This window comes from Giraffa tippelskirchi, chromosome 8 (genome assembly GCF_054371585.1).
Source record: "Giraffa tippelskirchi isolate mGirTip1 chromosome 8, T2T-mGirTip1v1.2.pri, whole genome shotgun sequence".
Taxonomy (NCBI): Eukaryota; Metazoa; Chordata; class Mammalia; order Artiodactyla; family Giraffidae; genus Giraffa; species Giraffa tippelskirchi.
Genome location: NC_137282.1, coordinates 164,460,850 through 164,604,428, shown reverse-complemented (window position 1 = coordinate 164,604,428; position 143,579 = coordinate 164,460,850). Strand labels below are relative to the sequence as shown.

The 143,579-nt window shown below is 47.5% G+C and overlaps 1 protein-coding gene and 1 long non-coding RNA gene across 8 annotated transcripts; one reads left to right on the top strand and one right to left on the bottom strand.

Annotated features, from left to right (window-relative positions):
• Window positions 1-80,689: 80,689 nt before the first annotated feature.
• Window positions 80,690-87,278, bottom strand: LOC145517644 (uncharacterized). Its single transcript, XR_014062224.1, has 5 exons — window positions 87,116-87,278; window positions 86,324-86,681; window positions 84,494-84,649; window positions 83,300-83,525; window positions 80,690-81,568 (listed from the first exon to the last, which is right to left on the bottom strand). It is a non-coding gene; the product is annotated as an uncharacterized LOC145517644 (long non-coding RNA).
• DUSP22 (dual specificity phosphatase 22) lies at window positions 86,885-142,293 on the top strand. Of its 7 annotated transcripts, none has more exons than XM_081520612.1 (9): window positions 86,885-87,380; window positions 97,144-97,177; window positions 101,770-101,852; window positions 118,914-118,963; window positions 127,212-127,286; window positions 129,519-129,690; window positions 130,022-130,094; window positions 141,467-141,540; window positions 141,706-142,293. In XM_081520612.1, the coding sequence occupies exons 1-8, from the start codon at window positions 87,360-87,362 to the stop codon at window positions 141,508-141,510; spliced, it is 552 nt and encodes a 183-aa protein (XP_081376738.1). In that variant the 5' UTR covers window positions 86,885-87,359; the 3' UTR covers window positions 141,511-141,540; window positions 141,706-142,293. The 7 variants fall into 7 exon arrangements, with proteins under 7 accessions (XP_081376738.1, XP_081376739.1, XP_081376737.1 ...); XM_081520613.1 differs by having other exon boundaries at window positions 141,640-142,293; XM_081520611.1 differs by lacking the exons at window positions 141,467-141,540; window positions 141,706-142,293 and adding an exon at window positions 132,127-134,995.
• The last annotated feature ends 1,286 nt before the right edge of the window (window positions 142,294-143,579 follow it).

Sequence of the window (143,579 nt, the reverse complement as noted above, 5' to 3'; positions counted from 1 at the left end):
TGACAGTTTGCAATCATATGTTCCTATTGTTCAGTAACATTTAAAAGCACTACCATTTACTGAGGACCTAGAGGCCAGCCCCTCTTCTGGGTGATTTTCCAAAGTTATCACATTTAAATGGTCATACTCTGCATTTTTCAGGTACTGCTCTGTGCATTGTCAACTCTAAAGGAAAGCCAGCTAGAACCCAACATCATAACCAGCCCCAAACAGCCTCCTTGACCTGTTCCTGTGGTCTGAAGGCCCTCACATTCCAGCCGCTGCAGGCTTCTGGCAACTCCTGCCAACCCTTCCTGCCTGGTGGCTGCTGATGAAGTTGCCACCCTGTCCCATGGCCTCAGAGAGACAAGACAAAACCCCGGATGTGTCCGCAAGTCTGGCTGATGCGGCGTGAACAGGATCAGAGCTGTCACACCGGTGTTCCTGATCTGAGGCCAGGCTGAGAAGCTGGGGGGCTCTGAGTCCCAGCACCCTCGTCAGTGCCAGGTCTGGGCTGAGCGGGTGAGGCCTCTTACTCTGCTTCTCACACGTCACCTGTTGCGTCGCTTCCTCCCAGCACGCCTGTGGCTCCCTCTGGAGGCCGTGCTTTCTCCGTCCCCGTCAGACCACTGAGCGAGGCCTCCTCGCCGCTGGATCCTTTCTGCTGCCCTCCCTGCTTTGGGCCCCTCGTCGGCAGGTTGCCTGTCAAAACGTCCCTGCCCTGAGCTTTCTTCCCACAGAGCAGGGAAGGTTTGACATCTGTCCCCATCTGTGATGAAGGATGGTTGTATTTTTCTATACTGGTTAGAATTTTGGCTCTCTGGTTAATATTTCATTTCTTCCAGGAAACCTCAACTCTCTTAAATGATCTCTATTGCAAATATATTCATTCTTCCAGATCAGCTCACTGATAAGCAGGTTGTTAATCTGGGAGGTGCCAATCCTTTCTCTGTGTCTTGTAGGCAGGAGACTGAATGAATGAGCTAGCTTGTCATCATTTATGAAGTAAATAGACACTGCTTTATTGAACACTTACTTCCTATGTGCCAGACACTGTGACTAGGTGCCAAGAAGACAAAATGAACAAGGCAGAAAGATACACTCAAGTAGTCTATGGTCCAGAGGGAAAACAGACATGCATATGTTACTATATACTTCATGCCACAAAGCATTACACACATGAGCAAGTGATAAGCCACATGGGGGGGACCTAAGCGGGGTTCACAAAGGAGGTAACGCTTGTCCGGAAAGTTTTGTCTGAATTTCAGCCCACAGACCGTATTTGGTGACTACTTTTCCCCACAGCTCTGGGCAGGACTTGACCTAAATGTAGGGCAGCTAATGTGGGTGAAGCCTTAACAAGTTTCTCCCCTGCTCTCGAGCGGCAAAGTTTCCTCTAGAGGGAGCCGGATGATTGTCGGAAAGGAGGAAACAGTGTGGCTCCTTTTTAAAGAAGATTTTTATATCACTGTTTCTTACTGAAGTGTTATTGACTTTCAACATATTATATTAGTTTCAGGTATGCAAAATAATGATTCGATATTTTATGCATTATAAAACTATCACCACTATAAGCCTAGTTATCAGTGTCATCATACAAAGTTATTACAGTATTATCGATTATGTTCTCTATCCTGTGTACCACACCCTTGTGACTTGTTTATATTATAACTGAAAGTTTGCACCTATTCATCCCCTTTACCCATTTAGCATACTCCCTAGCAACCACTAGTTTATTCTGTTCTGTGAGCCTGTTTTATGCTTTTTGAGATTCCATATATAAGCAAAATCATGCAGTATTTGTCTTTCTCTGATTTATTTCACTTAGCATAATTCTGTCTAGGCCTGTCCATCTATGTTGTCCTTAATGGCAAGATTTTATTCTTAACTATGGCTTAGTTATATTCCCATTATATCTATGTAATATATAGATACACATAGATAGATAGACAGAGATCTCACGTCGTCTTAATCCCGTCGTTTATTAATGGGCACTTGGTTACTTCCACATCTTGGCTCTTGTAAATAGTGCTGCCATGAACATCAGGGTGCACATCTTTTTGAATTAGAGTTTCTGTTTTTGTTTTTCAGGTAAGTACCCAAAAGTGAAATTGCTGGATCCTATGGTAGTTCTCTTTTTAATTCTGAGGAAACCTCGTATTTTTTTTTCCATGGTGGCTGTGCCAATTTACAACCCCATGAAATGTCCATAAGGGCTCCTTTTTCTCCACATACTGGCCAATACTTGTTATCAATATTTGTTGACTTTTTTGATAATAGCCTTTCTGACAGGTGTGAGTTGATACTGTCACTTTTCACCTCTCTGATGATTAGCAATGCTGAGCATCCTTTCACGTGCTTGTTTGCTGGCTGTGCATTTTCTTTACCAATTTTTTTGGCTGCACCTTGTAGTTGCCCAAAGAGGGATCAAAGCTGCGTCCCCTGCAGTGAAACTGCGGAGTCCCAGCCGCTGGAATGTCAGGGAAGTCCCTGTCTGTCTTCTTTAGGGAAATGTCTGTTCAGATCTTCTGCACATTTTGTAGTTGGATTGTTTTCTGACGCTGAGTTGTATGCGTTTTCTGTATAATTTGGATATTAACCCTTCATCTGAGGTATCGTTTGTAAAGATCCTCTCCTATTCAGTAGGTTGTGAGGCACCTACTGGTGTGTTTGTCCAACTCCTCATTTGCAAAACGTTTTTGTTTTAATCAGAGCTGTCCCCAACTCCAAATCATTGTAATCATTGCCTATGTATTTTCAGTTATCCTATATACTGGATGTTTCTTTCTGAGTAACTTTGCAATTTCCCTTACTTGATGTGAGAAATGAAACTGGAGTCTCTAATACTACCTGAGTGTAGGTAACAATTCTGTATCTTCTATGAAATTTAACGCAGGGCCCTCCTGTTCCTTCCTCGTTTGAATGCTGAGTCTCACATTGGTCGGCCATATCTCTGAAGGTTTTTTTTAAAGAAAAATACAAATCTTCAGGGCCTGTCTGGGAATTCTTGTTATTTCAGAATGTAGCTCTTTTTTTTCTCCTTTTTTTTTTTTTTTTTAAAGAACAAAAGGCAGAAACTCGTTCTCTCACAGCTCTAGTGGCCAGAAGTCTGAGATCAAGGTGTTAGAGAGCTGGTTCCATCTCAGGGCTCTTGTGTTTTGCTGACAGTCTCTGGTGCATCTGACTCCTGCCTTCACCTTCCCAAGGACCCTCCCTGTCTCCATATCTCCCTTCTTCAGGAGGACTACAGTCACGTTGGACAATGGCTCACCCTCATGACCTCATTTTATCTGTAAAGACTTTGTCCCCCAGTAAGTTTACATTCTGAGGTTCTGGGCATTAAGTCTTTAACACAGGAATCTGAGGGGGATACCGGTGAAACCATAACAGTGCCCAAGCTAGGAGCCTCAGACTTGGCTTTCAGGGTCCCCTCCCCTGCTTGCCAACCCCAGTCTCCAGCCAAGATTTGTTGTTTCTCTCTATGTCCACCCCCAGTCTGCACCGTCATATTTGGTGACCTCTGCCCTCTGATTCATCTCCTCCAGCAAGTTCTCCCTTGCAAACCACTGTCCGCTGTCCTGAAATCACCTGGTACCAGGTTTGAAAACATTTTTCTGGTTTCTCAGAAACAGAGTGACTCTCTAGTATGAATTTGTTTAATCCACACACTAACAACCTTAAAATGTGTCAGTGTGTGAATTAAATGAATTAATACATGTATTGTGCTTAGGTGTCAGGGACATAGTAAACACTCTACAAATGGCACCTATTATTATTGGGGCTAAGTCACAGTTAGTCACAGTTACTGCAGGACATGATTCCTAAGTCAAAGCCTTGCCCGAGATCGCTCTGGAGGTGGGGGGGCGGGGAGGACTGCACAATTCGGTCTGTACTTTCTACCTTCTGAATTTTAAAGAAGTGGAGCACCTTGGGGCATTCCCTCTGACGCCTGACTCCTACACACAGCGGGGCTCAATTTCCCTAGAACGTTGTGATCAGTCTTCCAGATCGGCTGCCTCTCAGAGCAGCACCTTGCACGTTTCAAAAAAGTAACTTCCTTGACGCACATCTGCTAAGTTTTCCCTCCTCTCTCCTCTTTGTTCCCTTTTTTCATATTTCAATTTTTGAGCATATTAACAAGAGTGAGAAAATTTTCCCCAGCCCCCTTCTAACTGCAACATGATTCAGCACACTTCTGATCACTCGTTTATTCTGGATGCGTGGTTTCTTGTGACCTTTTCAGGGACCTAGTTCTGTGTGTTTTTTCTATGTGACTTACTGTGTTGCTGGAAATGGACTGTGATTAATTATAGCGTTGCTTTTCTCTTGTCAAAACCACAGTCACATTAAGGGGTACTTGTCATTTGACATCTTTGGGGCACATTTTTGTGGTCTATTAGTCTGAAGCCAGGATTCAAGGGAAGTATAGTTCTCATAAAGAGGTTAGCTGGATGCTGAAAGAATCTGTTTAGGACTACAGAGCAATTCAGAGATAAAACTGAGTTTCCTAACAAATTAATGCGTTGAATTTGATGCAAGAACAAAATGTCAGCAAATAGAAGAAGGCCCAGTTGTCTTGTTACAGTGGAATTGATATTTTATCAGAAATCGCACTCTTCTGTATCTCTGGGGTTGATGCTTAGCTGGCGCTTTCTGGGATGCAGGATTATGTGATGAGAGGTGAGAAGAGCAGGTGTGATGGGTAACGGCAGGTGCTGTGTTCTTCCAGAAGGGAGGTGGGGATCTTAATGAAAGAAAGGAACAAGAGGACTAAAACCTCGTAATCGCTCCTAGAAAATATGAAGATGGAACCAAGAACTAGAGGAATTAGTGTTGTTAAGGGTTATAGTAGCTTGTGGTGTCATTACAAAATAAAATATAAGAAAAGCCATGCTGTCTGTAAATACCTAAACCTGAAATATCATATCAAAACTAACCTAAACAGATTAGAAGAATAAAGACAGAGGTCTCTATCTGATTTCAGGAATTACTATAAAGCTACATTAAGATCATGTGGTATTGACCTAAACGTAGATAAATAGATCAATGCATTAGAATATAGAGTCCATCCAGAAATAGAACTATACAAACATAGTCAGTTGACAATTGACAAAGATGCATAAACAGTTGATAGAGTCTTTTCAGCAAAGAGTGTTGGGATAGTTTACACCCATGTACAAAAAGATGAGCCTAAACCCATACCTCACACCCAGGGCCAAAGATAACCCAGAATGCATCAAAGACCTAGGTGAAAAACATCAACTATAAAACATCTAGAAGCAAATATACCAACTTTTAACATTTTGGTAGATGTCTTTGTAGTATTCTATTCACATAAAAGTGTATCAGACTGTACGTACAATGTTTCTAGCCAGCTTTTTGTCACTTAACATTATATAAATTAACATTTTTCCATTTCACTGAAAGTCTCCTCTTGCCTTTTTATTGAAGGCCATCCTCTGGTTCTAGGATAGAGGAGAGCTACAAAGCAGGCAATTCATTAAGCACTTGGGATCCTTGAGTGGAATTCAGAAGCACACTTGCTGGCCCACCTCATCCACTCTGTAGGGCAGCCTCAGAATGATGAACACAGACATTTTCCAGCGGCAAACATCGGAACTGTGCTGGGTCATGCACCACACAACAAATCCTGAAATAAAAATACCTGAAGAGAAAGCTGTGCTTCCTGAGTCACCTGCTGCAACTGTGGGGGCAAGAACCTCTTTGACACTGGGAGTATTTGGCCTTTTTTTCCTTTGGTCTTCCTGCTTGTGTTTTCCAGACCACAACAGCCTGCAGTGTCTGAGTCTGTGCCAGTTATTGTCTAAAGAAAATCCCAAACCACATAAAATGTGATAAATGAAGACATTTTGAATTATACCCTTTAGGTTTATTATCACATGTAAAAATTATGTCTTGGGTGTAGGTTGGCTCATAGTGATGAATTCATTATAGGAAATGGTCATATGACTTCCTTCTGGAGGAGAGGCCTGTGGGGGAGGGAGTGCTTTGGCCCAAGTCCAGGGGACACAGATATATTTAGTCTCTCATAACCATGAGCTGCTGGGGGTGAGTCAGACCAGTTCTACTCCTCTGTGAGGTCCTCAGGCGTCCTTAATCCACTGAGTAGATTCTATTCTCTGTCTCAGTTTCTCCACTTGAATGTAAGATCCACTACATAGGAGCAGAGATTAGACCTCATCTGTCCTGCTCACCTCTGTATTCCAAGTATCAAGCAGAGTGCTTGACATCTGATGGCTATGAAATTAAAACTGTGTCAGATCTATAGATGAGTGGATGGATGGATGATGGATAAGTGGATGGATGGATGGGTGAGTGGATGTGTGGTTGAACAGGGGGATGGATGGATGGATGGATGAGTGGATGGATGGATGGGTGGATGGAAGGATGGGTGGATGGAAGGATGGGTGAGTGGATGGATAGGATGAGATGGTACTGATTTGTTGGTTCTGTAGTTTAGTTTGAGTGCTTTGTTGAAGTGATGTACTTGGGTGTCACACACCCCAAACCTAAGGCTTCAGTTTAGGCAGTGTTTGCTCTTAGTCCTAAGAAGAAGAATGTAATGAGTGCCCTTGTGATTTCTCTCTATTCCTTGTAAAACCCTCAGGTTGCTCACTAAGCACGTCAATTACAACAAAACTGTGGCACTTTCCCTGCAGCCCCTCCCCTTTTCCGGGGCTTCCACAGAGCAGGACTGTCTTGCAGGCCGTCTGCAGTTGTTCACGAGAGTCCCATGTGTGTGACTCCTGTCAGGTGTCCGGATCAACCAACCGCTTTCAGCCCTTTGGTAACGCGGTTCAGCCCAACTGTGAGGCAGCTGGCGTCCACTCCCCTCAGGCGCCCAAGCAGGCAAGCCCTCCCCTGTACCCTGTGGGCCTGTGCTCCTCTGTAGCTGCCAGTTCGCCTCTTTTCTTAGGTAAGAGAAAGTTTACAAGAGGTCCTAGAGAAAAGCAAAGAAAGCACACTTTGGGGCCATTTCTGACAGGCATAGTAATGAGGTAAGTTACCTACTGGGCTTTGTAAAGGACTCCCATTAAGATCTCAGCATATCCCTTAGGGCTGCCCCTAGGGGAACCCACATTATCAGACTCAACTAGCAACATTCCAAAAACAGTTGCTTCTAGTTCACCTCAGTGAAAGTCGATTGAGGGCTGAATGTGGCAGGTAACATGAATTTTTGCTTCAAAGGAATTACAACTTGGTTAAGCATGAAAGACAATGGGAGGAGATGTGATTAGAGAAGGAGGCAAAATAACCTCAGAAGCTGCACTTTACACTCCCTTAGTCCAAAAGGGAAGGAGTGTCTTTCTCTGTTTTCAGGTGGAGAGTCATAAAGCAACTCCTAACGCCAATCTCTCTATTAAAAAAGGGAAAGTTAAAAAAATATAACACGTAGTGCAGTCACACAGACAACTTATGTCCATTCCAATATAAGTTGGAAATGGTTGATAAAATGAATCTGAACCATCTACTTAAAAAAAACCTTCAAAGATTTAGGTTTCAATTTCAACTATCCGAAATTTAGTTGCAAATTTAAAGGTAAATAATAAAACCTCTCTAAACAGAAAAACAGATGCAACAAGGTTTATGGACCCTGCAGAAGTGAGCACCACCTTCATCCAATGAAAGAAGGATAACATTCCTGCTTACTAAACGAAAGTAGTTAACAGAAGATATTTAAAACAGAAACAGAAAGAATGCTGCCAGCAATGTAATATCTGAATTTAAGAAAAGAGACAGCTTAAAGCGAAGGACTATATAACACTATTTTATAGTATTAGGCACAAGGACTCAAAAGACAGAATAAGACATTTGCTATTCAAGCAACCAGTCTTACAATTTCAAGGCTTCTCAAAGTTTAACACACTTCAAACATCACCTGATTTTCTAATGTGATGTTCTGTATATAACAGTAAGCTACATGTTTGGAATGCTGAGTCACTTCTCTTAGATATAATGGTATAAATGATGTTTTAATTTTCAGATTAGCCCCTAAGAGTCAGTGACCTCCGTAATGCTACTGTAATATTTATAAATTGCAAACAACAGAAAACAATTCTAGAGCCACATTTTAGTTTTCAATATGTGAAAACCATATGGCAATACTAATAAAATAAGCCTGTCACTTATTATTCTCCTCAGACTATCATCTAGTCCAGAGCCCAGGCCCATTTAGTGGAGGATAAATCTCCCTTAGGACCAATGCTTTTGCTTAATTTCCCACACAGATCACTGGAGTCCAAAACAGGTAGAAATATGGGCTGTGAGTGTTTTCATGAAAAGATGGAGGGAGGGTAGCACTTGCCTCAGTAAGACCAGAAGAGAACCTCAAATGATAAGATGGTTCAATAGCATCACCGACTCAATAGACATGTACTTGAGCAAACTCCAGGAGATAATGAGGGACAGGGAAGCCTGGCATGTCACAAAGAGTTGGATATGACTTAGTGACTGAACAACAATGAACAAATATGGATTTTAAAAGCTTTTCAGCCCCTTGACGATCAGGGATACACAAATCTGATAACAAGACAGCATTTCCACTTATTAGGTGAACAAACCTTTAAAACATTGCCAGTATCCACTTTTGTGGAGAATGTAGGCCATTGTTTTCCTAAGCATCTGTATCAGAATCGTTTGCTGGGTTTATTTTAAAGGCAGTCACCCATACTTGGAAACAACCCAGATGTTCTTCCAGGGTTGAGCTGCTGAGCAGTGGCACGTCCGCACCAGGGACGCACTCAGCAGTGGAAGGAACAAGCTACTGATACAGGTGCCAACCTGGGTGAAGCTCGGGGGCACCACTCTGAATGAAAGACGACAGTCTCACAGGATGCAGCCTGTGTGATTCCAGACTCAAGAAGAAAAAACCTACGGTGGCTGAGAAAAGACTGGTGTTCACCAGGGGGCTGTGGTCGGGAGTCTGTAAACATAGCCAGAGGGAGCCTGCTGGGGTGATGGGACCCTTCTGTACCCCGACTGTGGCGGTCACACAGATCTACTGTCTGTATAAAGTTCACCACCTCCTCAAGAATCAAAAAGAAACTGACACAAAGCTTGTATTAGCCCACCTCAGACCTAAAAATCAAAATCTGGGCAGGTGGAGATGAGCCAGTGAGCTTTTCCTAACAAGCTCCCAGCGATCCCCATCGACACCAAGTAATGAGCTTTCCTGGCTCTCATAATTATTCATGTGAGTGAAAATTTGTACTACGTTCTAGAAGATAATTAGGAATGTCTATCAAATTGTGGAATATGCATATGCTTTTATATGGAAATCCAGTTTTAGGAGTTTACTGTATGGATCTACTCAGATGTACTCATAACGGTTTGGAAAACCACATAAAACATGGTCACAGCAGCTCTGCACTAGTGAAAATTAAGAACAACTTGTCTTCCCCCAACAGCAAACAGTAAAATAGATTATGCTACAGCTATATCGTGCATTAGAAACCATGCAGTGGATAATCTACCTATAATTTCAGGTACATATTTACATTCTAATATGTCTGGAAGTAAATTCCAGACATCAATGAATATGATGCAACCTCAGGGAGTGGCTTCACCCGAACTCACCCTACCCACCAAAAAATGAGAACGAGTTGCCTCCATTTAAAGAAACAGGAAAACCTCACATACAAGGCTGGGTGCGCAGTTCCTTCCGAAGGCCTGGGCGCCCTGGCAGCTGGTGTGGCTCACACGCTCTGCCCTTTCCCCCAGCACTGTCCTCCCTTCGTGCGTGTTGTTGGCTGTGGGTGACCTTGAGGTCTGACTTACCTAACAAGCTGCATATGGAGGTGGGCGTTGCTTCAAACTGTGTGTTTTGATTTTTTTTTTTTTTGGTACATGAACCTGAGTGAATTGAAATTGATATGAAAGTTCTAACAGAATGATTCAAATTGAATCAAAATAAATGTTTTTATTATCATTGTTCTTCTGGGGCATCCTCTCTATGACGAGGCTTTATACCCGTTGGTCTCGTTCTCACAACAGCCCAAGGGTGGGTTTTATTATCCTCTATACAGAAGAGGAGGGCTCCCTGGTGGCTCAGCTGGTAAAGAATCTGCCTGCAATGCAGGAGACCCCAGTTCGATTCCTGGGTCAGGAAGATCCCCTGAAGAAGGGATAGGCTACTCATTCTAGTATTCATGGGCTTCCCTGGTGGCTCAGCTGGTAAAGAATCCACCTGAAATGCGGGAGATCTGGGTTCGATCCTTGGGTTGGGAAGATCCCCTGGAGGAGGACATAGCAAGCCACTCCAGTATTCTTGCCTGGAGAATCCTCATGGACAGAGGAGCCTGGCAGGCCGCATGCAGCCCCTGGGGTCACAGAATTGGACATGACTGGGAGACTAAGCACAACATACAAATGAGGAAACCACAGTGTGGAGAGGGTAAGTCACTGGCCCAAGGTTCCATGCTGCCCACCCATCTCTTTGTCCCCTTGGTCTCTGCCTACCTTCCCAAGTAGGTTCTATATCGACAAAATGATCCATAAAACTAAAATGCAGCCAATATATATGCATATTTCCATCATTTCACAGTAATTGAATACATTTATTATTGCATTTTTTATGGAATACACATTTATTGAATACAATACAAAGCATCCCTTCATACATTATTTAAACATTTGAGATGAACAGCATCCATTCTGTTTTCTGGACCTCCCTGGCTATGTCCCCAAGTGAGATCTGGGAGTCTTTTGCTCCTTGTCCGTAGCCCTCTTCCTTCTGACTGGACCAGCATTCTGATGGTTAGTTACCTTGCTTCCCAGTAGTGGAGTGTCTTGGATGTCAGTCCTTGTCACATGGACGTTTGCCGTGTCAGTATCCCAGACACACGTCGCGTCTCCCTCTTCCTCCACCTCCGGTGCTCTGCTGTCTCTCACTTTCCAAGCATGGCTCTTGGTGCCCCATCTGTCTTCACTGACCTTCTTTACTACCCCCTAGACCTCTCTAACAGCTCAAGCTTCTGGTTCCATCCTCTGAAAGTCCCCCCTGCCCAGCCACCCGGTGCCCCCTTTGGGGTCTCCTCTGGCTGGACAGTCCTGCAAATACTGGCTTCCTGAAGGTGACCTCACCTCTGCTTATTTTCCACAGGAGGTACAGCACCTGTCACCCACTGTGTGCCTAATGCACACGGCTTGACCCAGCTGGAGAATGACCAGGTGAACAGCACTTACAACAGACTGGGTGTGTGGGAACACCTCTGATGTAGTGGACAGTGGAGCTCGGACTCTGCGATGCCGTCTCTCACCGGGCAGTTGCAGGAGCGGCCCAGCTCGAACCTCGTGGGAGGAAGGGCAGTCCCGGGAAGGCTCTCACAGCTCCACCACCTCCTGGTGCCTAAACAGCCTGGCTGTGGCACAGATTTTGTTGTTTCAGACAGACCAGGAAGGAGTACGAGCCCCACTCCACCCTAAATCTCTGACAGCCCTTCCAGTCACCACTCCCAGAAAGAGGCGATAATACCCATTCAAGTCTAGCGTCAGCAATGTGACGCTAATGTTGTGAGGCTGTTGCTTTTATCCACAAGACTTCTCTGTGAACTACAACGCCCATGAAAAGAGGCACCCAGAGAATCCAGCACTGTGGCAGGTGGCTCCTCAGTGGCCCTCACTGCCCACCTCTTCCCCGCCACCTCCCCAGCATTCATCCTGTTTCTTCAGTTGCCTTCAAGGAATTTTCTGAAACTGAATACCTTCTCACTGCCTCACAGTGTCAAACACAAAACTCAGCCTTCCCACTCAAAACTCAGACACTGCTATCTCTAATCTCCATCTTCCTGTTGTGGACCTTCAGTAATCTGTCACTCACCTTCCCTGAGCCCCCATCTCTGCTGTGATTAGTCACGAAGTGTTGTACTGATGAGAGCCTCCTTCAAGGCAACTCTTAGACTTGCTTTTCACCTCACATCTCCTCGGCCACAAGCAAGTCCAGGCTCTGCTTTCCCTCCTGTGATTTCTGACTATCAACGTCTACTGGCAAGGCAGAGCTCAGATTTCACCTCCAGGATTTTCCATTATTCTCTGACCCTCTGGATTGACTGTACTATACATCATGAAATGCCTCTAACCTGAGCTGTATCTATCTACAGCCAAGGACCTAGCATTTGGGTACTCACGTGGAACAGTTTGGGCTTCCCCTATGGCTCAAGTGGCAAAGAATCTTGCCTGCCAATGCAGAAGACAAAGGAGGCACAAGTTCGATCTCTGAGTCGGGAAGATCCCCTGAATGAGGAAATGGCAACCCACTTTACTCAACATGTGGTTCCTAGCTGGTCAAGTGTGCCCCAGGGCACATGTGGTGATAACTGGAGACATTTCTGGTTGTCGCAACTGGGGGGTGGATGCTGCTGGCATCTAGATGGGGGGAGGGCAGGGATGTTGTGAGCAGTGCCCAGGACAGCCCCGCAGCAAAGAATCTTCTGGCCCCAGTGTCAGTAGATTGAGAAGGTTGAGGAGTTCTGCCTGCAGGGATTTCTCCAACAACAGTCAATCCTGAAGCCTCTTGAAGTCCCAACCCCTCCCTTAACCTTTCGCAGCCCCTTGAGTCTACCAGCTCTTCCTCAGATCCTGGCCTGCTTAACGTCTCACCGCCACAAACCTGCACTCGACACTTACCGATATGTTACCAAATCGTGCATTTTTTTTATCCTGTATCCTCTTGTAGGCTGTAAGATCCTCAAGGACAGTGATATTTATGTTTCTATAGGTATGAGCATAAGGTGAGTGTGTAGTAAATACCTGCTCACCCAAGTAGTTCCCGGAAGCACTGTACAAAATAAGTAAACTGAAATTCTAAGTTGAATTAAGCCAGTGCCTGAAGGATGTCAGGATATGGAAGCAGAGGAATCTTGTTTAAATATAAAAGGGAAGTTCTAGAATTTCCACAGAACTTAAACTTCTTATTCTGAGGAAAATACCTGGAAATGGAACTCATATACCAGCTAGAGTCACAACTGTCCTTTGAAATTCAAATAAAATTTGACTCAACCCTTCAAGGATGGGGAAAATCAGCATTTTTCCCACGCAGGGGCCCCCTGGGGGTTGTGCATTCAGAAGTCAATCCTCTCCACAGTGTGCTCTGCTGACGCCCGCTCGCCCCTTCCCTTGCAGGCTGCCTCTCCATCCTGCCTGCGCTCGGCTCCTCTCCCATCTCCTAAAGCCTCCCACAGGGTCCTGAATGAGCATAGAGGTCTTCAGGGAAGGTTAGACAGACAGGGTGGAAAATGAAATAGTAGAAAGTCCTATTGCTATTTTTTTAGGACAGCCGTATTTTTTAAAGTCCTTCAGTAAACCCAGTCCAGGAGTTTCCCAGAGACCCGCCTTTGGCTCCAAACTTCAGTCTGTCGACCTTCTCTGCCTTCTGTCCTTTTCCTAAGATCCTCCACCTCATCTGAACCACTTCTGCAGAGCAGCCAACAATTCTACGCCCCACACGGGCTACACTGGTCTGACCCTAGGCAAACACAGCTCTCTTCCTAAAAAGCCCTCCTGCCTTCCGCCCCCACTGCCACACAGATGCAGGCCTGAGTGGGGGGACAGTCGCGCGGGCTCCGCAGGAAAGGGCGGGTGTGGTGGGCCAGCCTGAGGAGCGAGAGGTTGCTGATATGGCTCTCACAGCTTCACTGTGGGTCACGATGATTTTCTTTCTATCCAGACCTTGGAGGGGTGGGGACACCTTTAAAGCCCCTGGGCCCCTCAGAATCAGCCAGCGTGCCTCTGGCCACACCTGTGCCCCCGGGAGGGATGCAGATAGAGGCCTCGCTCACACTAAAGAAACACAAACACATCATTTGGGCAGAACTCAATTTTGCCAATGCGCAAAAAGTGCTCAGTGAGGCACAATAAGGTTCATGATTCTTATTCTGTAATTAATAAAGCTCGTTATACCCTCAATGGGAGAAATGATCTCTGTGAACATTTTAGTGCATTTTCTGCTCTGAAAGAGGTGCTTGGAAAATAAGAGAAATGCTTATGGTCACTTTTACCCAAGAAAACGGCCCTTCTTATTTTACAGGTTCAGAAAACCCACCTTCTCCTGCTCCTGCAGAGCGTCACACTCCACTCCTTAAGGTGATGTTGATGCTCCCCCAGGAGACTCAGAGGGTTCCTCAGTCCTCCAGCCCTTTGGAGTTATTTGAGTTGTTCAGTGAATATTTACCGAGTGCCAACTATTGTTGTCAGATACCTGCCGACGTGACAGGGATCCTAGGGTGCAGGCAGGTCCTGAGGCTCTTCCTTGTGGGAGGAGGGAAAGAGGTGGCCACTCCCTCCATTTCTCCCAAGCAAATGAACTGGGGAGGTTGGACCAGAAATTAAACCTCTTCAGATGGAAAAGTCACTGAAATGCTTGTATCTTTTTGAATGTTTATTTATTTTGAATTGATTGATGATTGGGTTACAATACTGGTTTGATTTCTGTCATACATGAACATGAATTAATCATAGGTGTACATATGTCCCCTTCCTCTTGAATCAAGTGAGAACATCTCTTCAAGCTTCCTTTTTTTAATCTTTAAAATTGTAATGAGCTCTGCGTTTTACTTCTTGATATGTCCAAGTGTTTTAAAATATAAAAACAACATTTACAGTGATTTATCAAGGAGTAAAAATCACGCTCTTGGAAAATATGCCTTAATTATCCCAATGACTACGCATCGACTCAGAAAGACCTTGAGAAGCAGGCCTGTTCCCACTCTGGCAGAACATGGGAACAATCTCTTCTGACGTTGTCTTGGCAGCCAGTGCAGCAGGCAAGATACCCAGACTCGTGGTGCTGGAGGCGGGCAGGAGCGACCGCCGAGTGGGAACAAATTTTCAGAAAAGGGAAGACAGACTTCCCAGTTGTGCCTCAGACGGGCCCCGAGGTCTGAGCCCTGTTCCTTCAGTTCTTGACAGATGAAATGACTTAATGCACACCTTACTGCTCCCAGACTCTTTCCAGGTCCTGATGTAATGCTCACAGTTACTCCGGGAGACAGTTGGTCCCTGTTTTACAGATCTGAAAACACAGTCAAAGAGGAAGGGCCACTTGCTTAAGGTCACGCCAGGAGGGGACTCAGACAGTGCCCCCAAGACAAAATTGGGTGCTTCTTCCCTATACTCCCTCTCTGAGACTTAAAATCCTTATCAGTTACTTGGAAGGTAGACAAGCTAGAATGGTCCGAAAGTGGCTTCGCGTTTTGCTCACTGTCGGGTAGCAATGACATCAAGCCAGGTGCTTAATGGAAGCTCAGAGGCCAGCTAGGAACCAGCTGACCTGACGCCCCTGTGTCCCTTTGGCTTGCGTCTAGATGAGGAACATGAGCCCGTGTTCCATAGGGGGCTGGGGGGCCTCCATGCCTGTGTCTCCCAAGCCCCCGCCTCTACCAGCAGCCTGGCTAGTTTCAGTTGACCAGGCCCTTTTCCTGAGCCCTTTTCAGAGTAACCAGAATGTGTGAACCCTGCTGAGAATCCTCTAGGAAGAAGAAAGACTTCTTCTTAGAAGAAATTCTTTAAAGCGGAGCCCTAAAGAAACCTCATGTGTTCTCCACCAGGTGAGGGCTTTTCTCTGCCTGAGTGATCAAACCACGGCTGCTAGGGTGGGGAGTGAGGGGAGGCACATCCCTGGGCCTCTATCAGGGAGCTTGCTGGCTTGCTCAAAGCATCCTCGCTTCCTGGCAGCCACCGGCCCTCTGTGTCCCCGTTCCCAGGTGGAAGCAGCTTTAGTTTCCTAATCTGTAAAGTGGGAACAATAATAACCTACTTCAATAATAACCTACTTGAAACCTACTTTGAGTTTTGAGAACTGAGCCTAACTATCTTTAGCTTCATTCTCCTCCACTTATGTCCCTCATTTGAAATCTGAATCAACAGTTCTCAGAATAATTCAGGTTTGGGTGTGTGTGGTAGGGGAGGGGTGGGGAGCCTGATCATTGGTTTAGAACTTTGCAGAAAGGTTGGAGCTGTCTCATTGACTGTCAGCAGAGGTGTGTGAGAAGCGCAACCACAGAGCTGTCCTGGGAGGGCAGGGCTGGGCAAGGTGAGGCTCCAGGGAGGTGGGGATGAGCAGGGACCTCAGGAACCCAGGGAAAGGAGGAGAGCAGGAGGGACTTCCTCTATGGCCCACGAGGGAGCTTGTCTCTGAGGAAGGGGAAAGCATGAATCTGACCACTGAGCAAGCAGCTACATCGCATTCCATTTTCGCATACTGTTGAGATCAGTAAAAAGAGAAAGGGAAGGAGACCACATACATCGTGAAACTCAGCCATAAATAATGAAAGTACCGGTTACTTCCTGTTTCTAACTGACGTTTTGTTAGATGAGACAGGTAAAAGGAAAAACAGTGAGACCAAGGCAGCAGCCACTCTCTGGGATGATATTAATAACTGCACATGAAAACACGTTTCTTGCACTGGTGTGCATGGCAGGCCAGGTGCCAGCTGGGGTCTCCCTGGCCTGGAGAGATGCTCGAAGCTCCCTCCCCGCATCCCATGTTCTGTGGGAGGCCGAGTGGTCCCACGGGATGCAGGGCCTCTCCTGGCCATGGCTGGGTCCCCTTCCTGGGTGCTCTGAGCTCACCATCTGCTTGGCCTGTCCCGCAGCTGCCCTCGTCCCTCTCCCCACACAGACCCGTGGAGCGTGTTCCTTTGTGAGTCCTACACCCCCACACGTGGCCCCTGAAGTCAGGTGTGCTGCTCACACCACGAGCTCTGCGGGTCAGGGGTCGGGTCAGCAGGGTTCGGTGCCTGGCCGCTGCTCTCGTCACCTGCCCAGGCCAGCCCTCAAGCCGCCCTCCCGGCAGACATCCCTCCGCCCTCTTCTCCACTCTCACGCCTCTCAGGCTGGCGCCCCTGCCTCAGCCTCAGCTCAGGCCTTCCCTCTCTTCGTCAGTTACCCAGCCATGCCTCGACTAAAACAAATGGTTTATCCTTCAGTAACATAGAGAGGTTGGCAGATCCTTTGCAAATTTCAGGTTTTCCTTTCTCCCCAACCAGCTCTCTAGATGCAGGGAAAGTATAGACATTCTCCCGTTGGTGACAACCTTTGTGCCCGGTCTTCCTAAAATGCATAAAAATAAGCATTAGTTTTGAATAGCTAATATTTTTTCTGTTTCTTCAGTAAGTGAAAACGGGTCCCATTAAATAATACACCATCACATTACTTGTTCCTAAAGTGACACCTGCTGTATCACATTCACCTAAATGTTTACTTTTTCTGCCTCCTCAACCCCTGTTTTCCACGTCTGCCCCTCCACCTCCACCCCAGGTAGTGTTTTTTCCTCCCCTTCTTCTGCCGTTGGAATCCCATCCGGCAGCTCTAAGAGGAACACCTGGCCTCCCATGCTGGACCCGCTATTATTCTCCTTATAGTCTTTTTTTTTTTTTCATTTTATTTTATGTATTTATTTTTTTCCAGATTTCTAATAATTTATTCTTCTTTTTTTTATATAAATTTATTTATTTTAGTTGGGGGCTAATTACTTTACAATATTGTAGTAGTTTTTGCCATACGTTGACATGAATCAGCCATGGGTTTACATGTGTTCCCCTTCCTGGACTCCCCACCCACCTCCCTCCCCATCCCATCCCTCTGGGTCATCCCATTGCCCCGGCCCTGAGCATTTTCCTTATAGTCTTTGTTTCATTATTTCACACAGCTTTATCTTCTCTCCTTGATTTCAAATGGACTGCACAAGGCTTCACCAGTTTTAAGCCTTGAGATCATTTTCAAATATGTCCACCAGCAGCGATGTATCCTTGGGTATATAACTCCATTCGTCCACCTGCAGAACGGACATGAAAATAGTACCTTCCTCAGATGGGATGCTGTGAGGGTTAAATGAGATTATGCTTCAAAGAACTATGCATGGTGTTGACACATGAGAAATCCTCCCTAAACACCAGCTTATTAGGCTGTGGATGACGATCAAGACAGAAGGCATGAGCAAGATGAAGCAGATGGAGAAAACCTGACCAAGGCCGAGAAATAACTGATCAGTCTGGCAGGGGGAAGCACACCAGCCCAGGCAGCTATCTGAATTATTGTGGGTCAGAAAGAAGCCAGGCTATTAGCTTGACTTGTTAGCTTTCCAGGCTGTGATGGCATGTTTTGCAGATGATATGGCTTCTTGGGAGATTGTCCAGTCACTGTGAAGAGCACACTGTGTCCACTCTACAAAGGCCACTCTTGGCCAATAGTAAGAATAGGAAGTGATGACAATGATCAGTTCACTGGCCAACTGGAATGGAAGGGGAATTCTTCCACAGATCATTGTAATTCCCCAAACTGAAAACTTGACCAAGTAGCCAGAAGGTTCAAAAGGGGCCTCTGCTTGTCAGCCCATGGCAGCCTAAGTGGGTATCAGTATGAGCATTTTCAGTAGCACAGGCTGGCATGTTGCTTCTGACCTGACTCAAGGAACTGCTCCTGACCTTCTGACTCACCAGCACCCCTTCCTGCAGCTTCTCGATTCGAGACTCCCTCCCCCAAGGGCTAAACAATGATAAAACTCATAACCAACAGTTATTAAATGTGTACTAGGTGCCAAGAGCTGTGCTGCTGCATCAGCACAGCAACCTTGTGAGCAGCCTGCACCCCCCCCCTTATAGGGGGGAAGGCCAGAAGCCTGCACCCACCCTCCCCTTATAGGGGAGAAGGCCGGGCTGTGAGGTCTGGGTGAGTCGCCCCCCATCACATTTGTAGTGAAAGGCAGCTCTGAGCTCCAGGGCGCCACAGTCCACATTCTTAACTGTTGGACAAGGAGACTGGGCACATCTCAGCCCAATAAATTTATGGTGAGAGTCAGTACCATAGTTAACAGGTTAAATGAGTGTGTATCTGGTATGATTTGAAAGGCAGTAAGTGATTATTCAAAACAAGCAAGCAACAATTGAAACATCATCTGTATGTCCTGAAATTCTTACATTTCTCATCTCTTTAGATCAACGCCTTAAGACTCTATGCAGGGTCTTCCCTGGTGGTCTAGTAGCTAAGACTCCATGTTCCCAATGCATGGACCCTGGGTTTGATCCCTGGCCAGAGAACTAGATCTCACATGCTGCAACTAAGACCCAGAGCAGCCAAATAAATAAATGAATGAACATTTTTAAAAAAGACTCTGTGCAAACATCACCTATGAGGGCAGGAACAGTGTGTATTAAATAGGCACTACGCGTCCAGTGCCTGTCAGAGCTCCTGAGTGACACCAGGGCACATTCAGGTATGAGACCCTCTGTCTGAGAATCTCCGCTTCACCCAACTCCCCTGCAGATGACTCAGAACTCCCTCTGTCCTGAGCGCCACACTCACCTTCTGGTGGTCAGACAGCGTCTGCACCCAGCTCTCCCTCAGCCACTCCATGGCCTCAAAGTCAGACTTTTTTTTAATCCTCTCTGACTTCGCCGTTCCAGTCAGTGTTGACACCATGTCTTCTCCACGCAGGCTAGAAACCTCAGTCTCCCGGTTCTCCCTTTGACATGAGAGAACCAGTTGAGTCCTGTAGATTCTCCTTGGAAGCCCCTCCCCCTGCTTCCCACTCCTGTGATTTTTGTCCTGGTTCAGGAGCTCTTTGCTGTCCAGCTGCCCACCACCCCGCCCTGGACTGTGGCCCCTCCCCACACCAGCACAGCTCTGACCACAGCGCTGCTCCCCAAGCATCACCATCGGGTGCATCACTGCGGGCTGCCCACAGGGTGATGTCCCCTCCCACCTTCTCCAGGCCCCAGGCCCGTCCTTCCTGAGCTTCCCGCCCAACCACAGCTCACACAGTTCTCTGCTTTGGAATACGCTTGTCCTCTCTCCACACAAACACTCCTGAGTTTTTACTTAGACCCTTTCAAGGCACACTTTCTCCAGGGCCTTTGCCAGTGGCTCTTGCTGCTCTGTCCCAGGAAAGAACCACAGGCTTGGGGATAGGACACCAGAGGTGGATCCAAACCCAGAGCTTAGCAGCTGGGTGGCCACAGAGAAGTCACTCTGCAGAATGGGAGTGAAATGAGGTGGTGGGTGAGAAGTGGAATAATGGGAACCAGGCTGTTTCAGCCACCAGAAAGACAGCGTTTAAATCTTAATCTTCAGTTCAGTTCAGTTTAGTCGCTCAGTCATGTCCGACTCTTTGCAACCCCATGGACTGCAGCACACCAGGCCTCCCTGTCCATCACCAACTCCCAGAGTTTACTCAAACTCATGGCCATTGAGTCAGTGACACCATCCAGCCATCTCAACTTCTGTCGCCCCCTTCTCCTCCCACCTTCAATCTTTCCCAGCGTCAGGGTCTTTTCCAATGAGTCAATTCTTCACATCAGGTGGCCAAAGTATTGGAGTTTCAGCTTCAGTATCAGTCCTTCCAAAGAATATTCAGGACTGATTTCCTTTCGGATTAACTGGTTGGATCTCCTTGCAGTCCAAGGGACTCTCAAGAGTCTTCTCCAACACCACAGTTCAAAAGCATCAATTCTTCGGCACTCAGCTTTCTTTATAGTCCAACTCTCACATCCATACATGACTACTGGAAAAACCATAGCCTTGACTAGACGGACCTTTGTTGGCAAAGTAATGTCTCTGCTTCTTAATGTGCTGTCTAGGTTGGTCATAACTTTTCTTCCATCTTAGCTCCAACCATTGCTTGCTGCGTGGTAATAGTTAAATTGTCTGGACTTCAATTCGTTATAATTTGATTTTTTTCACCTGCAAAAACGAGGACAAGAGTATCTCTTTTAGAGAAGTTTTATGAGGATGAGAATTAACAAATGCAAAGTGCTGAGTACATGACTCCCAACAATGGTATTTTATTAATGGTGTTTAGTTTGTTTCTTGTCTAATAAAGCTTCACACACACTTACTGTGATTACTGCTCTTGGCACTTTGCACCTCCCTTAAAGCCTTATCTTTCTCTGCCATGTTTTCTACTTATTTTAAGACTGTCTTTCCTTTGACGAAGGCTGACAGAGGGACTACTTCTTACTTATCTTTGCATCTGCTGTAGAGGCTAGCTAAGTGCCTGGCACACAGAGCTCAGGAATGTAGGTTTTGGTTAAATTTGAGGAGGACAAGGAGCCTCAGGCAGGCAAGGAGGGTGGGAGGGGGTGTCCTTTGAGACAGAGCAGTGGGGACCTCAGAGCCTGAGGAGAGGCACGGGGAGCGACCCAGGGCGGCTGGGGTCACGGGTTCTGAGAATGTGGCAGCCGCACAGTGCGCCTCCTCGGGAGGATGGGAGGTTTATGCTACAGTGCCCTGTGATGTGTGAGAAGGAAGAGAAGCTTCAGTCACCCAGGCTTGGATTCAGATTTGGATTCTGCCCCTAATTGCTCCCTGAGGCTCAGTTGCTTTCCATACACTGAATAAGAATAGCTCCGGAGAGTTTTGAGAAGATGAATTCTATGCAAAACGTCTTACAAACAGATTTTCATCTTTGACTGTGATGACTGAGAGATGCGAGGAAAATGGCCAAAGGGCAGCATTAACCTAATTGGTGATCCTGTAGAAACCCCACCACCTTACACATCTCTTTGGTTGTAGGAAACCCCCCTCTTGGTCCCTGCCCTCCCGTGGGCTAGTAACACAGATTGCAAGTACTGGAAGTGATGCTGTGCTTCATGTGTCATAACCACCTGCATGCAGGGCGTGCCCAGTGGGGTGCAGGGTGCGAGGGACGCGGGCCGTGGTCCACTGTACCACAGCCTGAAATGAGCTGTGAAGTCCAACAGCGGTCACGTTATTGACAGCTTAACACTTATGGAAGCCTCAAATCCAGGCTTGTCTGACTTCAAAACGCAGACTCTCTTCTCGAGGCCATGTTGTCGCAGAGATGAAGGAGACTTTGGCCCAGTGCTTGGGAAGCTCACAGTCTAATCCCAGCCCTCGGAGAAGAAAGGAACTGATTGATGTGATCAGAAGGAAGAGGCATCACATGCCCTTAATGACCAAAAGTAAAACCTCAAAAGCCCCCAAACTCCTTCTCCACTCCAGCCGCCCTTTTCTCTTCCCCTCTAAGCAGGGGAGCTGGGCGAGGACCAGGCAGAAGCCTCTCCTTTTGTCTGTTTTCTGGCATCTTTGGAGAGAGGCTCTGCTTCTGAATTAATCAGAGCAACTTGAGAGATTTCTGAATACCATCATGTGAGGTGCCGAGTGTGGGTGCTGCTGTTTGGTATGGATGTCTGATTTGCTAAAAGGAAATTCCCCTTTAGTACCAGCATGCACACCGAAGGCAGGCAGCAGTGCCGTGCTGCCCTGAGGGGCTGAAAAGGGGCAGGTGAACTGATCACGGATTCTCCGGGGGAGGGTGCGGCCTGAGAGACAGGGACGACTTTCAGTTTTGAACATCCTTAGGCTCCCCATGGGCTTACATTCTGAGGGTTTACCTTGGAAGAAAGGGCCAGGTTGGAAGAAAGAGGGGACTGTGGTGCACACTTGGGGTGCACACAGGCTCGCTCCTTGGAAGAAAAGCTGTGACAAACCAGACAGCATATTGAAAGGGAGAGGCATCACTTTGCTGACAAAGGTCCATCCAGTCAAAGCTACGGTTTTTCCAGTAGTCATGTATGAATGTGAGAGATGGAGAGACGGACCGTAAAGAAGGCTGAGCGCCAAAGAACTGATGCTTTTAAACTGTGGTGTTGGAGAAGACTCCTGAGAGTCCCTTGGATGCAAGGAGATCCAACCAGTCCATCCTAAAGGAGATCAGTCCTGAACATTCATTGGAAGGACTGATGCTGAAGCTGAAACTCCAATACTTTGGCCACCTGATGCGAAGGACTGACTCATTGGAAAAGACCCTGATGCCGGGAAAGATTGAAGGCAGGAGAAGGGGACGACAGAGGATGAGATGGCTGGAGGGCATCACCGACTCAATAGACATGAGTTTGAACAAACTCTGTTAGACAGTGAAGGACAGGGAGGCCTGGTGTGCTGCAGTCCATGGGGTCGCAAAGACACATGACTTAGCGCTTGAACTACCACAACTATGACAACAATAACAACAGACCCATAAGCAACCTTGGAGATTGTCAGTCCAACCTCTCACCTTCCATACAAAGAGACCAAGGCTCGGAGAGGTGAAGCAGCATGCCTAAGGCCACACAGCCACTACTGGCAGGAACCATGTTCTCTTAGCAGCAATTCCACACTTTCCATCACACGGAGTCACAGAACAATACCTCACAGCTCAGTAGGAAGTGTGGAGGCCGAAGCAGCTTGCAGACCCCAGACCCTCCTCACAGTCTGAGTCTGTCCGCCTTCAGGCTGGAGCCCTGCGCTGACAGGTCAGCGTCCTCGAGACCATCCACGTCTGCTCATTTCCGGGACTTCCCAGCCCCGCTTCTCTCCTGTCAAGCCCCACACGTTGCTGGGCCTGGCGAGTGGGCGCTGAGGGCACAGCCACTGTGCTGGGCCCAGTATGACAAGTTAACTGAGCAAATGTGAAATAAAAGAATAAAGGAATGAATTGTCTACATTTCCTTTTTACAACTTAACTTAATATCCTTCCTAATTAACAAAAATGAATGAGTTTTAAAAATATAGACACAAGAAAAAAGTATTTCACAGCTGTTCACTCTTACGTAACTTTTTTCACATATTCAGATTATACATACATCCTTACATATTATTTTATACATTTTTTCACATAAGTCTTATATTTTAGTTATATTTATTCATAAGTACTTTTCCCAATTAAAAAAAGTGTCAAACACACAGGAAATACAAAGGAACACCTATTTTACCTTTCACCCTGGATCAGTCATTAACAGTTTGCCATATTTGTGTTCTCCATCTCTTTCTCTGATAAACCATTTGGAAGTGAGTTGCACAAATCAGATCACTTCACCCCTGAAGACTTCTGCTTGTCCTCTCTGAGAACAAGGACATTCTCCAACCTGACCACAGCAGCACTGTCATGCCCGAGAATTTTAACATATAAAGACGTACATGCTTTTAATGTGATTTAATTTGGACCAGAATGTGTGGAGAGAAAACTGCACGTTTACGGCCTAATTTCAGTTTTTGAGAAATGCAAGCTCACGTTGCTGCTACCTAGTCAACTTGAATCAGCAAAATGTCCTGCCAGCCTGGCTCTGCCACGGCTTCCACCACCTTCCCACCAGACAGATGCTGTTGACCTTGAACACCTTAGGCACAGGGGTGCCAAAGAGACAGGCGAGAGGAGACTGCCTCCTCTCTCATACGGGGGCTGGCCCCTAGGCTCCGCCACCAAAGTCATGAAATGTTAGTATTAGACTAGCTTGAGGATGTCTGGGAATCCTGTGGAAGAAGCGAGGCTCATCTCCATTTTATGGAGCCGCAGAGAGGTGCTCTCACGTCTTTCCCACGTGGACGAGCTGCGCTCACTGGCTCTGCCTTCCGAGGTGCTGTTTCTACTCGAGGGCGCTAGCAAGGCGCCCAAGTTCGCGTCCACGCCCCCGTGGCCCCCGTGGCCCCCGTGGCCCCGTGTGACACTGTAGCTGAGTGGTCAGGGCGGCGCGCTGACACAGAAGAGGAAGAGCGGGCACCTAGAAGCACACCCAAGGGGCTCGCCTTGACAGGAGCCGCAAGAGACGTGATGCAAGGACTGTTCTTTCCTGAGAAAAGAGATTAGAAACTTCTAAAAAAATTTAGCAGAGTTGCCAAAGACACATGAAGAGGCTGGCGACCTCCAGCAGGGTCCTTAGAATGCCTCCATCTCCAGGCTTCCTAAAAGGACAGCCCTGGTGAATTCAGAGCTCACAGTATCCTGCCTTTGGGGACTGAGCTGCTCAACTGAGGGATTAAGGAACAACTGAGAGTGTACCGCTGGGTCAGCCGTTAGCTTTTCTACCCATTGCATCGAAGGCCTCAATTTCAGTTATTTAAATGTGTAGGGTGGCATCTGGGGAGAGGGGATACTTTCTGATAAGAAAAGAAACCCATTTTTTCTGAAACTGGTAAAAAAAAATTGTCGAGTTTGTAATTCCCAGAGCTGAAAGAGCTATATTACAAAAGGAAGTGAAGACTCTGTGGTCCCGTATTTGTAAGATGACTAACAATAACAAGAAAAAATGAATGAATTCACATCTACATTAACAAACATGAAACTTCCACTTGGGCTTCTTTCCTAAAAGTTGTTTTAATTTGTCCCAATATTTTCCTCAAAAGAAAAACATGTAAGTAGGTTGTAAAGAAAGATAGCTGGTGTCTGTTAGGGTAAAAACTACAGGAAACAGTATTTTGTAATTGTCAGAATAGAAACATCAAATGATGCATGCAAGCTGAAAACCTTGCATTGATGCCCACACTGCAGGCTCCCTTTTTAAGCAGACAAGCAAAGTTTTAAGAATCTTTAAACATCACAGATCTGTTGAGGGTGGAAGTGTAGACAGTTGTGTTTGGACCTTGGGAGGTGGATCTGTGCTTCCAAGGTTCTCTCCGTGTGCGTCAAGGGTCGATGGTCTTCCTCTTATCTGACAGTGGAAAATGCCATGATGATACATCCAATCAAACCTCTGCTGCCTCTTTTTCTTTCTAGTATCTGGCTGAGTGCACACATTTGACTTCCCATGTCCCTGTGTGGTCCAGGGAGTGGAAATTCCAAGAGGCCTCACAAGGGGAGTCCCCTTCACTCCCGCCACCTCACACCCAAAGGCAGAACAGTGTGCTGCCTGCAGCCTCAATAGCCTGGCTCTAGAAAGACCTTCGATCCCATGTGTTTTCTTATAAATGTGAGGGTATTTGTTATTTAGGGGGAAAGCCTGCACAAAAGCAGTTTGATAAAAAGCACATTAGAATTAAGCTGCTTATGCTTTCATGCTGTGGTTTGGTTCCTAACTGACAGTTGTCAGAATTGAAGCTGCTGGGTTTTGCACAACAGTGACAGTAACAAAGTCATCTCCCTCTTCTGCGTCAGTTTGCTCAGAATTTGGGGAAAAGGGGTTTGTTTTTGATGAGTCCTTCCATCCCAGGTGCTTTATGCAACCTCTCCACAGCCAAACACAATGTCCAGTTATCAGAACAAACTTATGTTCCTACTTCAAACATAGACTCTCTTTGTTAATATTTGTTGTAGGAGATGATGGTTCTCCTGGAAGTAATTTTGAAGGATGTCTTCCAGCCCATATGGCCCTTATTAGGCTTACTTGGAGATTAACTCCAGTAACTTTAAATGGTTTTGTCACATTGCCCTGTCTCCACAGTGAGGGTTAAGTTTCCTGGATCTCACTTCGTCTGTCTGTCCACCTGCAGGGTGGGCAATGACCACCTTGACCACAGTGCAGGCTCTAGAAGGTTCGTGAGGCCCCCTAGGCGGTCTGGATGGGAGGGGCATGGTTGGGACTGGGTGCTGGGTGTCAGGCCCCGAAGACAGCATGTCTGTCTTGTCTTCAGAAAGCAGAGGCCCTTTCTTCTGTGTGCACCCAGGCTGATCACCTGCAGTGCAGGGCAGCCATGGGTCAGGCCCAGGTTAGACACTGTGGATACTGCGTTCATTAAACCTTTACAATGAGGCTAGAGGGTAGATAGGATCACCATCCCATTCCAGAAGAGGAAGGCCAGGCCAGAGAGGGTTCACAGGGGTGACGCAGTGAGAGAGGGTGAGTGGGGCTGGAACTGTCTTTGCAGGACATCCCTGCAGGGGCTAGGTAATGGATGCCCTCGGGAAGCCTGGCCACTGCCATGGGCATCAGGCAAACAAAATGTCTCATTCCTGCAAGTTTGTATCTGAGTGACCTCATCACAGTTGCTTAATACTGACCCTCATCTCTTTCATAAGTAAAATAGGGCTCGAAATTTTATCCCACAATCACCAAGTGAAAGCTTTTAACTGAAGGCCAGCCAGTTCTGCCATAGGTGCTCAGCACATGTTCACTGTGTCCTGCTCATCCCTTCACCCTCCACCCAAAGTGCCCAAGTGATTTCCCTCAATGTGCAGAGTTGTGACGGCCTCTGTACCCCCGCTACTTCTCATACCCCATCTTCTGCCAGCCTTGCAGCAGCGACACCACCTGCCCTCCTGCTGAGAGGGGGTGTCAGGGTGAAAGGAGTGTTCTCTAAGGAAAGTGATGTGAAAGATTCCCAGGTGCTGATTTCTATCTTTCAGCTCATTTACCCCAGTGGGAATTTAATAGCTGCTGAGTGGTGCTTAAGGGCTTCCCTGACGGCTCAGTGGTAAAGAATCTGCCTGCCAATGCAGAAGACTCAGGTTGGATCCCTGGGGCCCACCAGGAGTCACTTGGTCAGCATAAACCATCAGGGCTTATGGCGAACTGCAGAGTCACTCCAATCAATGGGGAGGTTCCAAGGATTTGGGGGTCTCCCCCAGGAAGCTGGACAAAGGCGAGTTGGAGGCTTTATTAGGCAGGAGTGTGTGTGTCTATATGTCTGAGTGTTCACACACATGTACATGTACGTGTCCATCATCATCCAGAGGGTAAACCACATCGGCTTCACGGGTGAGCGGAGTCCTTCATCCCTGGGAGGTCTCCTCCTTCCCTGCTCCAGGACAGCAGGTCCCCCTACCTCCCGCTGGGCTCCTTCTCATCCTCCCTTTATCCTTCACCTCCTGTCCTTGCCCCTCCCCCCAACCCCCTCCCCAGGGAAGTCCCTCCCTCACTCCTTCCAGCAGGGCTGATAGTTCAATCTGCTGGAGCCAAAGCTCTCCATAATTAACATTATTACTTTTCTATTTAACTTAATAGGTTTCCCCACTTGATTTCTAAGCCTGTGTACACATGAAGTGGTTTTTTGGCTACAAGTAGTAGAAAAATCTGACTTAAAGTAAAAGGACATTCTTAGTTTACTTATTAAGTCCAGAGATGGCTGGGTCCAAAGTGCTTCAGCCACATAGTGATGCTGCTGAGGACCGGCTCTTGCTGCCCTCCTACACCGTCACCTCTGCCGAGTGTTCATCATTTAATGTGGAAAGATGGCACCTCCCATGGTTGCAGGGGTCATGTGCCTTCAAGGGAGAGGAGCAAAAGACTTTTTCCTCCATCATTTCTCTCCATCAGGAAGGAAAACTGTTTTTGGTTTTTTTTTTTTTACATACTTCATGGCCCTAAACATGTTTTTTTTTTTTTAATAAATTTATTTATTTCAGTTGGGGGCTAATTACTTTACAAAATTGTAGTGGTTAGTAGCCCTCAGCTCACTTCCCCACAGATCTCACTGGTGAAGGCTGGATCACATATTCTCTCCCACACCAGCCCCTGGCAAAGGGGTAATTTGCTACACTTTAACTGAGACGTTCCCTGGAGCGGTTATGTGTTCCATAAGCATACCTGGGTTGTTTTAGGAAGGAAGATGGTGTGAATGACTGGGGGTCCTTTGACTTGGAGCAGATATAGAATATATGCTCAGACAACAGAAAGGCAGCAAGGGTATGACTAAAGGAAGGAGGGAAGCAAGGAAAGAAAAAGGAAGCGAGCAAGCAGGTAGTGGTGGGAAGGGGACAGAAGGAAACAAGATAAATATTTAAACAAAACAAAAAAGGCAAGGTTCTAGCTTGTAGAAATTTTTTATACTGGATTTATATTACAACTAAACATATCATCATGACTTAACTATGGCTTGACAGTTTTCAAACATTTTGAAGCAAGCAAACGTTTATGTCAAACAAATAAAATATCATTTAAAAAATTCTATGAGTCAGTAAGACAAAGACAATCCATTTTCCATGTGAAAGTGACTTGCATCACAGCTTTTAAGATTATTCTTGATTTGCTCATAGGAAAGAATGTTCCTTGCCTTTCAGATAAGCACTTTCCATGGAGACTGACAAGGATACAGAACAGAATTAAATAATAAATTTCTGCAAATTTAATATTTTTTAAAGGAGAGATTTCTCCCAAGCCCTCAGCGTGTGATGTGCGTGCTGAAGTCCCCCTCAATTCTCAGGCAGTGTGGGTGGAGTCTCAGCGACCATGCCCTGGGAAGACCGACAACCTTCCCACGACACTCATGTTGGAAGAAGGGCAAGACAGAAGATGCGCACGAGGAGTCGTTCCCCAGAAACCAAAGGACGAAGGTACCCAATCATGTCCGTGGCCACAATGTCTAAAAGCAGAGAGGCTCAGCCAGGCAACGAGGGGTGGTACGTGGACCTAGTCTTACCTTCCTGCTGCCGGGTGGGTCCAAACCAGTTTCAATGGTTTTGAAGTGAAACTCACCTGGGTGTATGTGGTTCAGCCTCATTTATCTGTCAGGTTTAGATGCTCCCCTAGGTCAAAGCGAAACCCTCGAACTGGTGCCTTATAAGAGGCCGACCTTGTACGTTATGCAATGTGTGCTTCAGACTCCCATCACCTGAAACAGCGGGTCTCTCACAGCCCAGCAGGACCCCTCCCGGACAGTGACCTGGTGCTCTGAGCTGACGAGATGACTTTGTGTTTAGTGCCAACTCAGGGGAAGGCAGCTGGGACCCCAGAACAAACTCCATGAATCTAGACCCTGCCCACTTTAACAGATTTCCAGTATTCAAAGGTGATATACGTCTGTCAAGCTTATACCCAAATGAAATCATTATAACTATACATATATATATGTATGTATAAACACAAGCTGGAATCAAGATTGCCAGGAGAAATATCAATAACCTCAGATATGCAGATGACACCACCCTTATGGCAGAAAGTGAAGAAGAACTAAAGAGCCTCTTGATGAAGGTGAAGGAGGAGAGTGAAAAAGTTGGCTTAAAGCTCAACGTTCAGAAAACTAAGATCATGGCATCTGGTCCCATCACTCCATGGGAAATAGATGGGGAAACAGTGGAAACAGTGTCAGACTTTATTTTTGGGGGCTCCAGAATCACTGCTGATGGTGACTGCAGCCATGAAATTAAAAGACGCTTACTCCTTGGAAGGAAGGTTATGGCCAACCTAGATAGCATATTTAAAAGCGGAGACATTACTTTGCCAACAAAAGTCTGTCTAGTCAAGGCTATAGTTTTTCCAGTGGTCATGTATGGATGTGAGAGTTGGACGGTGAAGAAAGCTGAGCACCGAAGAATTGATGCTTTTGAACTGTGGTGTTGGAGAAGACTCTTGACAGTCCCTTGGACTGCAAGGAGATCCAATCAATCCATCCTAAAAGAGATCAATCCTGGGTGTTCATTGGAAGGTCTGATGTTGAAGCTGAAGCTCCAATACTTTGGCCACCTCATGCGAAGGGTTGACTCATTGGAAAAGACCCTAATGCTGGGTAGGATTGGGGGCAGGAGGAGAAGGGGACGACAGAGGATGAAATGGTTGGATGGCATCACCGACTCGATGGACATGGGTTTGGGTAGACTCCGGGAGTTGGTGATGGACAGAGAGGCCTGGCGTGCTGCAATTCATGGGGTCGCAAAGAGTCGGACACGACTGAGCGACTGAACTAAACTGATATACATATACACACACAGTATACATGTCCACACACATATATATGGTTCTGAATCTTACTTTTTCACTTAATGATATGACTTGAAGAATTTTCCATATGATCATATTTAGATCTACCTCATTCTGTTTAATAACTGCAAAATACTCCATGGTATATATATGCACCAATTTATCTAGTCTTCTATTTTAAGAAATAGGAGATTTCTTCTTCCCCCTCTTTTTTTCAGCCTTACAAATAGTGCTGCAATAAACAGTCTTAGACATAGGTATCTATAGATAGATACATAGATAGATAGATGATATTTACTTCAAAATACATATCCATGGGGTATATGGATTTGCCTTGAAAAGAACATTGCTTTTTAAATCTGGCAGGAATTGTCCACCAAAATTATCGTAACAGTTTACAACCTCCCAGCAGCACTGCAGGAGACTTCCAGGTAACCATCATCAAAACTGGACTTTATCAAACTTTATTTGGTGTCATTGTTGACACAGATGACCATTTATATTGCATTGTTATTTTGATTTATGTCTTTAATTATGTGTGTAATTGAGAAATCTCTCCCACGTTTGGTTGCTATATACATTTTTATTGTTATGAACCGGCTGTTGACATACTGTTTTTCTGTAGAATTATTCACTTTTTTTTTTTACTGATATGACAGCTCTTTGCATAGTAAAGAAAGAAGCCTGTGATCTACTGTGTGTTGCAAAATTTCCCCAGTATATTGTTTATCTTTTGGCTTTGTATATTTTTTAAGTAAAAGCTTAAAACATTTTTTTGAAAAATTAATCAATGTATTTCTCTATTAAGTCTGGCCTTCCTTTATCAAGATTATTTTTGAAATCAGCCATCTTTTCTTAGAACTCACAGTTATGACTAATTTTAACAGATCACAAAATTTTTAAAGGTGGTTATATAATCTCAGTGGCTCCTGGGCAATGTTCCTGTGAAAGTTTTAGCAGTTGTAAGCAAGCTTGTGTCTTAAGTGACCTTTTTTCAAGGATGGCAAAGTCAAATGCCGTTAGCTGCCTGTCCTTCCTACCATGACTTTTTGAGGAAGCTGAACCCAAGTTAAATAGTTATGTGAATGTTCATGGTAACAGCTATTAAGTTTCCTAGTTTTTTTTAATTACGAAAGATTCCTGGGCTGTTGTGGTCCTAACTGAATGGACAGTGTATCTTATTCAATGGTAGTGTCCTTTATTCTTGTTTAATTGGAGTGATATTTCTTTTGCTGAAATGCTTTGAAAGTGTCCTTAGGGGCACAGCGAGCATGCTCAGGGCCCGTGTCTGTGGGAAGGAAGGGGGCGGACAGGCTTGGCTGGGCAGCAGCGTTTGCATTCAGCTCCTCTCTGATGCCCTGGGGCCATGTGCCCCTCCTCTGGAGCACAGCTGTGGCTCTGGCGCTTTAGAGATGGTGCAGGTCGTGCTAAAGGCTGTTTGGAGGGAACACATACCAGATATCAAATGGGAAACTGTTCCTCTGTTACTCACAGCAATGCTTCGCTACTTTTTTCATTTGCTTTTCCATAATTTCAATCCTTATGTAACGAACCAGTATTAATTTTACTTTTTAAAAAGATAATGGATGTGGGGAAAAGTTAAATAACAATAGTGTAGAAATTTAACTCTTGTTGGATGAACAGAGAAACCTCCTGAGTTCATTGATTTTGAAGCCAACGTGGGTGGGTGAGAATACATGAGCTGACAAGGGTCCCTAAGGAGCCCCCAGTGGTCAGATGTCCTCATGGCCACTGGCCGTCAGGGATGGCCAGCAACCACCAGAGGCTGGAGGAACAGAGACGCGGCCTCATCGACACCTTGATCTTGGACTTCTGGTTTCCAGAGTGTGGGACGATGCATTTCTGTTGCTTTAATCTACCCGATTTGTGGCAGTTTGCTGTGGCAGCCCTGGAAGCTAATATAGATACTCAGGCTCGTTAAGTAGAAAGTTTGACCAAATCCTCCCAGCCAGGATTCACACTGAGGTGTGCCTGATCTTGAAAAGACTCATGTTTTTTTCTCTGCTCCACACTGCCCACAGGGCCAAACGAGTGGTGGTGGTGACCGGCAGGTGCACCCAGCCTCCCCTGCACTGGTGAAGACACCAGGGAAGGAGGCAGGGAGGAGAAACCGCCTCCAGGGTGGTACTGCTTTCCTGAGCTAGGCAATCCTGCAAGCAGGCCTTTTCTCAAAGCAATGGCTGTCACATAGAATAACTATAACTCCACAGTCTGGCTAAGAAATATTTATCTTAGGAATACAAATCAAGTTAGAAAAGGCTTAATAATAGTAATAATAATAGTTGTGGTAAGAAAAATAGTTCCGGTGGAGAGCTCGCAAACACTACGTTGTTTACTGTGTCTTGCCCTCCAGCTACCCTACTTGTCAGTGTTTCTCTTATGAGGGACCCGAGTCCCAGGGAGTATAAGTGACTTTCCTAAAGACACACAACAGACAGCTGGGACTGTGCCTCTTAACCTTGTGAACTGACTCTGTACCAAGTTCTGACCTGATAGAAAGTTGTCGTAATAAGGCCACTCCCACAAGGGCTTCCAGACTAAGGTGTTGCTGTCAGCTCTTGGGGAAGATGCATTTGTTATTCAGACTCTTGGCCCAGGAATCTTTTTTTTTTAATTAATTTATATTGGAGTATAGTTGATTAACAATGTTGTGTTAGTTTCAGGTGTATCTTTTTCAATTTTTCCCCATTTCAGTTATTATAGAATATTGAGCAGAGTTCCCTGTGCTATACTGTAGGTCCTTGTTGGTTATCTACTTTATATACAGTAGTGTGTACGTGTGAGTCTCAAACTCTCAGTCTGTACCTTCCCACACTCTTCTCCCCTGGTAACCAGAACGACCAGAAGAAAGTAGCTGTGACAAGTTGGGGGCTTCCCTAGGGGCCCCAGCCTTCAGGGAAGAGGGAGGGGTTGGGACTGAGGGAAGCAATGGAGGAAGGAGGCAAGGTACTCCCCGGGGCCCCCCAGCATTCATATTAATAATAACTAGTCACTAATATCCCCTCCTTCCACAATATCTGGGGTTTGTTGTTTGGGACCAAGTACCCCACTATTTTCTTTTCTCCTCCCTATTCCTCTAAAGCTAAATGTCACGTAAACAGGTGACACTCGGTAACAGTACTGTCGGGGTGGGAGGGAGATTCCTGGGCAGGTGGCCTAGAGCCGGCCGAGTGAGCCCTGTGGGTGTGGGGAGCCGGTCCTCGCAGGGGTCCTGGGCCGGCCGGCCGGTGCACCGGAGCCTGCTCTGTGTCCTCATCAGATTTTATTAACACAATGATGTAAAGCAATAATCTTCTAACAAAAATAAATTTTAAAAAAGACTATTTTATTCATATATTCTCTTTTCTTTTCCACAGTGAAACCAGGAAAGCCTAAAGAGATTTTAAACTCAGGTTTAAATCAAAACTCTGATCAGTGAACGTGAATACTTTCCCATTCAAAAAAAAAGAAAAACGGAAGGAAAAAGCTTTTGGAAACTTCCTTGGTGACTCGATTTTCCTTCACCTGTTGTGCTCTCTTTCTCAAGACCTCATTTTCCATTTTTTCAGACATCACAAAGCAGAAAAGAAACTTATCTCACGTAGACCCATCTAGGACGAGGAACCCACCCACACACCAAAGGCTGTAACGGGGAATGTGGTTAATTATTTCACAGAGAGAAACCTCTTCCTGGGGAGAGCAGAGAGGGAAGAGATTGATTTACTCATTTGAGATTAACAAAATAAAATTTGAGAATTGGGGTCCATAAGGCCAAGAGGGACAGAGAAATAATGAGCGAACAGCCACGTAGACTATCCCACCGATGCATGCCTTTCAGCCCCACCGCCCTCTCTCCATGCTCCTGGAAGCCCAGGTCTCTGGGGAATTTTATCTGAGATGGTGATAAGGAAAAAATAGGGTTCTGGGAAGAACTGTTAAAACAAACAGTTAAGAGTTTTCCACTTCTGACCTCAGACCTGTGTGGACAATAAATAGAACTTACTATAACCGAAAACAATTTCTTTTTCAAAGTCCATGTTTCTTGCCTGTTGGGAGAAACTTGTTCTCAGGCAAGACAGGCCCTCATGCCCTCCCACCCCAGACTGCTTTCCAACACCCAGCGAAGCTCTCTTTCCGCAGCCCCATTCACCCGGGACCGTCCACTGTCCAGGTGGTCACTCTGCTGCGGCTGCTGGAGCCACGCCGGCACGCAGAGACCCAGAGAGCTTCCTGGTTTCTGTCTCTTTCTCCCCAGAGGCACTATTTCTATTTTTGCTTTCTTGGTGATTCCCTTTTACCCTCTCAATCTCGATAGAAGTCACCTAGGGTTCAGGAGGAAAATATTTTGTTGCACAAAATGTAGTGGAAACTGTACGCGAATCTAGCTTTTTGATCCTATAAAGAGAAGGAAATCTAAGTTGCTGCCAGCCTGTTTGATTTGTCTTCTTTCATGTAACTTCAGGACTCCAAAGCATCAGCTAAAAGTGAGTCTTGTCACAGAACCAATAGAAGACAACTTTCCCTATAATATGGAAAAGCAAACACACACACAACAGCTCTCAGCGTTGAACATGCTGCAGGCCTGTGAGTCTATTTACTAGCGGTAGAAATATAAACGGTACACAGCCCCTGTGATGAGTAATTTGGCAGTAGGTGTCAAAAAAATCTTACATGTTTTGAACACTCATCAATTCTACTTGGAAAAAAATTTAATTATATGTTAAAAATGACATGTATACCTCCAAATATGTGTGCACAATATTTATTAAAGTATTGCTTAAATAGTGAATGATTCAAAACCATTTGAAAATACAAAAATGGACTCACTAAATACTTTATGGTATTTTCTTACAATAAAGGAAGTATGCCATCATTAAAATTTGTTGTAGATCAATACTTAACCACATAAAAATGTCACTTATATATTGTAAAGTTCATATTACAAAATAAGATTTATAGTATTGTTTCTATAGAAATTTATATTATGTGATATGAATAAAGCAAAGACAAAAGAATTCCCTTAAAAACTAAAAGGTTGTCACTAGTATTCCTAGATTATGAGCAATTAAACTTTTTTTCCTTGTTCCAAAATGCTCACAATGTATTTTGTGTCTGCATTGTATATAATTAGAACTTTTTAAAAGAAGTTCACTGGATGGCCAGTTACAATATTTTTTATTTTTTAAATACTTTTTAGTATTTTGTTCTTCATCACAATGTTCTCTCCAACATAAACCCATGGAAGGCAGCATAGTGCTCAGTTCTACAGACTTTGTTCACACTTGAAGAGTACACTTCTCAGAAATGAAAACCATTTGTGTTTCACACACCTGTTGTAAACTGGAGGCTAAAGATAACAGCTCCTGCTGAATTCAAAATAAGTTAGCAAAAAACAAAAACAATCTCCTTAAGAGACAAACAAACCCCTCACCATCTACCACATACTCTTTCAGTGAATGTGAAATTCATTTTTTTTAGGTGATTGTCCAGTTTCTCCCCATGATTCTTCCTGTAAAATGATCACTCAAACTAGACAGCTTTTATTGATCATTGGCAACACTGAAATCCAAGAATATAGAAACTGCACAAACCTAAAACCAAACCTGCAAAGGACAACGGAGAGGACGGTCCAACCAGAGGGATTGCATGTGTGCAGAGGTGTCATTTCAAAATATAAACTATAGATGCTTTTTTCTTTAAGATTCTTTATAATACATGTGTATATATATGCATGTATGTACACATAAGAAAACAATCATCATTGGAGTGTCTCAGTGAAGTAAGAAGGAGCTCTTACTATATATCATTACATTACTATTAATAAAGTTTAATTTTTGGAAGAATGCACTTCACAGACATAAAACCACTTGACGCTGCAAAATGGAAAGACCTGATGAAGCAGCATGTGTGTCTGACCTGAGCGGCAGCGTCTCCGCTCCCCGCTCTGCCGCGCGCCAGGGTCTCCAGGAGAGGAGCTTCTGCACACTTGGTGACCGACTCTGTGCAGCGACCACCCAGAAGACACCCCTGATCCCCTGGCTCTGTAGGCCAGGGGGTCTCGAGTTCCTGGGTCCCAGGAGACTGTGACAACTGGAAGGGCAGTCCTTGGCAGACACGGCTCCCAGGGCACTATCAAGACCTTAGGCTGACATACACTCCAGTCTTTCTGAGAAGGAGGCCTATTCAGCTTGAGGGGTGGGCTCTGGTTTGCAACATTCACAGGGACGTGCACAGATGCTCCCAAGGAATCGAGACTGGTGGATAAGTCTTCATACTTAGCCTTGCCCCAGATCACAGCATCTTACAGAGATGAGCTTACACCCTTCTCCAGAACCTCGATTTTTGTGGCCACTGCCAGGGGATACGTGTGCTTTTCCTGGCTCTAATGTCCAGCAGGACTTTTGCTTCCAGGTGCCACAGGACTGTAACCAATAGCAAAGAATACTTGAACGGCTGCCACCCCCAGGGCACAGCAAGAGGCAACAGACCCAGGAGCTCAGCCTTTCCAGGTGGAGGCCTTCTAGCCGATCCTCGTAGCTGCAGCTGGAGGGGCTTCTAATTCAGCACACATCCAAGGGCTGACTGTAGAGCTTTCCTGATACCCCCAAGGGTGGGCACTCGGCACGCTCACCCTCTGTTGATGCCAGAGAGCCAGGGAGCTTTGACCTGTGTCAGGCATCCCAAGTTTTATGTCTACACCCTGGTTTTTGCAGCTGCCACTCAGGAGATGCCCCTGTGCCTTCCTCTGTTGGCCGGGGCTTGCATTCCTGGGCCCCACAGGACTGCAACAATCAGAGGGAACGTTCCAAGAAGGTTACACCACTGGTGCCCTGCACAGAGACCAAAACGACAGCGGCCTACTTCCTTGTCCTGAAGCTTCAGTTGTCGAGGCGGGCACACCTGGGTCTATGGACGAGCCCGCAGGGGACCTCGGTTGTGGGTGCCGTCCCTGTGACCTCCCTCTGCCTCACGGCAGCTCAACAGGCTCCCCAGAACAGAGCCTGTGCACCCACCTGGAGCTCACCTCCCTGCAGCTCATCAGATTTACCCAGAATGGAGCTTGTGCACCCACCTGGAGCCCCAGCTTTGGCAACTGCAGCCCAAGGAGCAGTTCCGGATGGCCTGGCTCCAGGGCCAGCAGGGCTCACACGTGTGGTCGCACAGGACCATATATATTTGCATTATTTCAAAGCTGCTACCTGATGGTCTGGCTTCCAGACAGCCTGGTCTAAGTGTTGACTGAAGTCAACACTGAGCAGTCATGGCACACCTTCAGCTACTGGGAGATGTTAAAAGTAAAATAGGTTGCGTGGACAGTCACAAAGGTTTGAAAGACACCCAAGGGCATGATTAAATGGTCAGGTTCTCCTGCACAAGGCCAACCCTTTAAGACGGGGGAAAGCAGCTCTTCTAACCAATGTGTAGACACTAGCACAGGGAGTCAAGCCAAGTGAAGAAACAGTGGGATATGTCCTGAGTGAAGGACCAGACAAAACCTTAGAAAACACACAATGAGACAAACATAAGCAAATTACCTGATAGTCAATTCAAAATAATGGTCACACAGATGCTCTCCAAACTTGGGGGAAAAATGGATGAACACAGTGAGAATGTCAACAAAGAGATAGAAGATGTTAGAAAGTTCCAAATATATGTCACAGAACTGAAGAATGCAATAACTAAATGAAAAAAAAAAATCACCAGATGGATTCAACAATATACTAGAGGAAGCAGAAGAAAGGATCAGTGAACTCAGAGGCAGGGCAAAGGACCTTATCCAATCAAAGAAGCAAAAAGAAAACAGAATGGAAAAAAACAGTCAAGACAACATCAAGCAAACTAACATTTGCATTACAGAGGTATCAGAATGAGAAGAGGAAGAAATGAGCGGAAAACTCCTTTAAAGAAATAATGGCTGAAAACTTTGTTAACCTGAACAAAGAAACAGAAATCCAGATCCAAGAAACCCAGAGATTTCAAAGAGATTAACCTAAAGAGACCCACACCTAGACACATTGTAATTGAAATGCTGAGAACCAAGGCTCCGGGAAGTAAAAAAGCCCATATTTCAAGGCTAAGCAGTCAGTTAACCTCAGAGCCAGAGCCAGGGTCTGAGTCTTCTCATTTCTAGCTGAGAAACCCTCACCTCCACCACCCTCTCCTGATCACACCTCAGAATAGTGACACAGCTCCCAGTACCTGAAAATGCTCCCCCTGCATCACCTATAGGCACTTGAGGCTCTTGACTAAGCACTGCTGCCCGGAAGAGGAGGTGCACTCAAGGAGCAAGCCCATCGCAGCTCAGAGTTTGGGATGCTGAGGAATCTCAATGAATGTAATAACCTCCCTTGCCTGGAAAATCCCATGGACGGAGGAGCCTGGTGGGCTGCAGTCCATGGGGTCGCTAAGAGTCGGACACGAATGAGCGACTTCACTTTCACTTTTCCCTTTCATGCACTGGAGAAGGAAATGGCAACCCACTCCAGTGTTCTTGCCTGGAGAATCCCAGGGACGGCGGAGCCTGGTGGGCTGCCGTCTATGGGGTTGCACAGAGTCGGACACGACTGAAGTGACTTAGCAGCAGCAGCAGCTACATACCTTGAGTTACCATGTCATCATTTCAGCATCCAGTTCAGTGACTCATTTCTTTGGGCAATATTATGAACAATGGCTTATAACTTTCTGTTATTTTAAAATCCATCTGTTGATCTCCCCTGGTTGATTTCTCTGTGGCCTTTGACCTGGAGTGTAAAAATAGTATTAAAGGACTTCTCTGGTGTCCCAATGGTAAGAATCTGTCTGCCAATGCCGGGGACACTGGTTCAATCCCTAGTCTGGGAAGATTCCACGTGCCACGGAGCAGCTGAGCCCATGCACCACAACTACTGAGCTGGTACTCTAGAGCCCGCAAGCTGCAACTACTGAGCCTGCGTGCAGCTATTCCTGAAGCCTGGGCGCCTAGAGCCTGTCTTCCGCAACAAGAGAAGCCACAGCAATGAGAAGCAATGAAGACCCAGCACAGCCATAAATAAAGCTAAAAAGAATTATCTTTAGAAAATCTTATTAGAGACAGTTATTCTTATACTTGGACCAATTCCAAGAATTGTGTTTTGCAGAACAGAGAATTAGTAGGGATCGCTTTGGCCTAAGTAGAGGTGAGAATGCAGTGAAAGTGTTAGTTGCTCACTTGTATCCAACTCTTTTCGACCCCATTGCGACCCCATGGACTGTGGTCCATCAGTCTCCTCTGTCCATGGGATTCTCCAGGCAAGAATACTGGAGTGGGTTTCCATGCCCTCCTCCAGGGGATCTTCCCAATCCAGGGAGAGAACCTGTATCTCCTGCACTGTAGGTGGTTTCTTTACCATCTGCACCACCAGGGAAGCCCTATATCTAGAGAAACAGTCCTGCTACTGGGTGTGCCACTGGCCAGTGGTTTGTCTGTCATCACAGAAGGGAGACAACCAGGACAAATGCTGCAGACCCACCTGCCAGGACAGGGGAGAAGCGGAGGGATGGAGGGAGATACTCCTCCACATGTATTTTCTTCTTCTATGCTCATGGCAGCCTGAGCAGAAAAATGATGATCATCCCCATGTTAGAGAAAAGGAAACAGGGGCTTGGGGAACACATAATACCGCAAAGAGGAAGCCAATGGTCAGGATCTCCGTCAGCCCACTTAATTCTGATGAGAGCCCACTCTCCAACAGGCCCGGGAGGCCCGGGGCCCAGGGCCCATGATACTTTGAGGACCCACAAAAATAAAATCAGAAGAAACAATAAATAATGGTAAGTGTATAATGTTGACTCCAACCTGGACTTCATCATTGCATCAACACAACCATAAAATAATTTTCCGAGCACTTTACACAAGGGAGCCACAAAGGCCACAGTGTCCTTCATTGCATCTCCGAGGAAACCTGTGCTTCCTCGGAGGAGGTGCTGGCCCTGGACCCAGTCCCAGGCCCTGACAGTTCCTGGGCGCCCAGTCCTGCCTGTGGCTTCCTCATCATGCTATCATGAGTTCCCCAAGCCCCTGTCTCCTTCTTTTCTCGAACACGGGGATGATCGACAATCTTCTGCTCGGGGCTGTTGAGGATAGAAGAAAAGACGCGTAAGAGGAGTAACGCCTCACCTCGCCCCTCAGCGTCTTCCCTCCCCGGCAGGCGGGTCTGCAGTGTTTGTCGTGGGTTTCTCCCTTCTGTGATGACAAACTGCTGGCTAGTGGCGCAGCTGTTAGCAGAAGTGGCTTCTCTAGGTATCAGGTCATTTTCCTCCCTCTGCTCTTGTCAGCACATTCAGGGCATCCCTAAAACTTTCCTGTGGTGATGGCCCCTTCGCCATAGAGGATTTCATGTCTCCCAATTTTTGCATAAACACAAGCTAACCTCCTGTATAGAATAATCCACCTTGAGCATGCTTTTAAAAATTAGCTACATAACTGTTACTTCAACAATGAGAGACAGAGGAGACATATATGCCCAATTAGTGGTGAAAATAATCAAGATTGACACATTCTGTAGTATCCTGAGGCCTGTCTTGCTCAGCTATTCGTTTGTCATAAATGCTTGTGAAAGATTTTCCAGTGGGGAAAAAGTGGGTGAATATACGGTGCAAGTGATTCTTGTTCACACAGATGCAGTTTAATTGAGCCCTTGTTACAAAGCAATTGATCATTGCCCAAGAGAAGAACAATTATAAGACTATTTGCATTATATACTACTCACTTTATAGTTCCTTATTCCCTCACTATCTAGTTCTTAGAATTCTCCCTTGAACTGGTTGTAAGATCTTACTGGTTCCCTTATTTAATTAATGAGTACAACAAGATCTTTGGTACATGTTCATTGTATATCGTATGAGAGTCTCATTTTACCTTTTTGTAAAATTATTGGCATATTTCATCACCATTGATGAGATAACTCTTGCCTCCTTTACACAATCCTATCACATTCTGGGAGAAGGAAATGGCAACCCACTCCAGTTTTCTTCCCTGGAAAATCCCATGGACGGAGGAGCCTGATGGGCTACAGGCCATGGGATTGCAAAGAGTCGGACACGACTGAGCGACTTCACTCACTCACTCACTCATCACACTCTGACGTGGACCAAAACCTAAAACAAGGTCTTTCAATCATTGGCCCATGATAGGCCTAGACTATCTGCCAGAAGGAAAAGATGTCAAACAAAATAAGTGTTATAAGAGGAATGACCTCACTATGAGATGTCTGGAAACCCAACCTCTGATTACTGGTTTGAGATCATCAGATACACATACTCTGCTTTGATGAATATTAAATGTATGTGTGTGTTTGGCTGGACTATGTGAAATTTCTATCTTATAGGTTGAAATGGTCAAACATAAGCACACTCACAGCTTTCAGTCTCATATATATGTACACACATAGGTACTCACAGCACACATTTATACAGAGTAAAGGCCTGGATGGCAATGGAATTTCCTGGGCTGACTTAGGAAAGAGCAGAGAACCACACGTCTTTGTGTTTCTCCATTTCTTTAAGCTCTTATTTCTGAAACTTTCAGTGAAATGTCAAGAGGAGAGGCAGGATAGTATTCTAAGAAACTTATTAATCCAGGAATTGAAAGACTTTCAGTCTAACTCTTGCTTGAAAATGTACTCATTCCATTAGTACACATCACCTTAGAAAAATTGTCTTTGATGCTGAAAGATCTTGCAGTTTCTCTGGAGTACCATTTTGATAACCTGTTTTCCCTGAAGATCTGGAATGAACAGGAAGTAAAGTAGAGCTGGAGCTTGAAGTTCTGTTTTACTTTCGGTTGGTTTGCCTCAGGTTTTGAAGATGAAAATTCTTCATACGAGCTTTTGTTCTGATTGAATTCTTTCTGCCAGAGAGGAGAGCAGCAAACACAGAACATAACCGAGACTCCTTCTAGCAGGGCTTTGATGGTTCTGAGTTTGACGCTCCTGTATTTTCGTTTCACAGAACGCTTGCCCCATACAAACCCACACTCGCCCACACCCATCGCGGTGAGCGTGCCACTCAAGATGACAGTGACTCGGGTGGCAGGGGAGGACCCTGTCCTGCTCATGATACCACAAGTGGCCTTGCTTCAGTCATGGCAAAGCCTGAGTCATCTGCAGCTTCTCACCTTCTCCTCAGCAACGCACGTGACCTTCAAGCACAGATCTTAGAAAAAGGACTAGGTCGAGGGTAAGACAAAAGAGAAAGAGTAAGCACTTTTTTATATAATGGCGTTATTGAGATATTATTCGTATACTATAAAACTCAACTTTTTAAAGTATTATATCCAGTGATTTTAGTGCATTCAAAGGGCTGTGTAATGATAGCCACTCATTTAGAACAAACCTCTCTTACTCATTAGTAGTCCCTCCCTGTATTCCCCTCCCCCAGCCCTTGACAACCACCAATCTACTTTCTAAGTCTGTGGATTTGCCTGTTCTTCACATTTTGTATGAATGACTCATACAGTATGTGGCCTCTTTTGTCTGACTTCTCTCACTGACTGTGTTTTCAGGGCTCACCCGTGTTGCAGCCTGTACGAGCACTCCGTTCCCTTTATGGCTGAACAATGATTCATTGTGCGAATAAACCACATCTCGTTTATCAGTTCATCCATCGGTGGACATTTGAACTGTTTCCATTCTTCAGCTATTACTTAAAAAATGCTACTACGATGAACTTTCATGTGTAAACTTTTGTGTAGGTGTATGTTTTCATTTCTCTTGAGTATCTATCTAGGAGTGGGATTTCTAGGTCAGGTGAGCACTCTGTTTTACTTCTGTGAGGAACTGCCAACTGTCCTCCTGCATCACTTCATATTCTCACAAGTGAGGCAGGAGGGTTCCAATTCCTCCACAACCTTGCCAACACTCGTTATGATTTGTCTCCGGGATCATAGTAATGCTAATGGGTGTGAAGGGCTGTCCCGTTGTGGCTTTGATTTTCATTTCCCTGATGGCTGGTGATTTTGAGCATCTTTCCACGTGCTTGTTGGCCATTTATATATCTTGTTTGGAGAGATGTCTATTCACATCCATTGTCCATTTTTAAAAATTGGGTTATTTTTCTCTTTATCATGAAGTTATAAAAATTCTGTATTTATTGTGAACACAAGTCCCATATAAGACATATGGTTTGCAAATAATTTTTTCATTATATGGATGGTCTTTCCACTTTGATGGTGCCTTTTGAAGAACAAAAGTTTTAAAATTTGATCAATTCATCTATTTTTTCTTTTTTCACTTGTGATTGGGTGTTGTATCTAGGAAGGTTTTGCCTCAATCAAGGATATAAAAATGTACTCCTAGAATTTCTTCCAAGAGTGTTATAGTTTTAGCTCTTACATTAAGCTTTTTGACCCAAATGGAGTTAACATTTGTATATAAGGTAGCAGGCCAACTTCATTGTTTGGCATGTAGATAACCAGTTTTCTCAACATTGTTTGATGAAAAGGTTTCTCCCTTAAATAATTTTTGCACCCTTGCTAAAAATCAATTGACCACAATGTGAGGGTTTCTTTGCAGACTCTAAGTTCTTTCCATTCATCTCTGTGTTTATCCTTATGCCAGCACCACACTCTTGCTTTCTGCTGTTCTGTAATAGGCTTTTAAATCAGGAAGAATGAGATCCTCTTTCAACTTTGTTCTCATTTTACAAGATTGTTCTGGATATTCTGTGCCACTTGATTTCCATATGAATTTTCTGCCACAAAGGAAAGCCAGCTGGGATTTTGATAGGCATCACATTGAATCTGTAGATCAACTGGGGGAGTATTTTCGTCCTAACAATAGATATTGGGTATTCCAGCCCATGAGCACGGAATGCCTTTCCATTAACGTCGGTCTTCTTTCATTTTTTGGAGGATGTTTTGTAGCTCTCAGCTTGCAGGTTTTATATTTCTTGTGTTAAATTTATCCCTGAGCATTTTATTCTTTTTGAGACTACTATAAATTGAATGATTTGCTTAATTTCATGTTCAGATTGTTAATTACTATTGTATAAAACCAATTATCTTTTATATATTGATCTTTCACACTATAATCTTGATGAACTCATCTATTAGCTCTAATATTTTGTTTTGTGACTTACTTAAGATTTCTGTGTATAGGATTATGCCATCTGCAAATAGAGATAGTTTTAATTCTTTCTTTACAATCTGGATGTCTTTTACTTCTCTTTCCTGTGTAGTTGTCCTGCCTTCATCCTCCAGGACAATGCTGAATACAAGTGGTGAGAGTGGTCATTCTTGTCTTGTTTCTAATTTGGGGGGAAAGCATTCAGTCTTTTACTATATAGTATAATGTTAATTTTGAATTGTTTATAGAAACTCTTTATAACATTGAAAAATTTCCTTTATATTCTTAGGTTTTTGGATGCTTTTCTTATGAAATGATGCTGAATTTTGTAAAATTCTTTTTCTCCATCTATTGAGATGACCATGAAGTTTTGTTAGTTATTTTTTTATTGTGTGTATTACACTGATTGCTTTTACAATGTAAACCTATCTTAGGTTCCTCGGATAAACCTTATTTGAATTAATCCTTTTTATATGTTGCTAGTTTAGCTTGTTGGAGAAGGCAATGGCACCCCACTCCAGTACTCTTGCCTGGAAAATCCCATGGACGGAGGAGCCTGGTAGGCTACAGTCCATGGGGTCGCTAAGAGTCGGACACGACTGAGCGACTTCACTTTCACTTTTCCCTTTCATGCACTGGAGAAGGAAATGGCAACCCACTCCAGCGTTCTTGCCTGGAGAATCCCAGGGACGGTGGAGCCTGGTGGGCTGCCGTCTATGGGGTCGCACAGAGTCGGACACGACTGAAGCGACTTAGCAGCAGCAGCAGCAGTTTAGCTTGTTAGTATTTTGTTGAGGACTTTTGTGTCAGTATCCTTGAGGAATTACTGATCTATAGTTTTGTTTTCTTTTTTTGTGGTGTTTTTTGTACCAGTGTAATACTGGCTTCGTGGAATAACTAACTTGAAAGTTCCTTCCTATTTTGTATTTTGAAAAGTTTGTGAGAAGCTGGAGATGGTTATGCTTTAACACTTGGTAGACTCCATCACTGAAGCCATCAGAGTCTATGTGTTCATTGTGGGGAGGTTTTTTAATCACCAGAACAATCTCTTTGCTTACCACGTGTATGTTCAGATTTCGTATTCCTTCTTCTGTCAGTTTTGGTAGTTTGCTTCCGGTGCTCACATGTGAAAAGAAAAAACTTACTGTGAAACCTCTTTCTCTTCCTCCCATGTTCCTTGTTAACTAGGTTCATCTCACCTACAGTGACTATAGAAAAAATGAGAAGGAAAAAATACTATTGAAATATTGCAGATTCCTTTAGATTTTGCTGTGGTTTCTCTTCATATACGTGGCCTCCTTTTAGCTACTGCTCCTTGTCTTGAAAACTATTCAACTATAGAGAAACAAAAAAATTGGGGCAGGGGAGGGGGAACCCATGGTGGGTAAGAGACTGCTCCAGTAAGATTTGAGTCTATCTGCCTCAGCCACGTGGGTAAAAAATGGGCACACCAGATTTCACTAATGGGCCAGCCCACACAGGCATTTTAAAGCTCTTACAGTGAGTAACTGTTAGTAAAGGTGTGATGATTCATAATTTCAGCAGAATTGAGAACATGAAATTCTATATTTCCTTCCTCCTTAGAATTGTCCAGAGGAAGAGAATACTGCTTCTTCTATGAAAGTTAATTGTAAGTTCCTTTCCTTTCTTTCTGAATGAAATGTCACATTTATTGATGGTGAATCACTTTCACAAAGAACTAGGTAAAAGAAGATCACAGTTCTCACCAAGGTAACTGAGCAAAGAGGCCTTATTAGAAGGAGATGAGTTATTTTCCCCTTACTGCACCTTAAAAAACAAAAACAAACCACTACCACCGCCAACAAATACTCCTTAAACTTGTGTTTAAACTGCAGTGAGAATAATTGTGTGTGACCCTAAGATAAATATTCATTTTTAAACTCAATTCTGTAGTTCTCTTACACTTTCTTAAAGCTGCCACTCTTTACCATTATAAAAATAATGTTTACTATGATGTCTAAGTCTTTGAATGAAACTTTCAAATTGATTGTCAGTCTTGTTCCTTTGGCATTCTGATGTCTGTATTACAATTTTGCCTCATTTATTTACTTATAGATGTTACTTTGAAATCAGTTCAGATTTGTGGAAAAGTTGCAAATATAGCTCAAAGGACCCCCATATTTCCTCTACCAGATGTAACCAGGTGTTAATATTTTACCAATTTATTTTGTCTATGCTCATGTTTTTTAAAAAGCAGTGAACTCTAGGATGGATTATGGAACAAAGGTTCTCATTTCCTCAAGCAACAATCAACCACCAACAAAATGTAAAGCATTAACAAGGCAGTTCTGCTGCTCGGAACTCAGCTCCAGTTTCCTCATCAGTTTTTTTTTCTTGTTTCCTTCTTTGTTTGCTTCTTGAGCCCTGTTTCAGAAAGTCTGAGAACATATGTGCTCATTCATTTAATAAACATTGCAAGACCTGAAAATGTCTGTCCTCAAATTATTTCACAACTGAAACTAGAGCAAGTTTTAGCCTGTCAGGCTGACATTGTAAGCTGCACACAGGAAGCCCAGGTTTATTGTGGAATGTAAACAAGGTGTTATTGCTTCTTGTATTCTACAAAATAAGGCTAATACTCATTTATCAGCACATAGAGCTTAACTCAGATATTAAACAAAATAAAGAGACCTTTATTTTCTACCTGACAGTGACAAAGTGATTATCACAACAGCTAGAATAACAATAAAGCAAAGATATTTGATATGTCATAAGATGTTTATTTTCAAGCAACTATATGCTAATAAAAATTCAAATAGTAAATTTCTTTTCCTTTAGATTAAAAAAAAAAGATGTCTATTTCCTAGTTTGAGAGAAACAAGGACATTATCCAGAGACCATAATTACTCTTTGTTTTCCATTTTCTTTCTTGTCCATGGACGTTATCTTCACAGAATTAGATTATTCATAATCCTTGGTTCATGACATACTCACCATTGGTCCATATCTTGTTGTTTAATTGCTAAGACATGTGTGACTCTTTGAGACCCCATGGTTTATAACCCATCAGGCTCCTCTGTCCACGGGATTCTCCAGGCAAGAATACTGGAAGGGTCAACCATTCCCTTCTCCAGGGGATCTTCCCAACCCAGGGATTGAACCTGCATCTCCTGCATTGCAACTGGATTCTTTACCATTAAGCCACCAGGGAAGCCCTGGCCCATATCTGGCTTTCTTTCATTAACTTACTCATTTATGTACTTTTAATTATACAAAAACACCCATGATCTCACTACCCATCACCACCAGTACAGAAGCCAGTACTTTGGCAATAGTATAATCCTAGTGTTCTGGCCCTCTCAGGAATGGTGCCACCATCCTAAATTCTTTGTTTATCATTCCCTTGCCTTTCTTTTTAGAGTAAACGTTTTCTTTCCTTCTCTTGATTAGCAGGTCAACTTATTTTACTTATTTTTGAGTTCTTCCTAGGTTTCACTTAGATATACCTTTCACATAATTGTGTATGAGAAAATGTTTTTGTTCATCACTGTTGAAGTAATCAGTTCTTCATTTATTCTTATGACTGGCAAGGGTAGAGGAAAAACCCCATCTCACTGGATGATAAAACCAGAAAGTGCTTCTGTGAGTTGTCCTGTTACTTCGTGTTGGATCTGCTCACCACACACCGGCTTTGGGCAGCTCTTCCTCCCCTACTGAACAGTGTCTGTGGCTAGCCAAGCTCAGAGATGGTCAACACCATGAGTTTCCTCTTCAGGAGAGTTTCTATATGATGGCTGACTTTTCACTGAGGAAGTTTTAAAGGGAGGTTGATTTGGGGGGCTTTTGTCTGTATCATCCACTGAGGTCAGTGGAGGCTGGCTCAACAGGAGGGAGTGTCACAGAGCTGTAGACAGAACGCTGGCTCCAGAGCCTGGAGATGTGAATTGCAGTTTCAGTTCTGCTGCTCACTGGCTGTGTGACCTCGGGCACATGGTTTTTACCTCTTTGGGCCTCAGCTTCCTCTTCTGTAGAATCAACACTTACATCAAATGATTTCTAAGGGCCCTTTCAGAGAAGGAAGCTGGAGAAGGAATGGTTAAGTAAGCTGCCGAGAGTCTTGAGGTTCTTCCTTGAAGAGTCGGCATTCAGTCCCTTGAGTTCCTACAAGGCACCAGGAACACAGCGAAGAGCAAAGCACTGTGGCTCCTGACTCAGGAGTTCAGAGTCTGGCCGCACTGGGAGGCACGGTAAAACGTATTTGCCAGTCTGCATTACTGAGCACAGATCTGCTCGTGGGCAGAACATCATGTTAAGACTCTGCTGAATATGAGCAACAGAAGCACGCTGGCACTACCTTAATCAAAGAGGGTGCTCATGTTAAGAACACAGGGTGTGGAGTGCATCATGAAATCGCTAGCAGAAATACAATTCGGGAGCCAGAAAAAGACCACAGACATCAACCATCTGTGTCCATCTTTATCTCCAATTCTCCTGTCAGCTGGCTTCTTTCTTCATTTTTCCAGTAGCTGCCACTTGACAGAAAATAGCTTTGACAATCACCCTGTTTTATATGGAAGGAGACAAGCCTATTTCCTCTGGGTCTCAATTCTGAATTCCTAGGAAAGAACTGTGGTGGCCCATTTCCATCCAATCTACTGTGACGAAACTGGAGTGGGGCTTAGGGAGGTTATATCATCCAGGCACGCCTCGAGTTCTTCCTCCACAAGAGCGGGATATGGAGACGTGCCTGGGAAAGGCCTTCTAGCATCAGCTCTGAGATAGGCCCATGATCAGTGCTGTCACGCACGTCTCCATGGGGCTCCAGCCCAGAACAGGTACTCACTGCATGCTTTTTGAATGAATGCACAAATGAATACTGTCAACTAAAAGTGAAAATTTAAGGAAAGACTCACCTCATTTTTATGGCTTTAAAATGAAACTAAAAGAATACCAGCCTAAGAGAGCAAGCCATATGATTCTGAATTAGAAGCTCCTAGAAGGCAGTGAGGAGAAGGCAATGGCACCCCACTCCAGTACTCTTGCCTGGAAAATCCCATGGATGGAGGAGCCTGGTAGGCTACAGTCCATGGGATCGCTAAGAGTTGGACACGACTGAGCGACTTCACTTTCACTTTTCACCTTCATGCATTGGAGAAGGAAATGGCAACCCAGTCCAGTGTTCTTGCCTGGAGAATCCCAGGGACAGTGGCGCATGGTGGGCTGCCATCTATGGGGTCACACAGAGTCGGACACGACTGAAGCGACTTAGCAGCAGCAGCAGCAGAAGGCAGTGAGACTTGACACTGCACACGTGGAATATTGTATGAATCCACGTGATGGAAAGAAAGGCTGATCATGACCCTTGGGATGAGCATGTACTGTCTTAAAGGCATCAAACAAAAAGGAAGTGGTAATAGAATGACATCATTTCTGAGATTTCAGTGATTTGGAGGTCTTTCTCAAAGCTTGTTACAGTCCTTTAAAAATGCAGATACTGAAAAAAGAACAGCCAAGGAAGACAGGGAAGCCTTGCAGCTTGTCTTCTAGTGGTTATGACCTTAAAGCCTAAAGAAAGCCGCAAATGGAGACCTGTGGCACTTTAGGGCTGAAATGAGCCCAACCCCACATCTCATTCTTTGCCCTAATTTTAGAGCAGAGACTCAACTATTGGCTGCCAGCTAGTGGCAGTGACCAGCGTGGTTTTCTAGAGAATTACAGTCTTTAGCAGCCACGGGTGTTACGTGTGTACAGTACTTAACAGCTGTCTTACTACTCAGAGTGAAGAGGAGAACCAAGGGTAAATGCATAAACGAGGGCTGTTAGCAATTCGGTTGTTGCTGACATAGTCAACAGAAGTCTGGCCCTGACCTGGACATGCTCAGAGCTAAGCATCATGTTTGCATCAAGTTACTTGCTGTGTATTATCTACATCAGTGCTACTACGATGTAGTCGGACACTACTCAAGTGACTTAGCACTCATACTCATACTTGAGTACTCTCATTCTCCCTGGCCTGTCTCGCAAATGCTTTGTCAAAGCCAGGCCCGAGCCCTGTGGGCCCGTAGGTGCTCAAAGAGGGTCATGGGTCAGCATTTATACAGTCAGCCAGCTGGTCAGCATACGAACACACTGCGGTTGGAGAGCTGCAATACTGTATGTTACCTTATATTTATTTTTACAGATAGATATAGATGTGTATATAGATATATGCTTACACATATATTTATATAGGTGTAAATATTAAACATAGATAGAGATATAGATATATAAATATATAGATATACAGCTTGTGACAGGGTATCCTTTCCCTAGAATGTATCTATTTTGTATCTCATGGGGCCTTTTAAAGGGAAGGAATATTTGGTATTTTATTTTTAAAAATTTAAAGCTAAACACTAATTACTTCAAAAGTTAACTTGGATCTAAAATTCATTGGGGAAGGAAGCTCATGAGAAATGTCTCAGCATGAGAATGTTACCTGTGTTTTTGAAGGACAATATACCCATTTACAAAGTCGACGTGTTTTCCTCTAGAATACTGAAAGTGTTCTTAAAAAGCACACGTCCTGGAGAAGCGGTTTCCTTTAAAATTTTATTTTATTTTGTTCTAACTGACATTGGTTGACTGATGTATGAGAAATCTCCCATTGGTGAGGTAATTCTAACTCGGATGCTGTCATCACAGGGGAGAAAACTTCTAATTTCTCTCTAGGAGGGAGGGAGCCAGTGCCCAGGACAGAGAATCACTCCCCTGAAGGAATATCATCTATTGCTCAATTGAATTTGTTGGCTTAAAAATTAATTTTTCAATGCTTAAAAACTGAAACTATTGCTATAATTAGTAAAGTAGGTACAAAACAAAGACTATATTTGTAAGGTAAGCATGGAAAGCAAATTTTATGGAAATGGAAACAAAAGGTGTGGGCCACATCTTTTGAAAGCAGCCCAGAAAATGTTCTATATCTTAAACTGTTACAAGAGTGTCAATATGTAAAAGAACAACAGTATTATGTACTTGACTGTATGTACATAGTGTATAACTTATATCATTACATAGTATGTGATTCGGAGAAGGCAATGGCACCCCACTCCAGTACTCTTGCCTGGAAAATCCCATGGATGGAGGAGCCTGGTAGGCTGCAGTCCATGGGGTTACGAAGAGTCGGACACGACTGAGCAACTTCACTTTCACTTTTCCCATTCATGCACTGGAGAAGGAAATGGCAACCCACTCCAGTATTCTTGCCTGGAGAATCCCAGGGATGGCGGAGCCTGGTGGGCTGCCGTCTATGGGGTCGCACAGAGTCGGACACGACTGAAGTGACTTAGCAGCAGTATGTGATTTGTATCTCATTTAAAAAGGCAGAAGGAACTAGCAAGCCAGCTAAGGAGCCCTGTGGAGAGCGCCCCTCCACACGTAGGTCAGCTTGACCCACGCCCATCCCATCCCTGCTCCCGGCTCCGCACCATCCAGGCGCGCAGCGACGCAACTCGGACAGTTGTCTGACGGCAGCTGGTAGGGGCTGCACCGCTCTTGTTCTACCTTTTCTTGTTCAGGGGGTATGACTCTTACCCGCTCCTGAACTGGTTCCACCCCTCAGGTGACGGAACTCGGAAGGGGACTCTGACCGCGTGCGCCGTGCCCCGCCCTTCTGCCTCCTTCCCCAGCGCGAGGGCTTTCTGGCGGCCCCAGGCCCCCTCCGTGCCCCGCCCCCACCGCGGCCCCTCCTCACTGACTGTCCCGCAGGGACACGCGTGCCGCAAGAGGAAGACGCTGACATCGCCTGTGATTGGACTGGGGGTCCATACTTGTCTGCAAATATAAGCTATTTCTTTATTAATATATCAGCTCCTCTATCTTATTTCTTAATTGGCTCAAGCCTCAGGTGGGAATGAAATGTGCCAATCATCATATTTCTGCCAGAGCCCCTGACACTTGTCTTCCAGGTGAGATGGATGAAAAGCTCCCCGTTTCTCTGAAACAAAAGCTGGCGTGCTAGATTTGAGCCTTGCTAAAGCCTTGTAGAATTATTACTTAAAAGTACCAGCTTTTAAATATCTTTCATTTTTGAGGAAAATTGAATCCACTGTTTTTTTGATGTTTGAGAATGGTACTATATGGCACTCAATTGACAGACACAGAAGCCAGATGTGGGTCAACATGTTGGCTTTGCTACTGGTAAGGTCAGATCAAAAAGACTGGCTTGCACCCAAAACCCAAATGGTCTTCAAGTTACCACACACCCACAGGCAGAACAGCTGTAGCCTCCTCCCACAGGGGCAGCACCTGGCTCCTTGGGCTTGCCCCAGGAGGGGAGGACAGGTGCATCCTGTGGCCAGGCTGTTTTAAAATATGTTGAGAGAGAGATGGAGGGAGGGAGAGAGAGGGGGAGAAGAAGAGAACTATATATGTTGAACTTGATCTGTAATGGGCAGCACCGTAGTTATTATTGAAGAGTTAGGAAAGGCAAAAGAGGAGAGGGGGAGGGTTCTTTCCAACACTTCTGAAAAGCTCAGCTGGGGCAGAGGTAGGTGGGGACAGGGAGATGTCTCTCTTGATTGATGATTTCAGTAGGTCACTGAGAATGTTATTGGGGCCAAAACTGAAACTAGGATTTGCCTAATACTCCTTTGCTCATGTTGCACCAAAAATTGAGAGTCCAACAAAAGTTTTAAATAATGATTGGAAAAGACTATGCATGCATTTAAATCCTACCTCCCCAATAAATATTCTGCCACCCACACTATGGCCTTGGCAAAAGGGGTCATGAATCCAGATCCGGCCTTGGGCCGGCCTGGGAGCCAGCAAAGATCACAGGGCTGGAGACCAATGTCCTTCTGTGGGCGTGGGGCGTGTCCCTCTTCTCCTCTCCTTGCCTTTTCCCTGCTGCACACCCTGCCGACTCTTTTGATTTGAGGAATTTCCCCTGTTGCTTGTCTCTAGCATCAACATTGGTAGTTCAGAAGCTGAAAGTAGAAGAATTCTATTCAACTTTTTTAGAATTCTTCCAGCACTTACCATGCGCTACTCTAGGTGCTAGATATGCTACACTAAATGAAATGGTTTACATTCTAGTACAAGAAAACAGCAGTGAACAAGAGATTAATCCCTGGAGATAATTTTGCTTGTATACATTTGCTTTTTATATGCTTTCACATAAACTGGTACATTGATAAGACAGGTTTCATTTACTTTGAAGATACTCATTGAGACAGTTCTTCGAGGAGTGATTATTGTAAAAAGGCATGACTGACAAATCACAGACAGTAACACAGACACACACACTTGAGTTATTGGCCATTCAGGCTGTGCAACAAACACTTTCATTTTAAAGTTTACTGTGTTTTGGGAAGTATATTAAAACCACAAACTGGTTCCTTTTTCATGGTGGACAAGAAAGCTTGAGCTCACATCTCTGCTTGGTTTTAATCAGATAACCAAAAGGGAACAGTAAAAGATTTTGGCTTGTTTTTTTTTTTTCTTTCAGATAAAGACAAGTTTGAGAGGAAGAATGTTTCAAACTTATTTTATAACCAAGTCACTGTATTGATTTCTGTCCAGTGACAGTTGCTTCTTGGAGCCCACTTCCCCCTGCTGCCTATGCCTTTTGCCCTTACTGGCTCTTTATAAACAACAATTTGTTTTGTAATCCAGAGAAAAGACACTCATCATATCACAGCCTGCTGTGAGTATGTACATTTATAGACTCAACATGAGAGGAGCCTGAGACTCATGAAGTCCAATCTCATCTGCAGCACAGCTGAGAGATGGTCGTCTATCATATGTGCTGGCTGCAGGTCCCCAGGGAGGAGCTGCACTTCTGAGGGGGAACGACTATTCCACTGTTGTCTAGATGTACTTGTTAGGAAGTTCCTCCATATGCTGTGATTAGAATCAATGCCCATGCAGCTTCAACATGTGAATTAACTCAGACCTATGTTCTCTTGAGCATATGGACCCTTCTTAATGCAGCAGAGGTTGCAAATTGGCACTGTTGGATGTTTTATTCTTTCTGCATAAGGTTTTAACTTTTAGAATAGTTGCCAACATGTAAAAGTTGAAAGATTTCATATAATCCAGCTGCTCTTTATAAACTAGAGAATCAGGTAACCCCAGGCCTTCAGCAAGCTAGAAGAAATGGATAAATTCATAGATAAATTCATAGATAAATTCCTAGAAACATACAATCTTCCAAGACTAAATCATGAAGAATTAGAAAATCTGAATCTTTTTTGTACAGTACTTCTGTGAATTTTTGCCACCTCTTCTTAATATGTTCTGCTTCTGTTAGGTCCATATTGTTCCTGTCCTTTATTGTGCCCATCTTTGCATGAAAGGTTCCCTTGGTATCTCTAATTTTCTTGAGGAGATCTCTAGTCTTTCCCGTTCTATTGTTTTCCTCTATTTATTTGCATTGATTGCTGAGGAAGGCTGTCTTATCTCTCCTTGCCTTTCTTTGGAACTCTGCATGCAGATGGATATATGTTTCCTTTTCTCCTTTGCCTTTCACTTCTCTTCTTTTCTCAGCTATTTGCAAGGCCTCCTTAGACAACCTTTTGCCTTTTCGTGTTTCTTCTTCTTGGGGATGGTTTTGATCACCGCCTCCTATACAGTGTCATGAACCTCCATCCATAGTTCTTCAGGCACTCTGTCTATCAGATCTAATCCCTTGAATCTATGTGCCACTTCCACTGTATAATTGTAAGGGATTTGATTTAGGTCATACCGGAATGGTCTAGTAGTGTTCCCTACTTTCTTCAATTTAAGTCTGAATTTTGCAGTAAGGAGTTCATGATCTGAGCCACAGTCAGCTCCTGGTCTTGTTTTTGTTGACTGTATAGAGCTTCTCCATCTTTGGCTGCAAAGAATATAGTCAATCTGATTTCGGTGTCGACCATCTGGTGATGTCCACATGAGAAGCCATCTCTTGTGTTGTTGGATGAGGGTGTTTGCTATGACCAGTGCATTCCCTTGGCAAAACTCTGCTAGTCTTTGCTCTGCTTCATTTTGTCCATCAAGGCCAAACTTGCCTGTTACTCCAGGTATCTCTTGACTTCCCTATTTCGCATTTCAGTCTCCTATGATGATAAAGGACATCTCTTTTTGGTGTTGGTTCTAAAAGGCCTTGTAGGTATTTATAGAACCATTCCAATTCAGCTTCTTTGGCGTTAGTGGTTGAGGCATAGACTTGGATTATTGTGACACGGAATGGTTTTCCTTGGCAATGAACAGAGTTCATTCTGTCATTTTTGAGATTGCGCTCAAGTACTGCATTTCAGACTCTTGTTGACTATGAGGGTTACTCCCTTTCTTCTAAGGGATTCTTGCTTAAAGTAGTAGATATAATGGTCATCTGAGTTAAATTTGCCCATTCCAGCCCATTTTAGTTCACTGATTCCTAAAATGTTGATGTTCACTCTTGCCACCCGCTGTTGGACTGCTTCCAATTTACCTTGATTCATCGACCTAACATTCCAGGTTCCTATGCAATATTGTTCTTTACAGCATCAAACTTTACTTCCATCACCAGTCACATCCACAACTGGGCATTGTTTTTGCTTTGGCTCCATCTCTTCATTCTTTCTGGAGCCATTTCTCCACTCTTCTCCAGTAGTATATTGGGCACCTACCGACCTGGGGAGTTCATCTTTCAGTGTCCTACCTTTTTTGCCTTTTCATACTGTTCATGGGGCTCTCAAGGCAAGAATACTGAAGTAGTTTGCCATTCCTTTCTCTAGGGGACCAAGTTTTGTCAGAACTCTCCACCATGACCTGTCTGTCTTGGGTGACCCTACATGGCATGGCTCATAGTTTCATTCAGTTAGAGAAGGCTGTGGTCCATGTGATCAGTTTGGTTAGTTGTGATTGTGGTTTTCATTTTGTCTGCCCTCTGATGGAGAAGGATAAGAGGCTTGTGGAAGCTCCCAAGTATTCTTACTATAAAGTTACCCCTCCCTTATCTTATTCTTCTCTTTGGAAGCAAGCCATCAAGCAGAGCCCATGCTAAAGAGGAGTAGGGGGCAGAGACGAAGAATTAATCTATACCTCCTGGAAGGACAAGTGACTACATAAATTTTTTGTCATTCTTCTATGTATATGTAAGAACCTTTTTCTTCTTTCTTTCCTTCGTTTATTTCTTCAGTTATTCATTCATTCAACCACTTATTTATCTTAGTATGGACTCAAAGATGTCTATTTTACACTTTGGGTTACAGTCCAGTTCTATGTTATTTATTCTGTTACTCAGCATACTCCTTTCCTAAGTTTGAACCATTCAGTTGTTCCATGATTGGTTTTAGCAGTTGCTTCTTGACCTGCATACAGGTTTCTCAGGAGGCAGGTAAGGTGGTCTGGTATTCCCATCTCTCGAAGAATTTCCCACAGTTTGTTGTGATCCACACAGTCAAAGGCTTTAGTGTGGTCAACGAAGCAGAAGTAGATGGTTTTCAGGAATTCCTTTGCTTTTTCTATGATCCAGCAGATGTTGGCAATTAGAATGGAGATAAATAAAATCAAGAACAGAAAAATAGAAAGTCAACAAGATCAAAAATTGTTTTTCAAAAAAAATGACAAAATTGACACACATTTAGCTATACTGACCAAAAAAAAGGCAGAAGACACATATAACTAAAATCAAAAGAAAAAGTGGGGACATGTATTTTACAGAAATAACAAAATTATAAGTGAATACTCTGAACAGTGGTAACCAACAAATTAGATAACTCATATCCAAAAATTAATTCAGAATAGGTCATGACCTAAATATAAGGGTGAAAATAATACAACTTCTAGAGAGAAAACATAGGAGTAAATCTCTGTAACCTTGAATTTGTTGATGAATCCTCAGATAAGACACCAAAAATGCAAGCAACGAGAGAAAAATAGATAAATTGAATATCAAACATTTTAAATTTGTACATCAAAGGACATTTTCAAGAAAGTAGAAGACATGCTACAGTATGGGAGAAAAATATTTTCAAATCAATATTTGATAAGGGATGATATCCAGAATGTATTAACAACCCCTACGACTCAACAACACAAAAACTGAAGAATAAATAAAATGAGTAAAAGGCTTGAATAGACATTTCTCCAAAGAAATACAATATAAAGAAATACACTGGTCATTCAGTTCAGTTAGTTCAGTCACTCAGTCATGTCCAACTCCTTGCAACCCCATGAACTGCAGCACGCCAGGCTTCCCTGTCCATCACCAATTCCTGGAGGTTGCTCAAACTCATGTCCATTGAGTTGGTGATGTAATCCAACCATCTTATCCTCTGTCTTCCCCTTTCCTTCCAGCCTTCAATCCTTCCCAGCATCAGGGTCTTTTCCAATGAGTCAGTTCTTCACATCAGGTGACCAAAGTATAAAAGCAAATCAAAATGAGTTACCACTTTACACCTACCAGGATGGCTATAATTTAAAAAATGGAAAATTACAAATTTCAGCAAAAATGTGGAGAAACTAGAACACTTTTACATTACTGATGGTAATTTAAAATGGTTCAGCCCTTGTTGAAAACAGTTTGGTGGCTCTGCAAAAGGTTAAATATATTATAGAGTTACCACACTATCCAGGAATTCCAGCCCTAGGTATACACTCCAAAGAATTGAAAATAGGAACACAGATAATTTATGCCAATGTTTATTGCAGCATTATTTACAATAGTAAAAATGTGGAAACCATTCAAGTATCCACCAATACATGAATGGATACATAAAATGTGGTATATACATTCAGTAGAATCTTATTTGGGTATAAAGAGAAATAAAGCTCTGATTCATGCTACAACACAGATGAACTTTGAAAGCCATATGCTAAATGCAATATCAGACACAAAAGGACCAAAAAAAAATCACATGATTACTCTTATTTGCAGTATCTAAAATAGGCAAATTCACAGAGATAGAAGTAAATTAGAGGTCATCAAGGGCTGAATCAGGGTGGAGAGGCAAAGAGGGGTTATAGCTTACTGGATTCTGTTTGGAGCAATTGAAGAAGCTTGGGAAATAGTGATAATGTGGAAGAAAATTGTGAATGTAATCAATACCACCGAACTGTACACCTAAAAATGTTTTAAATGACAAATTTTATGTGTATACTTTCCACAATAAAAAAAGGAGAAGAATAAAAAGTGGCCTCAAAATTAAAAAAAAAAACAGCAGTGGTTAATGTGTCATTTTTCCACTTACAATTCTCAGCTGCTCTTTGTAGTAGAGGTTTTAAACAAGCAACACATATTTGCTTATATATGCATATGCAACTAAAGTGTATCTGGGGCTACATACAAAATTTGAGGACATGGGTTGTGTTTTGAAGGGAAGCTGAGCAGAGATGAGAGGAATACTTTTCATTATATACTATTTTGTTTCTTTGAATTTACTACTGGTTTCATTTAAATACAGATGGATCACAGTGAAACTTTTGAAAGAGAAGACCACCTTCTGAGCAGTAAAGCATTGACTCAGCAGGTCTGGGTTATCCAGACTTGTATTTCCCAAAGGAAGGTCCCGCTACTGCTGGCCTCCTGGGAGACAGCTTCTAAGTCCTGTCTGTTAAGACTGCCTGAGGCCTCTCCAAAGGGCTTATGTTGATACTCAGATTTCTAGTTGGGGCCTTGAAACATGTGGTAATAGCTTGACTGCTGGAAGGAATGGTCATCTGAATTAAATGCACCCATTCCAGTCCATATTAGTTCACTGATTCTTAAAGTGTCGATGTTCACTCTTTCCATCTCCTGTTTGACCACTTCCAATTTATCTTGATTCATGGACCTAACATTCCAGGTTCCTGTGCAATATTATTCTTTACAGAACTGGACTTTACCACCACCACCAGTCACATCCACAACTGGGCATTGTTTTCACTTTGGCTTCATCTCTTCATTCTTTCTGGAGTTATTTCTCCACTGATCTCCAGTAGCATATTGGGCACCTACCGACCTGGGGAGTTCATCTTTCAGTGTGCTATCTTTTTGCCTTTTCATACTGTTCATGGGGATCTCAAGGCAAGAATACTGAAGGGGTTTGCCATTCCCTTCTCCAGTGGACCACGTTTTGTCAGAACTCTCCACCATGACCCGTCCGTCTTGGGTGGCCCTACACGGCATGGCTTAGTTTCATTGAGTTAGACGAGTTGGGCAAATTTAATTCAGATGACTGTTATATCAACTACTGTGGGCAAGAATCCCTTAGAAGAAATGGAGTAGCCCTGATAGTCAACAAAATAGTCCAAAATGCAGTACTTGGGTGCAATCCCAAAAATGACAGAATGATCTCCATTCGTTTCTAAGGAAAACCATTCAGTATCACAGTAATCCAAGTCTGTGCCCCAACCACCAAAGCTGAAGAAGCTGAAGATGAACAGTTCTATGATGACCTACAAGACCTTCTAGAACTAACACCAAAAAAAGATGTCCTTTTCATCATAGGGGACTGGAATGCAAAATTAGGAAGTCAAGAGACACCTAGAGTACAGGCAAGTTTGGCCTTGGAGTACAAAATGAAGCAGGCAAAGGCTAACAGAGTTTTGTCAAGAGAATGCACTGGTCATAGAAAACACCCTCATCCAACAACACAAGAGATGACTGCTCACATAGACATCAGTTCTGTTCAGTAGCTCAGTTGTGTCTGAATCTTTGTGACCCCAAGGACTGCAGCACACTAGGCTTCCCTGTCCATCACCAACTCCTAGGGCTTGCTCAAACTGACGCCCATCAAGTCAGTGATGCCATCCAACCATCGTATCCTCTGTCATCCCCTTCTCCTCCCACCTTCAATCTTTCTCAGCATCAGGGTCTTTACCAATGAGTCAGTTTTTCATATTAGGTAACCAAAGTATTGGAGTTTCAGCTTCAGTATCAGTCCTTCCAATGAATATTCAGGGTTGGTTTCCTTTAGGATTGACTGGTTTGATATCCTTGAAGTCCAAGTGACTCTCTTTGTGATCCCATGGACTGTATAGTCCATGGAATTCTCCAGGCCAGAATACTGGAGTGGGTAGCCTTTCCTTTCTCCAGGGGATCTTCCCAACCCAGGGATTGAACCCAGGTCTCCCGCATTGCAGGTGGATTCTTTACCATCTGAGTCACAAGGGAAGCCCCAAATAGACATCGCCTGATGGTCAACACCGAAATCAGATTGACTATATTCTTTGCAGCCAAAGATGGAGAAGCTCTATACAGTCAACAAAAACAAGACCAGGAGCTGACTGTGGCTCAGATCATGAACTCCTTACTGCAAAATTCAGACTTAAATTGAAGAAAGTAGGGAACACTACTAGACCATTCCGGTATGACCTAAATCAAATCCCTTACAATTATACAGTGGAAGTGGCAAATAGATTCAAGGGATTAGATCTGATAGACAGAGTGCCTGAAGAACTATGGATGGAGGTTCATGACACTGTATAGGAGGCGGTGATCAAAACCATCCCCAAGAAGAAGAAACACGAAAAGGCAAAAGGTTGTCTAAGGAGGCCTTGCAAATAGCTGAGAAAAGAAGAGAAGTGAAAGGCAAAGGAGAAAAGGAAACATATATCCATCTGCATGCAGAGTTCCAAAGAAAGGCAAGGAGAGATAAGACAGCCTTCCTCAGCAATCAATGCAAATAAATAGAGGAAAACAATAGAATGGGAAAGACTAGAGATCTCCTCAAGAAAATTAGAGATACCAAGGGAACCTTTCATGCAAAGATGGGCACAATAAAGGACAGGAACAATATGGACCTAACAGAAGCAGAAGATATTAAGAAGAGGTGGCAAAAATTCACAGAAGTACTGTACAAAAAAGATCTTAATGACCCAGAGAGCCACGATGGTGTGATCACTCACTTAGAGTCAGACATCCTGGAATGTGAAGTCAAGTGAGCCTTAGGAAGCATCACTATGAACAAAGCTAGTGGAGGTGATGGAATTCCAGCTGAGCGATTTCAAATCCTAAAAGATAGTGCTGTTAAAATGCTGCACTCAATATGCCAGCAAATTTGGAAAACTCAGCAGTGGCCACAGGACTGGAAAAGGTCAGTTTTCATTCCAATCCCAAAGAAAGGCAATGCCAAAGAATGTTCAAACTATTGCACAATTGTACTCATCTCACACACCAGCAAAGTAATGCTCAAAATTCTCCAAGTGAGTCTTCAGCAGTACGTGAACCAAGAACTTCCAGATGTTCAAGTTGGATTTAGAAAAGGCAGAGGAACCAGAGATCAAGTTGCCAACATATGTTGGATCATAAAAAAGCAAGAAGATTCCAGAAAAACATCCACTTTTGCTTTATTAACTATGCCAAAGCCTGTGACTCTGTGGATCACAACAAACTGTGGAACATTCTGAAAGAGATGGGGATACCAGAGCACCTGACCTGCCTCCTGAGAAATCTGTGAGCAGGTCAAGAAGCAACAGTTAGAACCAGACATGGAACAACGGACTGGTTCCAAATTGGGAAAGGAGTACGTCAAGGCTGTATATTGTCACCCGGCTTATATAGTTTATATGCAGAGTACATCATGTGAGATGCCAGGCTGGATGAAGCACAAGCTGGAATCAAGATTGCTGGGAGAAATATCAATAACCTCAGATATGCAGATAACACCACCCTTATGGCAGAAAGCAACAAGGAACTGAAGATCCTCTTGATGAAAGTGAAAGAGGAGAGTGAAAAAGTTGGCTTAAAACTCAACATTCAGAAAACTAAGATCATGGCATCCGGTCCCATCACTTCATGGCAAATAGATGGGGAAAAATTGGAAACAGTAACTGATTTTATTTGGGGGGGGTCTCCAAAATCACTGCAGAGGGTGATTGCAGCCATGAAATTAAAAGACGCTTACTCCTTGGAAGAAAAGTTATGACCCACCTAGACAGCATATTCGGAGAAGGCAATGGCAACCCACTCCAGTACTCTTGCCTGGAAAATCCCATGGATGGAGGAGTCTGCTAGGCTGCAGTCCATGGGGTCGCACAGAGTTGGAGACGACTGAGCGACTTCACTTTCACTTTTCACTTTCACGCATTGGTGAAGGAAATGGAAACCCACTCCAGTATTCTTGCCTGGAGAATCCCAGGGACGGTGGAGCCTGATGGGCTGCCGTCCATAGGGTCGCACAGAGTCGGACACTACTGAAGTGACTTAGCAGCAGCGGCAGACAGCATATTAAAAAGCAGAGACATTACCTTGTCAACAAAGGTCTTTCTAGTCAAAGCTATGGTTTTTCCAGTGGTCATGTATGGATGTGAGAGTTGGACTATAAAGAAAGCCGAGTGAGGAAGAATTGATGCTTTTGAACTGTGGTGTTGGAGAAGACTCTTGAGAGTCCCTTGGACTGCAAGGAGATCAAACCAGTCAACCCTAAAGGAAATCAGTCCTGAATATTGATTGGAAGGAGTAATGCTGAAGCTGAAACTCTAATACTTTGGCTACCTGATGCGAAGAACTGACTCATTGGAAAAGACCCTGATGCTGGGAAAGATTGAAGGAGGGAGAAGGGGACGATAGAGGATGAGATGGTTGGATGGCATCTCCGACTCAATGGACATGAGTTTGAGTAAGCTCTGGAAGTTGGTGATGGAGAGGGAAGCCTGGTGTGCTGCAGTCCATGGGGTCACAAAGAGCCGGACACGACTGAGCGACTGAACTGAACTGAACTCATCAGCAGTCACTCCCCATTCCCAACTCCTGTTTCCCAGCCTGAGGCAACCACTAATTTATATTTCGTCTGTAGATTTGCCTGTTCTGGACATTTCATTGACTGAAATGAATTGAATTGATTCATACAATATTTATCCATTTATGTCAGATTTCTTTCACTCTAGATAATGTCTTCAAGTTGTTTTCTTAATTTCCGTTTGGGGTTGTTTATTGTAAGTGTGTAGAAAAGCAAATTATTTTTGTGTGTTGATTTTGTATTCTGCAACTTTGTTGAAATTATGTATTAATTCTAACAGTTTTTGCTTCTCACTCTCTCTGTAAAAATTTTAGCATTTTTGACAAATAAAATCCTATCATCTGTGAATAGATGTTTTACTTCTTCCTTTCTAATTTGATTATTTTTATTCCTTTTCTTGACTAATTGCTACAATTGTATTATGGACCAAATGCTTCCCCCAAATTCATATGTTGAAGCCTTAATCCTCAATCTTCTGATATTTGAGAGGTAATTTGGTCATGAGGGTGGAGTCCCCATGAATGCAATGCATACCCTTATTTTCTACAAAAGGCACAAGAGAGATTCTCTCTCTCTTTCTCTCAGCAATGTGAGGAGGCAATCTGCGAACCAAAAATAGAGTTCTCATCAGGACGCAAATTGCCTTTGATCTTAGATTTCCCAGACTCCAGAACTGTGAGAAACAAATGTCTGTTGTTTAAGCCACTGGATTTATGATATTCTGCTCTAGCAGCCCAAACTGAAAAGAAAAAAAGTTTTAAAGGCTAGAACTTTCACTACTCTGCTGAATAGAAATGGTAAAAATTAACATTCTGGTCTTGTTTCTGATTTCAGAGGAAGAGCTCTCAGTATTTCACCATTGCGTGTGAGGTTAGCAATGCATTCTTCATATATGACCTTTATTATGTTCAGTAGTTTTCTTCTATTCCTAGTTTGCTGAGTGATCCATGAAAGAGCACTGGATTTTGTCAAATGCTTTCTCTATGTTAATTGAGATGATCATGTAATTTCCCCACATTGTGTTAATGGGTGTACTGCATGAAGGATATTCATATGCTGAAGCATCTTGGCATTGCAGGAATAAATACCACTTGTCCATGGTGTATAATCCTTTCAGTATGCTGATGAGATCGGTTTGATTATATTTTCTAGAAGACTTTTGGATCAATATTCATGAGGGACCTTCATCTGTAGTTTTCTTTTCTTGTAGTGTTCTGTGGCTTAGGTATCAGAGCATTGCTAGCCTTTCCCTGATAGCTCAGTTGGTAAAGAATCCACCTGCAATGCAGGAAACCCCAGTTTGATTCCTGGGTTGGGCAGATCCCCTGGAGAAAGGATAGGCTACCCACTCCAGCATTCTTGCCCTTCCCTTGTGGCTCAGCTGCTAAAGAATCTGCCTGCAATGCGGAAGACCTGGATTCGATCCCTGGGTTGGGAAGAACCCCTGGAGAAGGCTACCCACTCCAGTATCCTGACCTAGAGAATTCCGTGGTCTGTATAGTCCATGGGGTCGCAAAGAGTCAGACACAACTGAGTGACTTTCACTTTCATTTAGAATAAATCTGGAAGTACTCTCTTCTAAATTCTTTGAGTTTGAGAAGGATTGGTGTTATTTCTTCTTCAGATGCCGCCTGGTCCTGGGCTTCTCTTTGTTGTGACATTTTTGATTACTGATTCAGGCTCCTCACTAGCTACATCACTATGCAGAGTTTCTATTTCTCCGTGATTCAGTCTTGCTAAGTTCTGTGTCTCCAGGGTTTTGTCCATTTCATCTACGTTATCCAATTTGTTGATGTGCAGCTGTTCGTGCGCCCTCGTATATTCTTTGGTATATCTGTAGTTTGGTAGTAATGTCCCCACTTTAATTTCTAATTCTAGTGATTTGAGTCTTTCTTTATGACTTACTCCAACTAGCTTCAGGTTTGTCAATTTTGTTGATCTCTTTGAAGAACCAACTTCTGCTTCATTGAATTTCTCTATTGTTTTTCTATTCTCTATTTTATTTATCTCTGTTCTAATCTTTATTATTTCCTTCCTTCTGCTAGCTTTGAGGTTAGTTTGTTCTTCTTTTTCTAGTTCCTTAAAGGATAAATTTAGATTGTTGATTTGAGATCTTTCTTCTTTTTTAATACAAGCATTTACAGTTATAAATTTTACTTTTTGCAGTGTACTCACTGCATCGTATCAATTTTGACATGCTATATTTTCATCTTTATGCAACCCTAAGTATTTTCTAATTTCTTTTGTGATTTCTTCTTTGACCCATTTCTTATTTAAGACTATACTTTTACATGATCATATATTTGTAAATTTTTTTCTATTTTATTTCTGTTATTAACTTCTAATTTCAACTTGTGTTTAGAAAAGGCATTGTGTGATACCAATCTTTTAAAATCTATTGAGACTTGTTTGTGGTCTAGTGTATGGTTTATCCTGGAAAATGTGCCATACGCACTGGAAAAGACTATGTATTCTGTTTTTGTTGTTGCCAGGTGAAGTGTTCTGTATATTATGTTTGTTAGATCTAGCTGGTTTATTGTGTTGTTCAAGTCTTCTATTTCCTTACTTATCTCCATCAGGTTGTTCTACTCATTATTGAAGATGGGAAATGAAATCTCTAACTATTACTGTAGAACTGTCTGTATCTCCCTTCAGTGCTGCCAGGTTTTTCTTCATATATATTTTGAGGGTCTGTTATTAGGTGTGTAAATATTTATAATTGTTATATAATCTTGCTGTATTGAAACATTATTATATAGGGATTTTTTGTCTCTAACAGGCATTTTTGATTCAAGCTTATTTTGTATGATATTAGCATATGCTCCCAAGCTCTCTTGGTTTCTATACATAGAATATCTTTTTGCTTTAAATCTTTTTATGTCTTTGAATCTAAAGTGAATTCCTTGTAAGCAGCATGTAGTTGGATTATTTTTTAAAATTCATTCTGCCAATCTTTGTCTTTTATTTGAGAGTTTGATCCATTTACATTTAAACTATTTAGTAACAAGGAGGAACTTGTTTCTGTCACTTTGCTGTTTATTTCTGTAGGGTTTATTGCTTCTTTGTCCTTCATTTCCTGCATTACTGTATTACTTTGTGTTTGATTGAAACAGTTTCTTTCCTTTTTCAGTTTCCTTCTGTGCACATTATAGCTATTTTCTTTGTGGTTCCCGTGGGGATTACATTTAATATCCTAAAGTCTTAACATTCTAATTTGAGGTTATACCCATCTGAGTTTAATACAAAGCAAAACCTCTGCTTCCATACAACTCTGTTCTGAGTTCCTGTCTAGTATCCTTTTATTTCAACCTAGGGGATTTCCTTTTCATTTCTTGCAGTGAGGTCAGATGCTAATAAATCCCTCAGCTTTTGCTTATCTGGAAACGTCTTAATTTCTCCCTTATTTCTGAGGAAGAGTTTTCCTAAATATAGAATTCTGAGTTGACAGTTTTCTTCTTTCAGCACATTGATTATCTGAACTCATTGGCTTCTGGTCTCCAAGATTTCTGGTGAGAACTATGCTAATTTTGTTGGGGGTGTTGGGTGTGTGTGATGAATAACTTCTCTCTTTTACTTTCAAGATACTCTCTTTGTTTTTTATCTTTCAACAGTTTGAGTATAACTTGCCTCAGTGTGGGTCTCTTTGAATGTATCCTGCTTGGAGACCATTGAGCTTCTTGGATTTGTAGATTCTTCTCTTACTTCAAGTTTGGGAAGTTTTTTTATCATCATTTCTTCAAATATCTCTCTGCCCCTTTCTTTCTTCTCCTTCTGGGATGATCTCTCTGTTCCTTTTCTTGATGATGCTCCACAGATCCCTATTCCCATTTCTTCAACCTTTTTTCTTTCTGTTCCCCAGACCTGATAGTTTCAATTGTCCTTTCCTCAAGTCTACTGATTCTTTCTTTTGCCCGCTCAAATCTGCTTTTGAATCCCTTTAGTGAATTTTTCATTCCTGTTATACTTTTCAACTTCAGCATTTGTTTTTGTTCCTTTTATGCTTTCTGTTTCTTTATTGATAGTTCTATTTTGTACATACATTGCTTTTCCTGACTTGTCAATGTCTTCCTGTAACTCTTTGAGCATCTTTAAGAAAGTTGCTCTAAAGTCTTTGTCTAGTAAGTCTGGCATTTGGTCTTCCTCAGGAATCATATCTATCCATTTATTTTGTCTCTCTGCATGGGTCATACTTTCCTGTTTCTTATATTTTGTGATCTTATGTTTTGTTTCTTATATTTTGCCTTATAATTTGTTGTTGTTGTTGTTGACACCTGGATATTTGAGTCTTATTACATGGTGACTCTGGAAAGTAGATTCTCTCCATTCCCTAAGGTTTGCTGTTTTGTATTTTTCCTACTAAGAAAAACAGACAAACTTTTGAAATATTGAGAACACTATATGCTAAGCACTGTAACCTTTACATGTGACTTTTTATTGCTGAAAACTATTTGCAAAATGGAATGAGATCTTTTCCTTAGGTTAAAAAATGTATAGTGTAATAAATCCTTGACAGTTGCTAGATTATTTTGAGATCTTTTCCAATTCCCCAAATTTTCAACTATCTTTGTATCATAGCAGTTGAATTTCTTTGGAAGTCATCTCACAAAGAACAAAGCTTTAACCTGTTCATGGCGATGAGTAGAGCACAGCCAACTGTAACTGGAGTTTGTGTGCTGATCAGTGGCAAAGCACTAAGTAACTTGGTTCTACACACTGTGAAGCAAAAATGATTCAGATTTGCCTCAGCAAAATTATACATGACCGTGAGCTCAAGGCCTTTGACATCTCTCATGTTTAATCTTTAAATCCCATTGTACAAATGTTGACCATAAATGGCATTTATATTTTTTCCTTGTTCATTTTAGTTTTGTCTCTCTCCCTCCTTTCCTCTGTTCTTATCTCCATCTCTTTCTTTCTCTCATAGTTAAAAAAAAATCTGAGCTGCTTATTCAGGACAAGTTTTACCATTGTGCTTAATTTTAAAAAGTCATGGCAGCCTTAATAAATATCATAGAATCCTTATATTATGTACACAAAAACAACTACCAAGTACTCACCATGTGCAAGACATTGAGTTGTTTACATGTTTCTCTGACCTGCATATGCAGTGCCACCGCCCAGGGACTCTTTTAAAACTCAGACACCCAGGTCTAGGCTTAGACCTGCTGAACCAAAGGCAGGTAACCAGTGGATTCCTGAGTTCCTAGCTACACCAACCACTTTCATACACACCTCTTAATTCTCATAACTGTGTGAGGTTGTATCTTGCCACACACTATGCTTGAGATGACTGACTCTCTGCAGTAAACTGCCCAGGGTTGCAAGGTGTCCTTTTCTTGTTCCTGATCTTAGATAAAAAGCTTTCAGCTTTTCGCCATTGAGTATGATGTTAATAGAACTCCCATATAGGTAAACAGTTTTGAGAGGTAAATAGGTAACTGTAAAGGTTACCACTTCTGAAATATTAGTGTAACATGTTACTCACATGCTTCATAGTTTTGGCAGCATCATCACTATACATTTCTAGCACAGTAACTGTAGTTCTCATCAAGTGAGTTAAATGAGATGTAAACATTAGTATAACTTTGAATATATTTCAATGTCATTTGGTAAAACTTCTGGTTCTGCATTGTGTTGGCCATCAATATCACATAATAAAACCATGACACAGTTATCTAGTTAGAATTTCAAGTTTAAGTTTCATTCATGTTTACTTTTTTAATTTAACAGACGTCAATTGACTAAAGGTTTATCCCATAATTAACATTTCTCTAGAATAGTCTTCAATACACAAGGTTAGATTTCTAGGCATATTTCATCTACACTAAATGTCCCTGATTTCAGGGTCGTAATTAATAAGCCCAGGGTAGGCGTCTGACCTAACATGGGCCAATCAAAGTTTTTCTCCCAGGTATTTAAAATCTGGAAATGAAAACCCAGATGTTAAGAATTGCTGGAGGAGAGTTACATTATTGCACTATCTCAGGAAAAGTTCACAAATTCCTGTTGCTCAGGAATGCTCCTGTTCCTTGGAGACATGCTGGATATTTCTCTCCTGACTATTGGTCACTTCATTTTTCCTTTGAGTCTGAGATAACTCGTTGTTTACTGCCTAGTCAAGAACCCTCCCTCACTTTTCTTTGCTTAAACCCCCTAGATATCTCTCATGACTGTTTCATGAGATGACTTATAATTGCTCTAAGACTTTCCAGACAATGTAGTTTATCTCTACCAGATACTCTATTTTTTATCCTTTCTTGCAACAAAGGTGGCCATTTGACCCCATACTGACCAAAGGTACATAAGAAAGTTTGAAGGAGAGATTCTATAATAATTCTCCCTCTTTTTTATGGTCTTGAAAGCAGACACAGTGCCTGGGACTGCAGCCACAGCAGCAAGTCAAAACACTAAAGATGGTCGAGTACAAAGATGAAAGAGACTAATTCCTTGATGGACCACCCAAATCTAATCTCACTGCCTCCAGACTTCATTTTATTGCAGAGAAATAATTTCTATTTCTTTAGATCGCTATTAGTCATGTTTTCTATTTGCAGCTGCAAAATTTTTGACTGATGCTCTATGGTAGGTAGAATATAAATCAAATATGTGCACATCCTAACCTCTTGTGAATATGTTGCTTTATACAGCAAAATGCACTTTGCTGCTGTGATTAAGGCTAAGTACCTTGGAATAGAGATATTATCCTGACCCAGTCTAAACATGTGAACCCTTCAAAGTGGAAAAACTGAAAGAAGAATGTTTCAGAGAAACGTAATGTGCAAAGGATTGACGTTACTACTGCTTTGAAGATGGAGGGAGGAATCCAGTGATCTCCAGAAGAGGAAATGGCCCTTTGCTTACAGCCAGAGGGGCTTCCCTGATGGTTCAGGTGGTAAAGAATCTGCCTGCAATGCAAGAGACCCGGGTTCAATCCCTGGGTCAGGAAGATCCCCTGGAGAAGGAAATGGCAACCCACTTCAGTGTCCTTGCCTGGAAAATCCCATAGACGGAGGAGCCTGGCGGGCTACAGTCCGTGGGGTCACAGAGTCAGGCATGACTGAGCAACTTCACTTAACAGCCAGAGAGAAAACATGGACATAGGTTTTACAACTGCAAGAACTGAATTCTGTCAACAAACCAATGAGGAGGGAACAGATTCTCCTCCACAGTCTCCAAAAAGGAATGCCTCCTACCAACACCTTGATGCCAGCCTAGTGTAGCCCAAGTCAGACCTCTCACCTATAGAACTGAATAAGTGGTAACTGGTCAAAGCAGCAGGAGAAAATTAGTGCATACACATAACATCTCAGTAAATTCACTTTTTCTCCCCTAGAACTAAAAGAATTTTTGTAATTCAAGAATTTAGATTCATTACATTACGCCTGCATATTCTCTGAGTTAAAAAGAAAATCCATTCTCCCAAGATGCTCAGATATGCACCCAGTATAAACGTGCTTTTGTTGTTGCCACTGTCAGTCTGTACTCCGAGACAAGGAAAGTTCTGTATTGCTCTCTGTTATTCTTCAGAATTGTATCTGGAATTGTGGTTCCTCTTTGCTGCTTCCTCCATCAACTTAGATACACTCAGCCAATCAGAAACAAATATTTAGCAGAATTAATTAGAATCACAGTAGATGTCTAGAAATATAAGTGTATGAAATGAAAAACAATAAATTCTAATCTATGATTGTATTATTCAGCTCAACATATGGATAATTCATTAATATTATTAAAAATAACTTAATTATTTAAAAATGGTTGTTCGAATTCCATGTGGGATTGTTCAGTAATTATCTCTAATGAAATGTAGAGTAAGCATGCGTAATACAGAGAGTTCACTGGAATAACAGTTGAGTGCTGGCCCTCTGAAGCCACACCACCTGATACAGATACCACTTTTTCCACTTACTCAGCACATGATTATACGGAGTTAGTCTCTTTTAAGGCTTCCCAGGTGGTGCTGGTGGTGAGGAACCCACCTAACAATGCAGGAGACATAAGAGATGCAGGTTCAATCCCTGGATTGGGAAGATTCCCCTGGAGGAGGGAATGGCAACCCACTCCAGTATTCTTGCCTGGAGAATCCCATGGACAGAAGAGCCTGGCAGGCTACAATCCATAGGGTTGCAAAGAGTTGGACATAACTGAAGCAACTTAGCGCTCACACACCCTTTTTTAACTTCAGTTTTTGATCAGTTAAAAGGGGAGTACAGTAAGTGAATCATAGACACGTAGGCATCAAGTTAATAACCCATACTAATGCTAAAAAATTATGTATTGTGTATATAAAAGCAATTTTTTTTTCTGACAACCCTACCCACACATGACCTACCAAAGATATGCAGAGCAATGTGACCCCCTGGGAAGGGGGAGAAGCCCAGTCCTGGAGCCCCAGGCACACCTTCTGAGACTGACGCTGAACCGGGATGACATTCCCCTGTTTTGAATCGCAAAGATGGTGAGCATTAAGGAACAGGAAAGAGTTGTCTGCCACTGGGAGGTGACATACTTACACGCATTTTTTCGTGTCCGTGTGAAACTCAAATCCAGCTCTGTTTTTATTGCTGAATCTGGTAGCCCTGTGTGTTGCAGTCCCTGCTGTCTCCCAGTGGCAGGAGATCCTGTTACATGGTCCCGGGCGGGCCTGTCTTCTACCCCTGCCACAAAGATAGAGGGCTTCATTTCTACACTTTCCTCAGACGCAGTGCGTGTTCACTGGTGCCCCAGGGCTGACAATGGTTCAAAGCTCTCCGCGTGACATAGAGCTTTAGTCACGCAAGGAAGAAAGATCTGAATGGGGGTCACGGTTCTCCTGGAGTGGAAGCGCCCCCTCCTCCATGTCTGCACCCCCTCAGGGAGAGGGGGCTCTATTCAATCTCCTACCCCTCCCACCCCCAATCACACTGATGGGAAAGCGGTGAAAGTCTGTGAGATGAGCCTGTGGAAGGGCACAAATGCTCCTCATGTCCTTTGGTAACTTCTGTTACAAAAAGTATAGCTCTTACCTACCTGTCTGGCGCCTGACGTCTTTCCACTGTGTCCCACCACTGGTGGGCAAATGGTGGTGTCCTTCTACCCTTGAAAGGGCCTAACCTTTCCTTGGATTCGGGGCTATTTGGTTAACCTATGACCTCAGGTCTCTGATGGGTTCAAGGAAAGTTATAATTGTACAGTTTATCTAGATCTCACTAGTTAGAGTAGGAGCAACACTCCTTGTTTTCTGGATGTTTACGACTCCTTGTCTTTCTGTTTTTATTAGGACATAAAAAAGTACACAATATTTTATTGTAATAAAGAAAATACAATACCTAGTGCCTTATCTTTCTTATTACCCAGCTATATATTAGGGACATTTTTTCACCAACAGTGTAACCACACAAAAGCTTCTGCCAAGGGCTTTTAGGAGCACTGAAAGCCGTTTCTCAAGGAGGTTGTCTCTCTCTCACACTCTTGGCTCCCAGGATCATATGCTGACCACAACTAGGGTTGTCAGAACTACCAAACCACTGAGGTTGAGGTGGATGATAAAACATATGATTTCAAATTCAGTTCAGTTCAGTTCAGTTCAGTTGCTCAGTCATGTCCGACTCTTTGTGACCCCATGAACTGCAGCACGCCAGGCCTCTCTGTCCATCACCAACTCCCGGAGTCTACCCAAACCCATGTCCATCGAGTCGGTGATGCCATCCAACCATCTCATCCTTTGTTGTCCCCTTCTCCTCCCGCCCCCAATCCTACCCAGCATTAGGGTTTTTTCCAATGAGTCAACCCTTCGCATGAGGTGGCCAAAGTATTGGAGTTTCAGCTTCCACATCAGTCCTTCCAATGAACACCCAGGATTGATCTCTTTTAGGATGGATTGATTAGATCTCCTTGTAGTCCAAGGGACTCTCAAGAGTCTTCTCCAACACCACAGTTCAAAAGCATCAATTCTTCGGCGCTCAGCTTTCTTCACCGTCCAACTCTCACATCCATACACGACCACTGGAAAAACCGTAGCCTTGACTAGATGGACTTCTGTTGGCAAAGTAATGTCTCTGCTTTTAAATATGCTCTCTAGGTTGGCCATAATCTTCCTTCCAAGGAGTAAGCGTCTTTTAATTTCATGGCTGCAGTCACCATCAGCAGTGATTCTGGAGCCCAAAACAATAAAGTCTGACACTGTTTCCACTGTTTCCCCATCTATTTCCCATGAAGTGATGGGACCAGATGCCATGATCTTAGTTTTCTGAACGTTGAGCTTTAAGCCAACTTTTTCACTCTCCTCTTTCACCTTCATCAAGAGGCTCTTTAGTTCCTCTTCACTCTCTGCCATAAGGGTGGTGTCATCCGCATATCTGAGGTTATTGATATTTCTCCCGGCAATCTTGATTCCAGCTTGTGTTTCTTCCAGCCCAGAGTTTCTCATGATGTACTCTGCATATAAGTTAAATAAGCAGGGTGACAGTTTCAAATTAACATCTCATAAAGCCATCCTTGGAGTCGCTTAATTAGAATACACAGGCATTTTTATTATCTTTACAAGTTTCAGTCTTGCATAGTTCACTTCCTCATTATGCACTGCTTCTTTGAGCTGACTAATTTGAAATGTTACACTAGAAAGAGATCTACTGCATGATGTGTATAATTTGCTCTACCCATGGGGTTAGGAGTTGCCTTTATCTGCCCTTTATGTCTACTGTTACTGCCTTTCTTTTTTATAAGGATACTACTCCTTTGTCTTCTTTAATTTTTTTTTTGGCTGTGCTGGGTCTTCTCTGCTGTGTGAGGGCTCTCTCCAGCTGAGGTGAGTGGGCTTCTCACTGTGGTGGCCCCTCTAGTTGCAGAGCATGGACTCCAGGCACACGGGCTTCAGCAATTGCAGCACGTGGGCTCAGTAGTTGCAGCAGACAGGCTCAGCCGCCTCATGGCATGTGGAATCATCCCGAACTAGGGATCAAACCCGTGTCTCCTGCAATGGCAGGTGGACTCAACCGCTGAACCACCAAGGAAGTCCCCTTACTGTTATTTTCTATAACATAATTGGAATGTGATTTCTGAGTAGCTCAGTCATCACACTGATGTTCAGTTGGAAAACTTGAGACACATCATGTGCACATTTATTCCATCCTCTTTGGGTCACGCTCTTGTTTCATTTCTGTAACTCCACCTGCTATTCCTGGAAGACTCTATTTTATTCAACTTTCACTACTATCGTCCCATCTCCCAATACCTATTTTAGTACTTTATGTAAAATTGGAACAATAGTTTCATGTTTAAAAAGGTATTGAAATAACATGCTTATAACTATGACCTAATCATAGTGGTATTTGTTTATCTCTCAGAATAAAGGTAGGAAAAATAATCACTTTTTAGAGCAACCAAAATATTGTGATTTATAAGATGCAACAAAATTTAAGTTACCACTGGGTTCTCTGTATTTCCTGGCGTAATTTAGCTCTGTGTTTTCTACCTGGATGACCCAGAGGCATGTGAAGCTCAGCGTACTGGACACCAGCTGTCACTCTTCCATCAGCCCTCTCCCTCCTGTGGCCCCGCCCTGTGAATGGCACCACCACGTGTGCGGTACCCAAGCTAGGAACCTGGGGGCAACCCTTTGGTCTCCAATTCTTCCAATTTCCTGTATCCAATAAGTCTTCAAGTCTCATGAATCCTCCCTCCTCCCCTTTCCCCAACCAGGCCGCTTCTCTCCACCGCACTGCCAATCTTTACTGAAGGTTCTCATCACTTGTCACCTGGCAATGGCCTTCTGAGAGATCTCCCCATCTTCACTCTCACTTGCTAAAATGATATCCTCCATAAAGCCCTCAAGGTGCTCATTTTAAAATCCAAATCCTGCAAAGAGTCCCCAAGTTCTCTGAGAAGGAGTCAGCACTTCCTGGCACGGCATATGTAGATGTCTCTAAACTGCCCTGCCCCCCTTGCACTGGTGTCCAGCCTCTCTCCACTTTGCATTCCATGTTGTCACCTTGCTAAACCTCCTCAGCTCCCCAGGGTGCCACCGTCTCTCTTGCCAACATGACTTTGTGTCCATAACACCCTCTTTCAGGCTGTCCTTCACCCAGGCTTCATCATCCGGCTGACGGCTCCAGGAGGCAACTTGGATGGGCCGCTCTTGAGCTGGGCAGGCTTGAGGCAGGATGAGCTGTTTGCTCAGCCTCTTGCCTGTAAGAAGGGAGAGTAATGCCAGCCTTTCTGGACTGCTAGGCTGAGCTACAAATAGCAAATACAAGGATCTGGTGGTGAAAACAACAACACACATAACTCATACTATGGTATAAGAACTCTAAGTGCTTTATTCATATTAACTCCTTTATTATTCCCACACTCAGTTCGAGAGTCACCTCCTCCATGTAGCCTTTCTTCATTTCTCAAAACTTGATGTCTTTGTGGATCATTTTGTATTTGTCCCCCTGAATCCATTCTCACCCTTCTCTGTCCTGCAAAGCCCTGGGAGAGCACACATGTGAACAAGTCACTTGGGCTCCTTTGCCAGCCTCCACGATGTTTTTAAGTGAGATCACAGAGCCGTTGGAGAGCGAGGCTAGGGTACCTCTCCCCACGGCCTCCCTGACAGAGTCATGGTTTTGCCATGGCTGCTTCCTTCTCTGTATTAGCTTGCTAGAACTGCTGCCATATCGAAGCACCACAGCCTGGACAGGCAACAACTGTCATTTCTTCTAACAGCAGGACATTCGTGTCCCACAGTTCTGGAAGTCATAAGTCCAAGACCAAGGTGCCAGCTGGGTTGGTGCCTCCTGCATCCTCTCCTCGGCCAAGTCCTCCCGCATCCTCCCCACGGAGTCGTCCCTCCGCGTGTCCGTGTCCTGGTCGCCCCTTCTTATAAGGACACCAGGCATGACAGACCCTCCCCCAGGAGCTCATTTCACCTTAGTCACCTTTGTACAGACCCTCTCTCCAAACACAGTCACCTTCTGAGGTGCTGGGCTGACTTCCACACGCCCCTGGGGGACAGAGCTCCGCCTGCAGCACTCCCCACCTCCAGCTCCGTCAGACGTCCGTCCTGGTGTTGCGGCTCTAGCCTCCACCAGGCGTCCGGCCGGCTCCCCTTCCCGCGCGCTCCCCTGCTGCCGGCATCTGCCGCGCCCTCAGCCTGGGTGCAGTCACGAGGTAACTCCTCACTGCGGTCGCCTGAGCTAGCCAACTGGGTTCCATTTCCCGCTGGGACACTGATGCGGTGCTACTCCGGGACTTCCCTCGCCTACTGCAGCACTTAGGTTACAGTATGGCAACTGTTGACCCCCTGTCCACGTTCCCTTCGAAACTGCAAGTTCCTTGGGGATAAAAACCATTCCTTTTAAATTTTGTATCTTTGGGTCTGTACAGTAGGTGCTCAAAGTCTGCTGTGCAGTTTAACCACTGGCTGACGCTCCCCTGCCGACTCTCCCCGACCCCCTCTTGCAGTCTTATTTCTTTAGATCACTAGCACATCATCCCCAGGCTACAGAAACAGCTTCTGCGTGGATCTCGCCCTTTCCCATCTCTTCCTCCATCAGTGCTGATGACAGGCTACCCTTCCTAGTCAGTGACGCTCAGTGGCGTCTCTACCGTCCTAACCTACTCTATCCATCACCACCACCCGCCTTGCAACCCAGAAAAAACTTCTACTGCCCAACTTCGTGCTGCTGCTCACGAACTTCTTTCCACCTGAAGCAATGCCTTCCTTGCCTTCAGCTGGAATCTCACCCAGCCTTCTAGGGTGGACGTTCAGGACATCACTGTGTCATAAGTACTGGCCCACCCAAACAAGATTAGCTTGGAGTGGGAGCAGGGCTGAAAGGCTAAGCTGTGGTGAGTTACCCTTCTGGTTACTGGTTAGGGGGAAGGTGCGTGAGTATCTGAGGATGGGCTGGGTAACAAGGGAAACCCTGAAGCAGCGGGTGTTTTCTGATACTGCTTATTTGTGTGGTCCTAAGAAAACCATTGTTTATTTTGGTGCTTCAGTTGTCCAGCAGCTTAGACTAGAATCTGATGGTCTTCAAAGGCCCTTCAAGTTCTGCAATTCGATTTTCTTCAATATACACCAGATTTGATTCACTGATTTAGCTCATGATAACCTTCTATCTCTTAAGGCCAGATTTCCCTCAAGAAAAAGGAAAAAGGCTTTCTCTTCACAGGCTGAATGTTTACCAAACCTGTATGCTGTATGCCACTTTTATTTATCTACAGTTTCTCTTGAGAATGGTACCTGTGAGAATCTTATAAGGTAAAAGGTGGGGGATGGTGAGAGGTCGGAGCCGCTGGAATCAGTTTCGGCTCATAAGCGACAGCACAGTCTAGGGCTGCCCCTGTCATGTCCAGTCATGAGGGAAACGCATCATTCCATACATCCCACACTCTTGAAAACAATATTTTATGAACTGAGAGTTCCTGAATGTGGCAGTAAGACAAGCCCTAAATAACCAGAACCTCTGTGCTTGAAATGCACACGAGTGCATGCGTTTGACGAGAACTCGCACAAGAAATGGGGAAATGGAAGGACACCTCTTTTCACAGAAAAGAGTCAGCTGAGGCAGTTCTGAGCACCTCCTCTAACCTCCCAAAAGCAAGCTTTACAAGCTCAAGAGTATATCACGTTACATGGAAATCATTTATGTATTAAGTTGCTATTTCCAAATAACTTATGAACGAACGTGAATTAAGGATGGGAGCAGTTTTGTTTTCATTTCTGTATCCTCAGCTTCTGGCACAACATGTAGAGCATAGTAGGTTTACAACAAATGTTGGTCGAATGAATAAAAATGCCACCTCAGTGCTTGGAAACGGGGCTGCAGAGGACCTGTAAGACCATGTTCCCTGCAGAGCAGTAACTGGGCTGAGGGACAGATAGCAAGCAGTGAGGGGGTCTGAGAGGAAAAAGGAGATTATGAATTAAAACACTTCTGTACCCAAACCCCCTGCTTTATGAAAATCTAACCACTTTTAGGAGTCTATTTCCCTTGAAATAAAGACTCATTCAAGCATTGTGACCTCTTCGATTTTTTATTTTAAGGAAAATCTATTAGGCTTTCATGGTTGCTCCGAGACAGTTTCTATGGAAAATACTCAAATTGAACCTAATACAATTATTGATTTGTTTTGGGAAAGATCAATATGTATTTTTCTTCAGGGAGAAATACTAACATTGGCTTTTCTTTAACCAATACTTCCCTTCTGGCAAGTGACAGCTGCCAGTGACGAGGGCAGAGGAGAGACCAGTGCCTGCGGAGCACAAGCGGCTGGAAACCGCCAGACCCGCCCCGTAGTGGAGGGAGCAGGGCTGTTTTCCAATGTGGCACAGCTGGAGCCCTTTGTAAACAAACAGGAAGCTATTTGTAAACAATTTAAACCAATTGCTTAAACAACAATTAAGTATTGTCTCTGATTTAAAGCCAACATATATTTTCCCAAACACACCACAGATCAAGGGTCACCAGTTGTCCCGAGGCCAAGGAGTAAAGGGCTCCCAGGACGCAGGACATCCTCTTCCAGAAAGAAGGAGACCCTGGGCAAAGCGGACCAGATGGTCTGCTATGAAAGACACTTTAAGAATGGAACTGGAGGAATCAACCTGCCTGACTTCAGCCTCTACTACAAAGCCACAGTCATCAAGACAGTATGGTACTGGCATAAAGATAGAAATATAGATCAATGGAACAAAATAGAAAGCCCAGAGATAAACCCACGCACCTATGGACACCTTATCTTCGACAAACGAGGCAAGAATATACAATGGAGAAAAGACAATCTCTTTAACAAGTGGTGCTGGGAAAACTGGTCAACCACTTGTAAAAGAATGAAACTAGAACACTTCCTAACACCACACACAAAAATAAACTCAAAATGGATTAAAGATCTAAATGTAAGACCAGAAACTATAAAACTCCTAGAGGAAAACATAGGCAAAACACTCTCCGACATAAATCACAGCAGGATCCTCCATGACCCACCTCCCAGAATATTGGAAATAAAAGCAAAAATAAACAAATGGGACCTAATTAAAATTAAAAGCTTTTGCACAACAAAGGAAGCTATAAGCAAGGTGAAAAGACAGCCTTCAAAATGGGAGAAAATAATAGCAAACGAAGCAACAGACAAACAATTAATCTCAAAAATATACAAGCAACTCCTGCAGCTGAATTCCAGAAAAATAAACGACCCAATCAAAAAATGGGCCAAAGAACTAAACAGACATTTCTCCAAAGAAGACATACAGATGGCTAACAAACACATGAAAAGATGCTCAACATCACTCATTATTAGAGAAATGCAAATCAAAACCACAATGAAGTACCATTTCACACCAGTCAGAATGGCTGCTAGCCAAAAGTCTACAAGCAATAAATGCTGGAGAGGGTGTGGAGAAAAGGGAACCCTCTTACACTGTTGGTGGGAATGCAAACTAGTACAGCCACTATGGAGAACAGTGTGGAGATTCCTTAAAAAACTAGGAATAGAACTGCCATATGACCCAGCAATCCCACCACTGGGCATACACACCGAGGAAACCAGAATTGAAAGAGACGCGTGTACCCCAATGTTCATCGCAGCACTGTTTACAATAGCCAGGACATGGAAACAACCTAGATGTCCATCAGCAGACGAATGGATAAGGAAGCTGTGGTACATATACATAATGGAATATTACTCAGCCATTAAAAAAATACATTTGAATCGGTTCTATTGAGATGGATGAAACTGGAGCCCATTATACAGAGTGAAGTAAGCCAGAAAGAAAAACACCAATACAGTATACTAATGCATATATATGGAATTTGAAAGATGGTAATGATAACCCTATATGCGAGACAGAATAAGAGACACAGATGCATAGAACAGTCTTATGGACTCTGAGGGAGAAGGCGAGGGTGGGACATTCTGGGAGAATAGCATTGAAACATGTATATTATCATATGTGAAACAGAACACCATTCCATGCTCGATGCATGAGACAAATGCTCAGGGCCGGGGCAATGGGATGACCAGAGGGATGGGCTGGGGAGGGAGGTGGGAGGGGGGTCCAGGAAGGGGAACACATGTAAACCCATGGCTGATTCATGTCAATGTATGGCAAAAACTACTACAATATTGTAAAGTAATTAGCCCCCAACTAAAATAAATAAATTTATTAAAAAAGAAAAAAAAAAAAGAAAGACACTTTATATTGGGTGCAAGGACCAAACTTCCCCTCTTCTTTATGTGACAACTAAACATTTCATCAATAAGAAAATGTTTAAAACCAAAAGGAACAGAAAATGACTGATACGAACGAAAACCAAGTATTTCTCTAGAAAACAGGTAAAGAGCGCTAAGGGATCATCACCCCCACCCTGTGAAGCTTGCTGCAATAACTGGAAGAGAGCACAGTCTGCTTCCAGGAGGCTCTGCCCAGCACAGAGCAGGCACTTCGCCTCCGAGCCTGCCACCGTCAGCTGTGTAATTCTGGTGAGCAGAACAACACTTGTACCGACTCTGAAGTTCTAGAGCTGCTATTACTCAAGGAAAAAACCACACGTGTACCTTTATAACAGAAAGAAACTTCATACATGGCTTGAATAAAATAACCACAAAGCAGAGAGCTTCCTGCCCCATTGGTTTGGTTGTTATGACTGCAATGAAAATAGTGAGATTTTAAAAGCAAAAGTTCACCTTATATCGTACATTTTTATTACATTCAATAGTTTATAATATCCTGTAATGGAAAACACTCTGAAAATCTGTACATATATAACTGAATCACTTTGCTGTACACCTGAAACCAGCACAATATTGTAAAGCCTATACTTTAAAAAATTGTCCATGTTTTTGAAAGTACTGCATTGAGGACAGATGTCCACAGGTCACACTGTCTTATGGATCAGTTATCTGTGTCTCTAACAGACAGTGCACTTGTCCTTGGACTGCCCCACAAAACTGCGACAAGCAGGAGGGGGACTGCCATTTAAAAGTCACAAAGTGTTCTCTGTTTAGAGACAGAGATCTTATAGCCCCTTCAAAACTGTGCCCTTGATAGGGTTAAAGCACCATCATGGACGCTTCAATTACAAGAATGGTAAAAGAAGCACTCCCTCGGACTTTGGAGCAGGATGGGAGAGAAATGGACGGCAGGATCAAGTCCAGTACAAGTGTTTTCAGATGGAGAGCTGCTCCAGCCCGTACAGTGTGCAAGCTGTGTGTTGGTGAACCAGGGTGTGCATGGCCACAGGCCCCCTGCCCTCGTTCAGGGGTTGCTGGATGTGAGAGAAACACACCCTCACTTCCTGTCAACTGAGCACGGCCCGGGCCGCAGTAACCCTCCCCTCCCTGCGCAGCCGCTCCTGCCAAGCGCTGTGTCTGCGACCTGGAGGGGAGGCCCTGCACGGAAAGGCACACGGGTGTGCCAGGGCTGGCAGAGCGCGGCTGACAGCAGCGGGCGGTGCGGGCTTGATGGGCAGCGCGCCGCTCCGCCTGCACTGTCTGGTCTGGGTGGAGGCAGGCAGTCTCCTGCAGACCAAGAGGTGGTCAGTGGGAAGACGCAAGGGCCCTGTGGATAAGAAAGAAAATGATCCCGGTCTGTCATCTAGCCCGAGGAGCACTTTGCTCCTAATGGTCTTTATGCCTAATGGTCTTTCCGTAATGCACAGGGCTTTAAAGATGAATGACTAATCAAAATACTGACAAATATTAATAAACTGTCAACAGAGTGTTGAACAGTGACACCATTATGTAATATGAAATGGACTTCCCCCTCACAATAAGTGAAATTTCTCCTGGGACATTCCATCCTCTGAGGAAACCCCCTTCTCCCTCCAGCCTCCTACCCAGACACCTTTTAATGTCTTCAGATCTGTTCAATTTCTGTTTCACACAGAAGGGGAAGAAAACAAACAAACAAAACTGACCAACATGGTAGGAAAGAGCTGCAGAGCGACATTTAGCAGATGGGGGTCAGTTTCTCTGAAGGGGAGCAGCCCTTTCCATCTTCTCTCTGTCACTTTGGGTTGCCCCAACCCCCAAAGGCATTTGAAGAAGCAGAAGTGTGTCCCCAAGAGGGCAGCTGGATACGTAGGTGTGGTAAACGCAGACAGACGGGATCCTCTGACTAGGGACACTTAGGGACTATCCCTCTCCACCGGATTGCAGTCATGTGGTCACTTTGAATAGGATTTTATGAGGATTTGGAGACCATGAAAATAGAACTACAGAGACTGCAACTTTCTTGTGCCTGGATGAGTTAGAGTGAAAAGCAAGGCCCAAGCTGTCAAACATAGGTGAAAAAGACAATTATTCAACTAAATCTAAAAAGACACTAGTTGTTCAGATTTTGTCAGATACTTTGGGCTGGGATCATCAACTGTGAAGACTTTTTTGTTTTTTTCACCATGGAAAGTTTTAAAGGAACTGTCTGTTGTCTCAGGTAGACCATCCAGATAGAATCCCAGACAAAAAAGAAGAACCACAGCCAACCGGCAAGATGACGTTCATAAACCAGGAATGCTCCCTAACCCACGCTCAGAGAACGAAGGATGTCAAGGGCAGGACTGCAGACTGTACTGGGCTCTGCCGACCACAGCTATGGCTGCAAATCTGGAGGAAGACTACAGCAACTCTTAAGACACTGCGGGAAGTGCCTCCCCCCCCTTCATCTCCCTCCTTCGCCTCCCCCCTTCTGTCTCTCTCTTCAGTAGACACAGCATCGGTTTCAAAAGGACTTCAGTCACTCCTAGATCACAGCCATCCCACTTGGAAACTGCGCTGCTGTAGAAAAGGCCCACCAGGCAGATACAGCATTGACAAGAGTGGCTGGCAAGTAAAGGGATGAATTATTTGTGAACCTCACAGCTGGATAAATGCAACAATCTTCCAGTCGTATTTTCTCTCTTTAATCAACAAACATATAAAAGCTTCCCCACACAGCAGGGCTTATTTCAGGTGTTGGATACTAAGATTGAGGACAACTTGTCCCTGCTCGCATGAAGCTTGCAATTTTGGAAACTAGATGTACTACCTACACACAGCCATACATGCTATGATCATAGGCTGACAACACTGTCCCCTTCCTCCAGTGGTAGGAACCTGGGCTCTGTCTTACTCCCCCTCGCCTGATGCTCCGCTCTGTAATTTCCTGAACAGCTCCATTCCTCCACAGCTGGCCATCCTCTACCAACTCTGCTGGGGACTCCACATGTCAACAGGCTCCCAACTATATGCATGCCAGGGTCTCTCCACTTACCTCTCCCAGACTCTCTACCACATCTCTCTGATACCTGCTTACCTACTTGGGTATTCACTCCTCTTGCTGTCTTCCTCTGACACCACCCTCTCCAGATGTCAGCGCTCTGAGATCTGACGTCTCCAAACTTCTTAAAGAGGAAGGGGGAAACCATGTTCATATTCAGGCGAGTGTGTGGAGGGCTGGAGACCAGTGGCCTTTTAAAGGCTGAGGTCATTGAAGGGCCCATCCTCACGGTCAAGCAGTCAACTGGATGCCCACTCTCTTTCTAGACAGTTGGAGAAGCAGAGAAAATGTTTTGTGTCTTTGCTTCAGTAGTTATAGACGCCACTTCCTTTTACTTCTGTCCACAATTCATTTGGTTCTAACTTTTAAATAAAAAACTTTTAGTCATGTTTTGGCTAATTAGCTCTTCATTTTAACTTCTTGTTCTTAATTTGCTCTGATTTGACAGTGTTGCCTCAGGCTTCTGCAGAGAGCTGACATTATCTATTAGTGTGTATTTCAGTGGTTATCAGTGGGAGAAAGAGACAGAAAGAGACACCGATAGAGACATTGCATCCCTAAAAGATATCCCTGCAGCCCCCCTGCACAGAGGGTAGCGGCAGGAGGCGCACCTGCTCTCTGGGGCTGGAGACTCTCCTGACGATCATCTGAGGGAGGGGGCCAGTGGCACACAGGAGGAGAGGCCAGGGACACCGCTAAACATCGCGCTGCACACAGGACAACCCCACCAGGAAACACAGATGCAGCCCCAAATGTCAGCAGTGCCGAGGCTGAGACACTCTGGACCACAGTACATGCAAAAAGCCAAGGAACATTACTTAACTACTTCCCGCTCGGGCCAAGGTTTCTCTCAATTCTCTGAACTGTCAGGAACACCCCAAAGGGCTCGGCTGGCTCTAATGGCTGAACTTCTGCTTGTGGTCTTTTACCCACTCCCACCTTAAAGCTCAAAGTTATTGCTCACTAAACACACCGCTAAATGGTTATCCTTAGCCACGTGTGCGTGGTTCTGGTTGGCCCACATGACTAGTAACGGCTCCACGTTATGCACACGTGAAACCTTTGTTTGGGAGTTGCTGCCAAAATCTGTGATGCTGGCTGTGCTGAGAGACAGAGAAATAGCAGAAAAACAAGTAAAAATAAAAATCTTATGTGGCATGAAATTCCACTAGGCTTATGATGCCTTAACAATTTTATTAATAAGAGAGAACACAAATGAACAAACTCTACCTTAAATGTGACAAAAGCCAGCTTCTTCTAGGAGTCTTTGTCCCTCCCTTCTTTCCATTATCAGGGGCTGTAAGGAGTGAAGGAGGAGGACAGGAAGGGGCCTGGACACTGCATGTCACCAGCTCAGCATGAGAGTGGAACCTGAAAATCTCTGGTCTATGAAAATGAAAAGAGAGAACCAGGACCTGTCAAAATGGATCAGACTTTCTCTTTTCCTTTTCTTTAGCTTGAATTGCAAACCAATGGCGATTACTGGTCAGGTTCAAGGAGAAGGTGGATGCAGTACAGGCAGACTGTCTCTTATGGAAAACCTCCCCCCCACACACACACACACACACTCACACTCACACGCATTGTCTGACTCTTCTGACTTCTGATGCTAATGCTTTCACCTTTTCTCATTTAACCAAAAAGCAGAATTTGAAATGCGCTCTGGGCATGTGAGTCTTGTAGGGTCATACTGAACGTAGGCCAGAGTGCCACTTCTGACAGGAGGCAGCCAGAGCTGGTTCTGAGCTTAGAAGTGATTGTTAAGCAGCTGATCTGAGCTGGAAAAATAAATTTATGAGAAATGAATAAGAGAAAGAAAATGTTCCAAGTGAATGGCAGAAGAAAAATTTGGTGTGGATCTGTCATTTATGGGCAAAATACTAAACTTATGGATTGTTTATGATTTCACAAGTTCGTCTGACTACTGGAAGCGACAACAGCACAGCGGAGAAGGAAAATAAAAGCCGTTCACTGATTTCTGGGCAGGGTCTTTGAAAGTTTTCAGGAGAAAAAAAAAAATAGTTCAGAAAAGTTGATCATCTTGCCCAACAGCACTCTGAGATGTAGGATCAGAGGTTGGTCTCGGGGTTCCCCAGGCTGTCCAGTAAGCTGCTGTGCTGTCTACACAGTAAGAATGGTGCAGAGCAGAGGAGGAGCTGCCCAGGTGATTGGGAGGTCCGAGAGAAAAAAAGATGTCAAGGCAGGAGGGAAGGAACATTCCAGAAGCAAGGGGCAGGGAGGGTGCTGTCTGGTCTGGGTGGCATCCTACCCACGGGGGACAAGTTGGGAGTACACTGAGGGGGCATTTCCTACACATGGGGCTCTGGTACCTGTTGTGGCCCAGAAGACATCAACAAGGAGGGAAATGACTCAGATGGAGTCTGCAAGTTCTTTTCAAAATGTCAGCATTCCTTAGAATCACACCACTGTTTTCTCAGCCCTCTGGAATTTGTTCATTTATTCAGTAAATATTTACTGAGCACCTGTTTTGTGCCAGGCACTGTTCCTGGCCATATGAATACAACAGACCCTTAAAAGACAGGCCCTTTTCCTCTGGAGGGTGCTTTCTGTGAGATACAGAAAAATAAGCAGATAAGTATGAGAATGTCTAATCATGTTAAGTGCTATGAAGAAAACTGCACAGGGTAATTTGAGAGTGACTGGAGGATCTCCTTTGGATTGGGTGGTTAGGAAAACCTCTTTAAGGAGGCGGTATTTGAGCTGAGACCTCGAAGAGAATAGCCAGTGACGGAGTGAGACAGCTGGTTAGAGAGCACAGCCCATGCAAAGGCTCAAGGACAAGGTCAAGTGATCATGAGACCAAGGGTGGCAGGTTCAAGGAAACACAAAGTCTGTGGCTGTGACTCGCGGAGGAAGGAGGAGCAGATATAATGAGGTCATCGGGGTGAGCTCAGCCATACCAGAGTGATGCATCTGTCCATTTAACAATTATCCAGCACCCACTATATGCAGGGCATTGCTGAGGATATAAAAAAGAAAGGCGAAACCCCTGGTTCAAGGGCTCTGTCTGCAGGGACGATGTCAGGAGTTTATACTTACACAACTGTGTTAGAGAGAATTCCACTCCAGGCAGAAGCACGATGCGGACACTACCATGGTGCTTAGCAAGGGAAGGGGCTTTCCAGAAGCACTTGAATCAACACACCCATGCACCTACTCAAGCCAGTTTACAATCTGAAGAAGGGAACGCACTAGTCGTCCAAAGTCACGGTATGAGGTCTCAGATCCGGACATCTGCTCCGCTGGGGTCGGGAGGTGAGGTCATCCCAGAGATGAGTCACCGAGCCCACCTTTCGCCACCGGGTGAGCCTTCTCGGTCTTCGTGGGTGGGGCAGGGCCGTAGGAATCCCCCCACACGGCCTAAATCGGGCGCACTCAGAAAACCCAGACAGGGGAGCTGCCAAGACCAAGGCTCTGATTAGCACCTGATTCACCCAGGCAGTCAAGGCAGGGCGGTGACTGCTGGTAACAGGCCCCCAGTCTCCCCGGGGGAAGGCCTGCGGGAGTTTTGGCGACCGTGATCCCAGGGGAGCCTCCGTGACACGCCCCACCGGGTAGGGGCGCGCCTGCGTGACCACCGGCCCCGCCCAGGCTCGGGACGCGCACGGCGGCTGCGGCTGGGGCGCGCGTGCGCCCTGGCCCGGGCCTCCGAGGAGCCCCCGTCCCCAGTCCCCTGGCCCGGCCGCCGAGGAGCCGTAATTCCGGAGGCCTCCGACCCCAGGGGTCTTGTCCCTGTCCCCAGGAGACAGATCCCTTTGCCCTGGCCCAGCCTCCAAGGAGTCGTGTCCACAAGTCGGGGCGGGGGGACAGCGTGCCAGGCGCCCAGCTCACTGGAGGGCAAGGGGGGCGTCGCAAACCCCTTCCCGCAGGGGTGCCGTCGCTTCTGCCTGGCGGCCGGGGAGTCCAGGGGCGGAGGGCAGGCAGGAGCGGAGGGCAGGCAGGAGCGGAGCGGTCGGACCGGCCGGGCGGCCGCGGGCCCCGCCGTTGGTCCGCGGGAGCGCGCTCCTCCCCGCCCGCCCCACATGCCCTGAGAGCGCCCGCCGCCGCGCCCCGGGCGCCAGACCGCGCGGCCGCCATGGGGAATGGGATGAACAAGGTAACGCGTCCCCGCGCCTCCCTCTGCCCCCACCCCCTGCCTCCCTGCGCGGAGCCTTTGCGGCGAGGGGCGCCCTGCGCGCCGGGCCCGGAGGGCGGGGGCCGCGAGGCCGGGCCGCGCTTCCGGGCGGGCGGCGCTGGCCCTGCGCGCGGGGCTGAGCGGGGAGGGCTGTGGTTCCCCTTCTCGCCCCGCCTCCCCCCGCCCCCCAGCTTCGCCCCCAACTCAGCTCTCGCAGCATCACCGCCCACATCATTACTAAACAGGAGGAGATAAGTGTCTCCTCTTCCGTAACGTCCTCTTCCCAGATTTTTTTTACCGTGTGCGGATAACTTTTTCTTACGGACAGAAAAGTTGACAAAGGCCTAAATCCTGGGGTGCTTGTAACTGCCCGGGTCGGGGGCACAGATTCGGAGCTGCTCTATCGCCGTCGTGCGGCTGCTCCCCGCCCTCCTTGCCCAGACCCCTCCCGGCTGTGCCTCTCCTGCGGGGAAGGGGACCGGACTCCATCCAGCTGCCTGGGGCAAACACGGCGAAGGATTTTTGTGATCCGGTACTGCCGGCTTAAAGAAAAGAATACAGAACATTTTTTTAAAAAGCCCTCATCGAAAACAGTGTCTGTTCTCGGGACTTGGAAGCGGTCCTGGGCTAGAGGGTTCTGTCCTCTTCTCCCCGCGCACCCCGCTCACCCAGGGTCCGTGCATGTTCAGCTGTCCTGGTGGGTGGGTCCACGGCCGACTCGTGGGCCCCGGGGTTCCTGCAGTGTACGCGGCCGAGGCAGGCAGTGAAGGTGCCACAGGGAGTATCCTGTGCACCTGCCTAACTGCTCACCTAACACGTTTACCGGGTCTTTGAGACTCAGTATATAAAAGGGCGAGTGTGCGGTTTAGGCCCGCATACCAGAGGTTTTTGTTAACCAGGGTCATATTCCTTGCGAGGGCATTTTGGGGGAAAGTGGGTGACAGTAATCAAGTTTAGAAAGAGACTCTTTCTTGGATAAATACTTGCATTATGTCTCCATTAGCACTAGAATCCATTGGCACCATGAACTTTTTTTTTTAGTGAAAGCAGAACCTTCAAGGGTCTTCCGCGGGGCGGTGGGCTCTGTTTGCCTTCCCATTAGTTGTGATTATGCCTCAGGTTTATTTTGGTGTTTTTCCTAGTTTTCTCCACTTGAGGTGTTCGCTCTCCACCTTTTAAGGCATTTAATTTGTAGTATTTTTCTATTAAAACTGAAAGAACATACTTACGGATACAAATCATTGCCTGAGTGTTCAAAATTTTTTTCAGATTTTTAGCCAAAGCTGTCATATTCATACATGATTTTTAGCTTTCAAAGAAAGCAGTACGTTTCTTATTAATGTTATTATCATAATCATCTTGTATTGTAAGTAGAACCAGTATCTCCAAGGTAGAGATGGGGAAACATGGGTACAGATTTAGAGACACCATTAAATCAGTGAGTTTTTATTGCATGCTTACTATTCGCCAGGTGCTAGCTGGGGGGGCCAAGGGAGAGTGCAGTGGTAAATGACACAGACAGGTCTTTCATAAAACCTCCAGGAGAGACCAGCAGTTGCCCAATAGAAATATAATGTGAGCTATATGTGTAATTTAGAATTTTCCGGTAGCCACATTAAAAAAGTAAAAATAGTTTTAATAATATATTTTATTTAACTGGAATATATTGTGAATATTGTCATTTCAACATTTAATAGATAAAATCAATGTTTTGTATATATATTTTTTGCACTAAGTCTTCCAAGTCTGGTGTGTATTTGATACTTAAATGACATCTCATTTGGGATTAGCCACATTTTAAGTACTCAAGAGTCACTGTGGCTAATGGCTACTGTATTGCATGACAGCGTGTGTGTGTGTGTGTGTGCGTATGCATGTGTATGTGATTTGAGAGAGAGAACAAACACACGGTCAGGAGGAGTGGAGGCCCCAGAGGATAGAGAGTCAGAAATAGATGTGATGAGCACAACCTGGAAACAGTGTCCAGTGCAGGCCAAGGATCATGTGGAATAAAGATGTGTAAGCTGAGATCTGAAGAAATGCTCCAAGTTGCAAGATTGTTTAGTGGCAAAGTAGATTGCTGGAAGCCAGAAATAAAAAACCTTAACTAGAACTTGTTCATGTATTATTGTGTGACTTGGAACTAGGCTTCATTTCTTCTGTAAGAAAAAGAATGGTTGATTTGCAGATCTAGTGAAAGTAGTATAAGGTGCCAGCAGTAGAAATGCCTTTCTAAGAACATTTATAGATTAAAAACACAATGCTCTTGGAACTGAAAAGTTAATTTGCAATGTGTGTGTGGGTCCTGAGGTGCCTGGCACAAGATTTATTTCCCATCTCACAAAAATCGGGCATCCTTGGCCAAAGAGAACTTATGAAGCAAACAGTGCAGATTCTGTTCTCACTGTTTTGAATACAGCAGTTTTTATTTCTGATCCATGTCCCTGTCTTCTCATCAACACGTGCCAGTCTCCTATGTGGCAGAATATTGTGCCCATGTCAGCTAAGTGTACATAGCGTTCTGCACAGCTCTAGAGGGACAGGGGAAGAGGTGTTTGCAGTCTGGGCAATTAAAGATGATGAGGAGACAGAGAAAAGAGTGCAGCAGTTGTTGACTTTTTTTTTGAGTCTCATATGATGTGCCTGCGGTTTATCACTGTAGCCCTAGGAGGTCAATCTGCCTTATCTGACCGTCTGTGCAGATCGGGAGATGGACACTCAGATTAAGTGGCAGGACTAAGGTCCTAAAGCCAGGAAATGGTGGAATTGGTTTTGAACCCGGCTGCCACTGATTTTGATGATAGTAGAAGTCTTTGCTTTAAACTAGAACGCCAGTTTAATCCAAGTGATTTCTAAAGACGCTGGAAGATAACCTGTAAAGAGCTCCCCAGAGTCCCAAATTAGTTGTAAAATAGGAAAAAGCCATGTCCTGTCTTCCTTCATGTTTGATATGGATAAAGAGGAGAGGGGAAGGTCAGGCAACTACAGCTGGCCAAGGTGTGTGCCAGGGCCTGTTCTGAACTTCACCATGTAGGGTAACTCATCGAACCCCCAGACCGCCGTTCCATCCCTAGGCATTTACAGGTGCCCAGGCCAGAGTCACCCACTGGGTGAGTGGCAGAGCCTGGACTCCAGGCCCAGTGGCCTGGCTCTTTTCTTCATACCGACCACCTAGCTGTGCTGCTAAAGGCCAGTCTGGCAAGTGCTTCAAGTAGGATCAGGTTAAACTCAACAGGTTGCTGCAAGCAGACGTGTTTCTGTGGAGCCTTTGAAAATTCCTGGTTGAGTCTAAGCTCTCTCCATGGTCTGACCACAGCATCTTTTGGGAGAGGACATGTAAAGAAAAGCCCTCATTTTCATCTTATTCGTCTTAAGTACAATAATAACTGGTTAAAAACAACAGTCAGATCTCTCTGGCTAAGCATCACACTAGAGAAATGTGCGTGTTTTTATCATGTCAACCAGAACCAACGACCTAACAGTGGGCTGGAGCATTGCCATCCGGGGGCAGCTTGTGAGGACCAGGTTTGGCTCAGTTCATCAGTCCTGTTCAGGGACCTCTTTCTTCCTCACTGCCCTGTTTTCCCTGAAAGCAGTCTACCTGGTGGAGTCTTTCATGGGAGACTTGCTCTTGGCAGTGGGAGGCAGATCCTTCCCTGAGTGCATTGCCTTGCTATGAGAAGTGCACTGTTGTGAAAGAAAGGGGCAGAGCTGTCAGAAAGCCTGATTTGGGTTGTCCACCACTCTGCTGCTGCGTGGATGTGTCCTTGAACAAGTCACTCAATGTCCCTAAGCAGCAGTTTCTTTATTGCCCTTGATTGGTAGGGGTGCTGGTTTGCTTAGCTAGTTTCCTTATTTGTTCTAAAATGAGTACAATGTTACCTCCCCCAATTACTACCCAGATTCTTGGAGAAACAGATGAGAATGTACTAGAAGACATTTTTGCAAACTGCAAAGTACAGATTGTTGTTGTTGTTCTAGTTGCTCAGTCATGTCCTACTCTTTGTGACCCCATGGACTGTAGCCCACCATGTTCCTCTGTCCATGGGATTTCCCAGGCAAGAATACTGGAGTGGGTTGCCATTTCCTGGGAGCAGTCATCTCAAATGAGATCTGAGTGACAAGCAGCCATCCAGGTAGACAATGGGGCGTCAACACCCTCAGCAGAGGGAAAGGACTTACTCCTTTAGAGCCTAGGACATTCTCACATGGCACGTACAGACTTTCGTTGATCTGTCCTTACTTCTCGCCATGGGGTGATGACGTCACTCTCCCTGTGTACTCGATTCTGGCTTGAGTCCAAACTCTCCATGAAGTCACTGGTCAGCCACTTTGTCCTCCATGAACCAGGAGGAGCATGAGCCTGCTGGAACATTGTTTCATTTCATTTTCTCTTTCTTTGTCCTTAGGGATTACCAGCAGCAATTATCTTGGGGAAATCTACCAGTCAAATATTTAGAGGTTTAAGTTTGAGTTGAGGCTGGCTGATGTAGACAGTTAAATATTTATGGGCTTTTTATTCTCCTTGAAAACAAAAATGTAGTTTCTCTCCCTGTCAATGGCCAGTTCTCCAGCTTTCCTGGATCTTGTTTTATAAATCTATATGGAAGAAACTACAGAAATTGGGATTGAACAATTGGCTCAGATGATAAAGAATCTGCCTGCAATGCAGGAGACCTGGGTTTGATTCATGGATTGGGAAGATCCCCTGGAGGAGGGCATGGCAACCCACTCCAATATTCTTGCCTGGAGAATCCCCATGGACAGAGGAGACTGGCAGGCTACAGTCCATGGGGTCGCAAAGAGTCAGACACAACTGAGCAACTTAGCATGCAATTTGCTTTCTATTTCCAGTCCTTGAAGCTGTAATTTATTCTCCTGGTCTAGAAAATGGAGTTGAAAGTTTACTCACACAACTCTGTCCTCTCTTTACAATTAAAATATTTAGATGCGTATAAACTGTGCAGCTTGCATGGTTTCGGGTGAGGTGCCTCCCTGATGCTGGTGAGGTCAGACCCCTGTCCTTGCCAGCGCTTGGCCCTGGGGTCTCTTCTGGGCGCTGATCTCCTTCAACGGCCCCCTCCCCGATCCCCCGCCATTGCAGTTGGCACAGTGTTGCTGGCCTCGACCCTCCCAGAGCAGAAAGGGGCAAAGCAGGATCTCTCAGGCCTCACTCACAGTGGGTTTCCATCTCTCTCTTCCTTGCCCGGCCCCTCCCACCTGGCTCATGTTCATTCATTCATTGAAGAGACATTTACCTAAGTAGTGATCTGCCGATCATGCAGCAGTCACTCACGTTTAGAGAAGACGCATTCACAGATATGATGCAGGCAGCGTATAGGGGTCATAGTCATTTATCACAATATTTAAGGTTTTTAAAAATACACAGTTGACAGCATTTGGAGATGGAGATGTTTCCCATGAACCCTAGATGCTGAAGCTGGGGAGCCTGACAGGTGTCTCTGCATCATCGCCTCGGCAGGTGTGGGGCGGAGGCTAAAGGCATCGAAACCTCCATCCCCAAGGGCAGCTCTTGTTGAGGTATCAAATTTCCCAGAGCTATTTGGAGCCCTGGGAAGAGTTTAATCTGGAGTAACACAGTCAACTTGGCACCTTGAAGGCAGGTTCAGGAACCCTTTGCGAGGGGTCTCTAAGAAGCTGTGTCAGTAGATCAGACGGGAGCTGGACAAAGGCCTGCACCAAGTTTCTAGAGGAGCAGACTGATTGGGATTCCAGGGAGGCGTGGAAGCCACTGCTGACCAGGGCAGGAATGACGACCAAAGGAGGGCGGACTCTCCTGGTGGTCCCTGCAGTGCCGCTGGGGCTGCTCTCCCAGGTGGGCAGGGCTTTGCTGCCCTGTGACTTGCTTGAAGATTTGTGCAGTTCATTTACATTTGTGCATTTTTCTGGGTTGAAAGGCCTATGTCAGGATGCCTGGTTGTAAGCGACAGAATCCAAGTGCGTCTGCTTGAGGTGGAACAGGGCAGAAGTCCGGGAGGGCTGGAGAACCAGATTCAGGCAGCTCTGCCAGGAGCAGATCCTGGGACTGGTCTGGGAAGAGCGTTTCTGCAGCTGCCCCAGGGCGCCACCGCTGCTGCCACTGTCAGTGGGCTCTGAAGGTTCCACCAGCCCTGGGCCCCCGCTACCAGACAGGGTGCTGGGAGATGCTGCGCTGTCTCTGCCCCAGCCCGGAGCAGCCGCGGAGGCCTGCTGCTGCTGTAGCAGAGAGCCGACGGGCTGGGGGCTTGTGCTGCCTACCAGGCTCCAAAGTGGAGGCTTCCAAGTCTTGGAAACCAGTAAACAACTGTCAGTTGCAGGGTTTGTAACTCTCGAGGAGACCCGTGGGATGAAGGGCCCCAAGCAGTGAGGGTCTCTTCCCTCTCTAGAGAGAATACTGGGAGCAGAGCAGGCAATAGTCCGAGGTGGAGCTTGTCGGGGACCCTGGGAGAACAGGGTTGTCTGGCTTGATGGAGACTGAAGAGAACTGGAGTCCTTGAGAAGCAGGAGGCCGCGATGAAAATTTCAGTTTGGGCCTCCGTTTTCTTCGGAAAGGGTTTGCCGTGGAGCATTTTGATCTAGAAGAGGACCCGACGAGAATGTGACTTTCAAAGATTAGTTTGATGAAACAGAAAAGTTCAGTGGCTACTTCTGCAGCCTATGAGGTTCCAGACTGGGGTCCTTGGCCCCACAGCCAAGGGCCAAGGGCTGCGATGGGGCTGGGGGTAGTGGAGTACAGGGGGCTGAGCATCGGGAGGAGAGCTCTGAGGGGCTCCTTCAGGAGCCGTAGAGTCATGGCTCAAGGAAAGTAGAGCCCAGAGGTGAGCTACTCACACACTCCTGTTTCTCCTATTTAAAGATAATATGAAACGTATTTGCCTTTGTTTAGTAGAGAAGATGGTAGAAGTACAAAGAAGAGAAGGAAAAATGGGTCTTACAATCTTTTCCCCAAATAGCCCACTTGAATTTCTGAAGAAACTAACTGGAAGTAATGTGTGTGCACTATATGGAAACGTGCAAAGGGAACTACAAACGTGTCCTTCCTGACCTCCAGACCCCAGCACCCCGTCAGAGTGAGCACCAAGGAAGGCATTCCTTCATACTCATTTTGATGTTTCTAAGATACAGTAAATACAAATACTTCCTTCTAACAGCCCCACACACCTGGCATCTCGGTGACATCTGACCTAGAGCCCTGAACTCCTACGGGGCTGCCCGTCTCTGCACCCTCCGTGTGACCTCCTCCACGCCTGCTCCCAGGAGAGACCCACCTCGTGCAGGGCTGGCCATCTCCACCGTTCCCCTGCCCATCCTTTCTGTCTCCCAGCTCACTCCTCTGGGACATCAGGGCCCCCCAAAGGTCCTTGGGGACCCCAGAGTGCTCACAGTGCCTCCTCCTCCCCTGGGCGAGGGGCTCAACAAGGAAAGTGGGACATTGGCAGGGCCATGTCTCTCTTGGTCACACTGCGTCCCCAGTACCCAGAGAATGTCCATGTGTGACCGGAGCTCAGTAAACTGTCGTCCACTGGAACCCATTCTGATACTCTGGGGAGGCAGGCCTGCTCTGCGACTATGGTGCGGTCTGTAAATGGCAACCCACTCCAGTACTCTTGCCTGGAAAATCCCATGGACAGAGGAGCCTGGTAGGCCACAGTCCATAGGGCTGCGAAGAGTCGGACACGACTGAGCAACTTCACAAAAAAACAAATGTCATAACTGTCCTCTGTGTGAATTGGGAGACTTTCGTGGTCAATGTTATGAAAGAAAAATAATTTCAACACATTAAAAATGACAATGGAGGTTTCATTCAAGACATTACAAGTTATAGATGGAGTTCCACTTCCAGTACAACAGGGGCAGGTGAGGGAGTGGATGGAAAATCACTGACGGAACTTGGTTAGATGCCAAGGGTGGAAGAAGAGGAGCTTGGCTGATACTAAGAGCTGGTGGATGCTTGACATCTGGCTTAGCAGGATTCTTTGCTAAGTGTGGCCTGGCAGAGGGGACTCAGAGGAGCCTGAGCGACGTTCGGTCAGGGAGGCCGTCTTTGTCCCCGTCAGTGAAAAGAACTGTGCTGGTTCTGCCCTCGAATGTCTCATGAAGACGGGACAGACCCTGGGGGCTGGAGATGGTGATGACAAAGGTCCGCGCAGGTAAGAGCTGCCAGGGAACGCAGTTTGAGCTGTCTCCTGGGGAGCTGTCTCCTGGGGAGCTGTCTCCTGGGGAGCTGTCTCCTGGGGAGCTGTCTCCTGGTGAGCTGGCGTTGTTCTTCCATTTTAGAACAGGGACTGTGGACTATCTGCCCCACCCTTGCTCCCAGGAGAATTCCACAGACTGTTTCAGGAGAGACCTGTTGAGTGTTTTATCTTCCTGCCAATGGATGCCGGGGTTTCCTCTGAGATACAGTTTTGTATTTCCTGGTTCCACGGCGAATCCTGCCTGCCTCAGTCTGTGACTTCAATCGGCAACAGACCCAGGCCCTCAGTCCCCTGGGGCGCTTTCCAAGCCAGTTTTGGCTCCCAGGGTGTTGAGTCAGCCAGAGTGACCACAGGCCCCGGTGCCCGCGTCCCTTTGGGTTTTGCCTCTTGTCCTGGAGCAATTATTAACAGAATCTCTTTTCACTCTCATGAGTGTCCCATCTTGGTCATTTAGTCCCATGGTTCCCAGCACAGATGCTGAGCCTGTGCCCTAGTAGGTCCCCGCAGTCACTTTTTAGCAGGCAGCTGGTTGTCAGGAAGATGCTCGAAAGAATCCACACACCTGAAGGACATTACTGCCCCTGCCTTCAGCTTTCTTACCGGGGGTGGAAAGAAGAGGGAGTGCGAAGCAGACGGGGCCGAGAGGAGTGTTTGGTGGTGGCTGACGGGGGTGTCGCCAGGGCACGGGGCTTGCAGTGAAGTGTCACCACAGCCAGTGTGCTCTGTGCACTCGGGAATCACACTGGCGATGTAGCCTCCCGGGAGGTGTCCGCGTTTGTATTTCAGAGTTTCTGTACGGAGTATTGCAGGGCGGAGGTCGGCTTTGTATTCTGCAAAGTGGGGGGTACCTGTGACCTGCAGTCACCCGTTCTCATCTCAGATCTGCTAAATCGCTGTGTGAGGCCTGGGGCTTTCCAGAAATCTGATTCTGGCTTCAGAACCTTACAAGAAGTGATGTTTTGGAGTAAATGTGTGATCTTCTTAACTTGCATGTTTAGACAGTTCACTCACTCATTTAGCAGCTCTCTACTGAATGGTCATCATGGCCAAGCCCTGGGCTGGGCACTGGGTCTGCAGCCCAGCAGAGGGGACTGCCCTCCACCTGGTGATGCCCACGACCATGTCATGTGAGGGGAGCACAGAGGATGGGGGCACTGAAGCAGGAGCCCCCCAGACACGGGGGTGGGGCTCAGGTCAGGCCTCCCCAGATTGTGAGTTGGAGCTGAGGCCCAAAGGATGGGGAGCAGGAGGGGAGCGACAGCAGGTGTGAGTCCTCAGACGGCGGAGGGCGGGTGCTGGAGCCTGGAGTGGAGGGGCTGGGGGACAAGAGGCAGGATGGGAGGAGGGGCTGTGGAGACTCTGGTTTGGGGCTGGACTCAGAATGCAGTGAACACTGTGAGGCCTGGAGACAAGGAGACCTTGTGGTCTGTCTGGTAAGCTGCTGAGAGGTGGGTGTGGTGGGCACAGGCCTCACGAGGGCCCAGCCTCTGTGTTGAATACCATCAGACTGAAACCTGTAACGCTCCTGTCTGGTCTGTGTCTCCCCATAGATCCTGCCTGGCCTGTATATTGGCAACTTCAAAGGTGAGTTCTCTTTTTTCATTATTGTGGTAGAATATGCAAACTATTAAATATACCTATTTAATATTAAATAAAACTATTAAATATTAAATAAATTTTAACCTTTTTAAGTGGCAGTTCAGCGGCATTAAGTACATTCTCGCTACTGTGCAGCCATCACCACCACCCATCCCCAGAATGCTTTCATTTCCAGCTGAGTCTCTATCCTCACCAGACACTACTTCCTGTCCTGCACTCCAGCCCTTGGAAACCACCCTCCTGCTTTTTGTCTCTGAGTCTGACTGCTCCAGGGACCTTGTGTGAGCAGGCTTATGTGGTGTGAGTCCTCTTGTGACTGGCTTACTTCACGGAGCTTGATGTAGTTCTTTCGTTGTTGTAGCTTGTGTCATAATTTCCTTGCTTTTTAAGACTGAATACCATTCCACTGTATGGATGAGCTACATGGTGTTTACCCTTCATCTGTGGATGGACACGGGTGTCTCTTGCCAATGGTGAGCTTGATTTTTGAAAGCTCAGCTTTAGGCTCTCATACGTGATGGAGTCGAGGTGTGGACTCAGTTTGTGTAGCCTGACCACCGCTGGTGCCCTTATCCTGGTACCCTGACGCCTTGGCTGATGGCTCGAAGAGGGGTGTAGAGCCCTGCAGGGTCCACCTTGACCTCTGACCTTCATTTAACTGTGCACACATTTTGGAGTTTTTTATCAAAAGGGGGTGGCTGAAAGGCACATTTAGCTGTCATACAACTTGTTTATCATCTTTATCACTTTTATTTTCTAGTTAGTAATAAAGTTTCAGAGACCTATTTTTTTAGTCACCTGGGGAAAATAAGTAGCAGTTTCATCTCTAGCCGATTATTCTTATCACACATTTCTCTGCAACTGCTTTGATATTGACTGATATGCTACTAGCTACTGACTTTTCATTTTTAGCTTATTTGTCTCAAAATGCTCTGTAATTGCAAAGGTGAGTAGAAAGCCACAGAGCAAAGTGTGCGGGAAGGGGAGGGGAGGGGAGAGGGGGCTGGCCCCCACCCCATGTGTGTGGGGGAGGTCAGGTGTGCTGTCATGGACGGGCCGGACCCAGGCAGAGACGAGAGGGACTCGCCGTGCCGGTGGAGAGTCCCTCCTCACCACGCCTCCCTTCCTGGACACACATGCTGGAACACACTCCTGTCTGTTTTCTGGTTGTGTAAATCTGCGAGTTCAGGTTCACATTGACTCTTAAAACCATCTCTGACTTCTCTGCCCTGATGTTCACGTCCTCTTCCCCGCTGGGCTCAGAGGGCAGCTAAGTGGCCTTAAAGAGAATGCTGAGCACCCTGGACTGACAGCTGCTCATCGCTGCTAGAAGGTGTTAAAAATAGCCCTGGAGTTCCTAAGTTAGTAAGCTCTTTTGTTCTGAGAAAGCAGCGAGTGCTTTGTGGCAGGTAGGCAAGTTGGGCTGGAATGCATGAACATCTTTATAGTTATTTAATGAGTTATTATTAATGGTTTCGTAGGGAGAGGGGAATGTCTTTGAGTTTGGAAACAATATGGAATTTAGGATACATTCTTGGATGTAGAATTGCTGGGTAAATATTTTTACAAATCAAAAAACTGTAATAAAAACCAACCAAATTCAGTACTTCTGCCAACAGTTCCAGCACACTTGCAGATGGCAGACCTTGGTTGGAGCAGCAGAAGACTCAGTTCTCCTAAGATTCGCTGCTCGGGGAGCTTGTGCAGTGTGTGGGTGGGCTGAAGACCCCAAGGCCGGTTCCAGCTGCGTCCTTGCTCCTTTCCATGCTGCCAGCGGCTGTAGACAGCCACCCACCAGTCACTTGTAGTACTGAAGAATAAATGTCGTCATCCAATAGTGCGCTTACACGTGTGGACAGCGCACACGCTCGTGGGAAGAGCGACCCCAAGGTGTGTGTGTGCGGACGGCCCTACCGCAGGACAGAAAGGCTCGGACTGGACTGGACTGGGAACGCGAGGAGCAGAAGGAGCAGGGGCGTCTCCAGGGGTCACCTCTGTGTTCTTAAGGGCCCAGCAATCAGTTTTCTGATTTGTGGTACCAAGTGTGATTATGTTCAAAACAAAGTAATTTTGACTTCAAACCACCTTTTTGGTTGTTGTTTACCTTAATCTGTGTTACAAATGTATATTCATGGGGTGATGAAAATATTCTAAATTTAGGTGTGGTGATAGACAATTCTGAATATATTGAAATATATGTTGAATTGTACACTTTAAAAGGGTGAATTATCTCAGTAACACTTTTTTTTCCACTTTATGTTTTTAACTGAAGGATAATTGCTTTACAGAGTTTTGTTATTTTCGGTCATACATCAACAAGAGTCAGTCGTAGGGATCCCCTCCCTCCTGAGCCTCCCTTCCATCGCCCTCTCCACCCCACCCCTCCAGGCTGTCACAGAGCCCCTGTTTGGGCTTCCTGAGTCGTACGGCAGACTCCCATTGGCCGTCTATTTGACATAAGGTGATGTAAGTTTCCACCGTATCTCTCCATGCATCTCTCCCTCTCCACACCCCCCCCCCGCCCATGTCCTTAGGTCTGTTCTCTATGTCTGTCTGTTTATCCACTGCTGTTCTATCTCAGTAACACTGTTTTTTAAAAAAAAAAGGAAAAAAAATATTTAAACAATTATTATGGACATGAGTTTGAGCAAACTCAGGGAGATAGTGATGAACAGAGAAGCCTGGTGTGCTGCAGTTCATGGGGTCACAAAGAGTCAGACATGACTTAGCAACTGAACAACAACAACAAAACGATGATTGATTTTCCAACTTCGTTCCTGGGTGGAGTCAGAATTGGGACGATCCTGGCCCACAGTGTCTCTCCAACTGTGCAGACCCTCCCCAGACCCCTCCCAGCCTAGCGGCTCTGAACGCCTCCCCTGCTGGCTGCCTCACCTCGTCTGGGAGCCTGATGCTCCAGCTTGACCGTTTCACTGCTTGTCTGAAATATACAGCCTGGTGGGGATTGGAAAATCACATTTGAGTTGAAACGTGGGGAATGCCTGTCTGTGGACCCCTAAATAAGTCCAGTTCCTGCCAAGTTCAAAGCTCACCTAGATCACAACTTGGAGTAGTTGGAGGCTGGGTGGCTGGATGAGTCCCCACGTACTGGATTGAGAGGCTGTTTGAGGCGGTTGGAGCAATTAAGAGAGTCAACATAAAACCAACATTTTTATATTACTTTTAAAGATTATTTTCCTGACTTTAAAAGTGGTATATGCTTATTGCAGAATGTTTTAGGACAGTGCTTCTTCGTTTCTACTTTTATTCACTAAGGCTTATTTGGAATGTAGCCCTGCCATAGACCTTGAACTAAGTTGGAGCCCAGGAATCTACCTTTTTTAAAAAATCTGGGTAGTTCTTAGGCATGTTGAACTTTTACAGCCATCTGTATTGAATACACACACACACACAAACGATAAAGAAGGAAAAACTTAATACATAATTCTGTCTCTTCACAGTGATCACTGTCTAGGCTGACTCCTTATAGCAGTTGTCCCCACTGTGGTTGTTGTCTTTATGTGTTTTTACAAGTTGAGTTCATATTGTATTTATAGTTTGGTGCCTGCTCCCCCTTTCCCCTGTTTAATGCTGTATCCTGAGCATTTTCTCATGGCGTTAATATTCTCCAGAAACAGAATGATCACACGTTCGGTTTTCAATCATCTTACCCTGTATCACTCGAGAAAACTTGTCCCAGGGGAATGGACCTCCTTGTTCCTGCTGCACCCTGTTCTGTAGACTACCAGGAGTTCCAGCTTGAGGCGATTCACATGACTTTCTTCTCTGGGTGGGTTCACTGGAAGGGAATATAATTTGGTATCTCCTTAGTTTCATATGCAGATAATTTAATAGCCAGATAACTTATGAACTACTTTGTTTGAACTTTCCAGAAAGAATCCATTTTCAGTTTAGCGTAAGTGGATGTAGCTGTTGTAACCCACGTCATACCTGCATCCGGTTCCATTTGCTGCTGTTTGACATTTGGGTCGATTAGTCTCCGGCAGGTTCCTGTATCTTAGAAGGTTGTTTTGTATTTAATTTTAAGTTAGATTACTAATCACTAAGAGGTAATTAAAAATATCTTTCTTGTTCCACATTTCATGTGAAAAGCTAAACTGAGGGTCTGCAACTTAACAAGCATCAGCTACGACATGACTTAGTGGTTCATTTCCTTTAAACAGCAATAATCATCATTATAGTATTTATCAATCTACATACTTCTCAAGTTTTACATGACCACTTTGTATCAAAAGACGTGTCAGTCAGAAATAAACCGAGTTATCTGCAGAATACCTAAAAGCAGTAACTCTAGATTCCCTTTGTTGTTCAGTCTCTAAGTTGTATCCAACTTCTGCAACCCCATGGACTGCAGCATGCCAGGCTTCCCTGTTCTTCACTATCTCCTGGAGTTGGCTCAAACTCATGCCCATTGAGACAGTGATGCATCTTCTCAAGCACCACAATTCAGTTATGTATTTTTAAGAAAGACATTTGCAAGTAATTTTGTGTTTTTTCCTTAAGGAGTAACTCACTTGCAGAAAATACTAAAATGTCCCCCCTTTCTTCTGTGACAGATGCCAGAGACGCAGAGCAGTTGAGCAAGAACAAGGTGACACACGTCCTGTCCGTGCACGACAGCGCCAGGCCGATGCTGGAGGTGAGGCTGCTGATTGCGCGCCTGCCTGTGCTGTGCTGCTGGGCGGGGGGCTGGCCCGGCCGTGTGTGCTCTGCAGCAGCAGCTCCGTATCCTGGCTGCGCCGAGCCTGTGCTTGGCCACGCCTGGGCCTGGGCCTCTGGCTGGGCTGGGCCGGCAAGGGGCCCTTGTTCTCACCATCCTCCTGTTATGTCGCTACCTTGACTCTCTTGGCTGAATGCCGGAGAACAGGCTGATGCAGTGTTTCCCATTAGATTTTAAGGACATTTAAAACCCATTTTCATTCCTTTCAAAATTACCTCCTGTTTTAAAATCCCAAAGAACTCAGACTGTTCGTTTCCTGATTTTTTTTCCATTTGAGCTCAATTATCTATCATTTGCATTTCGGAAGACACAGCCTCTGAGGATACATTGTCCCTAGAGATTTTCTAGTGCTTCTCTCTGCAGACGGTCAGTGAAGAAGCTGTTGTTGTGTTTCAAGTTTTAAAGTAAATAGGATGTGTCTGCCTGTACACTGATTCCAAAAACATCTTCAGTTTTACCCTAATGGATGGTTTGAGCTCTTGGCTGGGGGCACAGTCTCTCTCTCTTTATTAGCCTTGACAGAATCCAAGCTACCTCTTTTCAGAAAATAGTGTGAATATGGTTGTGAAATGGGTGTGTGTGTGTTTCTATTTCTGGGTGGGATATTGGAAAGGGAGGTATGGCTCATTCTGAAAGAATCCTCATTCAAGCAGTTTTCACTTAAATTCATATTACACAAGAGAAGGTAATATATTCTTATTTCAAAGTTATCAGTTTTACTTGGCCATTAGAGCTGCCAGATTTCAGTCAGTGTCCAAAAAAATGAGAACTTAGAATAATAAGCAGTTCAACTGACATCACCATAAGAGGACCACAGGAGGTGCTGCTGCTGCTGCTAAGTCGCTTCAGTCATGTCCGACTCTGCGACCCCATAGACTCTAACTCCTTTTTCCAGATCCGAGCTCACAATTCCCTCTGTTGTTTTATCTCATGGTTTTTGTTAAGGGGCTGTATATAATTTGTGCTGCAGCATGGTTTTACTGGAAGCAACAGCAGCAAAGCATCATTTTTTCAGAGGCTGACACCTCCTTTGAAAATAGGTACTCCGTTTTCCATGTATCAACACTAGTTTGTTAAGCACATGGCCAAGCTATGGGCTAGGTGATAAGTTAAATGTAAGCTGGTTATGATTGACTTCCCCTTCAATCACAAGATGAGGCTTGAGGTTTCCTTCATTTTAATAAACTGCATTGATGTCCTGCCCACCCTCACCCTCAAGGCTGCCTCACGGCGTTGAACCCCGCGGCCCACAGCCACTGTCACGTAGGAAGGCGGCTGGGAATCTGTGCCAGTGCCACCTCTGCCCGGAGAGCTGGCCTTCAGGTCTCGGAGGAAAGAGCCGCGCTGTCACCTGCCGCACCTCCCCACTTTAGACACAGGAACAGGGGCTGGAGGGCTGGCGAGTGGGGCCCGTGCGATTGGAACCTGGTGTGGGCAGAGCACTGTTGCTGTAAAAGTCTCAGTGCTCTGGGCAAACCGTGTTCCCTCACCAGCCGTGACTGGTATCCTCTTTATTCCCTATGAGAAACGGGGGACCCTGTGCCTTTTCCCCCCGAGACCGCCTCTTTCATTTGGAGACGTCCTGCTTCAGGCTTTGGGTGCTGTTATTATCTCACTCAATAAGTACTTTCCTGTGATTTCATGTTTATTTCAACTTAGACCTCTGTTTTATAGCAGAACATAGTTTATTTCTGTCCTTATTTTATTCACTTTTAACTTCTTGAGTGTTGTTCTTATTTTATGAGTATGTTTTTATTTTAAACATTAAGCAATAGATTCTCTGATTGCGCAAGTTGGGAAAACAGAGGCATTAAAGTGATGTGAATGGGCATGCTTGCCTTCAGGGAATGGACAGAGGGAGTCTGCCAGGGTCCTGAGAGGTCCAGACCTTTGCTGAGCCCTCTGCCTGATGCATAAATGTAGTCATCTCTCTTAAATTTCAAACTCAGTTCCAGAAGCCATAAGCTCACCAGGCTGAGAGGAGTCTGGGAAGTTGTCTCTTTGGAGGTGATAGGATGGACCTTGGCTTTCAGCAGCTCTGTGTGGCGCTGGTCCTGAGCCTTGGAGGGAAGCAGGACTGGAATGGGACGAGAGGGAAGAGCGTGTGCAGCACTGAGAGCCAGCCTGGCGAGGGTGAGCGGGCACAGGGCACAGGAGACGACAGAGCCGCCACTTCCTTCCCTTTCTGGGGTCTTCAAAGCCAAGAGTGTTTATGGAATGCACCCCAGCTTTCTCTGGGCAGACCCGGGCTGGGGCGGGCTAGAAGTGGGGAGGCAGTCACTGTCTAAAATTGAGAAGTTTTGGTCCTATCACATCCTACTGGAAGTTCTAGGGACGGGAGACTCTGGCTGGGGGAGTGCCAAGTCATGCCTCCTGGCGGGGCCCTGCCTCCACGGAACCACCTGCTCATCACCAGGGCCCCAGGAGCCCAGCCCGACGATGGCAGCATCCTGGCTGCTGTGGCATAACTGGACCTGGGGCCTGGCACGTCACCTCTAGCAAGTGGCAGAGCTGGGGAGGGACCATTGCCTCGTAGCTTAATTTCAAATAGGAATTAAGCCCAAACAGTAATTATAACATTGAAGGAGGAACATCCCTTCCTCTGATTCCATGCTGAGGGCTGGGCAGGGGAGCTGCTTCTGCTGAAAACGTTTCCCTTTTTTGAGAGCTGTGTCTTCAGCGCCTACTGGTCGCTCCAGATTTGAGGGGGTGGTGAAAACTGCTGTCACAAAGACAGTGCTCTTTCAAATCAGAAAGCCCATGTTGTTTGTAGGTGCTGAGGAAGTAATATAGAGCAATGAAAGGTTTCTCCCTTCCCCTGAGAAAAGAACCAGAGGTCTGTCTTTCTAATGTAGAATTTCAGAGTTTGTTTCATTTTTCATGTTGGTATTTAACCAGAGCACCTGCAGGAAACAACTATTTTTCACTATTAACAAAAATACTTTTAAAGTATTCTCACTCCTTCACTGGGCTGATGACACAAAGAATTTAATTTTAAAGTGATTTCTATTTTCAGATTAGATAGAAAACAAATAGTTTGCATACATATATTCACAGCAGGGCATTGTGTGCATGCCAGATAGGTATTTTGAGCTTGAGTTCACCTTGGATATTCTTCCCATTTTGAGTTGTGACTTGTATTATGAACCGTTTATGTATTTGTTTTTGTTTTCAAGAATGGGATGTTTTCACAGGCCAGCATTTATTCCTGGCAATTCTGTTTTATATTTCCTTTAACACGAAAGACATTTTTTGAGGTGTCTAGGCTCAGAATTGAACGTTGTTGGTTCTGTTTGCAGCTGACCGCTTCTGCTGGTTCTGATTCTTGCTATGTCTGTATGTCTGTCCATACAGGTGTGTGTCTCCCAGAGATACCCAGTCTGTGTGGACGGTGGTCCTGAGCGCCTGAGGGGCTCCTGGAGGGGCCTGGTCCCCTGCCACATGTCTGTCTGGTGGCCCACTCCGTTTCTCACCCTCAGAAGCTTTGTTGCCTTCCCAAATGTAAACAAGCCCCATCCAAGGTGTGCAGTGGCATTTGAAGTTTAAGAGACTTGCTTCTGTGTCCACGTCTCTCTCTCTCCCTCCTCTTACCCCCCCACCCCGAGTCCTCCCGTCCCTCAGATCTGGGCCCAGCTCTTGGTCTGAGAAGGACACTCCAGTGCCCGCCAGCCTCAGGGCTACTGCTCTTTCCCTGTAATATCTGTGGTCATCCAGTGGCTGTCTAACCTCTGTCCTCCTGAGCTGGTCCTAGGCCGCTGTGGGCAGTGGGCTTCTTGGTCTCCCCGGCACTCAGCCTGGCTCTGCTTCTGCTTGTGCTTCTGACAGACTCCGTGCCAAGTGCTTCTCAGCTTCACCGCCAGGTGAGAAGCCATGTCTCTGGGGGTCTGTGACTGACTTCAGGGTGTGGAAGAAGAGTGGAGTCTTAACGTAGCGCTCTGTGAGGTCAGGGGTCAGGTGGTGCAGGGCAACCCCCCCCGGCACCCCTGCTGTCAGAAAGCTGGGCGGGCAGATGCTCAGCACGCACAGTTGGTGTGGCCTGCAGTGCAGAAGAGCCTGTTGCTAAGTTTCCACCACTGAGTGACGCTCCTGTAACTAACTCTCTGACTGGTCTCAGTGGTCTTGTGGCTGCCTTTGGTCTGCATTAGAAGCCTGGTCCTACAAGGACAGTACAATCTAAGATACGGACAGTGGGTGATTAATTAAAAGAAGACTTCCCACAGCCAAGACAGGTGAGGTGGGGACAGAGTTCGCTGAGACCTCATCTCAGGCCTCGGGGGCTTGGAGGCAGACCACGGGAAGCTAAGAGGACGTCCCAGGCTCCAGACCCGCGTTCTGATTCACAGGAAGACTTGTGCCGCCTTGTCTTCCTCAGAGGCTTCCTAGGCAGAGCTAGCTCTGACCTCCTCCTGACCTGGTGACCTTGTTGCTTGGCTCTTAGGACCCCGAGCCCCCTCCTGTCCACGACCTTCAAGTCACGGGAACTGTTGCCCCGAGGAAGAGCCTGCTGGACACCACACACCTCGTCCCGGGCACAGGGGTGTGGGCAGGAAGCTCCCTGCAGGTCTGCTTGTAATCAGGAAACTGGAGCCGACCCACACACCCAGCAGAAAGGCCCTGGTCAGTGGTGATGCCTCTGTAGAAAAGAAATACTCTGCAGCCATTGAGAAAGAAGAGGAGGGCTTACACGTATGCACAGGAAACAGTTAACTGCTAAGCAAAAGAAGCAAGTTGTAGAATAATATCCACACTATGATCCCATTTATGTAAATTACACATTAGTAATGTACTCCCCTATGTACAAATATGGGGCTTCCCAGGTGGCGCTAATGGTTAAGCACCTGCCTGCCAGCGCAGGAGACTTGGGTTCGATCCCTGGGTCGGGAAGATCCCTTGGAGGAGGGCATGGCAACCCTCTTCAGTATTCTCGCCTGGAGAATCCCATGGACAGAGGAGCCTGGTGGGCTATATAGTCCCTAGGGTCGCAAAGAGTTGGACACAACTGAAGTGACTTGGCACGCACACACATATGTGTGTGTAAATGCACAGATAAGAGTTTGCAAGGACCATGTCATACTCCTAGGATTGGCAAAGGGGAGTCAGTTAAGAGAAGAGGGTGGAAACACAGAGTGTCACTTTCTTCTTACTTGTTTTCCTCAATGGGAGGGTCTTCACTGTATCTTTTTGGATGGAGGGATCATGAAAGGAAGATAAGCAGGTGGCCACCTCTTGGAGTCTAGAGCAGTGACAGGTAGGTTGTACTTGGATGTCTAGGCATCTCTGGAATGGGTTCTGTGTTCAGTAACAATGTTCCCCATGGATTCACATGTAAATGTGTGACACGGTCAGTGCCCACAGAGTGCCTCTTTCAGCCATCCTGATCTTCAGAGGGGGAAGACAGCCCGTGACAGACCTTCTGACTAGAAGCTTTATTTTCAGCATCAGTTGTGTTTTTCCTCTGATTGTTTCAGTTGAGTGAGTTTATACGCTTTTAGGGTTCACAGATCCCTGGTAATACAGGTTGAAGACTGGGCAAGAAATCCTGATCAGAGTGGCTGGCGTGGATGAGTTCTGTCACTGTACTGGCATTACCAACCGCCACACTCTCGTCGCTGCTGATGAGGTTCAGGGCCTTGGGCAGCTACTCACTGTTGGACCGGCGCAGTTCTCAGCTTGACAGTTGTTGCCATCTCTCCACTAAAGTCTTTGAGTATCGGTGGCACGTCCTGTACCAAAGGTTTGCAGCTTTCATGTGTTGAGGTAAATTTGTTTGAAGCCAACCCCAGACTTAAATAGAAATGACTCAAATAGAAATGATTATGGTACGTATCGAAAACTGTCTAGTAATCTCTCTTTCTTAAATCCAGCTGTGTCTGAGTTCCGTGTGTAGGGGCAGTCAAGTGCAAAGAAGGCGCCCCCCCCCCCCACGCCCGTCCCTGGCTGCTGGGCTTCTATGTCAAGTGGAATTCTAGAGCTGGAATTCCAGCTCGGATGGGCCAGAGGGGCAGAAATCGTCGAGGGTTCGTTGGTTCTAGAGAGGAAGGCAGCCTTCTCGTCTCTGAGTGAGAGTGCTGTGCTAACTGCCTGGCTCCCTGGAGCCCCTGCCCTTCAGCTGCGGGTGGTCTCTCGACTTCACACAGTCACCGATCAGCCTCTCCACTCGACTGAAGACTTTTGCACAGCGCTCTCCTTTCTAGACCTTCCTCTCACGCCCCAGTTTTATGAGCGTTTCCTGCTGAGCCCCCTGCACTCAGGTCTCAGGTTTGTGCCGAGTGCTGCTCCTTGTGCGGGGGTGGGGGTGCTCCTGGGCCGGACCCCTCTCCGTCCTCACTGGGGGATGTGACGCGGGTAGGACCTGCCCGGACTCGCAAACCAAGGTCTCAGGAGAGGTGGGCACCATGTCCTCTCCCCACTGCTCCAGCCGGAACAGCAGCCTGGACGCACTGTGACAGGACAGCTGGGAGAGCTGCAGCAGGTGGCCAGGGCGCTAGCTGGTCTGTCCGTGAGGAGCCTGGCTCCGTGGGCTGGAGGCCGGGAAGACTTTGTGAGGAGGAGTGATGAGGCAGCCTGGCAGGACTGGTATGTCCGGTTCGAGGGGAGGTGTGTCTCAAGTGGGACCAGCCCTTCCTGGATGGTCAGGAAGGGGGAAATGAGCCCTGGGGCCATAGGACACGTGTGGATGGCGGCTGGGTACCGAGTGGCTAGGGTGGTCAGCACGGTGGGACGAGGGTGGTGCCATCTTCAGTTCTCTTTTTGGCTAAATTGGGCGTTATTCCTTCAGATTCAGCACATGCTGGTTGAGTGCATACCTTGTAGCAGGGATTGCGTATGAAATACAGTGAGAAGTAAGGTGCGGCCCAGCCCCAAGAGATAGGCATGGAAATCCTAAAACCGTGCAGACTCGTGCCTTCGCTGCAGAGCTGAGGGGCTGGGGCCACCTCCCTGCCAGGTCTGGCAGGCCTCGCCATGGGGCCGGCACCATGGAGCACCCCTGGAGGATGAGGGGGGCAGCTAGGGAGGGGGCAGGACCTGGGGAGAGGGCAGCGCCTGCGGGGGCCCCAGGCACAGGCAGGCTCCGGGACCCTGGAGGGCTCAACTGAGCAGGTCTGCAGGGAGCCAGGCTGGCGGGGGCACAGAGACGATTAGGGGAAGTTTTATTTGTCAAGCTGAGGAGTCTGAGCTTCATCTTGTGTGAAGCAGTCAGCAAAGGTTCACGAACAAAGTCAGGTGACACACTCACGTTTCCTTCCCAGGAGGTGGGAGATGGGAGACGGTAGAGCTGGCCTATCAGCCGTAAGACGGAGGGCCTGCTGCAGTTTCCCTCATGCCTGAGGATGATGGAGCACACACTTGTCTTAGAAAGGCCACAGCCCGAGGGGACTCACTTTCGTAGGGCCCCACTGTCGGCATGTTCCTGGGTCCAGTTCAGGACAGTGCAGCAGACCAGCAGGAGCCCCACGTGCTGTGGCGGCCGGCGGCGGGCCCATGGGTGTTGGCGGTGTCACAGGCTCCTTGGGAGAAGGGCCTTCTACTCTATAGTCAAAAGTTTGAATGAGCAGTTAGAGGTGGTTAGTTGGTTAAGACCCAAAGCAGAATTAAACGGCTTTATGGGGGCCGTTGTTGTTTTTAGCCACAGGAAAAATACTGATTTAAATGTAGCCTGGCTTACTGAAGACTGGTTTAAGCAAATTTGCTACTGCAGGTGCTCCTATAATTCATTCTTAGATAGGTGCTGCCCATGGGCCCTGCGCCTGCCAGGCCTGCAAGGGAAGTGGGCCCCCTGGCCCGAAGCTTGGGGACAGCAGCGGCCCCAGACAGTAGCCTGGCCTCGCTGTGGCTGAGGTCCTGCCGTCCCCTCTCGTGCTCTGACTCCTGGGATGGTTTGGAGCCTGCGTGTGCCCCAAGGCAGAGGCTGGTGTCGGGCCCCAGGTCTGGATTGAGAAACTGTTTCTCTCCTTTCAGTTGTCACCACAAGGAGCACAGATGTCATTTCAACATTCATAACTGGGCAGGGTGTCTCCACCAGCTCTGCCCTCTCGTCCAAGGGAAGACCAGTGAATGCATGGTGAGGGGGCGGCAAGCCGTGGCTGCTGCAGCCCTGGCTGCCAGAGTGGACACGGTGCGTCTGGGTCTGAGTGGGAGCCTCCTTCTCTGGAGGGCCAGCTGTGGACCTTGTTCCAATTACAGGAACCGCGGCTGGAGCCTGAGAAAGGAGAGGCCATTTTGTGATGCTCCCTTAGCCGGGAGGGATGCTCCCCTGACCCCTGTGGTCACCTGGGATCCTGGACAGCAGAGTGGAGCCCGGACCTCAGCTTCGGCCTTCTGGGCTGGGGAATTGTCCTTAAGCCAAGACATTCAGAGGTCATTTCAGACTGTGCTGGCCCTCACAGTAGTCAGGGCCTGGCGATGATGGGCCTGGTCCAACCTGAATTTACCTGTTCAACCAGACCAGCCCCCTAGCCTCCAAGTGGAAGGCACACCCAGATCCACAGATGGACCCAAAGTGACTTAAAGTCAGCTGCGTCCATACAGATGCCCTGACTCACGCTCCTGACTTGTGCTCCTTAACCGACCCCTCCCCACGCTCCTGCTGCAGCCCCTGCACTCGCTGTGGCTTCATGACCAGTGCTTTCAGCCAGGCACCTTTAGGTCCTGCCCACCCCAGGGACCGCTGGCCTCCCCACGTGGTTCTCCCCCCTGTGCCCACTGCAAGAGGATGCAGCTGTCTAAATAAAAATAGCCGTCAGATTGCTTTCAGTGGCAGCTGGCGGGGAGGGAGGAAGGGCTTGGTGAAGACTGCCCTTCAAGGAAGGCCTGGGACGCTGATCAGCCTTAGAGCCAAGAAGAAGAAGCCCCCAGTCCTGTTGGGGGCTGGGCACCCACACTGCAGTATGACCCACGCGCCAGGGAGCTCGGTGGTCTCTGATCCCCACATGTACCTCCCTCGGAGAGAGAGGATGCACTTCCTGATGCCCAGGGGAGGCGGGAGTCATGGGCTCACACGCTGGCCTGCACTGCGTTTGTGTGTCCTGATCTGAACCCACCCCGCAGGACTGGCCAGCTGCCAGGATAGGGACAGCACCCTGCTCTGGGTCCGTGTTTGAAACCCTTTGGGGGGTCTAATCCCACTTGGAGGACGCGACGTCATGCCCGAGGGACCTGGAATGCTGCTTAGGAAAAGCTGCTCAAGTTCTGAGGCTCGGTAATGCGCTGGAGGACAAGTAGTAGCCTGCAGGAAGGTCTCATCCCATCGCGAGGGGTGGAGTCTGGACTCAGGTGTTCAGTTACCTGTGAAAAGAGCACAGACAATGTTCCAAACGCTCTGCTCCTCCCGGAGGCAGGAGCCAGCACCTTCCTTCCTGCAGAAAGTGAGGATGGTGGGCCTCGTATAGTCCAGGCAGCTGGCACACGATCCTCCAGGCCCCGGCGACCTCTCTGCAGCCTGGTCGGTGCTGGCAACAACACATGCCTTGTTCCTTCACCAGCACCTCCAGCCACTCAGCGCGTCACACATTGAATCTCATCTCCTTGTTTAGAAGAGTCCTGTGTTGGAAGGAAATCCCTCGGCCCCTCTCTCCAGAGAGCAAGGAGGGGGGCTGAGCACAAGCGGTGGGTTAGCGTCGGGCAACCCCGCCGTGTCCCCACATCCTCCCACACGAGAGACCAGCTCCCGGTCGTCACGTGACTTTGGGAAGGGTCTCCATCTGAGCAGGGCTTGGCGCACGTCCGTCAAGGGCCAGGTGGTAAGTGCGTCAGGGCGCTCTCTGCCTCCCCTCTCAGCCGTGTCATGACAGGAGCCGCGGGTGACACACAGGTGGCAGGCGAGGCTGTGTCCCGATGCACACGGGCCTGTGTGTCACCTCCGGTCCTCGTGGCTGGGTGACAGCGTACGCAGCCAGGCGCACCTCAGTGACAGAGCCTGCGTGTTCCTGGAGCTCTCGTCAGGCCTGAAGCTTGGGGCTACTGCGTCCCCAGTGCAATGCACACCTGAAAACTCCTGAGCACCCGGCCTGCCTCCACTGCGGAGATGGCTTTCCACGGTTAGTGGGTCCGGCCCATGCGTCCCGCGGACCCATTCAGAGCACGCAGGACACGCACACAGAGGCTGTCGGGCTGCCCGGCCGGGGCTGTGCGTCCTGCCAGCCACAGGGGCTCTGGCTCCCTGGACACGGGCTCTCAGGGCACGCGGGAATTTAAGATTCTACAAATGGATCCCTCCCTTCTCTCAGTGACCCCTTATTGATGATGGCTGGAGGAAGAGGAGCTAGGCTGCAGTACGAACTGAGTGAGGACCCAGCTCTGACGGGGACAGTCTGACGGGGAGCCCGACCCTTGCACGCCAACACCATCCTGTCCTGGCAGCAGTTAGGGCAGTCTCTAGAGTCCTCCTGGGGCAGGGGGACGAGGCAGGGAGGGCTTTCTGAGGAAGCACCCCCGCCCCCCAGGCTCCTGAGGGAGAGAAGGCCCCACGGGGCCTGGGGAGCACAGGACACCTGAGACCCGGGCAGCCAGGTGGTGGGCTGGGCGAGCTGGCGGGGTGGGGGGGATGGCGTGACAGAACGCAGGGCTTGGGAGGGTCTTCTTCACTTGCTGACGGGCTGTTTGACCAGCCGAGATGCACGGTTGGATGAAGCTCTTCTTTGCGTCTTTTACAGTCGGGCTGTCCACTGCTGATCACTCCCAGAGAGTGCTTCATCCACGGCGACTTTCAGCGTGGTCGTGTAGCATTAGCGCCTGTTAGGTGACCCTGTAGAATTGCTCGGCTTGGGGAGATTTTGCCGAAACTGCTCCATTTTCATGAGTCATGTCAGGCACACCCCCAGCAGGCCTTCAGGCAGAACCCGAAAGAGGGTTGGGTGGTGTGGCTGGCGTGGCCTCCCCATCGCTCACCCACAAGGCCCGAGGAACCTGGACACGCTGACTGTGCCCACTTTAGCAAAAGGAGTTTGAGCAAAAATAAGCACTTGGGTTCTCCATCTGTGGACCTGACAAGTCAAATGTATGTCATTTTTTGACTAACCTGAAAGAAGCCAACAGGTGCTGGAGGGCTCTCATTTGCATTTTTTCTCACAAAATCAAACTGAAGGCTAAATCTTGTCTCTCCACTCTGACCTTCCCACCCCTCCCCGCCCACTGGGCACCACAGAGTTCTTGGAAGTTGTTATTTGTGGTAGAGTTTCCTAAATTTAGCCGGTGCAGAAGAATCAGTGGCCAACGAGGACATTTAAAAAATGCGTCGTCAGTTTAGAGCCTGGACTTAAGACGTTTCATGTGCAGCTAAGGGAGGGTTGTCTTCTGGGTGGTTTTCTGCAGTAGTTTCGCTGAGACGTTTGCTGGTGGGACCCCCACCCTCTGGACCTTGCCTGCTCGGTGTTTTATGCTGGTATCCAGATGCAGTCTCTCTGTGGATATAATTTGTACTTTTTCTCCTTAAAACGCTTAAACTGAGGAAAAATACTAATCAATGTGCCAGGACTTGGGTATGGCTTCCACATATATGAATGATCCGGGCATCCACGTGGGCTTTTTCCACAGTGAAACTGGGCCGGGGTGGGGGGCGGGTGAGCAGTAACAGACCGCGAGGCTGTCAAACCTGGCCCATTTGTCCATAAGCAATTTCAGGTCAGCAGTTGCCATCTTTTGGGTCTGTGACCTTTAAGAGTGTGCCCAGACTGATTTTTTCAGGGTTTACCTACCTTCAGGTTTATATAAAAGTTCAGAAGCTGTCAAGATCATAGAGAAAGTAGAAGGTTCTGAGGGGCTGAAGCAGGGTGGGAGTTAGTGTTTAGTGGGGAAGGTTTCCTTTTGGGAAGATGAAATGTTCTAGAGACAGGTGGCGGGGATGTGAATGTGAACACATGCAGTGCCAGTGAGCTGCACACTTAAAATGGCTAATCCTGTGTTGTGTGTAAATTACACCTCACAACAGCTGGAGAGCATGAGTGTCTCGAGGAGACAGACTTTTTTTAAATTAGTGGGCTTGTTTCTGATCAAGTGTGAGATGGTTCAAGCTAAATTCTTGTTAATTTGCTGTTTCTTTTCTGGAGTCAGCGTTTTGGGAGTGTGGTGAAACGAGCTCTCCTCGGGGTCTCAGCTTATTTTCTCGGACTCTGCAGTGCAGCCCCCAAATGAGCGGTCAAAGGAAACCTGGTCTTTTCAGGGGACCCCCATGCATACCCGTTCTGCTGCTGACACTGAATGGGAGAAATGAGAAAATGAGGCTTCTGATCATGCTGTTTTGCCTGTATTTCCCGATTTCCGCCCCATGGGAGCCCTTCGCCTCCACCGATGTTTCCTCGTGGGTTGGGCTGTAGGGAGGCACAGAGGAGTTGTGTTCTCTAAGGGGTCTCCGTTAGCCTTCCCGGGAGAGAGAAGACAGCTCTGTGGGGCTTGACTTTGCTTTGAAAAGTAAAATGTCAGCAAGGTTCTTCAGAAGACTCTTACTTACGATGTCTCAGAAAGAAACAAGCAGTGAGTTTAGACATTGTACTCGAAACAAGCGAGAGTTTGGTCCCTTTACGAGCCCTGAAATCAGACCCTCTGCCCTGCTTGCCAAGTACTTGCCTACGTATCGTTTTAAGTGTCATCTTTAGTTTCAGGCCCAAAGAAAGGCGAAAACCTTACTCTTGGTGGTTACTATGCTTGTTGAAACAGAAAACTGAAAAGTATTAGAGCTTTTGAGAATATAGAGTTAGAAAGCTCTAACCTTTTGTTCAAGAAGAGCCTCTGGAATGCTTTCTGAACTTTCTTCTCAGTCAAGTGCTAAGTCCTGCTTCTTTTAAAACCTAATGCAGAAGCTTCATCCAAAAATCTGTCCTTGGCGATCCCACCTCACTCTTACTTCTTCCCTGTATTTCCTACATTGAGTCACACTAACTGATGTCACTTGGTATTGTGAATATTCAGCACATATGTGTTTTACCTTTTCCTCCCTCTGGCTCCCATTTCGTCAGTATTGATGCCATTCGCAGGACACATGAGGACATTCAAAGTGTTATGGAGCCCAGAGAAATCTGTGTTCTGTCTTCGTCCTAACTGAGGCTGTGTTTGCACTTCAGGGCCAGCTCTCTACACTGAGAGTCTGTAACTTGACATTTATCAGATCCAAAAAAGCTTAATGTTAATTGCCTTTCCACCAGTCACTTTTCGGAAATACTGATTTTTTTATGTATTTAGTAAGAATTTTATTTCAAAAAAGATAATTGATTTTAGGGTTTTTAAAATAATAGGGGTAATATGAGGGAGGAAATGCCACCTAACGAATGCTATAGTAATGGAAACATTGGTGCTGTTTGTATTACTTACGAATTTTTCAGATTGCTGTAGAATTTTGCCCTACAATAAGATATCCTCTCTTTTTTCTTTTTTGCTAAAGTTTCCATAGCTTAGCTAAACACACCATGCCCCTTATCCCTGTCTCTGAGAACTCCAGCACTACAGAGTGGGCCTTTGTTTAGGTCCAGGCAGATGAAAAATGTAAAATGTGTTCCACGTCATCCTGAGACATTAGCAGAGCCCCGTCCTCTAATACCGGATGATCTCAAGTGTGTCCAGCTTTCTTGTTAGCGCTGAGGACCTACACCTACAAGCAGCACCCTGGCTGCTTTCTGAATTAGTAATTAACTGAACTGTACACGTGTGCAGGCATCACAAGCCTTCTTTCAGGCACCTTATGTTCTGCAGTCTGGCCTCCAAGGAGATGCTTTGTGCTTTGTTACTGACTAAGCCAGGATAAGTAGATGTCCTGGGTGGTGAGCAACTGAGGCTTTGTGGCAGTTTTGACTCCTTTCTTCACTGCATTTGCATAGTTTGTTCCCTTCCCATTGTAGGTCACGGTGAGCCACCGGGCCAGGCAGGCCGGAGGCTGACACCTGGAGCCTGTGAGTGTGCTGTGCCCTCCGCGTGGGGTGCCTCTAGTTACCGTGGTCACCAGAATAAGGCCTGCGTTTCACAATAGCTTTCTTCCCATCTACTATGCTTATACTATGGTCTTCATGTTATCTGGTCTTCACGGTGTTCTCATCATTCACCAGACGTTAGTAAGTACCTGCTGTGTGCCAGGCATCATTCCAGGGAAGGTTATTATTGCTGTTATTGTCTTTGAGAGAACAAAATCTCATATTTCATATTTTCTGTGCCTTTCCTTGAAGCAGAGGGTCCCCAGATTTGTGGCCGGGGCTACTTGTTCCTCCGCAGATGCGTCACAGACGGGATGCCGTAGTGGCCACACGCCCGTCCCAGCTGGCCCGGCTGAGGACCCCGAGGGGCCAGGAGCAGTCTCCTCAGCCTCTGTGGGCCCCGAGGGGGCACCCTGGCCATCTTGCCTGGTTTTCTCCTGCCGTGTAGGGCCAGCCCCTTTCCCTTTGTGCTTCGGGCACCACTAAGGGGAAGGAGACCCTGTCAGAGAACCCCGAAGAAGCAGAGTGCGTCCTGCACACCACACTGGCGTCGAGCGTGGACGCTATCCGTGGGCCGAGAGCTGCTTACCCACCTCCTTCTCTTCCTCTGCTCCGTCTCTCTCTCCTCCAGACACGTGGGCTGGGCTGGTCCTGGATTCTGCTGGAATCAGGGGCTGTTGGTTGAAACATGTAGTGGGAGCTTTCGCCCCGTGGAGGGACCCTTTGCATGTGGCTGGGTGGCCAGCTGCTCAGAGCAGCGGTGTCAGGAGCACAGCAGGTGGAGGCTCTGGAGGACCGGTCGGCAGGGAGTGGGGGACGTGTGGGGGGGGTGGGCATCTCACAAGCTTCTGGGCCCAATCCACAGCCAACCCTCACTCGGGAGCAAAAGGAAGAGTGAGTGAGTCATTTCAGTGGAGAATTATGAGCTGATCAGCGAGTGTATCCACACCCCGGCTTGTGTGGCCTCGGTGAGGGAAGGCGTGAAATGACTCCTCCAACAGTGTTGTTTCCTTCTCCCTCTCACCTCTGTGGTCAGGAGGCACGCTGGAACTTCAGGCAGTTGCCTCGCTCTTTCCAGGGGAGCAGAGGAGCCCAGGGAGAGGGGACAAGGAGAGGAGACAGAGGCAGGAGACAGTGGGCAGCAAGGCAAAGCTTGAGCGGGGTATGGGGGCAGCCTGTGGCTCACTCTCTTCCCCTCAGCTGACCTTGCCTTTTCCCTTCGCCTGTGGGGCGTTGGGCCCATATGATGTGCTGCTCTGCGGGTGAGTAGCAATAAAACTCACCTTCTTTAAAATCTAGAGGGGCCTTTGTTGGAAGATGTAATGATTGACTCAAAACTAAAAATGTGTGTACGTGAGAGAGAGACAGAAGCAGGAAAAATGTTGTTTCTGGCCTCTCTAATAGTGGGAGACAGGCAGGGGAACTGTGTCCCCTAACCCTGGTGACTCATTTGAAAAGACCCTGATGCTGGGAAAGATTGAAGGCGGGAGGAGAAGGGGACGACAGAGGATGAGATGGTTGGATGGCGTCACTGACTCGATGGCCATGAATTTGAGTAAATTCCGGGACTTGATGATGGGCAGGGAGGCCTGGTGAGCTGCAGTCCATGGGGTCGCAAAGAGTTGGACACGACCGAGCGACTGAACCGAACCCTGGTCTTAGTTACAGACAACAGTTTCCACTCTAAGCTGTGTCAGCAGAAGGGGGCCTTTTAAGAAAGAGTCCAGGCTTGTGGTCTCCTCAGAAGAGCTGGACAGACAAGCTGTCTTCTGAAGCCCCAGTGAGAATACGCAGACCACAGTACACAGCTGCCCATTGTGACCCGCTGCACGTCCACCCAGCACTGCCCGCCCAGGCCGCCACCCACACCTGCTGAGCGGCTGCTCTCCACCTGTTTGACTCTTCCCGTGTCCCGTTTCCAAATCTGCCTCAAGTAGGCGTGTCAGACGATGAAACCAGGCCACAGGTCTCACCCCAAGAGCAGAGGTTGAGAAACAGTCCATGTAGCTTCTGTGCTGGAGTGAGGGATCTACAGCACAAGGGACCACGTGCTCCTTACCAGGCAGCACTAGCAAATACAACACAAAAGTTCCTACTCATGTGAGCTGACACTACAATTTTTGTGTCCAACTGCAAAAAAATGCAAATAACTTAGAAATAGTGATTTTATGACTTCAGGTGCTGAGGGGCTTGCGGTTGTCTGTGCCATGATTCCGCATATTTCTCCTTCATTTACTCTCAGGTTGGTTATTTTTCTGGTTTCTGGTATGTTCGCCCCATTGGATTTCTATGACATGGTGGCTATATTCTGTTTGATTAGGCTATCATGAGAGAAAAGTTTAAAAGTGGTTTATTCATTAATAAGTCTTCATGGAGCAATATTGCTTTGCAAGTTTTGCTGAGATTTCTGGACTCTGTATTTTCACCTGACACTGTAGAGTTTTGAAACTGTACCTTAAGTCCCTTCAAAGAAGAGGTTTTAATAAAATTCGAGTTCAGCATGATTTTTATAGCACAAATTTGCATAAACATTTTTATAGATTTTTATAGCGAACAATATGAAGTTCATTTTTTTTCAAATTGAGTCATTCTTGTAAAAAAATTAGTTTGGGATATAAACTTTTACTGTTCTGAAAAACAAGCAAGATAAATCATTTTCAGTATGTGAAGGTCCAAACACTTCTTCAATGGACTTACGACTCTCGCTGTCCTGGGACTGATACACAGCATGTCATCATGACAAGGCTTCTATTCTCAGTGCTTCCTTTCTGGCCATTCAGGGTCTGAAATGAAATAGATTAAAAAGTGGAGAATGCGCATCGGAGGTGATAGTTTTGAAACTCAGTAAGTGGACACTTAACTGAGAAGTACTCAGTTATTTTGCTTTTCGTGTGCATGTGGTCATGGAAAGTAACCAGGAACCTTAACTAAAGAGTTTTCCCCTAGTTCCTTGGCAACAAAGGATAAGTGAAAAACTTCTCCTTTTTATTTTTTATTTTTTGACCCAAGTAAATAGTTCCTTTAAATATTTTTCTCCACAGAGTATCATCTTTTTATTTTATATATATTTTTTATCATTCCACAGGGGGTTAAATACCTGTGCATTCCAGCAGCGGATTCACCATCTCAAAACCTGTAAGTTGTTTTCTGTCTGTATGATTTGGACATGTTAAAGGGAAAGGACGTGCTGTCACCGGAGCAGAGGGACCTCGGGGCCTGGCAGCTGCCCTGCTGGGAACAAGAGGCCCTTCAAGTCTGTGCTCCGGGTGGCTGGTCCTTCCACTGAGCAGCTCCAGTGGTGTGTGTGTGTAAGGGACTGACTTTGTAAAGGGTGTCTCAAACCACGCTTTAGCATGTCTGCAGTAGAAACAGAACATGAGCCACAAATGCAAGCTACACATGTAATTTTAAATTTTCTAGGTGCCACATTAAAATGTGAAAAGGAGAGCGGTCGCAACAATTTTAATAATACATTTTATTTAACTCAGTATACCCAAAAGTACTACCAGTTCGACATGTGCTCAGCATTTTAAGGATGAGATATTTCACATCGTTTTATTCATACTAAGTCTTCAAAACCTGGGGTGCTGTTTGCACTTACAGCACTTTCCGTGTGGACCAGCTCCGTCTCAAATATCCAGCAGCCCCATGTGGCCAGTGGCTACCCCAGGGGCCAGAGTACTTGGGAAGCTTGTCTAAGTTGAGAGACCAGGCTTTTCTGGTTAGAAAGGTCCTGCCCTCTCTTTTCCACAGCTGGAAGCATCTCAGTCCAAGGAGAGAGTCATAATCGTTCTCCTTTCCAGATCCCCACGGTTGTACGACGCCCATGGGACTGGGCTTAGGTGGATGGGGGACAGGGATTGGAGACCCACGAGGTAACAGCTGTGACACCACCTTGCTCGGTGTCTGGAGGTGATGTGGACCAGTTGACTTTATCCTGAGCCTGGATTTGAGCCAGACAGCTGAGAGACTCAGGAGCTGAGGACATGGCTGTCCCAAACATCCATCAACCAACTCGTTTTTGCTGCCTGTTTTCGGTCAGACACAAGGACCCTTCCAGATGACACGTAGCTATGTTTCAGCAGGAAGAGCCTGTGTGGTTTGAGGATTTGGGAGTCCAAGAGCTTGTCAGCGTTCATCTTTCATGGCTCTCGAGCGCTATTGCCTACAAGTTCTATATTACAGAAATGCAGACCGTAAGAATCTTACCCCCTGAAGGGTGTCCACTGCTGAACATCAGCCAGCCTTGGTTTTCCATGGCTGGAGAGCAGAGACATCTCAGGTTATGCAAGAATTTTGTGAGATCCTACCTGTTTGGCAAAAGGGGGAGCATAGTCGGATAGGCTGCTGTGGGGAAGACCAGGGTTCAGAGCAGGGCGGGCGGTGCCAGTCCGCCCAGGAAGGGGCAGGGGAGGCTGGGCGAGGGGCAGCAGTTCCCACCCAAGGTCATGTTTCCACACTGGCTCTCCACGTTTCACAGGAAAAGTCCATCTTTAAGATTGGAGATGATGGAGGAGAGACTTGGCATGGTCACTAGGCCCACGGCAGCAGCCTGGATGCGGGAGGAGAAGTACCGGAGAACTTGCTTGGTTGCCAGTCGTGTCGAGAAGCAGAAGTGGTTGGAGGGCACGGTGTGCACGGAAGGAAGTGAGCCGCTGCCTTTCTCTCGAGACCACAGTGATCTTCTGCCCGTGTTTTGGTGGCTATTTTTAGAACGGTTGCTCTGGTCTTATCTCAAACCGAGATTCTGACATGCTGTTGAACTTATCAATACCTGATTAACATTCTGACTGTTAGGAGGAGTCTGATTGCCGCACCACCTGGGCATTTGTAGGCAGGGTGGATGGCCACTGTGCTTGGACCACCCTGTCCGCCAGGACTCTCCAGCTTTGGTGCTTTGGAGGGGGCAGCACTGGGCTTGATGTCTAGGGGTGAGGACCCCGACCCTGCCCTGTGCAGACATTAGAAATCTCAGGTTCAAGGCCAGCTCCATCCGCCTTGGGCAGGTCGTTCTAAGGCCCCTGAGCCCCAGTTCTCTCATCTGCAAAGGCCTGCCTTTAGCATTTGTGGAGATGAGGCCATGTGTGAAAGTCTTCTCTGTGACCTCCGAGCACTTCTGAAAACAAGAGTGTGCTTTTGTTCAGAGTGCATTGGTGTGACCTAAGAGTCACAGGAAGGGCCATTCTGGTGCTCAGGAGACTGTGCCCTGCGGAGGACGCGGGCTGAGGCTGTCGTAGCCCGTCCCCTGACTTCTGACGTCTCCTGGATCTGCTCAAATCTTCTGGCAAAACCAGCCCAGCGACAGTCAGCCTGGGCGCAGAGGACTAAGCTGTAAGATTTGAACTAGTTCTCTCCTGTCGCAAACATGTGCAGAGGTCTTGTAAGCTGTGTGATTTGCCTTATTTTAACCCTTTGTTGTATCTGGATGAGAGGGTGGTCAGCAGGTAGGTGCTGCAGTTGGAAAAGGGGGTCCAGACCGTAATTGATCGGAGACGGAGTTAGTGCTCATAGGCTCGTAGGCATGTGGATGAGTCTTTGGGGAAATGTTTATTTTTGATCCGTTAGTAACAGCAGAGCTTATACACAAGTAAGGGTTTAGGTGCATAAGTGTCCATGACTCTGTAAACGTGTCTTGCTTTAGTGGAGTTCTGTGAAAATAGTGAAGCAAAGCTTGGAATTCGAGTGAAGTCCACATGTTAAGAGACAGTCTACGGAGCATCTTGAGTTTCTCTTTGCCTGTTACAGGCGTTTCATTGGAAAGCACAGCCCGCAGCTTAAGGGTGAGCATGAGCTCACAATACAGCAGGTCTTCTAACGCTGACAGGCAGAGCCCCTGACTGTGTGGCCTCCTCGCTGTGCGCAGCCTGTGCTCATTACTCGCCAGGTCGGGGAGCGTGTGAAGGCTGACCGTGAGCCTGCAGTGTCTGTAACCCCAACCAGTGTAGACAGTCAGGGCACAAAGCCTCCTCAGGCTCTGTCACCGGCTAGAACCAGGGTCCTTCCCGTGAGCAGTTTCTTCTTGGTGCCTAAGAGGTCTTATATTTAGGGACAAAATGCATTCTAGAAAACTGTATTCAGTTTTCTTATTCATTTAAACAGATTCAAAAGGTTGTTTCCAACTTCGGATAGGATTGCAGGTTAGTGTCCTGAATCTTCCCCGCACATCCCTGTAGGCATTCTTCTTGCTCCTTGCGTCAGTCAGAAGGCCATGACCTTTGGAGAATAACTGCTTTCAGTCACTGCGGAGGCTCCAGAAAGGTCAATTTTCTGGCTTGGCCATCTCCTTACAAACTCCCCCTCTGATCTTCCAGGAACTTAAATTGCAGAAACCTGGTTTGAGATGACAGTTCACACATCAGAATTTCAGCTTGGTTCCCCCAACCACCCTGCCTCACGAAGTCAGGAAACATGGAAGTTCGAGGTCTCACAGTGGCAACGACCCCGACCCGGGCCGGCGTGTTCTGCTTGATTTGCAGAATCAGATGCATAGTAGGCTTTGTCTCAGACACACACACCTCCTGCCAGTGGCCAACGTGCGGTGGCTGAGTGAACTGAGGCTTCTGGAAATGTTTGCTTTTGCTTTCTCTGTGTGCTTTCTCGGGCGAGTCATTGTCACCTCATTCTCTCCTCTGTGAAATGTCTATCTCACACAATTTCTGTAGCTTTAGATGAGGTGGTGAAAGTGTTTACAGACCCTAAGTGTCTCCAAAGAATTAGTTTCCATTTTCTGCTTATTCAGGAAAGGAGTGTTCACGTGACTTGAGAGTGAGTGGTTGGAGGTATCGCTGCTTATTCATTCTTGTTTTAATATTTTTCAAATTGGTGCCTGTATTTAGACACCATAAGAGAACGGTTATCAGTTTGTCTTCTTTGAGGAGCTGGCAGGTTTGCATCTTCACAGCAGAGCCTTGATGACAAAAGAGGCTTGAGAGTCAAGCAGGGTCTGAATTTCTTGGGGTTTTTGTGGGGAGAAGAGGTGTCAGCGGTGCAGAGAGCTGGCGATAAACAGCGGTGGACCCTCCTTGCCTGTCCCACCTCCTGTCTTTTTGTGTGTGTTTTCTTTAGTTTAGCTCATGTCTCTTGTACTTCCAGCTCTCTTTTTCTCTCATTTACATTTTTCTTTAATGTTAAGAAGCAGTTTTGCAAGATCAGAGGAAGGTGGGCCCTGGAGTACTGTCCTACTTCCAGACAGAGATGCACTTACGTAACTCCTGAGGATTTTGTAGCAGAAAGGAGAAATGTGTAGAAAATGTGTGTTGCTTTCTTTGTAAGATTTCACCTATTCAACTTAAAAACCTAGTTTTTAGTCTCAGACTACGTTTCTTACTTTTTGGAGGTGAAACTGTTCTTTGTGAAATGAAGAGGTAGTAGATGGTCGAGAGAGTTTGTTGTTTAATTCTTTTTAAAACGACCTTATCTGGCACAATGAAAGCTACACTACACACGTTTCCCCTGACTTTTCTTCAGTGTTGACAGTGCAGGAAATGTAGGACTTGGGGAATCCTTGACAGAAGCGTGTTGAAGGCCGTGAGGTCTGCCGGGTGAGGAAGTGTCTGTCCTGCTCACCTCAGCTGCGGTGAGAGCTGCACGGTCAGTGTAGGGCCCCAGGGGTGGGGCTGGGGCTGGATGGCTCTACCAGGAGGAAAAGCTTGCTGATCTGAGCCCGCCCTCCAGAGCCGGTGCCCAAGAGAACGCGCCATCCATGTGCTTTGTTTTCAGCATCTTTTCTGAGGAAAAAGCCCCAAGGATGCTGGGCTTTCCTGGGCTTTTTCTCCTTTGCTTTCCTATATACATACTGCACACGCTTGTACACACACACGCACACATGTACACATTCCTGTGCACACACACATGTTTGGACTCTGACGAGGGTCAGGAGAAGCCACCTGGTCTGTCTCTGCTGGCTTTGGGGGAGCCCGGCTGCCCGCATGGTGCTGGGCCAGACCTCCCCCAAGCAGAGTCCTTCCCACCACAGACCCCTCAGTGGGGACCACAGCCCACAGGTCCTGCCATCTTGGAGTGAGAAGTGATTGTTCGGGGTCAGAGGATGCACATGGCGTGGCGTGGCATGGCTGTGCTGGACCCGTGAAGGTCAGGAAGACCCTGCTGGCTCTGCTCTTGGCCTCTGGGTGGGTGCCTTGGCCGTGAGGAGGGCCAGCACGGACTGCAGAGGAGGAGCCGGGGATGGTGGCTGCCGCCGGGCTGTTTGCCAGCCCCACGGAGGACAGCACTCGCCAGGCCCACAGGTCTGCTGTGCTGACGGTAGCTGCACACGCATGTGGGCGTGCTTCCTGTGGACGCACCCTGCTGGCTGTCCCCCGACAGCTCGCTCCACATCTCTGCGTGGAAGTAAAGGGACAACGCGGAGACCAGGAATAGGGAACCTGCCGCCTGTGGGGGTGTGCTTCCATCTGGGCTTCTGCTTTGCTCTGGGGTTGAGCAACGCGAGGCCTGAGCCCTGGGTATTTCCCGCGATGGGGGAGGGGCTGCAATGACCGGGCCTGGGCTCCCGTCATGAGCTTCCCTGGAAATAACCCACCCCAGGGGCCCCAAGAATGCCTGCCTCCTGGCTTTCCTTGGAAGAGGCGCTTCTAGGAATGTCTGTCTGGCGTGGCCTCATGCCTGGTCCTATCCGTGAGTCAGGTTTCACGGCGGGGCTCGGAGCAGGCGTCCTGACTCTCCTGCCCTCGTCCCGACACGGTGCTGGGCAGGAGCCATCCGTGGGCTTTTCCTGAACTTGACGCCTGATGCGGACAAAGGTGACGGAGGAAAGGCCGGTGGGACCCTCCTCTCGCTTCCCCGTCTGGGGCCCCTCACACGCTTGCTCTGGGCTCAGGTCAGTCTGCATGTTGCCTTGCTGACCACACCCCCGCCCTAGGGTTTCAGGAAGGGGGCTCAGCTGTCATCTTTGCAAGATGTTGGTGACCTCACAAGGCTGACACGTCCCCAGGACAAGTCTCTGGCCTGGTGTGGCCTTCGCAGTGTATTCTGAGGCCACCCGTGTCCTTCACAAGCTCAGGCTACTGTGTCTCATCTCCTGGCTCCCTCTTCCTTTGCTGGTAGGAGGTCTGTCCTGCCCATGGAGGACCACAGAGCATGGGCTGCAGCATGGAGAGTCCTCTGGGGAACCCTGGTGCTGCAGTGTGGCCGGCCTGAGAGACAGGAGCACCTGCCCTCAGCCGCCAGCTGCAGTGGGCATGAGCCTGGGGTCTGGGCTCACAGCCCGGCTGTGGACCTACAGTCAGAGCTGCCCGTCTGCTGGCCTGTCTGCAGGGGAGACCATGGTAGGCGGAGCTGCTCCTCGGCCACAGGAGAGGTTCAGCGTCCTTAAATTGTTGCACTTGTTGATGTCAGGTAGCTGGTGCTTGGCTGTAAATAGCAGGATTGACAGTGTTCTAAGTTATAAAGACATTGATTTACTTCGCTCCCTGCCCAAGATGCCCAGGGCAAGTGCTCCAGGTCTAGGCAGTAGCTCCCAGAGCCCCCGTTGCACCCCGAGGCCTGTCGCCTGTGGTCACAGGGCAGCTGGTGCCGCTTTGGGCACCAGCTGGCCACCCAGTGCCCTGCAGGAAGCCTGGGGGCAGAGACCCTCCTTTTGTCAGGAAGGGAGCCTTCCTGGAGCCCAGCTCCAGCCACCCCTCTGCTTCTCTCTGGCTGGAACTGCCAGGAAGATGGGAGCTTCTGACAGCCTTGAGGAGCGGGGATGGATGAGCCTCCCCCCACCCCGCCCCCAGCCTTGGCACTTTCCGTCAGAAGAGCTCATGCTGACTCCTTAGGCGGGTTTTACCTGAGACATGGCATGGACGCACCCCGCTGTGGACGCTGTGCTCAGCATCTGGGCAGCCGCACCCCGCCCTGTCCTCTGCCCGGCCTCTGCTCCGGGGTCTCTGCATGTCGGGATCACCGCAGCGTCTTCCCTTGCCTGTCTTACACCAGGTCAGTTTAGGGTGGCGCTTTAGTGCCTGGAGTCGCCCTGTGCACTCACACTAGGAGCACGTGTGCCCGGGGAGGTCAGCAGAAACACCCCTCACCTCACCCTGCCCTGTGGTCTAGTCGGGTCTCCGCTCAGAGTCTGGAGTCTGCGGGTGGGACCCTGGCCCCTCCGCCCACGGCAGCCTCAGGCTGCGTGAGAGATGCCTGCGCCAGAGTCCTCTGTGCCCTCTGCCCGGATCCAGGACACTCAGCTTGCTAAGTTTCTTCTGCAGTCCACATCTGGCTGCGTCTGTGTGCCCCACCTGAATCCCCTGTTCCTCTGAGGTTCGTTCACCCGGTCAGCCTTCATGGAACCGCAGACCTCTGTGTGGCTGCGAACCACGTTCTATTCATCTCTGAGTCTCTCCAGGCTCAGCAGAGTCTCTGCTGCATGCTCGGTGCTCAGTAGCTGGTGTGTGCGCTTTCACTCCATGGGCAAAATCCACTTCAAGGCAGGAGACTTGGGAAAGCACAGGCTCTGTAGTTCCCCTCAGAGTTTTCCTCGACCCGCCGCATGATCTGGACGACGCTGCTGGGCTTGAACCAGGGGCGGGAGAAGAGGGTTGCTGAAAAGTGAAAGTGAAAGTGGCTCAGTCATGTCTGACTCTTGAGACCCCATGGACTGTAGTCCACCAGGCTCCTCTGTCCATGGGATTCTCCAGGCAAGAATACTGGAGAGGGTTGCCATTTCCTTCTCCAAGGAATCTTCCTGACCCAGGGATTGAACCTGTGTCTCCTGCATTGCAGGCAGATTCTTTACCGTCTGAGCCACCAGGGAAGCCATAAAAGCTAAGGGCCAGGAGACAAGATCGCAGTCTCATGGTCACGCGGGGCTTCAGAGTCTGCAAAGCCCGTTGGTGTGTGTTTCTCTGTCCCGACCTGTGAAGCCCAGTTCCCACTTCCCAGTGAGGCTACGGGAAGGCAGGTGATGTCCCCACGGCCACACGTTCAGTCAGGCCCCTCGGGCTTGGGGGCTGCAGGTCCCCCGCCCAGCCCGGAGGACGGGCAGTCAGGACCTCCTCCCAGACGGTCAGACGTGAACAGGGGAGCCCACACTGGGTGGGTACCTCCCTCACCTGGTGGGTGGTGAGCAGGTCACCGTGGGGGTCACCACACTGCTGGGTGTTGAGGGGCCCAGACTGGCCTTGGGGCTGGGCTGGACCTGCCCCCAACGTCGGCGTGGCCCCTGCGTGTTTCAGGGGTTCCTTGCAGAGAACTTCCAAGAATCCCAGTGGATGGGCCGTCCCCTCCCAGCCTCAGCACTGTGGGTCAGATTCAAAGCCCTGGACAGTGACTGGGGTCTGGACCTGTGGACTCAAGACCTTTTCAAGAAACCTCAGCGGGTTTTTCTTTTCCTCATACGTTGAGTAAAGTAGAGAGATGTCACTTCTCTCTTTTTTCCTCCTCACAGGATGCGACATTTCAAAGAAAGTATTAAATTCATCCATGAGTGCCGCCTCCAGGGTGAGGGCTGCCTGGTTCACTGGTACGTGTGTCCCTGCCCGACGCCCAGGGCCTGCTCTGCCCTGCTCAGGGTCTCCCTGAACATCCAGCACCCACCCACCTGACCCCAGCCGCGTGTCAGCCATGGTTGGCCTTTGTGCAAAGAGAGCCAAGCAGTTGTTCCTTCCTTGTCACTCAGCATTTTCATTTTCTCAGTTAGGTTTTTGCAGGGACTATTGAGGTTACTGGAAAAAAGGAGCCCCTTTTCCAGCCTCTCCCAACATCCTTTCAGAACTTGGCTTTTTTCAATAGCCATTCAAAGCACTGTTTCTTGCTAGAGAGTTTTGGCTGCATATGTGAGTGTTTAGCATTGCGTTACTGTCACACCAGAACAACCATCTCTCCTCCATTTACAGATTGGGGCTTTTATGTGTTTGGAGCTTGTACTTGGCTCTAAGCAGAGCTGAACAGACTTTTAGAATTCAGCAGGTCTATGCAGCTGTCGCCTGCATTCACACACCATGTGTGTGGTATAAACACATACACCTGTGTACACATTCTGTGGCGAAGGCTGCTGCTGGGCGCAGCCTCTAAGGACAGTGCCACAGCCAAGCACTTAGCACAGCCAAGCGCTCAGGGGCTGCGGGCCCTCATTGCGTCACTGCCAGTGCTTATGCCGAAGACATGGCTAACAGTGACAACATAAATTGATATTCATAATGGTGACACATCTGGGGGACCAGCGGCCGGTGTTCTGGGGCAGAAGCCTGCTGTCATTAAAGCACGGATTGAACAGGCCCCCTCGCTCCTGAGTGAGGTTCGGTCTGGGTTCACGAGAGAATCTCAGTCATCTGAGTTCCCTCAAGGAAGCTGCTGATGCAGGGAAGGCTCTGCGGAGACGCACAGCCCACCTCTGAGGGTGTTGCTGCCCCACAGAGGGATGAGGGGCCTGCCGTGTGGACCAGGGGAGCCTCACGGAACCCCTAGTTGGGCAGAGGGCACTGGGTAGACTGCCTGTTTAATAGTGTTGTTCTGCAGTTTTATGTGCTTGAAACAGTGTGGATTTTCATTTTACTTTTAAAAAGAGCAGGACGTGTAATAAGCACAAAGTGCATGTTTGTGAGGCTCGCTCGCATTTGCTCCAGCACTCTCTGCAGTGCAGCCAGAGCTGTTTCAGAAGGTGAGCATCTCCCCAGCTGCACCCCAAGAGGATGTGAGTTTTTTAAAAGATGTATCAGTATTTCTGATACACAGCCCAAGGGAAGAACCACTACTTGAGAGTGGTTTTTATTGTTATTTATATTTGAATACGTGCAGGGCTGATATTCTAGGAATTCGTGTTTCATTTGGTTGTGTCAATCTGAAGATAAGCTTTTCTAAAAATGAGAAATTTGCTAAACTTCCCCATCTTAAACCGTTGCTGAGCACTCCAAGTCTGACGTAGCACAACCTCTCTGTGACCGCCTGAATTTGCATGTACATGTAAAATTGGTCCCCTTATTGAGCCTGCTGGGGAAAACTGGCCATTATCACCTGCAGAGCGTCCCCACCCCCACCCCCCAGAGCACGCAGAGTGTGCCACGCGGGCACTCTGCTTGGGTCTGTGGAGGAGATCAGAAAATGTTGGGTAAGGGCGTCTGTATTTAATGAGTTTTTTAAGTGATAGACTTGACCCTAAGAACGTGATAGTCACTCACTCATGCCGATTCTTTGCGATCTCGTGAACCATTGCCCACAATGCTCCTCTCTCCATGGGATTTTCCAGACAAGAATATTTGGGTGGGTTGCCATTTCCTTCTCCATGGGATCTTCCCAACCCAGGGATCGAACCCGGGTCACTTGCATTGCAGACAGATTCTTCACTGTCTGAGCCATTAGGGAAGAGGTACCTAAGAAAATCATACTTTAAAAGTGTGAAGCCGTTTGAATGGCTGAGGTTATAACTGACTTATTGCTGGGCTCCTGGAGCCCTCAAGTTCCCAGATGTCCTTTAGCTACTTTTCTGTCCAGGGAATGGGGACTATCTGAAGGGGAGGTCAGGAGAAAGAAGATCATAACATGAAGTGTCTGGAGCCATCAGTAGAAAACCAATCGAGACTGAGGCCGCGTGGGTGAGGAGTGCCCGAGACCCTAGTGTGGTAAAGCAGAGAGAGCTGGTATGCTTCTGAGTGATTTCCGAGGACACGCTGGCTAGCTGTCCACGCATAACCGAGGACAGGCAGCCTCCTAAATGAGTCCCCTGACCGCCCCTTGCCGTCTGGCTCCCGACCTGCAGCCTGGCGGGCGTCTCCAGGAGCGTGACCCTGGTGGTCGCCTACATCATGACAGTCACCGACTTCGGCTGGGAGGACGCCCTTCACACCGTGCGCGCAGTCAGGTCGTGTGCGAACCCCAACTTGGGCTTCCGGAGGCAGCTGCAGGAGTTCGAGGAGCTCCAGGTCCGCCAGGTAACTGCGCTCCACCTTCCCCCCCGGGCCGGCTGGCTCAAGGGCCCCCTCCAGCCCCGGGCAGCCATCCCGCCTTCCACAGGCCCCAGGCTCGCATCTGCTTCTCTGCCTTGGGGTGAAGTGCTGTCATCTTGATCAGGCTGGCCTTCACGTCCTCAGGCCAAAGCCTGGAAGAAGTCATTCTGTCGCTCGGCGCCCACGGGCCGCCTCAGAGCTGACTGAGGCCACCTCCGGGCCCGTGCGCCGCTGGGTGAGGGCACTGGGCGGGCTGGGCGAGGGCGCGGAGGCCCGGCCGCGCCATGTGACGCCCCGGTGTGTCTCGCTTCCCCAGTTCCGCCAGTGGCTGAGGGAGGAGTATGGAGAGAGCCCGCTGCCGGACGCGGAGGAGGCCAGGAGCATCCTGGGTAAATACAAGGAGCAGGGGCGCGCGGAGCCCCTGCCAGGCGCGCGGCGCTGGGCCGGCCTCCGGGGCCTGCCTCCCCTGGCCTACGGCAGCTACACTCCGGAGACTTAGCCAGCCCACGGACGCCTTCCCACCGGCTTCTCGCTGCTGCCTGGCCTGAGGACCGGAAGGGGGTGTCCAGTGGATCCAGGCTCCTCTCAAGGCCCCCCCAGCCGCCCCCCAGCTTCTGTGCTGCCAGACTGCTGACTGTCATGCCCACGGGCAAGCCGGGGTGTGTGTGACATGGGTGTGTGTGACAGGTTTGTGTGTGTGTGACATGGGTGTGGTGTATGTGTGACACGGGTGTGTGTGTACACATGTGTGGGGTATGTGTGTGTGACATGGGTGTGTGTGACGTGGGTGTATGTGACGTGGGTGTGTGTGACATGGGTGTGTGTGACATGGGTGTGGTGTGTGTGTACACAGGTATGGGGTGTGACACGGGTGTGTGTGTACACAGGTGTGGGGTATGTGTGTGTGTACATCGGTGTGTGTGACATGGGTGTGGTGTGTGTGTGTACATGGATATGTGTGACACGGGTATGTGCGTGTTGGGGTATCATCGTGAAGGCCACACTGCCCGGACTGGTCTCGTGGCCTCTCCCTGTCTGAGACCCACTGGGCGGCGTTGGGAGGTGACTGTGGAGAAGCTCTTCTCCAGAGCAGCCTGGGCCTGCGAGCAGACAGTGGGGAGACCCCTGTGGTCAGGGGGGCAGCCTCCTGAGGGTGTTCTGGGGTGTGGAGGGGTGAGCAGGCCCCCCTCTTGCCAGCCCTGCTCAGCCCTTCCCTTCTCGGAGTCCCGCTTGGCTCTGTCCCCCTGCACTGGTGTTGCGTGGGGAGCACCCCAGACACCCGCCCTCAGCTCCCGTCCAGCTCCCCACTCCCGGCCTGCTGCCGCTCTCTCCCTGGGCCTCTTCGCAAGGCATGCATGCACCTTTGGGATTTGGGAAGAAAGAGCAGTTATCAGGCACTGTCACAGTTTGCATTTACGAATACGTTTAAATGCCTGTGAACTCGTTAAGCAGCTCTGTCTGCCGTGGATGTGAGATGATCTCGGCTACCTCATTAAATGGTTTCTGAAAAGCTGTTTTTCCTTTTTCCAGTTGTCTCTGCAGCCTTGTGCTGAAAGTGTGTGGTCACAGTTGCTTTGGGAGCCAAAGGGAGAGGAGTGCATCTCTGGGCTGCTCGAAGCTTCTGACTCGGGCTTTGGGAGCGCCTGGTGGTGGCTGACTCTGACGTTGGGGTGCGCTGGCTGTGCTGGGCGAGACCCACCATGTGGCCTTGGGTGTGGCCCTTTGTATCGACCCACGTGGTTTAAGCACTCAGAGCTATGCAAAAAAACATGCTCGGCCTCTCCCTAAAAAGCTCTGTCTGAACCCCACCACGAAAGGAACCCTGAGGAAGAAGAGCTTTCCCTGCGTACAAAGGGTGGGCCCAGATGAGCCCCTGGGGCCCTACCTATGTGCAGAGAGCAGGCCCAGATGAACCCCTGGGGCCCCACACGTGTGCAGAGGGGGTGCCCAGTGAGCCCCTGGGGCCCTACATGTGTGCAGAGTGGGGGCCTGGTGAGCCCCTGGGGCCCCACACGTGTGCAGAGGGGGTGCCCAGATGAACCACTGGGGCCCCACACGTGTGCAGACGGGGGCCCCGTTGAGCCCCGGGGGCCCCACACTGTACAGAGAGCAGCCCCAGATGAACGCTTGGGGCCCCACACGTGTGCAGAGAGCAGGCCCAGTGAGCCCCGGGGGCCCCACATGTGTGCAAACCCCAGCTGGACAGCAGGGAGGGGAAGCGTGGCTGTGAGTTCCCCACCAACAGCCGAGACAGTTTGCTCTAAAGTAATTTTTTCCTTAAACCGGAAAGGAATGTGAATATGTGAACAGAAGGAGTATTTAGGAATCAGCTGAATGCTTCATAGTGTGAATGCCCAGATGCATTCTTGCACCTGAAATGCTGTTTCAATGCTTGTCACCTGTGACATTCTTTCTCCACAGCCGCCCCAGGCATTCTGAAGTCCTGGCCCTTTCTCAGAAGACCATAACGCACCTGAAACATTGCCAGAGTTTAGGTGCTGCCCGAAGAAAAGCAACCAGAGTTCAGTTTAAGTGTCCAGACGTGATGTGTGAACGTGCACTCGTGTCGCTCCTGTCGCTCCACGTTGGGAGCTATGCCCCCTCTTTGACAAGAGAACGATTTTGACCTTTTGATTTTAATTCCTTCTTTGCTGGAAGCCATGCTGCCCCCAGGCTGTCTCAGGGCCCTGCCGGGCGCACCCTGCCCCTTGGGACTGTGTCCCGGGCTGTGTTTCATCCTGGGTGTGCGGCCCTCGCCACGTGCACCAGCGCCTGTTGGTAAAGGGCCTGTGTGGCTCCGTGCACCTCCCGTCCTCAGCCCGGGTGTGGAGCCCACATGCTCCTGTCATGGGCACCATGAGGCGGGTTCGGGGGCTGCCCTGCTGTATTTTAAGGCCACTGCCCTCTTCCAGAAGGAGGTGTACTGACAACAGGAGACGAGAACTCCCTTCCCCGAGACAGTGGGTGCCCTGTGAGCAGAGGGAAATCGGGGAGGCAGGTGGGAGGGTGCACCGGGCTCCCCAAGGACTTCTCCTCATCCCAAGCTCGGCTTCAATCCAAGAATGTTAACTGGTGTGGACAGCAGTTTAAGACAGTTTCCCAGTGTTTTCTCATCTAACTCTAGCGGGGGTTGGAGGGTGCAGGGATTGGGTGAGGGGGAAAGAAATGTGGTTTTTGCTTAAAGGAGAGGTTTGGCTAAACGGAGGGAGTTGAGGGCTCGTTGGCTGCTGCGGGAGGCTTGGCCTGTGTCCTGAGTGTCCAGCGCCGGCGCGCTTCTGCCGCAGGCTCAGCACCCTGACAGGTGTGGGATGATGGGTGTTAACATGCTAATTCTGACTCGACAGGCCTGCCTGGGGATGCGCAAGTAGTCCACGTGTAGGTTCTGGGTCTCAAGGCCTGAGGGTCCCCAGGACCCACCTGTGGAGCAGTGCAGGGGCAGAGCCTCGGAAGACCCAGGCTGAGCACAGGGCGGGAGGAAACAGCACCAGGGAAATAGGCTCCTGTTGGACCCCCGCTGCTCGTGGCACCAACGAGCCACCTGGTAACTGGTGCTCTGCAGGTCACACACTGCCCCCGCGAAGCTTGTGAACCGCAGAGCAGATATTTCATTCACTCCAGGCTCAGAGAGGCCACGGAGCACATCAGAAACTACAGATGTTAGTGCCCTTTGCCTGAGCCTGGTCTCCTAGTCCCAAGTCAGCGGTCAGGGCGAGAGGGAGGAGGGCGCAGTGCCCTGACCTTTGGTCTCAGGCTTGTGGGGCTGACCCCCAGGCCCAGGGGGAGCCAGCCCCCTGCCGTGTACACTCTGTATGAGCGCAGCTTCCCGTCCGCTCCCCCAGCCTCTCGGGGGTGGGGGGATGGTTTGGGGCGTGGTGGGTGGTAGTCAATTCCTGTCCTCGCCAAAAGCTCACCAACATTTCCGTTGGGATGGTGTTGACCACACTTAGATGTTAGAGGTAGAGGCCCTTCTCCGTCGAAGCCTAGACAGGTGTTTAGTTCACGTGGACGGGGGGCGGTGACCCACCTGCCTTGAGGTGGAGCGGGTCGTGGCCCTGGCGGCTTCCTTAGGCTCTCTTTTCTGTGATTTCCTCCAAACGCAGCTCTGTCCAGCCTGATCTCGGAACCGTGGCCGATGGCGGAGGAGACCTGCGCTGCTTCTCTTTGTTCGGTCACTCGCTAGTTCGCTTGAGAAATGCTTGTTCATCCCACCAGGCGCTCTGGTACCCAGGCAGGACGCAGAGACCCGCCCTGAGTCTCAGAAGCGCTAGTTGGTGGCGTTGACGGTTGGGAAGTCGGCCATGAGCACTAGTGTGGGTGCTCCTGGTGCTACATTTGGGAGGAAACAGGCCATCCCGGTACATGGTGAGGGTTGTGTCCTGCCTGGGAAGGCGTCCCAGAGACGGAGGCTAAAGCCCAGGTGCAGGAGTTGCTGTATGCGGGGGAGGGGAGTCTGGCGAGGCCGGCTCATGTGCAAGAGCGAGGGCACAGCCGCTGTGTGATCGGAGCGAGTGTGGTATGCACGCCGGTGAGGGGCTGACAAAGCTGCAGAAGCAGGCCCGGGCTCTCCATCTGCCCGGTGCTGCCGTACAGCGACTGGTTGGTTCCTAAATCAGCCCTGGAGCTGGAGGGCTGGTCCCAACGTGGAGCCTTGCAAGCCTGTGGACGCCATCCTGCGGACACGGCGGGGGGCTTGCCAGGCGTTCTGGGCGAGCAGGCACTGTGATGGGTGTGGGGGAGGGTGGAAGGGCCGTGGTGGGGGCCAGTCAGGGCAGCCATCGTGGCTGTGCAGGTGATCGTCACAGCCCGGAGCGTGGCTGTGTGCGGAGAGGAACAGGCCCAAGGGAGCAAGGGGACTTAGGGAGCCTGGGGTGGGCAGCTGCTCCGGGGCTGGGCCCCAGGGTGCTTGCTCCCTGGCGCTGGCTCTCTGGGTCTGCCTCTTCCAGCAGTGAGCTCTACCGTGTCGAGGGCAGACTGAACAGGGCTGCTGGCCTGAGGGGTCGGCGGGGCTGCCCCCGCTGGGACCCAGCTTTGCAGACGAGGTGCTCAAGTCTGTTCCTGAACCCAGAACTGACTCCCAGGAACTAGACTTGTGATAATTAACATCCAATTTAGATATCCAATTTATTAATTTATTGTGAAAGAGAAAATACTAGGTTAATAAAGACTAATTTTACCCCCTAACCAGGTTGTCTTTCGTTACCAGATTTTTGGGAGCCAATGTGCTGTACACCTTAACGGACACAATGTTCTAAGTCAAATATATCTCAATAAAGCTGAGAAAAAGAGTAAAGCGTCTTGTGAACTGGTCCTGAGGTGTCACCCTGCCCTCCTGACATGGGGCTGAGATCTGGGGGCGGGGGTGGTGGTCCTGGCAGATGCTGTTGCTGTAGCGCCCTGGAGCATCTGTACAGCCTCCGGCTGGGGAGGTCTCTGTCTGGCCCCCGGCAGCCAGGCCGGTGTCTGCTTCTCTGCCCACACTGGCTCTCTCAGGGTGCCTGTGTTACTCAGGCTTCTCCCTGGCGACAGTTCCTGCAGGGCTTTATTATTTGTGGGGTGCTGGCTCCCCAGGTCTGTCCCAGCAGGGACCCTCACTTCCAACTTGTGGGGCTGCTCCTGTTGCTGCTGCTTAGAGACAGACCGTGAATCCCAGAGTCTGTGCACTGCTGTCTCTTGGTGGTGGTAAAGTTTAGAGGACTCCTCAGCCTTCGGGGGAGTCACATGTGTAAAGCCAAGGGGCGTGTCGAGCCCAGGTAGCTTGGGCAGGAGAACTGGGGCGACAAGGGGCGATCAGAGCTGTTCACGCCCTGCCGCCCTGCACACTGGCATCTAGTCTTGAAAACAGGGAAACACGAAGACACAAAATCCTGTGATCCCACGTTAGGTGACCCCTCCCATGCTGACACTGAGTTATTAATAATTTTATCAAGAATGTGCTTTCAACATGCCTGTATTTATAGATGTGCTTAACAAGAAATCACCGAGACCTCTGAGGGAAGTTCCTCTTCCCTTTCCTTTTTATTGCCCAGAGGAAGGGAGAAAAAAAAAAAACCAGCGGTCTCTGACTTGTCACTGAGGCTTGAGAATGTTCACTGTCCCTTCTGAGCATGTACTGGGGTCTCCTTGGGCTCTCAGGGGCTTGAACACAGGGATGCCGGCTGCATTTCAGGGGTACGCTTGCCCTCTCGTTTGCTCCCAGCTGCGGCGACGGGCTGTGACAGTTTGGCCAGGAGCAGGGTTAGCATGCTCTCCCACCCCCGAGGCCCCCACCTCGACAAGGGCCGCACGGCTGGGCTGGGCTCGCCGTCCACGGCTGAACACCTGCGGGTCTGGGGTATTTTGGCCCCAGGTGAGGTCGATTACGAGGAGATAGCCGTCTGCAGTTCCCTTTTCTGAAGCCTCTGGTTCAGTTTGAGAGGATGTGAGGGGCGGCGTCAACTGGCGAAGGAGCCAGGCTGCCCGTGCGCGGACGGGGCCTGGGGGCGGCCTTCATAGCAGGCCTGTTTAGGAGCCCCGGGCACGGCGGCGGGGCTGAGTCTGGGGGAGCAGCCCCTGCCGGGGTGGCGGGATGGCTTCTGGAGACAGTGTGGATCACGCCAGGTGCTTGGTGAGCTGGACCCGGGCAGGCGCCCGGCTCAGGCGCTCTGCTCACAGCTGTGCGCTTCCCTCACAGAGTCCACTCGCCCCCAGACGCGGCCAGGCCGGCACAAAGAGGAACCGCGCTCCCTGGCGAGCGGGCCTGCTCCGTCCTCCGCCGGTCGACTCTGGGTTTCCCCAGGGCACTGATGGTAGCCTTTTTAGAGCATAAGAATCAGAAGGCCTCCACGTGTGCCCCAGAGAAATGCCACCTTCTGCTTTGCAAAGGGTGCGCCCTTCATGGAGAGAGGCCGCAGGCACCCAGCTTCCTCAGAAGGGCGTCCAGAGAGGCCCCTCCTGCGGGCTGTTCTGTTCCCCCCGTGTGTGTGCAACAGGGGTAGTGACAGGCCGGCAGGCAGGGAGACGTGAGGCCAGGTCCGTCTTGGGGGCGTGGGGCGTGTCCCGGTTCCCACGGCACGGCGTCCCCTCCGGCCACGTCCACTGCCGGGAACTCGGAGCTGCGGGTCCGATGTGTAGCTGGGGCGGTGGTGGTGTGGGGCAGGGAGAGTGTGGCCTGAACTGGAAACCAAGCAGCTGGCGGAGTCCTGGAGTCTCTGGAACTCCTGGGTAAGTCCCGAGGAGGCAGCTCCCTCCCGCGGGGAGCCTCTTCTTGGGGAGACTGGCGTGAAGGAAGCGCTCGGGGAGAGCTGGGTGGGGCTGGCCGGCGCCCTGCTGCTCTAGGGATCCCCTGGTGCACCCCGCCCTCTGGTCTGGAGGACAGGATGGTCAGCGGTCACGGAGCACTTCGTGTGTGATGCTTCCCTAAAGTCACCCCCTCTCAGCAATCTCATCACATGGATTTTACTATTATCCCCAATTTTCGGATGAAGAGGCCAAATCCTAGAGAACTTGAGTGTTGCCCAGTCTCAGGTCAGAAAGTGGCCATGTGAGCCCTGGAGCCCTGCAGCCTGAGCAGCCGCTCCAAGGTCGCCTCCCTTCTGAATACCAGCATCCCTGGAGGCGTGGGCATCCCTGCCGGCGCGCTCTTAGGAGGCCGTGTGGGGAGCGCCCAGTGCCTGGCGAGACCTGTGGTGTCCAGAAGTACGGAGGGCTGCGTCCCGTCCTGACTCCCAAACCTGAAGCGCAGCCAGCTGGCGGGGCGTCCTGCTCGCTGTGGCCTGACTCTGTCCCACCGGCAGGGCCCTCCGCAGGGGAGGGGCAGGGACCCCGTGGCAGGGCGGAGGGAGTGCCCCCGGCTTCCAGGAAGCGAGTGTTGGCAGCTGGTGCTGGAAGTCGGTTCCAGAGAGGAGCCCCCTCCCTGGCATGCTCTGCCCCAGAAGCATGGTGTTGGGAACCGGCCTGTGACTCACCGCCCTCATCTTTAAAAACTGTCGCTGAAGCATCCGTGCCTCCCGGTGGGCCCTGACTTGTACTTGACCGTGGCCCACCTGGACAAATGACCCCTTCTGAGGAAAGGCCAGCGGGGTCAGGAGTCATCTGACATCTGCTGGGAACTGTGCCCTGCCCCGCGAAGGTCGGGCAGGACCATCAGCGCCTCGGTCAGGCCCCGGTGCCCGCCTGTGCAGGTGCCTGGGACTGTCTGGGTGAGAGGAGGAGTGTGGCTTGGCAGCCCTGCCTTCAGAGGCCTTTCAGTTGAGCTGGGGACAGGAGGCAGTCACTCCAGAACGTTCTGTGAACAAATGCTGCACTTAGAAGCACAAGTGCAGGCCAAGAGGGCCCCAGGGCAGGGTGTGCTGGCTGCAGATGGGAACCAGTCAAGAGCCTGCAGGGCGGGGGTGGGGCGACGCGGCGCGGGCATGGCTGGCTAACCTGGAAGCAGACGTGTGGAGGCATGGGGGCCCGGGCTGTGACTCGCGGGCAGGGTGGGCTGGAGGCAGGGACAAGAGCTGTTGTGGGGGTGGGTGTCCTGTGGGACGCCCACAGGCCCTTTCCAAAGACCAATCCAGCAGGCAAGGTGGCGGGCGCAGGCAGGCCACGGGCACCTTGATGTGGGGCGGGCAGTGCTGGTTTGGCTTCCCCAGAGCAGAAAGCGTCAGGTGCCAGAGGTGACTGGCGGGGCAGCCCCTGTGGACAGAGGGCTGTCGGGCCACAGAGGTTCGGTGGGGGACGCCCAGGAGAGAGGGTGGGGCACCCGGAGCTGAGGTGCGACCCTGTGGAGGAACTTCTGCACAGAGTGTGTCCCCGTCAGGGCTGCCGAGACTCCTCACCCGAACTCCAGGCTCCAGTCCTGGAGCTTCCGGGCAGCGTGGTCACTGGGTGCCCCAGGCGACCAAGTGCCCGCCCCGCCCCCAGCACCAGGACTTGGGAGACAGGGTCCTTGTGCCCCTGCAGCGACCCCGCCACTCCTGCGGGAGGTGGAGACACAGCGGCTACAGAGCACAGATGACAAATGCCTCGTAGTAATAAACAACCGCAGTTCATCTGTCTTTTATTACCACCAAGAGCCAGCAACCCTAAACCATACAAGCGCTAAAGTACTCCTCCCCCCAGATTTCTGTGGTTCATCTAAGTCTCAGCAACCACTGTGTGTGCTGTAGTTTTAATAATACAATGACAACCTCAGACATGGTCGTTTTAAATACATATCCTTTAATTAACAATGTCTTCTACGTGGACGTGAGTGTGGAGAACCTCCAACTAACAGACAGCACGGGCACAGAGAGAATAAGCTAGTGTTAGTTTTGTCCTTTTCTTTTTCAGTAAATTCAAAAAATGGCTTCCCTGGTGGCTCAGACAGTTAAGAATCCGCCTGCAACGTAGGAGACCTGGGTTAGATTCCTGGGTCGGGAAGATCCCCTGGAGGAAGCAATGGCAACCCACTCCAGTCTTCTTGCCTGGAGAATCCCTTGGACAGAGGAGCCTGGTGGGCTACGGTCCATGGGGTTGCAAACAGTCAGACGTGACTGAGCCACTAACACTTCACTTCAGAAAGACTTGGAATCTGAGCCCCATGGGGGCAATTTGGTCTCTAACATGCAGAGTAGATTTGAAATAATCAAGGGCAGCCCCTCTGAACATTCACCTACCTTAACAGCACTGGGGCTGGGAGGCATTTGAAAGCCACCAGAATTGGTGCCAAAGAAGCATAGTAGCTGTTGTGCTCATTCATGTCCCACTCTTTGTGACCTTTTGGACTGTAGCTCCCCAGGCTCCGCTGCCCACAGGGTTCTACAGGCAGGAATACTGGAGTGGGTTGCCCTGCCTTCCTCCAGAGGATCTTCCCGACCTAGGAATCGAACCCAGGTCTTCCGCATCGCAGGCAGATTCTTTACCATCTGAACCACCAGGAGAGAAGCATGGACTTGTTATTAATGGAATTTCACATCAAATGGGATTTCTATGAATCTCTCCCAATCTTATCCTTTTAACACTTTTCCTATTTGTTACTTAACATGAAAGAAAATTTTCAAAATTAAAGCAAAAGTGGTCTGTGATCAACGATAAGTAAAGATAGGCTGAAAATCTGACATGAAGAGAAACACAGCTTTGACACAATTATCCACAAATTTGCAAAAGTTAAGGCTTTAAAACAAATTGTAATTATTCATTAATGTGACAGACCAACACAGAGATATATATGCATTTTCCCATTTTTCAAAATACATTTTTATTGCAGTTGAAAGTATGAGTCCATGACTTTTTCTATCCTTTTTACTGTGATGTTTAATTTTGTTCCCATTTACTTATTGGCATGATAACAAATATAAAATTCAATAAGAAAGTTTTTACAGCACGTGTTTCTCTTCTGTCCCGTATTCTTTTTTGTTTCATTTTGTGACCGTTACTGGCTGTCAGGTGGAGACTCCTGGTCGTCTGTGCCATGTGGACCTGTACTCACACAGAACTCCCGAGGCCCTGAGACTGTCAGTGTTACTGCGGCCTGTGGGGGGGGGGGGCGGGGGACAGGGGGCGGGGGACGGGGGGGCAGTCCCATTCTGATCTTTTTCACGTTTCCTAATAAATGGGACGTGGCCAATGTGCTTCCATTTCACTCTCTGCAGAGGCTCCACTGAAAAGACAGAATAGTCTGACTTTTCCCATGTCTATTTTTTCTGGTCCTTTCTTCAAAGATAGTTGACATGCACTGTTGCTCTCCGAGGCCTCTGGAGAGAAAGCTTTCTGTTTCCCGGGTCCTCCTGCGGTGTCCCTGCCACTCAGAGGCTCATGGACAAAAAGGTGCATTTCACAAGAGGCTCAGGCACAAAAACGTGCATTTCACAAGAGGCTCAGGCACAAAAGCGTGCATTTCACAAGAGGCTCAGGCACAAAAGCGTGCATTTCACAAGAGGCTCAGGCACAAAAGCGTGCATTTCACAAGAGGCTCAGGCACAAAAGCGTGCATTTCACAAGAGGCTCAGGCACAAAAGCGTGCATTTCACAAGAGGCTCAGGCACAAAAGCGTGCATTTCACAAGAGGCTCAGGCACAAAAGCGTGCATTTCACAAGAGGCTCAGGCACAAAAGCGTGCATTTCACAAGAGGCTCAGGCACAAAAGCGTGCATTTCACAAGAGGCTCAGGCACAAAAGCGTGCATTTCACAAGGGGCTCAGGCACAAAAGCGTGCATTTCACAAGGGGCTCAGGCACAAAAGCGTGCATTTCACAAGAGGCTCAGGCACAAAAGCGTGCATTTCACAAGAGGCTCAGGCACAAAAGCATGCATTTCACAAGAGGCTCATGTACAAAAAGGTACATTTCACAAGAGGCTCGTGTACAAAAACGTGCATTTCTCAAGAGGTGAACAGAGGCTGAAGGGCCCCCTCTCCCATCAGCGCATCTTCAAATTGCCATCTCTCCCAGTGCCTTTCAGAGACTCAGATATATGGTCATTCTACATACATACAACTTACCGTCTCCTCTACTGCAAAAATCACAATGCCCTTCTGGTTGCTGTTGGAACCTAATTTAAGCATTTGTGAGGCTTTGATGAATACCAGCCATAAAGCATGCCTTTCCTGGCACTTCCCTGGTGATCCAGAAATAAAAATAAAGATCTTTAAAAAAATTTAAAAAGCATACCTTTCCTCTGTGTCAGAAATTACCAAGTGCATTTCTGCTTTTTTTAATTGAAGTTTAGTTGATTTACAATATTGTGTTGGTTTCAAGTGTACAGCAGAGTGACTCAATTTTATATATTGATGCTTTTAAAAATTTGTTTTCCATTATAGGTTATTACAAGATACTGCGTAGAGTTCCCTGTGCTGTTTGGTAAATCCTTGTCCCTTACCGGTGCACTTCTAAGGTAGGGGTACCAGCCTAGGCCAGGGGACCCTCAGCTCCTTGGGGGCGGGACCTGGCCCATAACAGAAGCTTAAGTCCGCCCCCTCCCCTACCCCCCCAGCCCCTCCTTGGTCACCCCTCAGGTCAGCAAGCCCCCAGGCCCCGGATCCTCCCCCCTTGTCCCCAGGCCCCAGGGCACAGTCTGTGCTTCCCTCCCTGCTCCTGGAGTGTGGGCCGAGCCATCGTCGGAGGACAGGACCCCTCTGCTCCTTCCTGCCCACCTGCCCGCCCGCCAGTCCCAGAGCTGCGCTCAGGGCCTTGTTTGCCGTGCAGTTAGCACCGTGGACAGAGAAGGCAATGGCACCCCACTCCAGTACTCTTGCCTGGCAACTTCCATGGACGGAGGAGCCTAGTAGGCTGCAGTCCATGGGGTCGCTAAGAGTCGGACACGACTGAGCGACTTCAGTTTCACTTTTCACTCTCATGCATTGGAGAAGGAAATGGCAACCCACTCCAGTGTTCTTGCCTGGAGAATCCCAGGGACAGGGGAGCCTGCTGGGCTGCCGTCTATGGGGTCGCAGAGAGTCAGACACGACTGAAGCGACTTAGCAGCAGCAGCAGCAGCAGCAGCCGCAGCACCGTGGGAACTGCAGGAATCTGAGCAGGACCCAGTTCAGCCCACCCGGAGCGTCAAGCCCTCCATGTCCCCACGTCATTCGTTTCTGAGCCCTTTCTTTAAGAAATAAATACATAAAAGTCAAATGTTTTGAGAATTGAATCTTAGCCTCTCTCTTTTTATCAAGGCCTCACCACTAGCACCTGAATCTTGTTTTATGTTGCTTCTCAAACTAAAAATATAATTCTGCTGACATGTTTATATCTTCTCTGTATGTAAGTTAATCAGTTGAAACCACTAGTGGCCCCACTGTGCCCACAGCCCTGGGCCAGGCCTCTGCCCAGCCAAGCCCACGGGTCCACCAAGGGCACAGGCTGCTCTGCACAGAAAGGCCTGTTCCAGGGTCTCCTCTGGGATTCCCTCTGCAGCCAGAGCCCGGCTCCACTTCTCTGCCTGCAGACGCATTCTTGTGGCTGGCATTGGTAAGCACAGTTACGAATTCCTCACAGTATCACTGGCCTTGGTCTTGTCACCTCTCACTCCGATCCATGCACTTGCTATCTGATAGCCCCGTTCTGTTTCCTGGATTTCTTCATTCACTGCCTTTCTCACAATTTATATTCATTTCTCAGAAGAGGGTGATGCTGATTGTTTGCTGTGAAACTAGCTCTGGACAAAGTTCACGGAACCAGTTGAAACGGTTGCTTAAAGCCACGTGTCTTCTCTCTAGAGAAGCAGGGCTGGTCCTGGCACCACATACCTCTCTGGAAAAGACGAGGGACGACGTCGGCCCCCGGAACGCTGGGCCTGCCCCAGGCTTGGCGCGAGGTGCTCTGCTGCGTTCCCACGTTCAGACGTGTCTGCTCTACGGCAGCACCCCTTTTCTTCAGGCTTCTAGGGAAAAAGTCCACACTCTAGGTCTTCTCTCCAGCAGGTTCTTCCTGAGATTATGAACATTTATCCACTGCCCCCCCAAGTGAAAGGCATCTACAATGGCATTCAAAAAATTACTTTTGCTTGGTCAATTCTATAATGCTTCACAAAATGCTTCCATATAGAGAACACCTTCAGGTACATTTATTCATTTTCCCAGCAGAGCTGTGTAGTGTCCAGCGCCCACGTTCAGCTGACCCGGAACTCAGGTCCGACTGGTAGTCCAGTGCTCTTTGCCCTACAGCACGTCAGAACCAACAGGCTCCCCGTGTGAGCAAAACAAAGATGACCGCCAGAATAATTCAGGCACAGAGGTCGAGGCAGCGTTGTCATGTGACACAGCCAGGTCCCAGCGGATTGATTTATGATTTAATAAAGCGGAGCTGAATCGCGGCATCGCAGGCCGCAGTTACCTGGTCTCCACATGATCCGCTCACACAGGAAAGTGTCATTCCTCGAGGAATGCGGCTCTGAAACTGTCTTGAGGTTTGTAGACTGGAGCAGGTTGTCAA

Coding starts and splice junctions, on each gene's coding strand:
- DUSP22 (XM_081520608.1), top strand. CDS start 87,360: ATGGGGAATGGGATGAACAAG. Junction 87,381..97,143: donor TGGGGAATGGGATGAACAAG/GTAACGCGTCCC, acceptor GTCTCCCCATAG/ATCCTGCCTGGCCTGTATAT. Junction 118,964..127,211: donor GATTCACCATCTCAAAACCT/GTAAGTTGTTTT, acceptor TCCTCCTCACAG/GATGCGACATTTCAAAGAAA.